This window comes from Gorilla gorilla, chromosome 17 (genome assembly GCF_029281585.2).
Source record: "Gorilla gorilla gorilla isolate KB3781 chromosome 17, NHGRI_mGorGor1-v2.1_pri, whole genome shotgun sequence".
Taxonomy (NCBI): Eukaryota; Metazoa; Chordata; class Mammalia; order Primates; family Hominidae; genus Gorilla; species Gorilla gorilla.
In genome coordinates, this window is record NC_073241.2 from 24,597,495 (window position 1) to 24,741,673 (window position 144,179).

The 144,179-nt window shown below is 36.8% G+C and overlaps 2 protein-coding genes and 1 pseudogene across 2 annotated transcripts; all 3 read right to left on the reverse strand.

Annotated features, from left to right (window-relative positions):
- Positions 1 to 33,961: 33,961 nt before the first annotated feature.
- Positions 33,962 to 75,988, reverse strand: LOC129528447 (putative tyrosine-protein phosphatase TPTE). Its single transcript, XM_055368842.1, has 16 exons — positions 75,846 to 75,988; positions 73,412 to 73,468; positions 72,129 to 72,182; positions 71,539 to 71,592; positions 62,026 to 62,085; positions 55,161 to 55,211; positions 53,498 to 53,659; positions 46,903 to 47,022; positions 45,155 to 45,254; positions 44,945 to 45,008; positions 44,150 to 44,214; positions 37,214 to 37,272; positions 36,805 to 36,908; positions 36,316 to 36,397; positions 36,129 to 36,217; positions 33,962 to 34,008 (listed from the first exon to the last, which is right to left on the reverse strand). The coding sequence occupies exons 1-16, from the start codon at positions 75,986 to 75,988 to the stop codon at positions 33,962 to 33,964; spliced, it is 1,311 nt and encodes a 436-aa protein (XP_055224817.1).
- On the reverse strand, positions 46,474 to 46,585 carry LOC129528477 (uncharacterized; annotated as a pseudogene).
- Positions 75,989 to 101,564: 25,576 nt separating the features above from the next.
- Positions 101,565 to 117,148, reverse strand: LOC129528448 (histone-lysine N-methyltransferase 2C-like). Its single transcript, XM_055368843.2, has 4 exons — positions 117,043 to 117,148; positions 116,473 to 116,538; positions 114,994 to 115,206; positions 101,565 to 101,783 (listed from the first exon to the last, which is right to left on the reverse strand). The coding sequence occupies exons 1-4, from the start codon at positions 117,146 to 117,148 to the stop codon at positions 101,608 to 101,610; spliced, it is 561 nt and encodes a 186-aa protein (XP_055224818.1). The 3' UTR covers positions 101,565 to 101,607.
- Positions 117,149 to 144,179: the final 27,031 nt, after the last annotated feature.

Genomic DNA, 144,179 nt, shown 5'->3' on the forward strand with positions numbered 1-144,179 from the left:
TATTTTGTGTATTTTGATATTTTATGTACCCTATATAATATACATTTGGTGTACTTTGATATTTTATATACAGTAAATAATATATATTTGGTGTACATTCATATTTTATTTACAGTGCATAACATATTTGGTGTAATTTGATGTTTTATGTACAGTATATAATATATATTTGGTGCTCATTGATATTTTATGTACAGTATATTATATATATTTGGTGTATGAACAGTATATAATATATATAAGTTGTACCTTGATATTTTATGTACAGTATATAATATATATTTGGTGTACTTTGATATTTTATGTACAGTATACAATATACATTTGGTGTACTTTGAAATTTTATATGGAGTGTATAATATATATTTGGTGTACTTTGATACTTTATGTACAGTATATATATTGGTATATTTTGATATTTTATGCAGAGTATATGGTATATATTTGCTGTACTTTGATATTTTATGTAGAGTATATAATATATTTGGTGGAATTTGATATTTTATGTATAGTATATTATATATATTTGGTGTGCTTTTATTTTTTATATAATTTATATAATATATAATTGCTGTACTTTTATATTTTATGTACAGTATATAATAAATATTTCACGTACATTGATATTTTATTTACAGTATAAAATACATATTTGGTGTACTTTGATATTTTATGTACGTTACGTAATATATATTTGGTGTACTGTGATATTTTATGAGCAGCATATAGTATTCATTTGGTGTACTTTGATATTTTATGTACAGTCTTTAATATATATTTGTAGTATTTTCATATTTTATGTAAGTACATAATATACATTTATTGTACTTTGATATTTTATCTACAGTATATAATATATATTTGGTGTACTTTGATATTTTATGTGCAGTATATAATATATATTTGCTGTAATTTGATATATTATGTGGAGTATATATTTGGTGTACTTTGATATTTTATGTACAGTATATAATATATATTAGGTGTACTTTGATACTTTATGTGCAGTATATAATATATATTTTGTGCACTGTGATATTTTATGTACACTATATAATATTTCCTTGGTGTAATTTGATATATTATTTGCAACATATAATACACATTTGGTCTAATTTGATATTTTATGTACAGTATATAATATATATTTGGTGTACGCTGATATTTTATGTAGAGTATATAATATATATTTGGTATTCTTTGATATTTTATGTACAGTATAAAATATATTTGGTACACTTGGATAATTCATGAACATTATATAATATGTATTTTGTGTACTTTGGTATTTTATGTACAGTATATAATATATATTTAGTGTGCTGTGATATTTTAAGTACAGCATACACTATATATTTGGTGTACTTTGGTATTTTATGTACCGTATATAATATATATTTATTGTACTTTGATGATTTATGTACAGTATATAATATATACTTGGTGAACTTTTACATTTTATGTACAGTATATTATATATATTTCGTGTACTGTGATATATTATGTACAGTATATAATATATATTTGTTGTACTTCGATATTTTATGTTCAGTCTATAATATATATTAGGTGTGCTTTCATATTTTATGAACAGTATATAGTATTCATTTGGTGTATTTTGATATTTTATCTACAGTCTTTAATATATATTTGGAGTATTTTGATATTTTATGTAAGTATATAATATATATTTGGTGTACTTTGATATTTTATCTACAGTATATATTTGTTGGACTCTGATATTTTATGTGCAGTATATAATATATATTTGGTGTACTGTGATATTTCATGCAGAGCATATGTCTTTGGTGTACTTTGATATTTTATGTACAGTATACTATATATATTTGGTGTAGTTTGATATTTTATGTACAGTTTATAATAAATTTGGTGTACTTTGATATTTCATGTGCAGTATATCATATATATTTGATTAACTTTTATATTTTATGTACAGTATATAATATATAATTTGTCTACTTTTATATTTTATCTACAGTATGCAATATATATTTGTTGTACTTTGACATTTTATGTGCAGTATATAATATATATTTGGTGTACTGTAGTATTTTATGTACAGTATATAATACACATTTGGTGTACTTTTATATTTTATGTACATAATATATATTTAGTGTACTTTGATATTTTATGTACAGTATATAATATATATTTATTGTGCTTGGATATTTCATGTACAGTATATAATATATATTTGGTGTACTTTGATATTTTATGTACAGTATATTATATATGTTTGGTGTACTGTGATATTTTATGTACTGTATATAATATATATTTGGTGTACTTTGATATTTTCTGTACAGTATATTATATATATTTGATGTATTTTGATTTATTAACAGTACATGATATATATTTTGTGTACTTTGGTATTTTAAGCACAGTATATAATATATATTTGCTGTACTTTGATATTTTATGTACAGTGTATAATATATATTTGGTGTAATTTGATATTTTATGTACAGTAGGAAATATATATTTGTAATACTTTGATATTTTATGTATGGGATATAATATACATTTGGAGTACTTTGAAATTTTAAGTAGAGTATATTATATATTGGGTGTACTGTTATATTTTATGTACAGTACATAATACATATTGTGTGTAATTTGATATTTCATGTACTGTACATATTATACATTTGGAGTACTTTTATATTTTAGGTAAATTATATAATATATATTTGGTGTACCTTGATATTTTATGTACAGTATATAATATATATTTGGTGTACTGTGATATTTTATGTACAGTATATAATATATATATGGTGTGTTTTGATATTTTATATAGAGTATATAATATATTTTTGGTGTACTTTGATATTTTATGTACAGTATAATATATATATTAGATGTACTTTGATATTTTATAAACAGTATATAGTATTCATTTGGTGTACTATGATATTTTATGTACAGTCTTTAATATGTATTTGTAGCACTTTGATATTTTTTGTAAGTATATTATATACATTTGGGTAATTTGTTATTTTATCTACACTATATAATATATATTTGGTGTACTTTGATATTTTCTATGCAGTATATATTTGTTGTACTGTGATATTTTATGTACAGTGTATAATACATATTTGTTGTACTTTGATATTTTATATACAGTATATAATATAAATTAGGTGTACTTTGATATTTTGTGAACTGTATATAATATTCATTTGGTGAACTTTGATATTTTATGTACAGTTTTTAATACATATTTGGGGTACTTTGATGTTTTATGTAGGTATATAATATAAAATTTGTGTACTTTTACATTTTAATTACAGTATGTAATATATAATAGCTGTACTTTGATATTTTCTGGGCAGTATATAATATATATTTGGTGTACTGTGATATTTTATGTACAGTATATAATATATGTTTGGTTAACTTTTATATTTTATGTACAGTATATAATATTCATTTGGTGTAATTTGATATTTCATGTACAGTATATAATATATATTTGGGGTACTTTGATATTTTATGTACAGTATATAATATATATTTGGTATACTTTGATATTTTATGTACAGTATAAAACTTTTATTTGGTGTACTTTGATATTTTATGTACACTATATAAGATATATTTGGTGTACTTTGATATTCTATGTGTAGTAGATAATATATATTTTGGGTACCTTGGTATTTTATGTGCAGTAAGTTAAATATATTTTGTGTACTGTGATATTTTATGTACAGTATATAATATACATTTGGTGTGCTTTGATATTTCATGTACAGTCTTAAATATATATTTGGAGTGCTTTGATATTTTATGTCAATATATAATATTCATTTGGTGTACTTTGATATTTTATCTACAGTATTTAATATATATTTGGTGTACTGTGATATTTTATGTGCAGTATATAATACATATTTGGTGTACTTTGTTATTTTAAGTACAGTGTATAATACATGTTTTTTCTACTTTCATATTTTATGAACAGTATATAATATATATTTTGTATACTTTGATATTTTATGTACAGTATATAATACATATTTGGTGTATTTTTTTATTATAAGTTCAGTATATAATATATATTTGTTGTACTTTCATATTTTATGTACAGTATTTAATATATATTTCGTGTATTTTGATATTTTATGTAGAGTATTTAATATTCATTTGGTGTACTATGACATTTTGTGTACAGTATACAATATATATTTGGTGAAGTTTGATATTTTATGTGGAATATTTAATATATATCGTGTATTTTTATATTTTATGCAAAGTATATAATATATATTTGTGTACTTTGATATTTTATGAACAATACATAAAATATAATTTGTGTATTTTTAAATTTTAAATACTATATGTAATATATATTTTGTGAAATTTCATATTTTATGTAAAATATATAATATATATCGTGTGTATTTTGATATTTTATGTACAATATATAATACATATTTTGTGAACTTTTTGATATTTTATGTAAAATACATAATATATATTTTGTGTACTTTGATAGTTTATGTACAATATATAATATATATTTCGGGTAATTTTTGATTCTTTATGTAAACTATATAATATATACTTTGTGTATTTTCATATTTTATGTTCAATATATAATATATATTTTGTGTACTTTCATATTTTATCTACAATATATAACATAATTTGTGTTATTTAATATTTTATGTACAATATATAATATATATTTTGTGTACTTTGATATTTTATGTACAATATATAATATATATTTTGTGTACTTTCATATTTTATGTACAATATATAATATATATTTTGTGTATTTGATATTTTATGTACAATATATAACATATATTTTTTGTTCTTTGATATTTTATGTAGAATACATAATATATATTTTGTGTACTTTGATATTTTATGTACAATATTTAACAAGTATTTCGTGTGCTTTGATATTTTATATACAATATACAATATCTCTTTTGTGTACTTTGATATTTTATGTAAAATATAAAATATATATTTTGTCTACTTTGATATTTTATGTACCATATATAATCTATATTTAGTGTACTTTGATATTTTGTGTACAGTATATAAACATATTTTGTGTACTTTGATATTTTGTGTACAATATATAATATATATTTTGTGTACTTTGATATTTTATGAACAATATATATTTTTTGTGTACATTCATATTTTATGTACAATATAAAATATACATATTGAGTAGTCTGATATTTTGTGTACAATATATAATATATATTTTGTTTACTTTGATATTTTATGTACAATATATATGTTTTCTGTACTTTTATATATGTACAATATATAAAAATATTGTGTATCTTGATATTTTATGTATGATATGCTATCATATATTACATAATAATATGTATCATATATTACATATATCATACATTTTATGTTATACATATTATATATTATGGGTTATATATCAGAAATATATATTATATGTTATATATCATATATATCATATATAGTGTACTTTGATATTTTATGTACAATATATAAGATACATTTTGTGTAGTTTGATATTTTATGTACAATATGTAAGATATAATTTGCGTACTTTGGTATTTTAGGTAGAATATATAAGATATATATTGTGTACTTTGATATTTTATGTACAATATATAAGATGTATTTTGTGTACTTTTTTATTTTATGGACAATATATAAGATATATTTTGTGTACTTTTATATTTTATGTACAGCATATAAAATATAGTTTGTGTACTTTGATGTTTTATGTACAATATAGTAGATATAGTTTGTGTACTTTGATATTTTATGTACAATATATAAATTATAGCTTGTGTACTTTGATATTTTATGTACAACTAATTAGATATAGTTTGTGTACTGTCATATTTTATGTGCAATATATAACATATAGTTTCTTTACTTTGATATTTTATGTACAATATAGACGATATAATTTGTGTACTTTGATATTTTATTTACAATATATGAGATATGGTTTGTGTACTTTCATATTTTACGTACAATATATAAGAAATATTGTGAGTACTTCCGTATTTTATGTACTATATATAAGATATAGTTTGAGTACTTTGATATTTTATGTAAAATATATAAGATATAGTTTGTGTACTTTGATATTTTATGTAAAATATGTAACCTATAGTTTGTGTACTTTCATATTTTATGCACAACATATATATTTTTTATTTGATATTTTATGTACAATACCTATTTTGTGTACTTTGATATTTTATGTACACTATATAACATATATTTTGTGTAATTTGATAAGTTATGTACAATATATAATATATGTTTTGTGTACATTGATATTTTATTTATGATATATAAATATCATGTTATATGTAATATGTATCATATATTACATATATCTTACATTTTTTGTAATATCTATGATATACTATATATTATATATCATATATTATCAATAATATATATGATATGTTCAAGGTAATATATATCATACATTATATAATATATAGCTTATGTTATAAAATATATATTATATAGCATATATTACATAATATATATTATATATCATATTATATACCACATATCATACAATAGACATCATATATTAAATTATATATATCTTATGTAATATAATATATGTCATATATTATATTATAGCCAGTATATATTACCTATAATATATTATTTACTTATCATATAATGTATAATTTAAATATTATATATTATATATTTTGTTTAACGTATAATATATAAATAGTATATTTTATTTTTTATATGATATATTGAATATATCATATATACAATATATGATATATATGTAAAATATATATAATATATATCTTATATACATAATATATATTATATCATATATAATATAATATATATAAAAATATACATGTCATAAAATATATTTTATAGATCATTATATTATACACATTATATATTAGTTAAAATATATAACATATATTCTATATATTATATATAATATAAATAATATATATTATATGTGATATATGTCATACAATATATATTATACATTATATGTTATATATAATATATAATATATAATATAGATAATATGACATGATATTTATGTATATTGTGACATATTATATATTATATATTACAGATATAATATATTATATAATATATAATGCATATATATTATATATATTATATATATAACTGTTTTTATACAGAGTCTTGTTCTGTTGCACAGACTGGGGTGCATTGGCACCATCTTGGCTGACTGCAACCTCTGCCTCATGGGTTCAAGCGATTGTCCTGCCTCAGCCTCCCAGGTAGCTGGGACTACACCATACTGGGACTCCTCCAGCTGCCACCATTCCTGGCTGATTTTTTGTAGTTTTAGTAGAGACAGGATTTCACTGTATTGGCCAGGATGGTCTTGATCTCCTCACTTTGTGATCCTCTTGCCTTGGCCCCCCAAAGTGCTGGGATTAGAGGCCTGAGCCAAGATACATATTTTTTAAATGAAGAAAAATTTCAACGGTACTCTGCTTGGTACAACAATCAAACATATAAATAGAGGAATAAAAAGTTAACCTTGAAACATATTGATAACTGCATATGGAAAATACAGAAGATAATGTTTTAAATAACATATTTGGAAACCTCTAATAATTTGTAGAGTTTGCATTTGACAGGCCAGCTTGAACATACCTTGAATTCAGCAACACAGGTTCCACATGAGAAAAATCAAAATCAGGGAAAATGAAACCAAAAAAGGTTCTATCTGCTCTGAGCTTTGAAAAACTCAGCACAGACAGAGGCACTTAGGACTAAGGGCAGGAGATCCCTAATCCCATTACCATGGTGATAGGGCACAAACATTCCAGGGTGAAGGCACAGTCCACATTATGAGGTCCAACTGCTGCCAGGCAGTCAGGAGTGCTTTTACATGTACAGGAAGGTCATTGAAGGCTCAGTGTTTTGTTTAAAAACTGAATCCCAAGCCCACACATTACTAGGCTGTACTTCTTCAAATAAGTTATGAGGTGGGAAATAGGGCACCCCCAAATGTATATATATATGTGTGTGTATATATATACATTATTTACATAATGTAATATATATAACTTATATAATATGTATAACATATATATAATTATATTTTACATCCTGCATCCTTATATATAATATGTGTAATATAATATATAATGACATGTTATTATTATATACTATATAATGCACGTAATAATACATAATTATTACATATAACATAATACATAATTATATATAATTTTACAATTATATACATAATTATATATACCATAATAATATATAATATATTATATAATGAAAAATATCATATGTATAACATATTATATAATATAAAATCTTTATAATATATATAATGTATTATATATTATGTATAATATGTAATATATTATACGTAATATATAATACATTATATATATTATATAATATATAATATACTATATATTAGATTTTATACATTATATAACGTATTATATATTATATATCACAGTATTATATATTATAATAATATATATGACATATATTAGATAAAATATTATATAATATAATACATTATGTTTAATAATATAATATATATAATACATTTTATGTTATATGTAATATATTATAATATATATGATTTATTAAGTTATTTTATATATAACATATAATATAATCTTATATAATAGAATATTATATATAATATATAACATATATATTTCATAAATCATATATAATATGTATCATGTATTATGTATCATATATTATATATAAAAAGTATCATATATTACATATATCTTACATTTCATGTAATATATATCATATATTATGTTATATATCATATATTATATTTTACATATCATTTATTATCAATAATATATATCATATGTTCAATGTAATATATATCATACATTATATAGTATATAGCATATGTTATAAAATATATATAGTATATCATATAATATATTGCATATACTTTATAATGTATATCATATATATTATATACCTTGTATCATACAATATACATCATGCATTATATTATATATAATATGTTATATAATATATGTCATATATTATATTTATTAAAGATGGTATATATTACCTCTAATACATTATTTACATATCATATATTTTATAATTTAAATATTATATGACATATCACATATTTTAACATATAATATATACTATGTATATACTATATATTTTATATATGATAAATTTAATATAATATAATCTATTATATATTATATATAATATACTATATATAATATATACATGTCATAAAATATAATATATATTATAGATCATTATATAATTCACCTATTATATATTAGATTATATATAATACATATAATATATATCTTATATATAAAACATATATTATATATTATAATGTAAATAATATATTTTATGTGTTATATACAAGTCATATATATTATATATTATATGTAATATATAATGTATATAATATGTATTATAAATAATATGACATTTTTTATGTATATTATGTGATATTATTTATTATATACTATATATTACACTTATAACATATTATATAATATATAATGCATATATATAATACATATTATATATGTAATAGTTTTTAGACAGAGTCTTCTTCTGTTGCACAGACTGGGGTGCAATGGCACCATGTTGGCTCACTGCAACCTCTGCCCCACGGGTTCAAGCGATTGTCCTGCCTCAGCCTCCAGGTAGCGGGGACTACACCATACTGGGACTTCTCCAGCTGTCACCATGCCTGGCTGAATTTTTTGAGTTTTAGTAGAGACAGGATTTCACTGTACTGGCCAGGAAGGTCTTGATCTCCTCACCTTGTGATCCTCTTGCCTTGGCCTCCCAAAGTGCTGGGATTAGAGGCCTGAGCCAAGATACATATTTTTTCAATGAAGAAAAATTTCAAAGCTACTCTGCTTGGTACGATAATCAAACATATAAATTGAGGGATAAAACATAACCATGAAAGATATCGATAACTGCATATGGAAAATACAGAGGATAATGTTTTAAATAACATATTTGGAAAGCACTAACTAATAATTTGAAGAGTTTGCATTTGACAGGCCAGTATGAACATACCTTGAATGCAGCAACACAGGTTCCACATGAGAAAAATCGAAATCAGGGAAAATGAAACCACAAAGGTTCAATCTGCTCTGAGCTTTGAAAAACTCAGCACAGACAGTGGCACTTAGGACCAAGGGCAGGAGATCCCTAATCCCATCACAACGGCGATAGGGCATAAACATTCCAGGGTGAAGGCACAATCCACATTGTGAGGTCCAACTGCTGCCAGGCAGTCAGGAGTGCTTTCACATGTACAGGACGGTCATTGAAGGCTCAGTGTTTTGTTTCAAAAACTGAATCCCAAGCCCACACATTACCATGCTGCACTTCTTAAAGTAAGTTATGAGATGGGAAATGGGGCACAACCAAATATATGTATATGTGTGTATATATATATAATTATATATTATGTAATATATATAAAATATACAATATGTATAACATATATATAATTTCCTTTTACATCCTGCACACTTATATTATTTATAATATATTATGTATAATATAATATATAATGATACATATTTATTATTCTCATTATAAAACATAAAAATATGTAATTTTTATATATAATATAATATATAATTATATATATTATATAATTATATGTATAAATATATTTAACATAATTATGTATATTATAAATATTATAATTATATGTAATATATATAATATATAATATCTATTATATAACATATTTTATAATGTAGAATATCATATGTATAACATATGATAAATTATATGATATTTAATATATAATATAATATAAGATGTATTATATATTACATATAATATGTAATATATTATACATAATATTTAATATATTAGATATTATAAATTATTCAATGTATTACATATTATATATTATGAATGGTATAACATATCATATTATATAATAATATAATATATATTATAATATATACATGACATATTGGATTAAATATTATATAATATATTACATTATGTACAGTAATAATATAATAAAATATATAATATATTATGATATATATATAATATATTATGATATATTACATATTATATATTAAGTTATATTACATATAATATACAATAAAATCATTTATGATAGAATATTATATAATTATAGATAATATATAACATATGTAATATATATCATATATAATACATATTTTATTTACAGTATAGAATATATATTTTCTGTACATTGACATTTTAAGTACAGTATAGAATATGTATTTCCTGTACTTTGATATTTTATGTATAGTATAGAACATATATTTTGGGTACTTTGATATTTTCTGTGCAGTATAGAATATATATTTGGTGTACTTTGATATTTTATGTACAGTGTAGAATATATATTTGACATACATTGATATTTTAAGTACAGTGTAGAATATATATTTGGGGTACTTTGATATTTAATGTACAGAATAAAATATATATTTGGGGTACTGTGACATTTTAGGTACAGGACAGAATACATATTTTGTGAACTTTTATATTTTATGTCCAGTACAAAATATATATTTGGTGTACTTTCATATTTTATGTACAGTATACAATATATATTTGGTGTATTTTGATATATTATGTAGAGTATGGAATATATATTTGGAATACTTTGATATTTTATGTACAGTATAGAATATATATGTGGTGTACTTTGATATTTTATGTACAGTATACAATATATATTTGGTGTAGTTTGATATTTTATGTACAGTATTGAATATATATTTGGTGTACTTTGATATTTTATGTACAGTATATTATATATATGGTGTTCTTTGATATTTTATGTACAGTATAGAATATATGTTTTGTGTAGTTTGATATTTTATGTACACTGTGGAATGTATATTTGTTATACTATGATATTTTATGTATAGTATATAATATATATTTGGTGTGCTTTGATATTGTATGCACAGTAAAGAATATATATTTTGGGTACTTTGATATTTTATGCACAGTATAGATAACATAATTTGGGTACTTTGAAATTTTATGTCCAGTATAGAATACATATTTTGGGTATTTTGATATTTTCTGTAGAGTATAGAATATAGATTGTGTACTTTGATATTTTATGTACAGTACATAATATATAGTTTGGGTACTTTGATATTTTATGTACAGTATGGAATATATATTTTGGGTAGTTTGTTATTTTATGTACAGTATTGAATATATATTTTGGGTACTTTGATATTTTATTATTATATATATAATTGTTTTTAGACAGGGTCTTGTTCTGTTGCACAGACTGTTGTGCAATGGCACCGTCTTGACTCACTGCAATCTCTGCCTCACGGGTTCAAGCGATTGTCCTGCCTCAGCATCCCAGGCTGGGACAATTAGGACTACTGGGACATACTGGGACTACTCCAGCTGCCACCATGCCTGGCTAATTTTTCTAGTGTTAGTAGAGACAGGATTTCACTGTATTGGCCAGGATGGTCTTGATCTCCTCACGTTGTGATCCTCTTGCCTTGGCCTTCCAAAGTGCTTGGATTAGAGGCCTGAGCCAAGATACATATTTTCTAAATGAAGAAAAATTTCAAAGGTACTCTGCTTGGTACAATAATCAAATATATAAATTGAGGAATAAAACATAACCATGAAACATATTGATAACTGCATATGGAAAATACAGAGGATAATGTTTTAAAAAACATATTTGGAAAGCACTAACTAATAATTTGAAGAGTTTGCATTTGACAGGCCAGTATGAACGTACCTTGAATGCAGCAACACAGATTCCACATGAGAAAAATCAAAATCAGGGAAAATGAAACCACAAAGGTTCAATCTGCTCTGAGCTTTGAAAAACTCAGCACAGACAGTGGCACTTAGGACCAAGGGCGGGAGATCCCTAATCCCATCACCACGGCGATAGGGCATAAACATTCCAGGGTGAAGGCACAATCCACATTGTGAGGTCCAACTGCTGCCAGGCAGTCAGGAGTGCTTTCACATGTACAGGAAGGTCATTGAAGGCTCAGTGTTTTGTTTCAAAAACTGAATCCCAAGCCCACATTTTACTATGCCGTCCTTCTTAAAATAAGTTATGAGATGGGAAATAGGGCACCCCAAAAACATATATATATATGTCTGTATATATATATATAATTTATATAATGTAATATATATAACTTATGTAATATGTATAACATATATATAATTTTCTTTTACATCCTGCATCCTTATATTATATACGATGTCTTATGTATAATATAAAATATAATGATGTGTTATTATTATATACAATATAATACATGTAATAATATCTAATTTTTACATATAACAAAATATATAATTAGATACATATACAGTTATATATAATTATATAGAATATAATAATATACAGTATATATAATATATATCTAATATATCATGTTATATAATATAGCATATCATATGTATAACACAGTATATATTTATGATATGATACAATATATAATGTATTATATATTACATATAATATGTAACTTATACATAATATGTAATATATAAGATATTATATAACATATAATGTATTATGTATTAGATGTTATATATTATATAACATATATTATATCGTGGAAATAGGAAACAAATATATATATATGTGTGTGAATATATATAAATATATATAATGTAATATATATAACTTATATAATATGTATAACATATATATAATTTCCTTTTACATCCTGCATCCTTATATTATATACAATATATTATGTATAATATAATCTATAATGATACATTTTTATTATACAGAATATAATTCATGTAAAATATATAATTATTATATAGAACATAATATGTAATTATATATTGCATATAATTATATATATAATTACATATCATATATTTATACATATTATATAATATACATTATATAATATATATTATATAACATATATAATATAGAATATCATATGTATAACATATGATATATTATGTAATATTTAATATATAATATAATATATAATGTATTATATATTACATATAATATATAATGTATTATGTATTACATATAATATATAATGTATTATATATTACATATAATATATAATATTCATAATAGATACTATATTAGACATAAATTATACAGTATATTGTACATTATATATTATGTGTTATATAACATATCATATATTCTATAGGAATATATCATATATTATATTATATACATGACATATATTACATAAAATATTATATAATATATTACATTATGTACAGTAATATAATAAAATATATAATATATTATGATATGTTATATATAATATATTGTGATATATATTATATTATATATTATACTATATATTATATATAATATATTATGATATAATATATATTATATATTAAGACATATTATACATAATGTACAGTATAATCATATATAATAGATTATATAATTATATATAATATATAACATATGTAATATGTCATATAACATATATATTTTATGTACAGTATAGAATATATATTTTCTCTATATTGATATTTTATGTACAGTGAATATATATTTCGTGTACTTGGATATTTTATGTACATTATAGAACATATATTTGGTGTACACTTGTATTTTACGAACAGTATAGAATATATATTTGGTGGACTTTGATATTTTCTGTACAGTATAGGATATATATTTGGTGTAATTTGATATTTTATGTACAGCATACAGAATATATTTGTTGTACTTTGATATTTTATGTACAGTATAGAATATATATTTGGGGTATTTTAATATTTATTGTACAGTATAGAATACATATTTGCGGTACCGTGATATTTTATGTACAGGATAGAATATATATTTTGTGTGCTTTTATATTTTATGGATAGTATAGAATATATATTTGGTGTAATTTGATATTTTATGTACAGTATAGAATATATATTTGGAGTACATTGATATTTTATGCACAGTATAGAATATATATGTGGTGTATATTGATATTTTATGTACAGTATAGAATATATATTTGTTGTACTTTGACATTTTACGTACAGTATAGAATACATATTTTGTGTACTTTGATATTTTATGTACAGTATAAAATATATATTTGATGTACTTTGATACTTTATGTACAGTATAGAATATATATTAGGTATAGTTGGATATTTTATGTACAGTATTGAATATATAGTTTGGGTAATTTGATGTTTTATGTACAGTTCATAACATATAGTTTGGGTACTTTGATATTTTATATACAGTACAAAATATATACTTTGTGTACTTTGAAATTTTATGTACAGTACATAATATATATTTTGGGTACTTTGATATTTATGTACAGTACATAATATATAGTTTGGGAACTTTGATTTTTTATGTACAGTAGATAATATATAGGATGGGTACTTTGATATTTTATGTGCAGTATAGTATATATATTTTGTGTACTTTGATATTTTATGTACAGTATAGTATGTATATTTGGGGTACTTTGACATTTTATGAACAGTATAGAATATATACTTTGCATAATTTGATATATGAACAGTATATAGTATACATGTGGTGTACTTTGATATTTTATGTACAGCATAGACTATATATTTGATGTAGTTTGATATATTATGTACAGTATAGTATATTTGGTGTACTTTGATATTTTATGTGCAGTATTTGATACACATTTGGTGTAGTTTTTTTATGTACAGTATATGATACATGTTTGCTGTACTTTGATATTTTATGTACAGTATATGATACATATGTGGTGTATTTTGATATTTCATCTACAGTATGTGATACATATTTGGTGTATTTTGATATTTTATGTACAGTATATGATACATATTTGTTGTACTTTGATATTTTATGTATAGTATATGATACATATTTGCTGTACTTTGATATTTTATGTAAAGTATATGATACATATTTGGTGTATTTTGATATTTTATCTACAGTATGTGATACATATTTGGTGTATTTTGATATTTTACGTACCGCATATAATATATATTTGGTGTAATTTGACATTTTAATTACAGTATATAATATATATTTGGTTTACTTTGATATTTTATATACAGTATATAATATATGTATTGTGTACTTTGATACTTTATGTTCTGTGTATAATATATATACAGTGTAGTTTGATATTTTATGTGCGGTATATGGTGCGTGTTTGGTGAAATTTGGTATTTTATGTATAGTATATATCTTTGGTGTACTTTGATATTTTATATACAGTATACGATACATATTTGGTGTAATTTGACATTTTAGGTACAATATATTGTACGTATTTTGTGTATTTTGTTATTTTCTGTACGGTATATGATACATATTTGGTGTACTTTGATATTTTATGTACAGTATATGATACATATTTGGCATACTTTGTTATTTTATGTACAGTATATGATACATATTTTGGGTACTTTGATAGTTTATGTACAGTATATGATACATATTTGGTGTACTTTGACATTTTATGCGCACTCTATGATAGTTGATGTACTTTGATATTTTATGTACAGAGTATAATATAAATATTGTGTAGTTTGATATTTTATTTACTGTACATATTAGGAGTACTTTGATATTTTCTGTACAGTATATGACATATATTTGGTATACATTGATATTTTATGTACAGAGAATACTATATATATGGTGTACTTTGATATTTTATGTACAGTATATAATACATATTTTGTGTACTTTGATATTTTATGTACAGTATATGATACATATTTGGTGTACTTTGATATTTTATATCCAGTATATGATTCATATTTGGTGTATCTTTGTATTTTATGTACACTACATGATTCCTTTTTGGTGTACTTTGATATTTTTTCTACAGTATATGATACATATTTGCTGTACTTTGATATTTTATGTACAGTACATGATACATATTTGGTGAAATTTGATATTTTATGTACGGTATATGATACATATTTGGTGCACTTTGATATTTTATGTACAGTATGACACATATGTGGTGTACTTTCAGAGTTTAGGTACAGTGTATAATACATATTTGGTGTGCTTTGATATTTTATGTAGAGAATATGATACATATTTGGTGTACTTTGATATTTTATGTACAATATATGATTCATGTTTGGTGTAGTTTGATATTTTATGTATAATATATGATACAAATTTCGTGTACTTTGATATTTTATGTACAGTATATAAAATATATTTGTTGCACTTTGATATTTTATGTTCAGTATAAAATATATGTTTGGTGTTATTTGAGATTTTATGCATAGCATATAATATATGTTTGGTGTACTTTGATATTTTATGTATAGTATACAATACATGTTTGGTGTACTTTGATATTTTATGTACAGTCTATGATACATATTTGGTGTACTGTGATATTTTATGTACAGTATATAAAATATATTTGGTGTATTTTGATATTTTATGTACAGTATATAATATATATTTCGTTTACTTTGATATTTTATGTACAGTATATAATATATATTTGGTGTTCTTTGATATTTCATGTAAAGTATATAATACATGTTTGTTGTGCTTTGATATTTTATGTATGGTATATTATATATATTTGGTGTGATTTGATATTTTATATACAGTATATAATCTATTTTTGGTGTGCTTTGATATTTTATATTCAGTATATAATATATATTTGGTGTGCTTTGAGTTTTTTTACAGTTTATATGTTTGGTGTGCTTTGATATTTTATGTACAGTATATTATATATATTTGGTGTTCCTTGATATTTTAGGAACAGTATATGATAAACATTTGGTGTGCTTTGGTATTTTACATACAGTAAATGATTCATATATGCTGTGCATTGATATTTTATGTACAGAGTATGATACACATTTGGTGTACTTTTATATTTTACATACAGTATATGTTACATATTTGGTGTAATTTGATATATCATATGCAGTTTATAATACATATTTTGTATACTTTGATATTTTATGTAAAGTACATGATACATATTTGGTGTAGGTTGATATTACCTGTAAAATATATGATGCATATTTGGTGTACTTTGATATTTTATGTACAGTGTATAATATATATTTTGTGTACTTTTTAATTTTATGTACAGTATATGATACATATTTTGTGTACTTTGATATTTTATGTATATTATATAATATATATTTTATGTACTGTGATATGTGTACAGTATACAATTTATATTTGGTGTACTTTGATATTTTATGTACAGTATATATGTTTGGTGTACTTTGACCTTTTATGTACAGTGTATAATATACATTTATTGTACTTTGATATTTTATGTACAGTATATCATATATATTTGGTGTACTTTGATATTTTATATACAGTATATGATACATATTTGGTGTAATTTGATATTTTATGTACAGTATAGGATACATGTTTGTTACACTTTGATATTTTATGTATAGTATATGATACATATTCGGTGTACTCTGATGTGTTTTGTACAGTTTATGATGCATATTTGGTGTACTTTGATATTTTATGTACAGTATGTGATACATATTTTGTGTAATTTGATATTTTATATACAGTGTATGATACATATTTAATGTACTTTGATAGTCTGTGTACAGTATATATCTTTGGTTACTTTGATATTTTATGTACAGTATATAATACATGTTTGGAGTACTTTGAGATTTTATGTACACTGTAGAATATATGTTCGGTTTACTTTGTTATTTTATGTACAGTATATAATACATATTTGGTATACTTCGATATTTTATGTACCATATATTATATATATGGGGTGAATTTTGATATTTTATATACATTATAGAATACATATCTGGTTTACTTTGATATTTTATGTACAGTATATGATTAATATCTGGTGTAATTTGATATTTTATGTACAGTGTGTGATACATATTTTGTGTACTTTGATATTTTATGTACAGTACATATTTTGTGTACTTAGATATTTTATGTACATCATATAATATATATTTGGTGTACTTTGATATTTTATGTACAGTATATCATATATATTTGGTGTGCTTTGATATTTTATGTATAGTATATAATATGTATTTGGTGTAATTTGATATTTTTTGTAAAGTATATGATACATATTTGGTGTACTTTGATAATTTATGTACAGTATATGGTACATGTTTGGTGTACTTTGATATGTTATATACACTGTATGACACATATTTGGTGTACTTTGATATTTTATGTACAGTATATGATACATATTTGGTGTATTTTGATATTTTATGTTCAGTGTATGATACATATTTGGTGTACTTTTATAATTTATGTACAGTATATGATACATATTTGGTGTACTTTGTTATTTTATATATAGTATATGATACATATTTGGTGTAATTTAATATTTTATGTACAGTATATATTTTTGGTGTATTTTAATATTTTATGTACAGCATATGATACAAATTTGGCATACTTTGATATTTTATGTACAATATACAATACATATCTGGTGTATTTTGATATTTTATGTATAGTATAAGATACATATTTGCTGTAGTTTGATATTTTATATACAGCCTATAAATTTGGTGTACTTTGATATTTCATGTACAGTATATAGTATATATTTGGTGTACTTTGATATTTTATGTACAATATATAATATACTTTTGGTGTACTTTGATATTTTATGTACAGTATATAATATATATTTGGTGTACTTTGACATTTTACATACAGTGTATAATATATATTTGTTGTACTTTGAAATTTTATGTACAGTATATATTTGCTATACTTTGATATTTTATGTACAATATATATTATATATGGTGTACTTTGATATTTTATGTACAGTATATATGTTTGCTGTACTTTGATATTTTATGTACAGTGCATAATATATATTTGGTGTACTTTGATACTTTATGTACACTATATATTATAGATTTGTTGTACTTTGATATTTTATGTACAGTAATATAATATATATTATGTATACTTTGATATTTTATGTACAGTATATAATATATATTTGGTCTACTTTGATATCTTCTATGCAGTATAAAATATATATTATTTTGTATTTTGCTATTTTCTGTACACTATATAAGATATATTTGGTGTACACACACACACACACTCACTCCTTCATTCTGCTGGTTAGGAACTTAGTAGGGGTCTCTGGGAGCTGCAGGTTTCCTAATCATGTCTGCACCTAAGAACATAAGGTCTTGTCTGGCTCTTCTTATGAACGGTCCCCCAGCCCGGACTCCGTAAGATCCATGCTAGCCTCACCCAGCTTCTCCCATCTTCCCTCTCAGAAACTCAGACTTAAGTGCAAGCTCCTCACCAGGGATCCGGAGCTACCATTCACCATCCCCTAGGGCTCCACCACACTCACCTCTGTCATCGCCCGTATCCCACAATCTCCCATTTCCCTGTCCTCTCCGTGATGGGCAATCAATGAAGCCATTGGGCTCTCCCGTGTCCTCCTCTGAGGATTCTTCAGAGTCACCACGTTCATCAGTAATATACCACATGTTCCTACTGCCATCACCCAGCAGCTCACCCCCAGCTCTCGGGAAGTCTCCTGGGTCTCCCAGCTACTCTCCAAACAACCCCAGATTTCAGCTGGAGTCAGCCCCCCACACCCAGGAGTCACCTACAAACTCACGAGCCTCACGGTGCTCCTCCCCTGTGTCTTTCATCTCTTCACCCCCAGGCCTCAGGGACTCTCCTGTGGCTCCCAGTTACTCTCAAGCCATCCCCAGTTTCCTGCGGGAATCAGCAACATGCACCCAGGAGTCCCCCAGAGACTCACAGGTTTCGGGAGCATATGAGCGGTCCCCCAGCCCTGACTCCTCAAGATCCATGCCTGCCTCACCCAGCATCTACCTCTCCCCTCCCAGGATCTCAGACCCAAGGGGAAGCTCCTCACAAGGGATGTGGAAGTACTCTACATCATCCCGCAGGGCTTCACCACTCTCACATCCGTCATCGACAGAATTCCGCAACTTTACATTTCCCTTTCCTAACCAAGAAGGACAATCACTCATGTCATTGTGTTCTCCCGTGTCCTCCTCGGGAGATTCCTCACAGTCACCCCATTCATCAATAATATACCATATGTTCTTACTGCCATCATCCAGCAGCTCACCCCAGCCACCAATGACTCTTCTGTCTGTCCCAGCTACTCTCCAACTACGCCAAGATTTCAGCGGGCATCGGTATCCCACACCCAAGAAACACCTACAAACTCACAGACCTCAGTGAGATCCTCGCCAGTCTCTCTCACGTCTTCACCCCCAGCCCTTACGGACCCTCCAGTCTCTACCAGCTACTCTCCAACCACCCCCACATTTCAGCTGGAGTCAGTTCCTGGCACCCCGGAGTCACCACCAAACTCACCAGTTTCACTGAGTTACTCCCCGGTCTGTCTCATGTCTTCACTTCCAACCCTCAGGGATTCTCCTGTCTGTCCCAGCTACTCTCCAACCACGCCCACATTTCAGCGGGAGTCCGTTGCAGGCACCCAGAAATCACCACCAAACTCACCAATTTCACTGCGTTACTCCCCAGTCTCTCTCATGTCTTCACCAGCCCTCAGGGACTCTCCTGTCTGTCCCAGCTACTCTCCAACAACGCCCAGATTTCAGCTGGAAGCAGTTCCTTGCACCCCGGAATCAACACCAAACTCACCAATTTCACTCAATTACTCTCCAGTCTCTCTCATGTCTTCAGCAGCCCTCAGGGACTCTCCTGTCTGTCCCAGCTACTCTCCAACCACCCCCACATTTCAGCTGGAGTCAGTTCCAGGCACCCCGGAGTCACCACCAAACTCACCAGTTTCACTGAGTTACTCCCCGGTCTGTCTCATGTCTTCACCTCCAGCCCTCAGGGACTCTAGTGTGTGTCCCAGCTACTCTCCAACCACGCCCACAGTTCAGCAGGAGTCCGTTCCAGGCACCCAGGAATTACATACAAACTCAGCAGTTTCACTGCGTTACTCCCCAGTCTCTCTCATGTCTTCATCCCCAGCCCCCTGGGACTCTCATGTCTGTCCCAGCTACTCTACCACCACGCCCAGATTTCAGAGGGAGTCAGCCTCCCACACTCTGGAATCACCTACAGACTCACAGACTTCACGGAGGTCCTCCCTGGTCTCTCTCAGGTCTTTGCCCTCAGCCCACAGGGACTCTTGTGTCTCTTTCAGCTACTCTCAAAACTTCTCTAGATTCCAGCTTTCCAGCTGGACTCAGTTCCAGGCACCCACGACACACCACCGAACTCACGAATTTCACTGACTTACTCCCCAGTCTCTCTCATGTTCTCACCCCCAGCCCTCAGGGACTCTTCTGTCTCTCTCAGCTACTTTTCAACCATCTCCACATTACACCTGGGGTCAGCTTCCCACACCCAGGTATCACCTACAAACTCACGGACCTTGCTGCAACCCTCCCCCATTTCTTTCACCTCTTCACCCCCTGCCTTCAGGGACTCTCCTGTGTCTCCCAGATTCTCTCCAGCCTTCCCCAGATTTCTGCCACAGTCAGCCCCAGGCACCCAGGGGAACCCTGGACACTCACAGGCCTCACCAGGCTACCTCCCAATGACCTGTATCTATACAGGGATGGCTCCCACGCTTCCCTCAGGGACCCCAAACCCATCTCCACTTACACTCAGACACTCCCAGGGCCTGACAGCTACTCCCCGTTATTGTCCTTCAGTTCGAAGCCCTGGCCAATCTGCTAGCCAACATGATGCAGCTACCTGGCCATGTCTCCACATTTCTGGGGAGGGACCCACACCCAGCCGCAGAAGAGCCCCTCCTGCATTCCGTCCTCACACACAGGCCTTTCCATCCACTTGCTACTGTCACACTGTTGCCAGAAGAAGAGGCCCCTGTAATGGCCGATATCACCGCACAGTCTATCCTCACCCCACAGCTGTGCAGCGGGACCCTCCTGCTGCCCCACGTGGCTGCCAGAGCCCATGCTGGCACGACACTCCAGCATGTCGGCGTCCCTGCGGGCCACGCTACCGGTGACATGGCTCGCATGACCCTCCTTCCTGGCAGTGACACTGCTGATGTGAACCCCAGTTTCACAGCTGTCATTTGTAAATAGGACCATTTTCCCTTTTCTCTCTCCCTTCCATTCACAGGGCTTCTCATTCTCTCTGTTTCTGCCTCCGTTTCAGAGATTTACTCACCTTTTTCTCTCTCACTATGTCTGCTGTGGTCTCCAGAAGAGTGTGCCACATAAAATTGCCCCATTAAAAGTCATGAATTGAGTGGATTTTAGTATATTTGTGCTTGTACACATTCAATTTTAATTCGCAATCCATTTTGGAAGGTTTTATCACCCCCGACCAGAGAAAAACCCTGTGGACATTAGTCACTCCTCATTCTGTCTCAAACCCTCTCCCTGACCCTCAGCCCTAGGTAACAACTGCATAGAGCGATCAACCCCATATGCATAGATTTCCACATTGTGGACATTTCCTATAAACGGAATTGCACAATACGTGAGCTTTTATGACTGACATAACACTTTTAGCACAATATTTTCAAGATTCATCCACATTGCAGTCTTACCCACAGGGGGAAACCACATTTTGTGATTTCAGTAACACCGGGTGTTTTCTCCTTCCTTCCGTCTTTCCTTCCGTCTTTCCTTCCTTCCTTCCTTCCTTCCTTCCTTCCTTCCTTCCTTCCTTTCCTTCCTCCTATTTCTCTCTTATTCCCTCTGCCCTCTCTCTTTCATATGCCTTAGGTGCATCCTACGTCCTGCGTCCTTTTGGGGAATCCTCAACAGGTGCTGGAAAATTGTGTTATTGTGATTATTTACCGCTATCCCTCTTACATGGTTCTCCATCAGTTGTAAGAATCTATTGGTTTATCCCAGGTCACTAAGTATATTTTAATTAGGTACACCTGTTTTTCTTTATACACCTGTTTCTGGAGTATAGGGTCGCATACTCATAAACCCAGTGTATCTCAGAAACGCATCTAATATTCCAATAAACCCATCATAACGTTGAAAAATCATAAATCAAACCAACATAAGTCACGGTTTGTCAGTGGATATGGGCTCCATCAATTCCATTGTCTTCAATAATGCTGTACACCATTAAGAATGGCAGACTGATTGGGCGTGGATGTGGATAACATTATAAAAATCAGTTATTAGAGGGATACTTTAACCTGACTAAAGAGCTGATCTAATGGTATTAGTACAGCGCATGCTTATGTGAGATATTTTGAGACAGAGTAGTACATTTGTGTATGAAATTCTGTGGCTTTTTTCACTTAGTAGGAACCTTTGTGTGTGGAAAACTGAGAAAATTGCTTTCTGCTGTAGAGTCTGGCATTCACGGTAGATTAAAGCTTATTTTTCTGGAAGTAAATCTTATTCAATAAAATACTACTCTTTATAATAAAAAACAGAGACACTGGTGATGTGAAGTCATTATCCTCAGCAAACCAATCCAGGAACAGAAAACCAAACGCCACATTCTCACTTATAATGGGAGCCGAAAAATGGGATCACATGGACACAGGAAGGGGAACAACACACACTGGGGCCTTTTGGGAGGCAGAGCGTTAAGAAAAACAGCTACTGCATGCTGGCCTTAATACCTAGGTGATGGGTTGCCAGGTGCAGCAAACCACCATGGCACACGTTTGTTTACCTTAGTAACAAATCTGCACACCCTGCCCATATATCTCAGAACTTAGAAACAAAACGAAAGCAAAGAAAACGAGAAAGCAATAGCAAAACGCTAACGGCAAAACAAAGTTTCAAACTCAGAAAGTGACAGACCAATTTTTGATTCAAATCATGGTTCTCGACCCAGGTGCCTTAAGGTCAGGATAAAGAATTTGATTACGTATTGTAAAGAAGACATGCAGCGGATGACCAGAAAAATTGTTCTCAACATACGTGTGGCTTCGAGTTCAACGGTGACGCTATCTACCGGGACATAGCATTAGATTCCAAAGGGCCGAGTCCCGCAAGACTGGCCTCCCACACTAATAACAATGGGAAGCCCTACGTTGTTTTACCTGTGCTTCTCAGCAACTGGCTGTAAATCAGGTTTCCACCACTCCCAGTTTTAGTTGCATTCATTTGCTGGAAGAGCTCACAGCACGCAGGGAAACACTGACATTTCCCATTTTCTGTATTTTAGCGGATATTGCAAAAACTTCAGAAAAAACTTTTGGGCCCGGCATGTGGGGAGGGGCGCACTGCCTTCCAGGAAGTGTTATCCAGAAGCTCTCTAAACCCAGTCCTTTTAGGTTTTTATGGAGACCTCATTCTATAGGCATGATGGGTTAAACCATAGGCTATTGGTCATCAACCCCACCTGAGGCTCTCAACCCTCCCTGGAAATTGGGGTTGAGGCTTTGCCATTCTCAGTCTGAGTAAAAGAATTTACACAAACGGAATTTTAAAACAGATTAGCATAACTGGAAACTTAACTAGATGATGGAATTATCTGGAGCCACACCTTGATATTCCTAACCCGAGCACCCTCATCCAACGAATGCTCCACCCAACTGGCTCCCAAGCCTCTACGGGGTTCCAGAGCAAAAGGATGTTTCTACAACGCCTATCTCCACCTCTTCTTCAAAGTCTTTTCGCTTACACGGGTAATTCTTCAACTGCCATGCATCAGGGTCAGGGGGAGGGCTTGTTACCACACAGATCTGTGGATCTCCGGGGTTTGAGGGTGACAAGGATGCTGCTGGTGTCAAAACCACAACGTGGGAACCACAGAACCCCTAGTTGGTTTTCAGTGTTTCCGTGCATTTAATTCATCATACCTTTGGTCAAGAAAACTTGTAAGCTCTCAGATTGTCCCAAAGGTGGCGCATGAAATCAAATCAGGAGAACAGTTTCCTACGAGGTGTAGCCTGGGAAAGTTGGGGGTGACTGATGGAAAGGAGGAGTGAAGCTCCGCCCTTTCCGCTGCGAGGTTGTGCCCGAGGCTATTTAAACCCACCCTGGCTGGCCTGTACTCAGATCTTCGCAGAGCGGAGCAGCGGCCGGAGCATTTGGCGGACTCTGCGTGGACTTGGAGCTCACAGCGTCTGGTGACTTGGAAGCGGATTCAGAGGACAGGACAGAACACTTGGGCAAGTGAATCTCTGTCTGTCTGTCTGTCTGTCTCATTGGTTGGTTTATTTCCATTTTCTTAAGGAGCACATACCTCACACCCCACACACACAAACACACACACACACGCAGGCACACACACACACACACACACACACACACACTCCTTCATTCTGCGGGTTTGGAAATTAGTAGGGGTCTCTGGGAGCTGCAGGTTTCCTAATCATGTCTGCACCTAAGAACACTAGGGTCTTGTCTGGCTCTTCTTATGAACGGTCCCCCAGCCCGGACTCCCCAAGATCCATGCTAGCCTCACCCAGCTTCTCCCTCTCCCCTCTCAGAAACTCAGACTTAAGAGGAAGCTCCTCACCAGGGATCCGGAGCTACCATTCACCATCCCCTAGGGCTTCACCACACTCACCTCTGTCATCACCAGTATCCCACAATCTCCCATGTCATGTCCCTGTGGCTCACATCTGTAATCCCAGCTCTTTGGGAGGCCAAGGCAGGCAGATCACTTGAGGTCAGCAGTTCAAGACCAGCCTGGCCAACACAGTGAAACTCCGTCTTTACTAAAAATACAAAAATTAGCCGGGCATGGTGGTGCACACCTGTAATCCCAGTGACTCAGAAGGCTGAGGCAGGAGAATCGCTTGAACCCAGGAGGCGGAGGTTGCAGTGACCGAGATTACACCACTGCATTCCAGCCTGGGTGACAGAGCAAGACTCCATCTCAAAAACAAACAAACAAAAAATAGGCTGGGCGCGGTGGCTCATGCCTATAATCCCAGCATTTTGGGAGGCTGAGGTGGGTGGATCACCTGAGGTCAGGAGTTCGAGAGCAGCCTGGCCAACTTGGTGAAACCCTATCTCTACTAAAAATACAAAAATTAGCTGGGTGTGGTGGCAGGCGCTTGTAATCCCAGCTACTTGGGAGGCTGAGCCAGGAGAATCGCTTGAACCTGGGAGGTGGATGTTGCAGTGAGCCAAGACTGCACCATTGCACTCCAGCATGGGCAACAAGAGTGAAACTCCCTCTCAAAAAAAAAAAAAAAAAAGAAAAGAAATCATTTCCTTTGCAGCATCATGGACGCAGCTGGAAGTCATTATCCTGAGCAAATTAATGCAGGAACAAAAAACCAAATACCATATGTTCTCACTCATAAGTGAAAGCTAAACAATGGGTGCTCATGGACATCAAGGTGGCAATAATGGACCCTGGGGAGTTCTAGAAGGGGCACAGCAGAAAAGGGCACAGGTTGAAAAACTAACTATTGGGTCCTGTGCTCAGTACCTGGGTGATGCAATCAATCATACCCCAAACCTCAGCATCACACAATATTACCAATAAACCTGTATATGCACTTCCAAATCTAAAAGTTAATTTATACCAAAAATCTAAGCTCAAAAAGAAAAACAAAGTCTTTTGCCCATTAAAAAACAAATAATAACAAATACAAGAATCATCCTACATCAGAAATCTATATTAATGCAATTTATCATATTCATTAATTAAAGAAGACACACCTTACAATTATCTCAATTAATGCAGGAAAAAAGCATTCACTAAAATTCAGCCTGCACCTGTGACTTTAAAAATTAACAACTAGGAAACTTCCTTAACTCAGCAAAGAGAATCTACCAAAATACCTACCAGGAACATCACATTAATGACATAATATTGACAGCATTTTCTTTAAAGCCTGGAATTAAACAAAAATGCCCTCTCTTCACTGCTTCCATTTAACAGTATACTACAGAGCCTAACCAGTGTAGAAAGTCAGTGTAGTAAGTAAATCTTTAGAATAACTCCGTAATCTAATGAGAGAATTCAGGAAGATTTCTAGATGCAGGCTCAACATAAAAATTAATAGGTAAATCAAGGATGCAGGTTGAAATCTTTACAGTAATTACTAAAAACATAGAAAAAGAGTATATGACTTCCAAGGTAATGACAGACGGTGAGAAGGAAAGAATTATATTATTAAAATTCAATCGAATGGAAACAGAATGTCAGTAGGAAAACAGAAGAGTTAAATAAAATAGATGTACATAGAACACTGTTCTCAACAATGCATAATACATGTTCTTTTCAAATGTACAGAAAACATTTGACAATATCGACCAAATTCTGGGCCATTAAGCAAGTCTAAACAAATTTCAAAGAACTAAAAAAAAAAAAAATACATAGTATGTTCTGTGTCCACCACACAATATAATCAGAAATCAAAAATTTAAAGATAAATACAAAATTCTCATATGTTTGGAAATAAGGAAGTATACTTCTACATAACTCATGGGTCAAAAAAAAAACAAGCACAAAGTTGGAACATAGTTTGAACTAAGTAAAATAAAAACACTGAAAATAAAAATTTATGGGACGAAACTAAAGCAATTCTTAGAGGAAAACTTGTAGCCTTAAATGGTAAATAGAAAAGATAGTGGTTGACACTCTAAGAATTATCCATGTCAAGAAGTCAGGAAAAGAACAAATTAATCCAAGGAGTACAGAAGAAAGTACTAAATATAATAGTAATTGATGAAATAAAAAATAAGTAAAAAATAGAGACCACAAATAGGCCAAAAACTTGGTTCGTTTAAAAGGCTAGTAAAATTGATAAATCCCTGGTGCGACTACTCAGAAGAAAAAAGGGGAGAAGGCACCAAGAAAGCAAAGTCAGGAATAAAAAAGGGAACATCTCTGCAGACGCTAAAATGGTAAAATGATATTGTGAACAATTTGATGTCAAGACAATTTGCAAAGTTAGATTAAATGGACAAATGCTGGGAAAACTATAATCTACCAAAATGGGCAAAAGAAATAAAATTATAAAAACATTCTATATAGGGAATTGAGCCATAATTTAAAGACCTCTCCAGAGAAAACTCTAGGCCAATGTGCGTTCACTGGTGAATTTCACTTTACACTTAAGAAGGAAAAAAATCAGCATACATAAATTTACCCAGAGAATAAAAACAGAGAAAATGAAATTTAACTCACTTTACGAAGCCAAGATTTGAAAAAACTATGAGAAAGGAAAATTATAACCAATCGCTCAGACGACATGAATTTGAAAATCCTAAACAAAATATTAACGGACAGAATCCAGCAATTTAATAATAAAATAATTTAATAAGTATTTAACAAAATAATACAGCACAACTAAATTACATTTATTCCAGAAACATGTCGGTTTACCATTTAATCAATGTAATTAACCACATTTATTTATAGGATAAAGTAGAAAAATTATCATCTCAAAGATTCAGAAAAATCTTTAAGAATTCAACATCCATTCATGATTTAAAAAAACTCTTAGCAAGCTAAACGAATTTCTTTTTTCCTTCTTTCTTTTTTTTTTTTTTTGTTTCATTTTTTGAGACAGAGTCTTACTCTGTCATCCAGGCTGGAGAGCAGTGGTGCGATCTTGGCTCACTGGAACCTCTGCCTCCTGGTTTCAAGTGATTCTCGTGCCTCAGCCGGAGTAGCTGGCATTACAGGCATGTGCCACCACACCTGGCAAATTTTTGTATTTTTTAGTAGAGACAGGGTTTCACCATGTTGCCTAGGCTGGTCTTAAACTCCTGGCCTCAAGTGATCTGCCCCCACTGGGCCTCCCAAAGTGCTGGGATTACAGGTGTAAGCCAAGGCGCCCAGCCAAGGAATTTCTTAATCGATAAATGGTCACTAATACACACACACACACACACACACACACACACACACACACACACTCGCAAAGCATTTGGAGAGATGTTGAAAGCTTTTCCTTTGATAATGGAACTGTATGTTGATGGCTGCTATTGCCACTTCTAATTCTACACTGTACTGAATGTTCTAGCCAGTGATAGGGGAGATGAATGACTGAAATGGAAAAAGTATAATTTATTATTTTCATATGATGTAATCATGTACCATAAAATCCAAAAGAATCTATAGATAAATTAGTAGAACTAATAAGTGAGTTTAGGCTGGGCATGGTGGCTCAGGCCTGCAGTCCTAGCACTTTGGGAGGCTGAGGCTGGCAGATCACTTGAGCACAGAAGTTTGAGACCAACCTGGGCAACATAGCGAAACCCCATCTCTACAAAAAAATGAAAAAATTAGCTGGGCATGGTGGCACCTGCCTGCAGTGCTAGCTACTCAAGAGGCTGATATAGGAGGATCACCTGAGCCCAGGGAGGTTGAGGCTGTAGTGAGCCATGATCATGCCACTGCATTCCAGCCTGGGTGACAGAATGAGACTGCTTCAAAAAAAAAAAAAAAGTGAGTTTAGGAAAGTTGCTAACTGCAAGATTAATAAATAAAATGAAGTGCATTTAAAACAACAAAAAACATTTAGAAAATAAACATTTTAAAGGGATATCATTTAAATAACCACAAAAAAAATCTAAGAATAAATCTCACCAAAAATATGCAAGCTTTCTATACAGAAAATGAGAAAGCATTGTAAAGAGAAATTGAAGAGGACCTAATTAAATGAGAGAATACCTCTGTTCATGGGTTGGATGAGTCAATATTGTAAAGATTCAATTCTCCCCAGTCTATAAATTCAATGCAATTCCAAACAAATTTCTACCCAGTGTGTGTAACTTGACTAGTTGATTCCCAAATTTATATGGAAATATAGATGACCTAAAATACCCAAACAATTGTGAAGAATAAGAAGAAGATGATGAGGATATATTAGAAAGCTACAGTAAGATAGTTGTGCTATTGGCACACAGATGAAAAATCAATGAACAGAAGAGAAAGGTCAGAAACAGATTCATGTTCCTCAGGGTAGTAAACAAATGAAAATCTTCTGAACCAGTGTGCTGGAATAACTGGATAGCCATACATGAAAAAAGATGAAACCTGACGCCTTCCTCACACCACACACATAGATCAATTTTAAAAGGAATGAACCTTCCCGAAGAAAATACAGTAGTAAAATGTCCTTTAAACTCAAGGAAAATTTTCTTAATCAGGACACAAAAACACAAACTTTATAAAGGGAAAGCATGATACCTATGATGGTAATACAACTAAGAACTTCTGTTAACCGAAAGCTACTCCTGAGAGACAGAAAAGGCAAATCACAGAGCAGAAAAGCTTTCTTGAAATACATTTATGACCAATAACAGAATTGAAATCAGAATACACAAAGAACTACAATCAGGAGAAAAAAGATGAATAATCCAGGAGAAAAGTGGTTAAGAAAATTAAAAAGTTACTTTACAAAAAAGGATATCCAGATACTTAATCTTAAAAAAAACTTCCTCAATCTTATTAATTACAGAAATGCAAATGATCACCACCACAAGATGCCATCACACAAACACCCAAAGGCTAAAGATAAAAATACTCAGAATTGCAAGTATTGGGGAAGATATGGAATGCTTGAAGTCTACAATACCAGTGGAGTAAAAATTGGTACAACTGTTTTAGAAAACAGGTGACATTATCAAATAAAGTTCAAGATTCATTACCCTAAGACAGAACAATTTTAGTCTGAGGTATACATTCAACAAAAATGTGGCCACATGTGCAACAAGAAACGTGTATTTTTAAAAGCAGTATTATTGGGCTAGGCATGGTGGCTCATGCCTGTAATCCCAGCAATTTGGGAGGCAGAGGCAGGCACATCACTTGAGGTCAGGAATTTGAGACCAGCCTGGACAACATGGCAAAACCCCATCTCTACTAAAAATACAAAATTAGCTGGGTGTGGTGGTGGACGCCTGTAATCCCAGCTACTCTGGAGGCTCAGGCATGAGAATTGCTTGAACCCAGGAGGCGGAGGTTGCAATGAACTGAGATCATGTCACTGCACTCCAGCCTGGGTGACAGAGTGAGACTTAATCTCAAAACAAAAAAACAAAAAACATAATTTATCACAATAAAAATTGGAAACAACCCAAATGTAATAGAAAGAAAGAGATTCCATTTTCAGTCACAATTTGTGCAAGAATGAATATTTGAAAAGATGTGCAAAGACATGATTAAAAAAGTATAAAATATTATTAAAGAATGAACAAGATGACTCACATGTACAACTCAATATCGCAAAGTTGTCACTTCTCTCAAGTTAATCTATAAATTCAATGTAGTTCCAATAAAAATCCTAAAAATGTTTTATTATGGCGCTTCACAAAATGATTTTAAAATTGAATGTAACAATAAAGTTCCAAGAAGAGCAAGACAATTATGCCTTTATCAAACCACATTATAAAGCTACAATAATTACAAAAGTGTGGTAGAGAGAACTTAGGAGCAGTTTTGAATATTTATAGAAACTTGGTATATTACTGAGAGGGATTACAAATTAATGGAGAACAAAACAGCACGCAATTGATGGTGTTAGGACAATTGGCTATCTATATGAAAAAAACACTTCCCCCAACTTCCAATTAGATTAAAGACCCAAATATTGAAAATGGAACTTGAATATTTTTGAAGAAATGTGGAATATCTTTACTACATCAGTATAGGGGGGTGAATTTCATAAACATGACAGAAAAGCGTGAAATATATACACACACATAGAAAAACAAATTTTACTATATTCAAAATTACAAACTTCTCTCCAGGCATGATGGCTCATGCCTGTAATCCCGGCACTTTGGGAAGCTGAGGTGGGTGGATCACTTGAGTCTAGGAGTTCGAGACCAGTTTGGACAACACAGTGAGACCCTGTCTCTATAAAAAATACAAAAATTAGCCAGGCATGGTGACGCTCACCTGTAGTCCCACTTACTCAGAGCGGCTGAGATGGGAGGATCGCTTGAACCCCGGGAGGTTCAGGCTGCAATGAGCCGAGATCGTGCCACTGCACTCCAGCCTGAGTGACACAGTGAGATCATGTCTCAAAACAAAACAAAAATTTACAAACTTTTGTACAACAAAATAAATCACAATCAAATTTAAAAGGCAACATGTGGGGAGAATATAATTATAATACTAAGAAAAATTGGCATTCAGATTCTTTAAAGAACTCCTATAAATCAATATAAAATATTTTTACTATCATGATGCTACTGGTAACCTGCAGGCAGCAACCAACCAGAAGATAGCAAGACTAATATGAATGAACACATAAAAAAGAGGCTGCTCTCGTACATACCAGCTGAATATTAGCCCTCTAAACAACCTCTAACAAAATCAACAAAATATTATGTGAACACAGAATAATGTAAACCCCCTCTCAGCAAAAAAGAAAAAAAGTCAAATTTGAAATGATTGTTTTCCTCAAGCAAGGAATTAGCATTAGTTAATAGAAAACTGATGCTGACTTCTTTAATAATAACATTTTAGGTTGGACAATGTGAAATGGCCATTTTTAAAGCAAAAGATGGTTAAAAACTGGCAATTTCAAATGATTCAACCTCTATATTCTTAACTATGGTACTGTAAATTGCCAGTTTATATACAATATTCCAACCTGTAGAGCTAAACCCAGAACCTGTATATTAACTAATATACAGCTAAACACAGAACCTGTATTTTAACTGATGGGCTTGAAACTAGTCAATAAGACTAAAACTTGATTTTACTGAATTATATAAGTCAGTTGATGGTGCTATGTTTTCCTGGAATTTGATATAAAAATTGATTTACAGCCCACTAAAAATGTAATTATTTATGTTTGTCAAAATTTGTGAAATATGCTTAGATGATTATTTAAAGCCTAAACCTGAATGAGAGAAAATCTAACTAAACTTAAATTGGTTGGATTTACAAATGGCTTTTTTTCCCCATTTTCACCCCACCAATGTCAACTTCTTCGTATCATTACACTATAAAAATTCCAGTATAATTTTTGATATAGCATCTCTGTTGGCTCCCTTAATCTAAAATGTTCTCACAAAGTTTAAGAACAACCTTAAATATTACTGGAACAAAAACAGACATATAGACCAATGGAACAGAATACAAAGCCGAGAAAAAATCCATGCATTTATACTCAGCTGATATTCAACAAAGGTGCCAAGAATCCAAGATGGGGAAAGGACAGTCTCTTCAATGAACAATACTGGGGAAACTGAATATCCACTTGCAGAAAAATGAAATTGCAACCTATCTCACCCAATATACAAAAATCATCTCAAAGTAAATGCTTAACTGTGAAACATGAAATTGGAAAACTACTAGAAGAAAAGATAGGTGAAAATCTTCTTGACATTGGTCTGGGCCAAGATGTTTTTGGATATGACTGAAAAGCATAGGCAACGAAAGAAAAAGTAGACAAATGATACTGTATCAAACTAAAACGCTTTTGCACAGCAAAGGAAATATTTATAGAGTAAAGAGACAACCTACAGAATGGGAGAAATATCTACAAAGCATACATTCGATAATAGGTTAACAGATTTTTTAAAAAAGGAATTCAGACAACACAATAGCAAGAGAATAAGTTACTTCTCTAGAAAATGGGCAAAGAACCTGAAAAGATATTTCTCAACAGAAGACACACAAATGGCCAAGAGGTATAATGAGAAAATGCTAAACATCATTAATCATCAGGGAAAAGCAAATTAAAACCACAAAGAGATATCCTCACACCTGTTAGGATGGTCATTAACAAAAAGACAAAAGAAGAGTTGGTGAGGATGAAGAGAAAAGGGAACCCCCTTGTACGCTGTTGGTGTGAATGTAAATTAGTAGTTATTGTGGAAAACAGCACTGAGATTCCTCAAAAAACCAAAAATAGAACTACCATATGATTTGGAGATTCCACTTCTGGGTATATATCCAAAGGAAATGAAATCTGCACTCCCATGTTCACTGCAGCATTATTCATAATACCCAAGCTATGGAGTCGATCTAAATGTCATCAGTGGATAAATGGATAAATAATATATGGTACATATAATTAAAGGCACACTATTCAGCCTTAGGGGAGATCCTGTCACTCGAGATAATACGGACGAACCTGGAGAACATTATGCTAAGTGAAATAAGCCAGGCGTAGAAAGACAAATACTGCATGTCTCACTTATTTGTGGAATCTAAAAAAGTCAAATTCATAGAAGCAGAGAGTAGAATGGTGGTTACCAGGGGCTGGGGAGACAAAACTTGGGGGATTGTGAAGATGTTGGTTTTTACTTTATGATTATTGTTATTTTTTTAGATGGAGTTTTGTTCTTGTTGCTCGGGCTGGAGTGCAATGGTCCGATCTCAGCTCACTGCAACCTCTGCCTCCCAGGTTCAAGCGATTCTTCTGCCTCAGCCTCCCGAGTAGCTGGGATTACAGGTGCATGCCACCACACCTGGCTAATGTTTTGTAATTTTTAGTAGAGATGGGGCTTCACCATGTGATCCACCTGCCTCAACCTCCCAAAGTGCTGGGATTACAGGTGTGAGCCACTGTGCCCAGCCTGAGATGTTGATTAAAGGATGCAAAATTTCAGTTAGACAGGAAGAATAAGTTCAGGAAATTTATTGTACAACATAGTGACCACAGTTAATAATCATGTATACTTGAAAATTGCTGAGACAGTAGATTTTAAATGTTCTCACACAAAAATATGTGGAGTAATGCATATGTTAATTAGCTTGATTTAGCCATTTCACAATGTTTACGTATATCAAAACATCATGTTGTACACCATAAATATATTGGTTCTTTATTTGTTAATTTAAAAATAAAAAAGATCAGCCTTAAATAAAAGTACTCTGATATTCTAAAATTAAAGACTGTTTGTATTTTGAGAGATATAAACTGGCAAACCAAAAATAAAGAAATCCAAATACTAGTAAAACAAGGGAAAATATGCTCAACCTTCCTTAGTTCTTTTTTCCTACTTTCTTCCCTTCCTTATCCTCTCCCTATCTCCTACCCTTCCTCCTCTCCTCTTTCCTTTCTACTTCCCTTCTTTCAGTCTTGGAGCTAATATTTAAAAATGCTAACAATTATTAATACATATTAATAGCAATACGTATCTTGTTCTTGTACTTTATGTATATTTACATATCTTTAGAAATGGAGAAATAAAAAGGAAAATGCTATTACCTGTGCCTCCTTTACAGTGAATCGCTACGATGTTTTCAAGATCTTGAGCCATCCATTCATTTACTTCCTTGGTGAAAACCACCATCTGACTGATTTCAAGTTTAAGATTTTTAGTTAAAATATTTTCAAAAAATCAAGCCCAATATATTTAGCCCTCTTCTGATAGTCAATTTAGCATAAAACTTACTGTAGAGTGGGGACATTATGATCATCAATCATGATTCTAACGACCCTATTATGGAAGTGCTTAGGATCATAAGCTCTTTCACCTAAAATAAATAACATGTATGTCATATCTCTATAGGGAATAACATGATAAATGAGGAAGTTATGAATAAGTTAACATATCTTATTAGAATTCCTTATCTATCTTCAAAAAGAGCTTTCCAAGTTGCTCCTGCCACTCTAAAATAAACGCAAGCGTTTCAAAAATGTAAGGATGGTAGTGGTTTATCCATCTCATATAACCTAAACTCAACTTATTTTTGTTTAATAGGTATAATTTTTAACTTTCTAGCAGACTATTCATTATATTATTTCAGGGTAGTTAGAAACCACACGAGGCAAATGTAGCTGACCAGAATGTTTGCCCCCTGAAAATGTCTATTGAGTATACAGGTAGAGGAAAAAATCAAGAGAGACAGGGTATTAAACTGGGTTACAACCTATTTTCTACAGTGTTTTGCTTTTTTCCCATCTAGACCCTTGCTCTCATCACATGCCACTGCTGATGGGTCAGAAGACTCATTTGTTAAATTGTCTATGTCCTCATAATGCAATCTGGCAAGAAAAACAGAAAGATTTTCCTAAACCTAATATCGCTAGAACAGATCTTCCCTAAAATGGTTTGCTTCCACTGCAGCCTCATTGGTCCTGCCAAAGCCACATCCTTCATATGGTACTTTGTGCTGCTGGGCTAACTCCTTCTACTAAATGGGGCCAGTCCAAGATGGGGATTTTTAAATTCATTCCTTGCCACTACCAAATACTTATGATTAAATGCAATCTAAAAAACAAAATCATCTTCTTACGTGCAGTAATCTGTTTTCTATCTACAGTAGCAAAATATAGAGTAATGTACATACTGCAGATTGTAGACTCGATAGTGGTTTCGGTGTTTCTTATCTAGAAACCGCACAACTTCCTAAAAAAGACAAACACATATCTTACATATTTACATGGCACCAACATAAGCTATTTCCTAGGGGGAACCTAAAATGGTTATTACATTTATTAGTTTGTCTCTCACTAGCATCTTCTAGGGGAGATTCAGGGAATAAGAGGGTATGCAAATTTCAAGTTCTAATCCACTGTGATTTTTCAAATAGTCCACAAGTATGTTTGCCTACTCAGATGAGTCTCTATTGTAAATACACACTGTTTAAAGCTATCAGATAAGTAAATTAGCTGGTTAACTAACTTTAAGTAATTTGTTCTAAATCATTAATTCACAGTTAATATGGTTCTTGTTTAAATCTAATTCATATTCGTTCTTATTTAAATTTAATTCTGAATAGATACATCTTTAGAGAGTGATCTGCATATTACAGTCTATCTAAGCACCATGTAAACAAATAAATGCAAAAAGTATATAGTATGATTGTGTGTATGTGTGATAGAAAAAGATAAACATATCAAATTTTAAACAACTGGTAACAATATGGAGACTTTTTTGGCTCATTTGTTCTCTTTATTTTTTTAAATGAAGATATATGTGTACCTATAAGTGTGTGTGTATATATATATATGTATATATGTATAACCTTTAAAATGAAAAACAAATAGTAGTTATAATTTAAAATACAATCAATACCACTATATGAATCCAACTTTCAGTAAATACATCTTTCTGAAACATACACACACATACGTATATATCTCTGTGCAACAACAAAAATGACACAAAATTTTAAAACTGATTAGTATGGTACCCTCAGAGCAATGTTTACTGGCTTAATATTGAGAAAAATAAAATGAAGGTATCAAAGTCATCCATTTATTAAACTGGCTATCTCTGTTAAGAGGAAATAATAAGTCAAAAAGATGAACACTCTGAATCTGCATAGTGGGGGAGGCAAGGATAAATAGTTTTATATACTTCAGGTGTATCCTCCCCCCAGGTGATGGCTTTGTTCTTATCAATCTCTATGTTAAGATAATCCAATGGCCTGACCTGTCTTCCACCTGAAGAGACCATGGAGATTAGGCTCAGTCTTGTGCTTGCTTCCCTTTTCCACGGTGTGGCACTGGGCACACTTCTGAACAAAAATTTTCTTGCCTTTCTCAGCATCACCCATATTTAATTCTCTCTTTCATCACTGGCACTACAAAGGTTCCCGCTCAGAAGCCAGATGTCCCGCTCTATGTACCATATTTTCTTTATCTAATCTATCATCGACTGGCATTTAGGTTGATTCCATGTCTTTGCTCTTGTGAATACTGCTGCAATGAACATATGTGTGCATGCATGTATTTTTATAAGACAATGATTTATATTCCTTTGGGTATATACCCCATAATGGGATTGCTGGGTCTGATGGTATTTCTGCCTCTAGGTCTTTGAGGAATTGCCACACTGTCTTCCACATGGCTTGAACTAATTTACACACCCACCAACAGCATTTCTTTTTCTCTGCAACCTTCCCAGCATCTGTTATTTTTTGGCTTTTTAATAGTAGCCATTCTGACTGGCATGAGATGGTATCTCATTGTGGTTTTGTTTGCATTTCTTTAATGATCAGTGATGTTGAGTTTTTTTTCATATTTTTGTTGACTGCATGCATGTCTCTTTTGGGAAGTGTCTGTTCAGATCCTCTGCCCACTTTTTAATGGGGTTGTGTTTTTCTTGTAAATTTAGGTTCCTCATAGACTCTGAAGGAGATATTACCAGTGAAGCCTGAGAAACAGCAAAGATGGCAGCCAGCTCCTTCCTTTGGAAGCTCCATCCCAGGGGGATACTGACCTGTAGCCAGCCCGCACATACCTGCAAGAGGTGGCTGGAGACCCCTGTTGGGCATTCTCACCCAGTCAGGAGGCATGGGATCAGGGACCCATCCAAAAAAACAGTCTGGCTGCTTTGGGGTAGAGCAGGTGTGCTGCACTGTGAGGGATCCTTCCTCCTCCGGACCACCTGTATTCTCCAAAGCCAGCAGGTTGGAGTGGCTGAGTTGACCAAACTGCAGAGGTGGCAGCTGCCCCTCCCACCAGGAGCTCCATTTCAGGGAGAGATCAAAGCTCTGTCCATAGAACCGTTGCTGGAGTGGTTAAAGCCCCTACAGGGATTCCTGCCCAGTGAAGAGGAATGGATTGTGGTCCTGCTTAAAGAGGTAGTCTGGTCATGATCTGGCAAGCCAGCTGTGCTGTGTCATGGGGAACTCTTCCTTGTCCAGACTGTCTGTATTCTCCATAGCTGGCAGGCTGGAGTGGCTGAGTCTATGAACCACAGTGATGCTGGCTGCCTCTCCCCACCTCCCCGGGAACTCAGACCCATCTGAGGTGGATTCCAACCTGCTGCTGTTGGCAGGCTAGGATTCCAAGCCAGTGGGACTTAACTTGTGAGGTGTCAAGGAAATGGGGCCTGCAGAATGATGCTGCCTGGCTCCCTGGATTCAGCCCCCTTCCCAGAGATACGTATGGACAGATTTCCCACTGTGCTGAAGATCCCCGGGGCTAGAGTGTGTAAAACTCCTGGGTTTCTGTGTGTGCCTGAGCAGCTGATGTGCCCAGACTCCATCCAGGTCTGTGTATCAGACCCACAGCCCTGGTGGCATGGGCTCACAAGGGGATCTCTTGATCCACGGCTTGCAAAGATCCATGAGAGAAACACGGTTTCCCGGGCAGGACTGCACACTCACTCACAGCTTCCCTTGGCTGGGAGTGGGGGTTCCTTTGGCTCCATGCCGCCCCCAGCTGGGCCATCGCACTCCCTGCCTGCTTGTCTTCATTCTCCATTGGTCAACCTGTTCATCCAGTCAGTCCCAATGTGAGAACCTGGTTATCTCAGTTGAAGGTGCTGAATTCCCTCGCCCCTTTTCATTCTTCGTGAGCACTGCAGACTGCAGCTGCTTCTAATTGGCCATCTTGCATCACTCTAAACATTTCTTTTTTAGCCCTAGTTCTTAATTCCTATAGCCCTTGGTTTATCACTAGTTTCTTGATAAAACAATCCGTCCACGTTCTCTAGTCATGGGATGATGACTCAGGCCAGGTATCCAGGACATTTTCTGGGAAGTAGCTGAACTTGCAGCCCTGTCCTGTTCAGAACTGAGCTAACACACTGCAGAGAGGTACTCCTTCCACCTCTCGGCAACTGATACCAGCCCTAGATAGTTATACTTTTATTGAGGTATAATAAGTATTGTAAATTACATAAAATTAAACAATGATCCTTTCAAGCTGGCATTTCACAGTAAACAGCATTATATGTTTGAAATTAATTTAGTCATCCACAGAGCCTAAAGCAATATGCCCCGACTATAATTTAGGATCTCAACCTAAGAAAACACATTTTGGGTTATGGCATCCCCATCTTTCTTCCCTATGGTAGACTATCAAAAACGGCCACAATTCTTTATAATTCCTTCCATCAAGAGTTGGAGTTTATTTTCTACTCCTTGAATCCAGACTGGTAGTGTAACTTGCATTGTCCAATAAAATGGGATAGAATTAATATATAATTTTGAGCCTGGGCCTGAAGAGGATTTGCATTGTTTTGTTGCCGCTCCTCAGACTCTTGCCTCTGCCATCATGTGAACAGGCCTGAAGTAGCCTACTGGAGAACGAGAGACCACATGGGACCATTCAGCCAAGTCAGGTAATATTCTTTCCTTTCATTTAAAAAATCTGTTTCCTTCATTCTTTAAAAATATTTTTAATTGACACATAATACTTGTTCATATTTATAAGGTAGAGACGGATATCTCAATACTTGTATACAATGTGTAATGATCAAATCAGGATAATCAGCATATCTATCACCTCAAATATTTATCATTCTTTGTGTGGGAACACAACATCCTCTCTATTTAAAAATATACAATAAATTATTGTTAACTGTAGTCACCCTAAAGCACTACAGAACACCAGAACTTATTCCTATCTGTAAGCTGAAATCTGATATTTCTTTGTTGATTTTCTGTCTAGATGATCTGTCCAGTGGTTAAGAGTGGGGTGCTAAAGGCCCCAACTGTTACTGCATTGGAGTCTATCTTTCCCTTTAGACCTAAAAATATTTGCCTTGTTTATCTGAGTGCTCTAGTGTAGGGTACATACATATTTACAATTATTCTATCTTATTGCTAAGTTGATCTCTTTATTATTATACAATGACCTTCTTTGTCTCTTCATACAGTTTGACTTAAAGTCTGTTTTTATCTGATAAGTATGGCTACCTCTGCTCGCTTTTGTTTTCTGTTTGCCTGGAATATCTTCTTCTATCCCTTCACTTCCAGTCTGTATGATCCTTTACAGGTGAAGTTAGTTTCTTGTAGGCAGCATACAGTTTGGTCTTTTTTTTTTTTTTTTTAAATCTTGGCAGGCAACTCTGTATCTTTTAATTGGGAATTTGATCTGTTTACATTACATTCAAGGTTACTATTAATAGATTAGGTTTTATCCTGTCATTTTCTTCATTTTTTTCTGGTTGTTTTGTATATCCTTTGTTCTTTTCTTCACCTTTTTTTTTTTTAATCTTTGTGGTTTGGTCACTTTCTGTAGTGACAAAGTTTGATTCTTTTCTCTTTCTCATGTGTATATCTGCACTACAGGTGAGTTTTACACGTTTGTGTGTTTTGACAATGGTAATCATCCTCTTGCTTCCAGACGTAGAACCACTTTAAGCAGTCCTTGTAAGTTCAGTCTAGTGGGAATGAATTCCTTCAGTTTTTGCTTGTATAGGAAATACTTTATTTCTCCCTCATTTCTAGGGGATAGCTCTACTAGGTATAGTATTCTTGGTTGACAGTTGTTTTTTTTTTTCCTTCAGTACTTTGAATATATCATCCCATCTTATTGTCTACTGACCTGTAAAGTTTCCACTGGGAAATCCACTGCTAATCAAATGGAGTTTCCCTTATATGTGACTTGATGTTTTTTTCTTGCTGTTTTTAACATTTCCTTTTTTTTTTTTTTTTGGATACAGTCTTGCTCTGTCACCCAGGCAGTAGTGCAGTGGTGTGATCTTGGCCCACTGCAACCTCCACCTCTTGGGTTTAAGCAATTCTCGTGATTCAGCCTCCCAAGTAACTGGAACTACAGGTTCACACCACCACACCCAGGTAATTTTTTTGTATTATTAGTAGAAATGTGGTTTCTTCATGTTGGCCATGCTCACCTTGAACTCCTGGCCTCAAGTGATCCACTGGCCTCAGCCTCCCAAAGTGCCGGGATTACAGGTGTGAGACACCACACCTGATGAATATTCCCTCTTTTTGACTTTTGACTACTATGCACCTCAGAGAAGACCTTTTTGGGTTGAATCTATTTGAGAACCTTTGAGCTTCCTAGATTTTGGCCATATCTCTCCCACGTCTGTTTTTAAAGCTCTTTTTTTTTTTTTTTTTTTTTGAGACAGGGTATCACTCTGCCACCCAGGCTGGAGTGCAGTGGCACAATCTTGGCTCACTGCAACCTCCACCTCCTGGATTCAAGCAATTCTTGTGCCTCAGCCTCCCAAGTAGCTTGGATGGCAGGCATGCACCACCAAACCCAACTAATTTTTGTATTTTTTAGAGACAGGATTTCACCATGTTAATCAGGCTTGTCTTGAACTCCTGGCCTCAAGTGATCCACTGCCTTGGCCTCCCAAAGTGCTGGGATAACAGGTGTGAACCACTTCACCTGGACTCTTGATTGTATTTTTATTTTATTCCTTAAATTCTTCAGCTCCACAATCTGTGTCTGGTTTTTAATGATATATATATATATCCTTGTTGAATTTCTCATAAGATCATAAATTGTTTTTCTAATTTCATTGATTTGTCTATCTGTATTCTCTGTATCTCATAGTTTCCTTAAGATCATTATTTTGAATTCCTTCTTAGCCATTTGATATACTCTTTAAATTTAGGGTCTGTTAATGGGGAATTATGGTGTTTCTTTGGAGGTGTAATGTTTCCTTGCTTTTCACGTTTCTTGTGGCCCTAAACTGATTTTTGCACATCTGGGGGAACAGTTGCCTCTTCCAATGTTAGGGAGTTTTCACAGAGAAATACTTTTTCCAATAGTTGTCTCCTATAGTGTTCATTGAGTAGGGTGCTTTGACTTTGGATCTGGGTGGGTGCAGTAATATAGTCTTCAGGTGACTTTTTTGGCTGTAATCAGCATTCAGTGGTGTCTGTGAGTGCCTCAGTGGCCTGATGGTGAGTGTTTGTGGAGACAGTGGTATGGCTTTTCTTGGTGTGAGAGCCATCATTCAGATTAGTTCTCAGGCCTTAGGCATATGCATGCTAGCTGCAGTGGCTTTGCTAGTTGTGGGGTACTGCCAACAGCAGGGCAGGCACCAGGCAGGCCAGTCCTCAGTGCCTTAGAAGTGCATGCGGCAAATGGGGGCTCTGCTGGTGAAGGGGGTGGGGCTGTTGGCAGCAGTGGGTGCCAGATGGGATGGGCCTTGGGCCTTGGGGGGTGCATTTAGCATGCAGTGGCTCTGTCAGTCGAGGGTAGCCAAGTCATTTTAGACTAGCCAGTCCTCAGATGACCCAGTAGCTGCCCACAGATACATGAATGAGCTTAGTTGAGACAGGAAATCCTTTCTGCAAGCACCTAAATTGGACAGTTAAGCCCATACCAAATTCACAAACCACAGTATCATGAGCCAAATAAATAGTTGCTGTTATAAGCCAGTAAGTTTTGGGGTGGTTTGTAACCACTGGCACAATTGTAACTGGTATCAATCCATTATGATTTTTTTCCTTGAAAGAGTACATTTTTCAAAGAATACTGCCATATCTGGGTCAGTATTAAACTTATGACTACACAGTCTACATTCACCAAGAAATGAGTATTTGTCAGATAAAGACCCTTACCTCGATTGGATTTCTATAGAAAGACTGCCTTCCAGAAGATGGAAATGACATAGCAATAATACGTTCTAAAAGTCAAAATCATCACTATTACAAACATTATTATAGATTTCATATAACATACAAAAAAATTAACTTATACAAGATCAGACTCCATTTTCACAGAAAAAAACCTTTTAAGATTGAGGTTGACAGAAAAGAGCTAATACTCAGGATAATCAAATAACAAATTATACAACACAATGACCATTAAACTGCCATGGAGTTCTTAAGTCTCCACTAGTTCTAACTGTATGCCATGTATTTATGATGGCCTCAGTCTGAAGTTCCCCCTGTTCTTCGAATTTATTTCTTATCTTAAATACCACAGAAAATCCAAGATTTCTGGGCACCAGTGATGGTGGGAACTCCCAAGGTGCTTTGCAGCCCTCTGACTCAGAAAACCTGAGATCTACAAAGCACTGACCTCATTCTCTGGGATTCTAGGATAAGAAGAGGTCTCTGTGGGATCCTTGGGACTCAGAAATAACTACTAGAGGTTAATAAATTGAAACTCAAATGGAGTCAGCTGAAAATCCATTCAAGTTCCTATGCTGCAACTGAGTAGTCCTGAATTGAGAAGACATGCAGATCTTCCATTGCCAGGGCTAAACCACAAATATGTCACACTATCACAGTAGCATATATCCTCATGAATAAAGAATATTTTGAATGAATGTGTCTTAGATGAGGCAAAAAAATACAATTACAAGAAAAAGTGAAGTAATACAAGTAAATCAACGGTTAAGTGTCACAAACCTGTAACGTAAGTGAGGTCTAGGTCAAATCCATCCCTTGTGTATCGCCTTTTGTTTTCTGAAACCTGACAGTTTAAAATCATCATTAGTTTGTGAAACACTCATCAACATAAAAATAAAAAACATTATATAGTATAGATATCAACCCTTGTCAATGGGTCCCAAAACACAAAATATTTTTGCGAATCATAAGCATGTTTTGCCCACTTACCCGCCTTCTTAACAGCTTTTCAAGTTGTCTTTTTTGATGAAACAGATGAAAAATTCTTAACAGAATAATAAGTCGTAGAAGTCGAAGTAAATGTGTCCATCTAAGAATAAATTTAAAAGATCCATTTTTGCTTCAGAAACAGAATTTTATCAATATAAACTATGTCTAGAGCAGCAGTTGTTAACCAGAGGCAATTTTCCCTCCTCTCCCCAATTACCTACCTGGGGGATATTTGGCAATGTCTGGAGGCATTTAGGTTTTCACCACTGGCGTGCGTGCGTGTGTGTGTCTGTGTGTTACTTACATCTAGTGAATAGAGGCCAGGAATTTTGCTAAACACCCTACAATTAATATAACTGCTCACCACCCTCTTATGACAATGATCTGGCCCAAAATGTCAGTAATGCTGAGGCTGAGAAATTCTGGTCTAGAGAAATAGTGATACAATAGACTCTTAGCATCTGTAAATTTAATTTTGGGATTTAAGACTAGCATTTTCAATTTTTCCACATCAAAACAAATCGATTATTCTTGTTCATCTTTGTTATTCCCATGAGTAACAGATGTTCACTACAGCTGCTACTACACATCAGGGAGGCAACAGATTGAGATACTTCTGAAGTGTGCTAGCTGGAATCTCCCCTACCATCAGAACCACCAAAGCAGAGAACTGATGGTCTGGACTGGTGCTTCTCTGATTTGGGCACACATCAATAAGAGCCACCTGGAAAAGCTTGTTAAGCTGCAGATTGCTGGGTCCCAGAGATACTGATTCAGTGGGTCCAGGGTGGGGCCTAAGGTATTTTTCTTCTTATATTTCTAGCAAACTGTCAAGTGATGCTGACGTTTCTAGTCAGAAGACCACGTTGGCTGAGGTTATTTTCAAATAACTCCAAAAGCCTATCACTTAACATGCTTTTAGTTAGGGCCTGAGCTGTAGTCCAGGGAAGCTAGGGTACAAAAAGAAACCAGCTATTTGACCCATGAACAAGCTTAGGAAGCCACAATCTACATCCCAGTATACATTTGCTCTTTCATTTTCCTCATTGTCACAGTAAAAAAAGAGTCACCAGGGCTTCATATACTCTTTAGTTTCCCAATCCCTAACACTTCTAACTTTGCCTAAGCTTTCTTTGTTTCTACCACAACTATACTGCAAAACTCTACTATTGTGTTGCCACGTGTCATCTCCTAGTTTCTGTTCTGTTTGCTATTTTTTAGAAACTCATGATTGAAGTCACTCTAATTTTGCGTATGCTCAAATAAATTCCCTCTTGGCTGTAGGAAAAATCCAGACAGAACATTATGTGTAAGGGATTTGTAGTTGAAGCACAGAGGGGAATTGTTTTCAATATAAATTTTTTTGATATAGCAGATATTAAACTGATAATAATATTATACTTGATCTTAGCCAAAAGGCCAAAAAATGATACAAATGGGAATTTGACGAGAACTTCAAAATGTAGAGAAGTTAAAGTTAGTACAAGAGTAAAAGTCCTTCTTTGGGGTACTGCATCTTCTTTATTCCATTAATGGTACTTAGCCTGTATACTCTTCACCGGTCCCTAAATATCACAATCTTTTAGTTTCAAAGTATGTGGGAATTTACCTAAACATTTCATTTTAAAGCAATGTATTTGGTATAGAATGAGAACATTTGAAGTTGAAAAGATTATATAGAATAAAAGGCACAGAAAATGCTAAAATTAATGAAAAACTTTAAGAGAGGTAAGTCTTATGTTTCATACCTGGGAATATTCCTAAGCAACTTAATGTCAAAAAAAATGTAAACGACATCAACCAGCAGAAGAATCACAATGATGGCAGTATCTAAAATGTTAAATAAGTCAGAAAAATACTGCTGTCTCCTGTAATATAAAACAAAAAAATAAGTTCATTCCCCCCTGCAAGAAGAGATAGGAATATTTAAAGACCACAAACTATTGACTCATCCCCATTAAGAATTCTACTATCAAGAATTATTTAAAATGTATTTTCTAGAGTAGACTAAGGGAAAAATATAACATTCATGGGAAGTTTTCAAACAATAAAATTATATTCATCATTTGACACTTATATGTGACTAAAACACCAACATGGCAATTCAAACATAATAAGAGATATAACTAAATGCGTAATAATCACACTCATTGTGGACAATGGGGTATCTATCCCCTCAAGCATTTTTCATTCATGTTACAAACAATCCAATTACACTCTTTCAGTCATTTAAAAATATACAATCAAGTTATTGTTGACTATGGTCAATCTGTTGTGCTATCAAATAGTAGGCGTTACTCATTCTATTTTTTTGTACCCATTAACCATCCCCACCTCCCCACCCCCAAGCCCCTACTACCATTCCCAGCCTCTGATGACCAGCCGTCTACTCTCTAGGTCTATGAGTTCAATTTTTTTTTTTTTTTTTTTTTTAGAGCCACATAATAAGTGAGAACATGTGATGTTTATCCTTCTGTGCCTGGCTTATTTCACTTAACGAACATAGTGATCTCCAGTTCCATCCATGTTGTTCCAAATGACAGGATCTCTCTTTTTTTTTTTTTTGAGATGGAGTTTCACTCTTGTTGCCCAGGCTGGAGTGCAGTGGCGTGATTTCGGCTCACTGCAACCTCCACCTCCTGGGTTCAAGCGATTCTCCTGCCTCAGCCTCACGAGTAGCTGGGATTACAGGCGCCCGGCACCACACCCAGCTAATTTTTGTATTTTTAGTAGAGATGGGGTTTCTCCATGTTGGTCAGGCTGGTCTCGATCTCCCGACTTCAGGTGATCTGCCCACCTCAGCCTCCCAAAGTGCTGGGATTAGAGGCATGAGCCAGTGCACTTGGCCAGGATCTTATTGTTTTTTATGGCTAAATAATACTCTCCTGTGTATATGTACTATATTTTCTTTACCCATTCATCTGTTGATGGGCACTTAGGTTGCTTCCAAATCTTAGCCATTATGAACAGTGCTGCAACAAACAGGGAATGCAGATATCTCTTCTATATACTGATTTCCTTTTTTGTGGGTATCTACCCAGCAGTGGGATTGCTGGATCATATGGTAGTTCTATTTTTAGTTTTTTGAGTAACCCCCAAACTGTTCTCCAACTGGTTCCACTAATTTACATTTCCATGAACAGTGTATGAGGGTTCTCTTATCTTCACATCTTTGTCAGGATTTGTTATTGCCTGACTTTTGGATATAAACCATTTTAGCTGGGGTGAGATGATATCTCATGGTAGTTTTCTACACTGAGAATTTCTCTAATGATCAATCATGTCAAGCATCTCTTGATATGCCTGTTTACCATCTGTATGTTTTGAGAAATGCCTATTCAAATCTTATCCTCATTTAAAAAATTAGATTATTACATTTTTTCCTAGAGAGTTGTTTGAGCTCCTTACATATTCTGGTTATTAATCCCTTTTCAGGTGGGTAGTTTGCAAGTATTTTCTCCCATTCTGTGGGCTGTCTCTTCACTTTGCTAATTGTTTCCTCTGCTATGAAGCAGTTTTTTAACTTGATGTGATCCCATTTGCCCATTTTTGCTTTGGTTGCCTGTGCTTGTCAGGTATAGCCCAAGTAATTTTTGCTCAGACCAATGTCCTGGAGATTCTTCCCAATGTTCTCTTGTAGTATAGTAGTTTCATTGAGGTCTTAGATTTAAGTCTTTAATTCATGTTGATTTGATTTTTGTATATGGTGAGAGGTAGGGGTCTAGGTGCATTCTTCTGTATGTGTATATCCAGTTTTCCCAGAACCATTTGTTGAAGAGATGTCTTTTGTTCAATGTATGTTCTTGGCACATTTATGAAAAATGAGTTCACTGTAAGTGTGTGTGGATTTGTTTCTGGGTTCTCTATTCTATTCCAGTGGTCTGTGTGTCTGTTTTTATGCCAGTGCCATGGTGTTTTCGTTATATAGTTCTGTAGTATAATTTGAAGTCAGGTAATGTGATTCCTCCAGCTTTGTTCTTTTTGCTTAGAATAGCTTTGGCTATTCTGGGTCTTTTGTGGCTCCATATAAATTTTAAGATTGTTTCTTCTATTTCTGTGAAGAATGTCATTCATATTTTGACAGGGAGTGCATTGAATCTGTAAATTGCTTTGGATAGTATGGACATTTTAACAATATTGATTCTTCCAATCCATGAACATGGAATCTCTTTCCATTTTTTGGTGTCCTCTTCAATTTCTTTCATCAGTGTTTTATCATTTTCATTATAAAGATCTTACACTTCTTTGGTTAGGTTAATTTCTAGGTATTTAATTTTATTTGTGGCTATTGTATATAGGACCACTTTTTAAATGTCCTTTCCAAATGGTTCACTGTTGACATATAGAAATGCTACTGATTTTTGTATATTGATTTTGTATCCTGCAACTTTACTGAATTTATCAATTCTAATAGTTTTTTTGGTGGAGTCTTTAGTATTTTCCAAATAAAATGTATCATCTGCAAACACAAGGATAATTTTACTTCTTCCATCCCAATTTGGATTTCTTTTTTTATTCCCTTTCTTTCTCTTCTATAATGGCTCTAGCTAGGACTTCCGGTACTATGTTGAACAACGGTGGTAAAAGTGGGCATCCTCACTGTGTTCTAGATCGCAGAGAAAAGCTTTTCATTTTTTCCCCATTCAGTACGGTAATGACTGTGGGTCTGTCTTATACGGTTTTTATTAAGTTGAGGTATGTTACTTCTATACCCAGTTTTTTTAGGGTGTTTACCATGAAGGGATGTTGAATTTTATCAAATGCTTTTTCAGCATCAACTGAAATGATCTTATGGTTTTTATCCTTTACTGTGTGGATATAATGTATCGCATTGATTGATTTACAAATGTTGAACCATCCTTGCATCCCAGAGACACATCCCACTTGTCATGATGAATGATCTTTCCCATATATTGTTGAATTCAGTTTTCTAGTATCTTGTTGAGGATTTTCGCATCAATATTTATCAGATATATTAGCATGCTTTTGGTTTTGGTTTTGGTTTTTGGGTTTTTTGTTCTTATTTTTATTCTTTTTGAGACTGAATCTCACTCTGTCACCCAGGCTAGAGTGCAGTGGTGTGATCTCAGCTCATTGCAACCTCTGCCTCCCAGGTTCAAGTGATTCTCTGGCCTCGGCCTCATGAGTAGCTGAAATTACAGGTGCCCGGCACCACACCCAGCTAATTTTTGTATTTTTAGTAGAGACGGGGTTTCACCATATTAGCCAGGCTGGTCTCGAACTCCTGACCTCCAGTAAACCACACGCCTCTGCCTCCCAAAGTGCTGGGATTATGGGAGTGAGCCACCACTTCCAGCCTACATGTGTCTTTATGGGAGAAGAGTGTTTCCTGTAGGCAACAGAGCAATGGGTTTTTTTATTTTATTTATTTTTGAGCTGGAGTCTTGCTCTGTCACCAGACTGGAGTGCAGTGGCACCATCTCGGCTCACTGCAACCTCTGCCTCCCGGGTTCAAGTGATTCTCCTGCCTCAGCCTCCTGAGTAGCTGGGACTACAGGTGCGCACCACCACACCCTGCTAATTTTTGTATTTTTAGTAGAGACAGGGTTTCACCATGTTTGCCAGGATGGTCTGTAGCTCTTGACCTCATGATCTCCCTGCCTTGGCCTCCCAAACTGCTGGGATTACAGGCGTGAGCCACCACACCTGGATGGGTCTTGTTCTTTCATCCATTCATCCACTCTATCTTTTGATTGAAAAGTTTAGTCCACTGACATTCAATGTTATTATTGATAAGTAAGGACTTACTCCTGCCATTTTGTTATTTGTTTTCTGGTTGTTTTGGGGTCTTCTCTTCCTTCTTTCCTTCCTGTCTTTCATTAGTGAAGGTAATTTTCTCTGGTGATATGATTTAGTTTCTTGTTTTTTATTTTTCGTGTATCCATTGTTATATTTTTTGGTTTGAGGTTACCATGAGGCTTGTAAATACTATCTTATAATCCATTATTTTAATCTTATAAGTTTTCATAAACAAGTAAAAAGAAAACTAATAAAAACTCTACAACTTAGTCTCCCTATTTTTTAACTTTTTGTTATTTCTATTTATATCTTATTATACCATCTATGTCTTGAAAAGTTGTAGTTAATATTTTTGATTGGCTCATAGTTTAGTCTCTCTACTTAGAGTAAGAGTAGTTTATACATCATAGTTACAGTGTTATAACATTCTGCATTTTTCTGTATACCTACTATTACCAGTGAGTTTTATACCTTCAGGTTGTTACTTATTGCTCACTAATGTCCTTATCTTTCTGATTGAAATACTCCCTTTAGCATTTCTTCTAGGACAGGTCTGGTGTTGACAAAATCCCTCAGCTTTTGTGTGGAAAAGTCTTTATTTCCCCTTCACTTTGAAGGATATTTTCACTGGATACACTGTTCTAGGGTAAATGTTTTTTTCCTTCAGCACTTTCAATATGTCATGCCACTCTCTCCTGGCCTGAAACGTTTCTACTAAAGAGTCTGCTGCCAGATATATTGTAGCGCCATTGTATATTATTGGTTTCTTTTCTCTTGCTGCTTTTAAGATCCTCTTTTTATCCTTGATCTTTGGGACTGTGATTATTAAATGCCTTGAGGTAGTCTTCTTTGAGTTACATCTGCTTGGTGTTTTATAACTTTCTTGTACTTGGATATTGATATCTTTCTGTAGGTTTGGGACGTTCTGTTACCATCCCTTTGAATAAACTTTCTACACTCCCCACCTCCTCTTTAAGGCCAATACCACTTATATTTGTCCTTTTGAGGCTATTTTCTAGATCCTGTAGGCAGGCGTCATTGTTTTTTATTCTTTCCTTTGTCTCCTCTATGTATTTTGAAATAGCCTGTCTTCAAGCTCATTAATTCTTTCTTCTGGTTTATCAATTCTGCTATTAAAAGACTAATGCATTCTTCGGCATGCCAATTACATTTTTTGGCTTCAGAATTTCTGCTTGATTCTTTTAAATTATTTCAATCTCTTTGTTAAACTTATCTAATAGAATTATGAATTCCTTCCCTGTGTTATCTTGAATTTCTTTGAGTTTCCTTCCTCAACACAGCTATTTTGATTTCTTTGTCTGAAAGGTCACATATCTCTGTTTCTACAGGATTGGCCCCTGGTGTCTTATTTAGTTCATTTGGTGAGGTCATGTTTTCCTGGATAGTGTTGATGCTAGCAGATATTCTTTGGTGTCTGGGCATTGAAGAGTTAGGTATTGATTGTAGTTTTCACTGTATTTATTGTAGTTTTCACTGTCAGGGCTTGTTTGTACCCATCTTTCTTGGGAAGGCTTTCCAGATATTTGAAAGAACTTGGATACTGTGATCTAATCTCTATCTGCTTTAGGGGGCACCCCAAGCCTCCTAAACTCTGGTTCTTGCAGACTCATAGTGGTACTGCCTTAATGGTCTTGGACAAGATCCAGGATAATTCTCTGCATTACCAAAAAGAGACTCTTGTTTTCTTCCCTTACTTTCTCCCAAACAAACAGAGTCTCTCTCTCTGTTCTGAGGCACCTAAAGCTTGGGGTTGAGTGACATAAGCATATCTGTGGCCACCACTACTGTGACAGCATTGGGTCAGACCTGAGGCCAGCACAGCACGGGGTCTTGCCCAAGACCTGCTGTAACCACTCCTTAGGTATTGCAGGAGTTTACTGAAGGCCCTGGGGCTCTACAGTCATCACATGGTAAAAACAGCCAGGCCTGTGTCCTTGCCTTCAGGATGGCAAGTTCTCCTAGCCTCCAGGTGGATCCACAGGTGCTGTCTGGGAATCAGGGCCTAGATCAAAAACTGTAAAAGTCTACCTAGTGTTTTATTGTGCTATGGCTGAGCTGTCACTCAAACCACAAGATGCAGCCCCTCCCACTCTTTCCACCCCTGTCCAAAGGCAGAGGAACATCAATCCATGGCCACCTCAAACACAGGACATGGGGGGGTACTGCCAGACTACCACCAATGTTCTCATAAGGCCCAAAGGCTCTTAAGTCAGTTTGTAGTGAATGCTCCTGTTAATTATTTTAAAATGTTTTTTTTTTTTTTTGAGATGGAGTCACCCTGTCACCCAGGCTAGAGTGCAATGGCATGATCTCAGCTCAGTGCAACTTCTGCCTCCCAGGTTCAAACGATTCTCCTGCCTCAGCCTCCCAAGCAGCTGGGATTACAGGCAACCACCACCACATCCAGCTAATTTTTGTACTTTTAGTAGAGATGGGGTTTCACCATGTTGGCCAGGATTGTCTCGAACTCCTGACCTTGGGATCCTCCCACCTCAGCCTCCGAAAGTGCTTCTTATAAAACTACAAAGTAGCTTAATGCATTATAAAAATAATCAAACTTACCCTTCTACAAGTACTCGAAGAAGAACATCCATGAGAAAAAATAAGGCAATAGCTAGAGAAATAGAACGATACTCCAAAGGAATATAAAGTTTGCTGTCAGTGAAAATTAGGTCAGCAAGGACGAGAGTGACATCCAGTAAGACCAGGAAAACTCCAAATAGTCTAAAATAAACAAATAAATAAATAAATAAATGCAAAGATAAAGGGGCATTTGTCCCTGTAGCTATACTATATTTAAGCCACTGATCAGGTACCAAAATGTTATTATTTAGTATTAAGCTGCCCAGTGGCAGGAAAAACTGTAATGCCTTAGAATCTCAGAAAAATCACTGTTTTCACCCAATAGAAGCAGTTCTTAATAAACAAAATTCTCACCAAACCACTTCACAAGATATTATTGTGGCCTTTTACAGTAAACACACCAGGCCAACACCTCAAGAGAGAAAAGTAAAACTGAATTAAAATCACCTGTGTGTTTACAAACTCTTCTTAAAATTTGCGAATTTCATAAGAAGTTTATACCAATTTCTCATAAAAAATAAACCCTCATTAATCTGGATAATTCTAAAGAATTTATTAATAAAAACCAAATGAAAGCATGAGTAACATAAGCTCTTAAAAGACCAAGATTTTTCATCAGTGACATTTTCAACAAGCACATGATTTCATATTTATGGGTGCTTCTAGCAGAGTGATGGGCACATGAGTCTTGAACTCTAAAGTACCTCCTGCCACTTGCTGTTACATATTCTAAATACATTCTCCATAAATTGATTAGACTATTTGCCTAGTCTATGAAGGTGAATTCATCTTTGAAGTACTTTTTTAAAAACTTGCAGCTCAAATTCAAATATTATTAATTCAAAAGGAAACAATTATATTGCATAAATCTATGTCATAGTATGAAATCTTACTCTTATGTAGAGAAGAGTCTAAGTAAATTGTTTCCAGAATTAAAGAGTAATTCCTGATGTATAAGGTACTAATAAAACACTTTACTAATAATTATAGAATTTTAACATTTGATTTTCATTAATGTTACTTTTGCAGATGGAAGAAATACAATATTAATATATTACTATTAATCTTATGCAAAAGCCATTTATTTGCAATTCTTAATGTCCAGCTTAAACCAAAATTCCATGATAAATTAGATTACGTTAAATGGGGCACATGGCTACTTAGCAACTGATGGACAGTGGAAATGCTTTTTTGTTATTTTATTTCAGTGTTTCTCATTGAAGTATTAAGTCTCATATATATATATATGTATGTATAGATATATATGAGACTCATATATTTTCTTTTCTTTTCTTTTTTTTTTTTTTTTTTTTTACATGGAGTCTTGCTGTGTCACCAAGGCTGTGGTGCAATGGTGCAATTTCAGCTCATTGCAACCTATGCCTCCTCGGTTCAAGCGATTCTTCTGCCTCAGCCTCCTGAGTAGCTGGGATTATAGGCACCCACCATTATGCTTGGCTAACTTTTGTATTTTTAGTAGAGATGGGGTTTCACCATGTTAGCCAGGCTGGTCTTGAACTCCTGACTTCATGTGATCCACCCGCCTCGGCCTCTCAGAGTGCTGGGATTACAGGCGTGAGCCACCGTGCCCAGCCAAGTCTCAGATATATTTAATACATGGTGTTTTCTATGTCTCACATACCCAAATGCAAAGGATGATACAATTGAATGCACAATTTTCTTAATCTTGCTGCTGCAAAAAGAAGTAAAAATAAAATTAATCAGGTTTCTTCTAACATATATTGTAAATTTAACCAAAAAACAAAGGGCCTTATAAATATAATTTCAAAAGAAAATTATTCAGAAGTTGTATAACAAAATGCTTTTTACTAATAGCTAAAATTTTATTCTTCCTGCTCCATGAGTATTTTACTTGTTTACTATGCTATCCAGAATATATGCAAATAAGACAGTAAACTTTGGATGTTTAGTAACATTTCCATTGCATGCAAAGCTCCAACCCCAACTTTATGGCAATACTAAACTTAAACTTGTGGTCATCATCTCAAGGAGTATAGCATGAAGACAGAAAAGGGTGGTAGAAGAGAACTGTATTTTAATGCCAGCCTGGGCAAATCATCAAACTTTGGCCAGATCTCAGTTTCCACTGCAATAAAATAAGGTGTTTCAGGAATGAGCATAAGGAGTAAATGGTGCTCTTGTCATCTCCTCAAACTAGACACCTAGTGAACAGATACACATTAGCAAGAGTCGCATATGAGGTTGCAAACGAACTTCAGAGGTAAGACGTTTTAGTAAGATATATTTCAAAGGAGAAACACCTGAAAGACTGGGCTCCTTCCATTAATCAAAGGAAGGAGAACCTGTTTGATGGAGCCTCCAATAATGCCTCATTTTACCTTATGGCTGGAGACAAGGTAGCTCATGAGGAACAATTTTTTTTTGTCCTACTGAAGCCTCCTGTGTTGGAGGCTCTTCAGGAGGAGAAGCCTCCAACACAGGAAGCTTCAGTAGGAGAAGACTTCAGGAAGTTTCTGTCATACTGAAGCCTCCAACACAGGACTCAAATTCCACCCCAAGAGCCATGAATCCTAAGACAATGCTCACAGCCTGTGCCTAAGATGGGAGAACAAAGAGGGCAGATACTGAGCAGAACTGGGGCACTGACAATTGGCCTTTGACATGAACAGACATTTCTCAAAAGAAGACATGCATGTGGCCAACAAACATATGAAGAAAAGCTCAATATCACAGATTAGAGAAATGCAAATCAAAACCACAATGAAATACCATTTCACACCAGTCAGAATGGCTATTACTAAAAAGTCAAAAAATAACAGATGCGGGCAAGGTTGCAGAGAAAAAGGAACACATATACATTGTTGGTGGGAGTGTAAATTAGTTCAATCACTGTAAAAAGCACTATGGCAATACCTTGAAGATCTAAAAGCAGAACTATTTGACTGAGCAATCCCAATACTGAGTAGATACCCAGAGGAATATAAATCATTCTACTATAAAGATACATGCATATGAATGTTCACTGCAGCACTATTTACAATAGCAAAGACATGGAATCAACCTAGGTACCCATCAATGACAGATTGGATAAAGAAAATGTGGTACATATATACCATGGAATACTATGCAGCCATAAAAAAGAATGAGATCATGTATTTTGTGGGAACATCGATGGAGCTGGAGGCTCTTATCCTTAGAAAACTAGTGCAGAAACAGAAAACAAAATACTGAATGTTCTCACCTATCAGTGGTAGCTAAATCATAAGGACTTATGAACACAAAGAAGGAAATAGACACTGGGGTCTACTTAAGTGGGGAGGGCAGGAGGAGAGAGAGGAGCAGAAAAGATAACTATTTGGGTACTGAGCTTAATACCTGGATGATGAAATAATATGTAAAAAATAAAAAAAAATCCTCCCTGACACAAGTTTACCTATGTAGCAAATCTCACGTGTACCTCCAAACCTAAAATAAAAGTTAAAAAAAAAAAAAACATTGGTCTTTGATGAATGATGTTAGGTTAACCTGAGATAAAGGAAATCCCCAAATCCTTCTAATCTTCCCCTCTCCACCTGGACCCACCACCTCCACCCAGGCTTGGAGAGTTAAGGCTGATGTAGATGGAGGATCAATTGGCCAAAAGAGGTGAATTCTCTCCTCAAGTTGCCATTCCCTTACTACAAGAACCTCTGATCCCACACAGTCTACTAGATCTCTGGGTATCAAGGAAATGTCATAAATCTGAACTCACTTGACAATGTCACCATACAGAACCAAGTCTGACAGATTACGAAGGCATGAAGAAGTGGCTTGGGTGGCTTTAGCCCCTTAATCTGTTTCAGTGTACCCTGAAACTATACCAAGTAAATACACAATTGAGACTTTTTTGCTTAAAAAAAGAGTACTATGTAAATGAAGCTTCAAGCAGTTATGTGCAGAGTTTGCAGGGAAATAACTATGACTCAGTAAATCCATATCCAGGAAAAGTACTGTTCACACTCGGGAGCAACAGACAGACACTCCAACATGAAGCAACACGAAGCATAGCCTCCATGTACCTTTCCTAAAAACAATTACTCAAAGTGCTTGAGTCAGCTGAGCAATGAATCAAAATGAAGAACAAAAATGTAGCAGGTGACCAAAAGCAATGGCGACAAAAGCCAAAATTGACAAACAGGATCTAATTAAACTAAAGAGCTTCTGCACAGCAAAAGAAACTACCATCAGAGTGAACAGGCAACCTACGGAATGGGAGAAAATTTTTGGAATCTACTCATCTGACAAAGGGCTAATATCCAGAATCTACAAAGAACTCAAACAAATTTACAAAAAAAAAAATCAAACAACCCCATCAAAAAGTGGGCAAAGGATATGAACAGACACTTCTCAAAAGAAGACATTTATGCGGCCAACAGACACATGAAAAAATGCTCATCATCACTGGCCATCAGAGAAATGCAAATCAAAACCACAATGACATACCATCTCACACCAGTTAGAATGGTGATTATTAAAAAGTCAAGAAACAACAGGTGCTGGAGAGGATGTGGAGAAACCGAACACTTTTACACTGTTGGTGGGACTGTAAACTAGTTCAACCATTGTGGAAGACAGTGTGGCGATTCCTCAAGAATCTATAACTAGAAATACCATTTGACCCAGCCATCCCATTACTGGGTATATACCCAAAGGATTATAAATCATGCTGCTATAAAGACACATGCACACGTATGTTTATTGCGACACTATTCACAATAGCAAAGACTTGGAACCAACCCAAATGTCCAACAATGATAGACTGGATTAAGAAAATGTGGCACATATACACCATGGAATATTAAGCAGCCATAAAAAAGGATGAGTTCATGTCCCTTGTAGGGACATGGATGAAGCTGGAAACCATCATTCTCAGCAAACTATCGCAAGGTCAGAAAACCAAACACTGCATGTTATCACTCATAGGTGGGAATTGAAGAATGAGAACCCTTGGACACAGGAAGGGGAACATCACACACCAGGGCCTGTCATGGGGTGGGGGGATGGGGGAGGGATAGCATTAGGAGATACACCTAATGTAAATGATGAATTAATGGGTACAGCACACCAACATGGCACATGCGTGAATATGTAACAAACCTGCACATTGTGCACATGTACCCTAGAACTTACAGTATAATAATAAAAAAAAATGTAGCAGGTGAAAATGTAAATAAATGATTCTAAAAGTAAAGATAAATGATATAAAATCATGAATAATAGTATTGATTTGAATTTTTAGGCATTCTTACACTAGGATTCAAGGTGTGGAAGAAGATAGAAGTAAAGGCAGGTTGCATTTCTTATCTTTCACAGGTACAAGTCCAGTTTTATTCTCGATATTGATGGAAAAATGGTATAATTATGTTTTCTAAACATTTAAATATAAACATTGATAGACTAGAAATGGGCTTCTGACTTGCATATCAACAAAAAATGCAAGGGATAAAAACAAATCAATTAATAGCAAAACATAGACAAATTTACAAAGAAAATATCAAAGTATTTTTAATAAAGAAAAAGATGATAAATAAAACCAAACGTACCAGAAATCATAAATACAAACATATTACTCTCATATTGCATATTGAGAAATACTCTCAGATAACTTTGAAATTAAAGGCATTACATGCTATACACGAAAGACAAAAACTAAATTTAAATGGCAATTCAAAAATAAAGAGATAGAGGTCAGGCGCGGTGGCTCATGCCTGTAATCCCAGCACTTTGGGTGGCCAAGGTGGGTGGATCATGAGGTCAAGAGATCGAGACCAACCTGGCCAACATGGTGAAACTCCATCTCTACTAAAAATACAAAAAATTAGCTGGGCGTGGTGGTGCATGCCTGTAGTCCCAGCTACTCAGGAGGCTGAAGCAGGAGAATCGCTTGAACCTGGGAAGCGGAGGTTGCAGTGAGCTGAGTGGAGCCACTGCACTCCAGCCTGGTGACAGAGCAAGACTCCGGCTCAAAAAAAAAAAAAAAGAGAGAAAAAAAGATATGAGATACTAAACCTTAATACACTGAAAGTTCCAATAATATCAAAGTTGAATTAAAAGCACAAATATTAACTATGAACATGACTCATTTTTTATCAATAGAAGGTGGAAGCTACATGACACTAACAAGACCGTGTTTAATGAAATGGGATTTGTATTGAAGGCAGGTGCTATCTCCCCCACTGGACACATTTTTCTCTTGTGCAGACTCTGGGGGTAGGGAGGTGGCCATGATGCAAAGCACGAGAAACACTGTAGTGACTCTGGTCTTCCTGCTCACTCTAGATCACTAAAACAGGGTAAGGACAATACAGAGGGATGACATGTTCATGCTGAAAAAATTATGAGTCACTTAGGAGAAAAGTAAATTTCTACACTTTATACCTTAAGACAAAGTAAATTCAGGGCAGATATTTTATTTAAATGAAGAAAATAAATTCAAAACAGAAATTTTGGTGGATATATTTAAAATCTTGGGGTGAGAAGGACTTTCTGAGAATAACATTAAAGGCAAAATCACAAAGAAAAGTACAGATACATTTGATTACATGAGGATTAAATGCTTTTATGTAGTGAAAAGCAAGACAACCTGGGAGAAATTGCTTATATTACATAAAATAGAAAAAGGATCAATAGATTTAACTTTTCAGTCCAAAGACAGAAAAGGATAAATGAAGGTGTGTCAAAGAACGTGCATTAGAACAAATATATTTACTAATATCAGAGAAATCAATGATGGCTAGTGTTAAGTGTGGGAGGGGAGAAATGTACACTTTGCATCTTGATGTTAAAGCATATATCAATATCAATAGCGTCACAATCATTCCCTTTGACACAGAATTTCCACTTCTGAGAATTTATGACAAGCAAATAACCAACAATATACGGAGATTTAGCCTCAAATATATTCATTTTTGTAAGTTAAAAACTTGTAAAAAACTGAATTGTTCAGCAATATCTGACTATTAAATGAATTATAGCACATCTACACCATGAAATATCACACAACTGTTACAAATAATGTTGTAAGTGCACATGAATATATATTAACAAAAAATATAGCCATGATGTCATTAATAAGGTTATTTGCAAAAGAATAAGTATGGTCTCATATCTGTAAACAAAAAAAGTGTATGCTTAAAGAACTTAGAAGTGCATGCATCAAAGTTTAAGAATGACTAAATGTGGGTAGATTTGTTGATTGTATTTTCAGATTTTCCTTAATGAACTCTTACGTTATTTTTAGCTTTTAGAATAAAACCTATTTACAGAACTACAGAGTTTTCAAAGTATTTTTGCATGTTATTTTCATTTTATTACTAATTTTTTAAATACAATATCCAATACATGGATTGCATAATAGCCAGTTTACATTTGAATAATCTGAAAGTTAAAGAGGGTTAGTGACTTGCTGAGTATCAGGTGAATGAATATATGATGGCAAAGCCAAGCACTGATTCCAGCTTTTACTATAAATCCAATATCATTCCCCTGTTATGAAACACCAGCATTTCTCACAGGGACTACTGCAAATTCCTCCTATATCTATGTAATGAGACTTTGTAATTTAAAAATAAAATAAAATGAAAACCTGCTTTATTTTGTTTGGAGTGGGGAAAGAAGGAAATGCTTGCCTTGCTTAATTGGTCTAATTTTGTTTCAGCCCTGGGCAGCTCCATTACAGAAAACGTATAGCTAATCTGCAGACACACAGTTTAATTCAGTGGCAAATTCAGGGTAATTTGAAGAACTATTTTTATTTGCCCTCTTTGTTTCCAATCTTTGTTTAGTCACCAACAGCTTACAACCATGGTGAGTTAACTTCCTCTATGGCAGTACTTCCTCTCCAGCATTGACACAAGCTGGTGAATGGTTATACAACTGGGCAAGAAAGAAGCAGAAGAAAAATCTCCTGAATATGTCTGCAGTTCAGACACAGGCCAGTTTAAGAATGTATTGTTTCATTACAGTGAGTACATGATAAAATGCCTTCAGGTCAGTGCAACAGGAAGTACTCTAGTGAGATTAGAAACAAATAAGAATAAAATCCCAATGAGCATAAAGAGGTCTTAGTCAGCAAAATATGTTTGCTTTTGCTATCAATACTATTTGCTCATAGGCAAAATGTACAAAATTGGGAATCACACCATATCCAGTAAAAATGAGAAACGTTCACTATTGATGAGTTAAGTAGCATTCTGCATTCCTGTTTTTTTTTAAAAAAACTTTTAATGGAATTAATTTCCTCTAAGAATACTTTTTACATTTTCAAGCTAGAAGAACATTTATTTCTGAATGGATGGAATTTTTTTTTCAAAATAATACTTGTCTAAGAATTCAACTGGAGTAAATACGGTGTACCCTCCCACCCATACATTTTGATATCTTTCCATAGTTTCCCTTTTTCCTTCTTGCCTCAGCGGAAGCCCTGTTTAACTAAAGGTAAGAGATCCATCAATGGCTCCCTCCTTTCAAACTTCAAACTGACTTACTCATATGAAGCAACATTTTCAGCATCTTCAACTTCAAACTTGGAAAGTCGTGCTAACACACTTTAGCCACCAAAAAAAAAAAAGCAAAAATATATCATTAGATATTTGCTACACAAAATAGTGATAAAAATATATTTGAATAACAAGAATCCCATGAATCTAAAGGATATAGTAAACATGACTTAGCTCACTGGAAGACCTAATATTTAAGAAAGAAAATTACAATCATTAACCAGAAACTCTTTCCTCATGGATACTCTCAACACTGAATTTTGCATATTTTTATCTTCTTTTCTCTCTCTGTCTCTTTCTATATATATGTATATAAAGATATATAAAAGAATATGTATATGGATATATAATATATAAATAATATGTGTATAGACATATCTCAAAGACATTGTGGGTTTCATTCCAGACCACTGCAATGAAGCAAAAACTGCATTAAGCAACTCACACAAATGTTTTGGGTTCCCTGTGCATATGAAAGTTATGTTTACCCTACACTGTAGCCTGTTAAGTTTACAATGGCATTATGTTCAAAAAACTTATGTGTATACCTTAATTAAAAACTACTTTATTGGTTAAAAAATGCTAATGATCACCTTTTGCTGGTGGAGGGCGTTGCCTCCATGTTCATGGCTGCTGACTGATCAGAGTGGTGGTTGCCAATGGTCGGAGTGGCTGAGACAATTTCTTAAAATAGGACAACAATGAAGTTAGCTGTAGCAAATGGCTCTTCCTTTCACAAGTGAGGATTAAGTGGTGAAGCCATCAGGTCCTGGACTTTGTTGAAAGCCTTTTTATTACTGATTTAATCTCATTACTTGTTTTTGGTCTGTTCAGGTTTTCTATTTCTTCTTGGTTTAGTCTTGGTAGGTCGTATGGGTCAAGGATTTTGTCCACCTCCTCTAGGTTTTCAAATTTATTGTAGAGTTGCTCATAATAGTCTCTAATAATTATTTTTATTTCTGTCATTATCTGTTATGCGGTCTCTTTTTTTGTTTCTGATTTTACTTATTTGGGTCTTCCCTTTTTCTTAATTAGTCTAGATAATGGTTTGTTGATATTTTTTAAACCTTTTCGTTGTTAACCTTTTGTAATTTTTGCCTCAAATTTGTTTATTTCTGTTTGGTCTTCATTATTTATTTCCTTTTAATAATTTGGGGTTTGGTTTGTTCTTACTATTCTAGTTTCTTGAGGTAGAATTTTTCAGTGGTTTATTTGAAAGTTTTCTAGTTTTTTTGATCCAGGCATTTATTGCTAAAAATATACTTTTTTTTTTATACTTTAAGTTCTAGGGTACATGTGCACAATGTGCAGGTTTGTTACACATGTATACATGTGCCATGTTGGTGTGCTGCGCCCATTAACTCGTCATTTACATTAGGTATATCTCCTAATGCTATCCCTCCCCCCTCCCCCTACCCAACAACAGGCCCCAGTGTGTGATGTCCCCCTTCCTGTGTCCGAGTGTTCTCATTGTTCAATTCCCACCTATGAGTGAGAACATGTGATGTTTGGTGTTTTGTCCTTGCGACAGTTTGCTGAAAAAATGATGAGTTCATGTCCTTTGTAGGGACACGGATGAAGCTAAAAACATATTTCTTAATAACTGCTTTTGCTGCGTCCCCTGTTTTGGTATACTGTGTTTCTAGTTACATTTGTTTCAAGGAATTCTTAAATTTCATTCTTAATTTCTTTCTTCACTCACTGTAACTCAAGGGCATGTTGTTTAATTTCCATATGTCTGTATAGTTTTGAATGTTCCTCTTGTTATGAATGTCTAGTTTTATTCCATTGTGGTAAGATAAGATACCTGATAGAATTTCAATTTTTAAAAATTTCTTGAGACTTGTTTTGTAGCCTAACATACAGTCTATCTTGGATAATGTTTCATGTGCTGATGAAAAGAATGTGTATTCTGGAGCTGTTAGGTGAGATGTTCTGTATATGTTTGTTATTTATGTCCATTTGGTCTATGGTGGAGTTTAAGTCTGATGTTTCTTTGTTGATTTTCTGTCTAGATGATTTGTCCAATGCTGAGAGTGGGATACGGAAGTGCCCAACTCTTATTGTAATGGGGTCTATCTCCCTCTTTAGATCTAGTAATATTCGCTTTATATATCTAGGTGCTCTGGTGTTTGAGTGCATACATATTTACAATTATACACATATTACAATTATATTTCTTGCTGAATTGAACCCTTTATTATTACATAATACTCTTGTTTGTCAATTTTTATGGTTTTTAACTTGAACTCTGTTTTGTCTGATACAAGTATAGCTATCCCTGCTCACTTTGGGCTCCCATTTGCATAGGATATCTTTTTCCATCCCTTTATTATCAGTCTATGTGTTTCTATACCGGTAAAGTGAGTTTCTTTTAGATAAAATATAGTTGGGTCTTATTTTTTAATCCACTCAGTAAGTCTATATCCTTCATGGGGTATTTAATCTATTAACATTCAAAGTTATTATTGGTAGGTGAGGAGTTACTTCCAACGTTTTATTGTTTTCTGGTTGTTTTGTATATGTTTTATTCCTTTCTTCCTGTTTACTTTTGAAGTTGGGTAGTTTTCTGTAGTGATAAGGTTTCATTCCTTTCTCTTTCTCCTTTATGTATTGACTCTAACAGTGACTTTTAAAGTTTTGCATGTTTTCATGATGGTGGTTATCATCTTTTTACTTCCAGATGTAAGACTCCCTTGGGCATTTCTTGTAATGTTGGTCTAGTGGTGATGAATTATCTTGGTTTTTGTTTATCTATGACAGATTTTATGTCTTCTTCATTTGTAAAGGATAGCTGTGCTGGCTATAATATTCTTGGCTGAAAGATTTTTTTCTTTCAGAACTTTGAATGTATCATCCCATTCTCTTCTAGCCTAAGGTTTCCACTGGGAAATCAGCTGTTAGTCTAATGGGGATTCCATTATAAGTGTGTTACTTTTCTTTTGCTATTTTAAAAAATCTTTGTCTTTTGATTTTTCACAATTTGACTATAATGTCTGGGTTGAATGTATTTGGGGTTCTTTGATCTTCCTGGAACTAGATGTCTAGCTCTCTCTCAAGAGTTAGGAAGTTTTATGCTATTTTATTAAATATGTTTTCCTCATATTTTCTCTACACTTTTCCTTCTGGAATGCCCATAATATGAATATTTGATCAAATTAATGGTGTCCCATAAATCCTGTAGGCTTTTTTCATTCTTTTTTATCCTTTTTTGCCTGTCTGTGTTATTTCAAAAGACTTGTCTTCAAGTTCAGAAATTATTTCTTCTGCTTGTTCTTGTCTGTAAAGCCATTGATTGTATTTTTTCATTTCATCCATTGAACTGTTTAGCTTTTAGGGCTTCTGTTTGGTTATTTTTATGATATCTGTATCTTTACTGAATTTCTCTTTCACCTGATTTCATTGACTTGTCCATCTGTATTACCTTACATCTCACTGAGTTTCCTTAAGATTATTCTTTTTTCTGTCACATCATATGTTTATGATCGGGTTCTATTACTGGATAATTATTATTTCCCTTTGTAGGTGACATGTTTTCTTGCATTTTCATGGTTGCTGTGTTTCTAAATTGATTTCTATGCATCTGGTGAAAAAGTCACCTTTTCCAATTTTATGGAGTAGGTTTACTTGTATGAATTAATTTGTATGAATGGGTCTTGGATGTCAGTTCACTGGGGTATACCAGCCTTGGTTCTACATGGATGCAGTAAGTGTAGTCTCCATGTAGTTTATTCAGCTGTGATCCACACTAGTAACATTTGCAAGTTACTCAGTGGCCTAGGTTAAGGAAGTTTGTAGTGATGGTGGTGCAGCCTTGCCAGGGGTGGGCTCACTGGGCTGTTTCTCAGGGTAAGGGTGTGTGCAGGCATACAGTGGGTCAGAAAACTTGGAGTATGGCTTTATGCCGCTGGCCATGATGCCATCACTCTAGCCAGGAGCATGGGGATGCAGTTGCTCAACCAGGGCATGACTTCCAGATGTGCTTTGCAGGACAGTGTCTCAGGCCCAGGATGCAGGCACACAGCTGTTTGCCTGGCCTGGAAGCATGCACTCCAGGAGTGGCCTGAAGGGCTGTTTCCCATAACTGGTATGTGGGTACACAGCTGCTCATCTGGCCTGGGGGCAGTCTGCTGGGGGAAACTCATGGGCCAAATATATAGGTGCATAGCTGCTAAGATGGACTGAAGGTATCTTTGCCAGGGCTGGCCAAGAGGGGTGTTTCTCAGGCCTGGGATACAGTCAAATGACTTCTCAGCTGTCCTAGATGTGTGTCTGCTGGGGGTAGTCCATAGAGCTATTCTAGCTCAGGATGTGGGCACACTGCTGCTCAGCTGGCCTGGGTGGCGCCTGCCAGGGGAAGCCCTGGGGACTGCTTCTATGAGCCAGGATGTGGACACGAGGCTGCTCAGCTGGCGTAAGGGCATGTCTTCTGGGAGTAGCCCATGGAGCTCTTTCTTAGGTCCAGGACATGGGCATTCATGGCTGATTGGCTGGTCTGGAGGTGCATCTGCCGGGAATGGATACAGGAGTATTTCTCAGGCTCATCCAAGGTTGCACAGCTGCTTAGTTGGCCTGGGAGTGTTTCTGTGGGGGGTGGCCTAAAGGGCTGTTCCTCAAGCTGGGACATAGGTATGTGGCTGCTTAGTTGGCCTGAGTAAGCTCCCAGGGTTGCTTCTCAGCCCTGAGACTTGGGCATACACAGTTGCTTGTCTCTCAGGTCTGAGACACAGGTGCAAGGCCCACTTGGTGGTGTGCCTGCTGGGGGCAGCCTGTGGGACTGTTTCTCAGGCCCTTATTAAAAGCAGAGGGCTACTGGGCACGCCAGCAGCATGTCTGTGGTTGATGGGGCCCGCAAGGCTGTTTCTCAGGTCCTGAGCATGGGCTCATAGTCACTTTGTTGACCTGCGGGTGTATCAGCTGCTCAGAGGCTTAGGGGCCTCTCCCACTTGGGAGAGGGCATGTAGTGGTTTGGCTGTCTTAAGAGTGAATTTACCCTGGATGGGACTGCAGATTATTCCTCTGTCTGGAAGTGTGGTGGTGGCGGTTGATTTCCCTACTCTGCATTACTTGAGTTACAGCCAGTCCTGGGACCAACCTCCACACAGCTGGGATTGTGGCTTTAACCCACCCATGTGGGCTTGGTGTACTGAAGATAAAGCTCCAGTGCTGGAGAGGCACAGTGACTACTGGCCCCCAGAGGAGGGCACACTCAAGAGATGACTCTGTTCTCAAGATGGTGCTGTGTTGCTGCAGCTTAAGTCTCTGGGGGTGGGAAGTCTTCACCTTGTACTCCTAGTCCAGGACATGCAGCTGTGTGAATCCTTGGCAATACTCCAAACTGGCCTGAGGGCTTGCAAAGACTGTGAGATTCTCTTGTTGTAAAGACTTTGTGTTTGTGATGGCAGTGGGGCTGGTGGGGATCTTCTGCCTACCTTCACCCTGCAATGAGAAGTCCCTCCTGTCTCTGGGCCAATTCAATCCAGATGGGACAGAAGGGGCTGCACAGGCTGAGTGCTTCCGTACTATGGCAACTTTCAGTCACCACAGATGTGTCTCCACTCCTTTGCTGCACTCCAGGACTATCCCTTTGATACTCTAATCAAATCTTAGATGTTTATTTCTTGCCTCGGTTCTTTCTTGTAGGGGAGATGAGCACCAGACATCTCTAGTCACCCATCTTGCTTGATTTAGCATAATTCGTAAGGGCCCCAGGATTTTCAGAATAGTCAATGATTGTTGGCTTCAACTTAAAGTCACCAGCTTCATTAGCCCCTAACAAGAGAATTGGCCTGTGCTTTGAAGATTTGAAACCATGCATTGACTTCTCCTCTCTAAATATAAAAGTCCTAGATGGCATCTTCTTCCAATAAAAGGCTATCTTGTCTACATTGAAAATGTGTTGTTTAGTTTGGCCACATTCATCAGTTATCTCACCTAGATCTTCTGGATAACTTGCTGCTGCTTCTGCATCGGCACTGGCTGTTTACTTTGCACTTCTATGTGATAGAGATGGCTTCTTTCCTTAAACCTCATGAACAAACCTTTTAGCGTCAAGCTTTTCTTCTGCAGCTTCCTTACCTCTCCCAGGCTTCACTGAATCAAAGAGAGTGAGGACCTTGTCCTGGATTACGCTTTGGCTTAAGGGAATGCTGTGGCTGGTTTGATCCTTTATCCAGACCACTACAACATTCTCCATATTAGCAATCAGACTGTTTTTCTTTCTCAACATTTGTATGTTCACTGGAGTAGCAGTCTTAATTTTCTTCAAGAAGTTTTTTGGCTTTTCTGTTTTGTTTTGTTTTTGTTTTTGTTTTACATTCACAACTTGGCTGAAATGGTGCAAGAAGTCTAGCCTTCCTCACAATCATTTCTAGCTTTTGGTTTAAAGTGAGAGACATGTGACTCTTCCCTTCACTAGGACACTCAGAGACCATCATAGGCTTATTAAATGGCCTACTTTCAATATTGTTGTGTCTCAGGGAATAGGGAGGCCCAAGGAGAAGGAGAAAGATGGGGGAATGGCTAGTCAGTGGAGCAGTCACAACAAACATGTCATTGATTAGGCTTGTCATCTTAATATGGACATGGTTCGTGTTGCCCCAAAACAATTACAATAGTAACATCAAAGATCACTGATCACAGATCACCATAACAGATATGATAATAAAAAGTTTGGAATATTGCAAGAATTATTAAAATGTGACAAGAGACACAAAGTGAGAACACGCTGTTGGAAAAATGAAACCAGGAGACTTGCTCAATGTAGGGTTGCTACAAACCTTCAGTTTACAAAAAAGTAATATCTGAGGGGCAATAAAATAAAGCACAATAAAACAAGATATACCTGCATATACACACACATATATGTATATATAAACTATATATGTGTATATATACATATATATGCTAAAGGATATATACATATATGTTTACATATATATACACACACATGCTCATATATATATTAAACGATATATATGACTACTGATGTTATTAATTTGGGTCAGTGCTAAAGAATATATCTACATATAGATATGTATATATAGATATATATACACACATTTAAATATGCACATATGTAGACATGTATATAGATATGTGTATCTATATACATATGTAGACATATGTATATAGATATATGTATATCTATATACACACAAATACATATTTATATATCTATATATATTACATATATAGCTAAAAGATATATCTGTATATATACACACACACACATACATGTGTGTTGTGTGTGTGTGTGTGTAGATAGATCCTTTAGCACTGACCCAAATTAATAATGTCAGTAGTTTTCAATGACACCACCATTGAAAGGTGAGTTATATCAAATATATATCAAATTAGTGAAAGACTACTGATGTCATTTTATCCGGGCCAGTGCTAACGATTAAAAATGTACACTGCAGGTCAAGTGACTTCAGAGACATACTTTTCTGGCTGAAATTATGTACAATTGCTCTACATTTATAAACTGGCTGAACTCTGAAAATGTATATGTCAATGCGTATATCATTTTTTCCTAGAAGAAAACCTTATATTATGTAAAGGTGCTCTTGGGCCTTAAAAAACAAACTAATGAATCACAATTTAAGTGCAGTTCTTTATTACTTCATTTGTGAGTGAATTTTACCAATCTTAATATATGCCTCTCTTCTTTCTCTCCGTATTTTGAAATCTCACCCATCATTGATGACTCTACCACACATTACTCTTTTTAATTCAATGAGGTAATAGCTAAAGGATTAAAAATGAACATAGCAAGACTCCACATGTTATCCTAGACTTAATTTTCTGATACAAATTAGTAATAATTATTCTCCAATTTATAATCTAGTTCCCCTGAAAAATGGACATTAATCAGTTATTTATTTGAAACATGGTATTTAATTTTTCTCTGGAAATGAGGTTTTAGATGTTTGTAATGAAATTTTTCAGCCTGTGAAAAAAACTTAATGAATCAAGTTTATATACATTTCTTTACTCCTAAACCTAATCCCCAAGTTACTGTTTCTGGCAAAATTTACATAAAATCAACTTTAGTTTGTAAACACCCACCTTGCTCGCCCTTGTAATTTTCTGCCTTCTCACGTTCAAATACCACCAGTAACTCTTCACCAATCATGGATGTCTTTCCTGCCCCTCAGATAGGGTTAAGTAACTACAGACCCAAGGCAGGGCCTCCATACAATCTGATGGCTCATGACTGTAAACCCAGCAGTTTGGGAGGCTGAGGCGGGTAGATCACGAGGGCAGGAGTTCAAGACCAGCCTGGCCAATATAGTGAAAACCTGCCCCTACCAAAAATACAAAAAATTTGTCTGGCATGGTAGCACATGACTGCAGTTCCAGCTACTCAGGAGGCTGAGGCAGGAAAATCGCTTGAACCCAGGAGAAGGAGGTTACAGTGAGCCGAGATCACGCCGCTGCATGCCAGCTTGGGAAACAGCGAGACTTCATCTCAAAAAATAATAATAATAATAGAAATACGTTTTAATTTGCCCATGCCTCCAACGTCCTATAAAATAAATTCTTTTAAAAATTTATTTATTGGCTTAAAAATCAATACTACATACAAAACTCACATGCTATTGCTTAATGAGCAGCTAAGAATTCTCACCTAGATGTTTCCTTAATCAGCCACTGATTAAACACAATCCTTTTATTCCTTCTGTAAAATCTCATTCATTTTGCAAGGTTTCTTGAGCATTACACTATAATTAACTTGAATCAGGTTTTCCATATTACTTACACCTTTATGATTTATTTCCAGGAGAGGTTTTCACATGATTGGGAAAACCCTCCACCACCTCCTTCCTTTCACTGATCATGCTAGTCTCTCCTGCCCATAAGACACAGTGAAGTACCCGCACACTTGAGGAAAGCGGCATCCAATGAGGTGGTGGGTTTGGGTTGGGTCTAGGCACCAACCTCACATGTGGACAGAGCTCTCGAGTGTGTGGGACAAGTCCACGTTCCATTAGCTCCGTTCTTTTTTTCCCAGGGCTTCACTACTCCTTATTGGCTGCTATCTCCTCCATGTTGCAAATAGGATTCTCTCCTTTCTTGGAACACTGTGGTAGGGTCTCAAACTCAGGAAACCTGAATCCCTTAAAAAATTGCCTACCAGAAATTGAGGGTGACAAAGACACTAACAGGAAGAAGCAGCTCTCCTACGAACTGACCTCCTTATACAACTCCATCAAAAAAAGGTGCAAAGTTATCTACAAATGCTACAATGAGAAGAATTGGAAACCCTGTTAAAAAACACTCTGTATGGCCATGCAGGCTCCTGAGAGTAAATTCCACAAATGTCCATCTGTCTCCGTGTTTTGTGTTTCCATTTTTTGCATGGGTTTGTTTGTGTAAATGTGTTGACAAAAGTGTGTATGGATGAAGATGGATGGATATATTTGTGTATGTGCTTCGTGTGTGTATAGCTCTATGCACTCTTATGCATACGTGTGTCTTCATGTATTTATAACTCACCTTTCACTGATAGGTGACACCAGGGCTGCTCCTTTAAATTCACTTGTGTGTGGGCTAGAGGATGATAAAAGAATACAGTCAGATAGGAGATGCAATTCTAAATTTGCTTTTTTGGAAAATTAGCTTTTATTACTCTAGACAGAAACCAATGAATTCCTGTCAGAAATCTGAGTCCCATAAAAGAACTGCTTAGTAGGAACTAAGGGTGGCAAATACACCACAGGAAGAAGCAAATCTCCTATGACCTGCTCCTTTTTATAGAACTCCACCAAAGAAGGATGCAAAGTTACTAACAAATGCTACAATGAGACGAATTGGAAACTCTGTTAAAAAAAAAAAAAATCTCTATGGCCATGCAGGCTCCTGAGAGTAAATTCCACAAATGTCCACCAGTCTCCTTTCTCTTTGGTCTATGTTTCCATCATGTGCATGGATTAGTTTGTGTAAGTGTGTTGAAGAGACGTGTGGATGGATGGATGAATGGATGGATGGATGGATGGATGGATGGGGTATACTTGCTCATGTGCCTGTGTGTGTATAGTTCTATGCACACTTATGCTGACAGGTGACTTTAACTATTTATTACTCACCTTTCTTTCGCAGGTGCCTCCTCGGTTGCTCCTTTAAATTCACTTGTCTGTGGACTAGTGGATGATAAGAGAAAACAGTCAGAGAGGAGACATAATTTTGAATTTATATTTTGGAAAAATTACCTTTCATTACTCTAGACAGAAACCAATTAATTTCTGACTATTCATGTGTATAGCACTACTGGAACCTGGAATGTCTTTTCCTCTTTATTAGAAATGAGGATTTATATGGCGACAACCAAAATCTTAGGCGGGGGAAAATAGTAATGCTTCCCGATTTAAGTAAACCTCTTTATTATGACCTCAGTCCCAATGTGTGACAGCTTTGTGGTGGCAGTTATTTCAAACTCAACTCCAATTTGTAGGTAGTCAGCCCTCTTATTCCATTCAATGTCCTGCTTAAAAGGCCCTCCATTAGCTCCTTATGTTCACCCAGCATGGTGGTTTCTCATGTCCCACAAAAAGGGTCAGGTAACTAGAGGTCTGACACAGGGGCACAATCCAATAGGATGGTGATTTGAGGTTTGGAGCACCAGCCTCTGTGGTGGCAGGGTTCTGGAGGGTGGAGAACACCTCTAAGGCTCATACCTCTGTTGCTTTCTGCTGAAGGCTTCACAGTTCCCCAAGTACTCCTACCTCCTCCTCACTCCAAACAGGATTCTCTCTTCCCTGGGCCTACTCTGGTATGTCTGGTACACAAAAAATCTGCTTTTCCAAAGCATTTGCCCGCTACTTACTGAGGGTGACAAGACAGTAACAGATGGAAGCCTCTATCTATAGTCAGTTTCTTTTTTTCTAAACAATGTAAAAATGTGGAAGTTATCTATACATGATACAGTGAGATGATAAAGAACCTGTGTGAAAGAAACACTGTATTATCATGAACACATCTGAGAGTTAATCCCACTAATCTCGGTCTCTTTCTCTGTCACTGTTTTGTGTGTGTGTGTACATCTTTTTTTTTTTCTTTTTTTCTTTTTTGCAACAGTTTCGCTCCTGCTGCCCAGGGTGGAATGCAGCGGCATGTTCTCAGCTCACTGCAAACTCCACTTCCCCAGGTTCAATCTATTCTCCTGCCTCAGCCTCCTGAGTAGCTGGGATTAGAGGCACCTGCCACCACACCTGGCTAGTTCTTGTAGTTTTAGTAGAGACAGGGTTTCACGATGTTTGCCAGCCTGGTCTCAAACACCCGACCTCAGGGTATCTGCCTGCTTCAGCTTCCCAAAGTGCTCAGATTACAGGTGTGAACCATTGCACCTGGTCATGTGTACATCTTTTATAACTCACCTGTCATTGGGGCTGAGCCAATGATGACTCCCACCAGGTCAGTCGGATCGGGACTAAAGGACAAATATGGTCAGAGTCAGACACAATGCGTAATTCTAATGTTTTGCAACAAATAGCTACAGTTAGTCTATGTGTCATTCCCCAGTTACACTTTTATTATTCGCATGTATGTATATCACTAAATTGACCTGGGATGGCATTTGTCTTTTTATTAGAAATGAGGTTTCATATGCCAACAGTGAGCATTTTAGGCTGTGACCATAGCGATGCATGCAGATTAAGTAAGGGTATCTACACCTCAAGGTGTAACAGCATTTTTGGAGAGCATTTAATTCTAGTTCAAATTTAGTTCCTGAGTCTCCCTTCTTATAATCCCATTTGAGTTCCTCATTCTCTATCACCTCCAATCACCTCCTCACTTTCCACCCATCCTAGTTTTCTTTGCTGCCCAAGAGTTGCGGCCAAGTAGCTGGAGGCCTCAAGCAAGGGCTCCATCCCATGTGAGAGTGGGTATGGGCAAAGGCAGTCAGCCTCACATAACGGTAGAGCTCTGGAGGGGGTGAAATAATTCCAGGGTTATTAGCTCTGTTCTTTGTTTTGGCTGGGATTTCTCTGATCTTTGTCCACTCCTATCTCCTTCTCCCTGCAAGCAGGATTCGCTTCTCCCTTGGTTCATGCTACTAGGAAAGTCTCATTCTCACAGAAAGGTAATGTGACAAACACTAACATAAAAAGTCTCCCTCTATGAGTTCCTCCCCATTTTCCTACCTCCATCCAAAAAGAAAACAATATTGCATACAAAGCTCATTCTGAGAGGACTCTAGAAATAGTTTCAAGGGAACTCCTTGTTCCCATGGATGCCTGTCACACTCAATAGCCCTACTCAGTCTCTCTTGTGTGTATGAATGCATGTATGTATGTGTTTGTATATGCATAGATACATGTATAACTGTATTCCTTGATATCACATGGTGCATTGGCCAGCCTACTAGAAGGTACTCTCAATTCACACACAGGGCCATGCCAAAGAAGTTAACATGTACATACTAAGACAACATGTAACTTCCTAGACTTAAGGTTTTCAGTTCAAAATAATTCCAACTGCTTTTGTTTTGGTTTTTTGTTTTTGTTTTTTGTTGTTGTTTTTGGTTTTTTTGAGACAGAGTCTCACTCAGTCACCCAAGCTGGAGTGCAGTGGCATGATCTCGGCTCACTGCAACATCTGCCTCCCGGGTTCAAGCAATTCTCCTGCCTCAGCCTCCCGAGTAGCAGGGACTACAGGTGCCCGCCACCACACCCGGCTAATTTTGTATTTTTAGTAGAGATGGGGTTTCACCATGTTGGCCAGGCTGGCCTTGAACTACTGATCTCGTTATCCACCCGCCCTGGCCTCCCAAAGTGCTAGGACTACAGGCCTGAGCCACCGCACCCGACCTTCCAACTACTTTTCAACCTGTAAATTGCCTTACCCTTACAGAAGTCATGTGTGTATTTGGTTCTTTGGAATCTACCATGCCATTTACCCTACACATCATACTTTATATGATTGCAGCACATCTATCTAAGACTCACTGACTCAAGAGTTCACCAAAACTCTGTACCACTGGAGCTGGCCAATGCACGACAGACAGCCTTTTGTGGGTGAATTTCTTTTAAATTCGACTCCACTGTGTAGGCATTCCTCCTCCTAATCCCATCTATGGCCCACTTCCTGGATCTCTCCATCACGTCTTTCCTTTCACCCATCATGCTAGTCTTTCCTGTCCATGGGACACAGGCAAGTAGCTGTGGGCCTAAGGAAGGGCTGCATCCAATGAGGTGGTGTGCTTGTGTTTGTGTTTTAGCACCAACCTCATATGTTGACAGAGCTCTGGAGTGTGAGGGACAAGTCCATGTTCCATTAGCTCTGTTCTTTTCTGCCCAGGGCTTCACTGCTCCTTGTCAGCTGCTATCTCCTCCATGTTGCAAACAGGATTTTCTCCTCCTTTCTGTCAATCTGGTGGGCTCTCAAACTCAGGAAATCTGAGTCCTTTAAGAAGCTGCTTACTAGGAACTAACAGTGACAAATACACTAACATACGAAGCAGCAGCTCTCCTATGACCTGCTCCTTTTTATAACACTCCGTTAGAAAAGGAAGCAATGTTACCTACAAAGGCTACGAGGAGAAGAATTGGAAATCCTGTTAAAAACCACTCTCTATGGCCACGCAGGCTTCCCAGAATAAACTCCACAAATGTCCGGCCGTCTGTCTCCTTGTTGTATGTTTCCACTGTATGCATGGATTTGTTAGTGGATGTGTTTGAGAGAAGTGTGTATGGATGGATGCATGGATGGATGGATGGATATATTTGTTTATGTGCCTGTGTGTGTGAATACTTCTATGCTCAGTTATAATTCGATAAATAAAGACACACATATGCATAACTCACCTTTCATTTATACGTGCCTCTGGGTTCACTCCTGATAATTCATTTGTGGGTGGACTAGAGGATGACAAAAGAATACAGTCAGACAGGAGACACAATTCAAAATTTACTTTTCTGGTAAAACTAACTTTCATTACTCTGCACATAAACCAGTTAAGTTCTGACTATTCATGTGTATAGCACTATTTGGTTCTAAAATGTCATTTTTTTTATTAAAAAGGAGGATTTATATGATGGCAACCAACATCTTAGGCTGGGGAAAATAGTAATGCTTTCAGATTTAAATAAACCTCTTTATTATGACCTCAGTCCCAATGCGTGACAGCCTTTGTGGTGGCAGTTATTTCAAACTAAACTTTTGCGTGGAGGTAGTCAGCCCTCTTATTCCACTAAATGTGCTGCCTCGAAAGCCCTCCATTACTTCTTCACTTGATTGTCTCTCTTGGTCCACAAGTACGGTAAAGTAACTGCAGGTCTGAGTCAAGGACACAATCCAATATGATGGTATTTGGGGTTTTGAGTACCACCCTGTATTGTGGAAGAGTTCTGCAGGGTCGAAAACATTTCTAGGGTTGTTAGCTTTTTTCTCTTCTCCTGAGGTCTTCACTACTCTCCGTCCCTGCTGTGCTTTCCTGTTTCCAAAGAGGATTCTCTGCTGTCCTCAGCCATTATAGTAAGGTCTCACATACAGGCAGTCTGAAAATTATTTTTTATTTTTACTCAAGAGTATCAAACAGACTAGTAAGAAAAATCATTCTTCTTTTTATGTGGCCATCTTTTATCTAAATTCATTCAAGACATAAAGTCACCTTCATATCCTATAGTGAGATCACGCAGACACATGTGTCAAAAGTTTTTTGTTTTTCCATTAATGCCCTTGAATGGGAACTTCCCTAATCTCAACCTTTATATTTCTCTGCAGTACCTGTGGGTGCATGCCTTGATTTAATATGAATGCATATAGGTATATATAAATGGTATATAATCGTTTCCTCCCTTGTTCATACATCCTTATATCTATATTGATTTATTTCTTTTTCTTTTTCTTTTTTTTCTTTTTTTGAGGGGGAGTCTCCCTCTGTTGCCCAGGCTGGAGTGCAGTGGCAGGATCTCGGCTCACTGCAAGCTCCGCCTCCCGGGTTCATGCCATTCTCCTGCCTCAGCCTCCTGAGTAGCTGGGACTACAGGCACCCGCCACCACACCCAGCTAATTTTTTGTATTTTTAGTAGAGATGGGGTTTCACTGTGTTAGCCAGGATGGTCTCGATCTCCTGACCTCGTGATCCACCCACCTCGGCCTCCCAAAGTGCTGGGATTACAGGCGTGAGCCACCGCGCCCAGCCTCTATATTATTTCTGTCTCACAGTTCACTGACAGCTCCACTCCAGGGTACTGATTTGAATTTAGACTTGGCAGTGCTACAGAATTTAAATATATATATGTATCGTCCAACACCAATATGACATCCTGGACTTCACTTTCTGGTTTGAATTACTCACAAGCGATGTTTAGTTCTTTACAATTGAATACAGCACAAACTAAGAATTTGGTGGTTTACTTTATTTCAAATTCAGCTGCAGTTTCTATATACAAATCCCCTTGACCCCATCTCATTTCCTGACACTAAAATCCCTTCATGAGTGCCTTGTTTTTGCCATTATAGGTGTCTTCTCTGCTCTCACACAGGGTCAAGAAACTGCCCCATACAATGTGATGATGGGTGTGGGCTTGCAGTGTTAGCCTCACATGGTGGTAGAGCTCTGGGTGTGAGGAACCCTGCCAGGGCCATTAGCTCTGTTTTTTTTTCCCTAAGGGCTCCACTGCTCCCTGTCCACTGTTACTCGCTTGTTGCTCTGCATAGGATTTTCTTCCCTTGGTCCACTCTAGTATGTCTCATACACAGAAAATCTGACTTTCCTAAGTATGTGCCTGCTACTAAGGGTGACAAGACAATAACAAGAAGTTTCCCTTTTTTGCCCTGTTCCTTTTTTATCCAATTTAATCAAAAAGTTGGATAAGGGGCCTGCAGGGCTTATAGTGAGGAGGTTTATAAACAGTGTAAAAGACATTCTGTATGGCCATAGATGATCCTGAGTGTAAGCATATAATCTTCATCTTTCTCTCTGTCGATTCTCTCTCTCTTTTCTCTTTCTCTCCCTTTCTCTCTCTCCCTGTGTGTCTAGATAGACAGAAGTATGTATATCTGCATATATATTTCTTTAAATATTTGTGTATATATATTTTATAATTCACATTTCATTGGTGGTTCTATCATAGGTCATTGATGTCAATTCTGCATGCAGGCTAAAGGAATATAAAAGTAGATAGTTGGACACACATGTAATTCTAAACTTACTTTTTGAATCAAACAGCTACAGTTACTCTACGATGTACTATCTGGTTGACATTTAAATATTCATGTGTATATCACTAATTCGAACTAGGTGTATCCTTTTTTTTAGGTGGAGTCTCACTCTCACTGAGGCTGGAGTGCAGTTGTACCATCTTGGCTCACTGCAACCTCCGCCTCCCAGGTTCAAGCAATTCTCCTTCCTCAGCCTCCTGAGTAGATGGGATTACAGGCATGCACCACCACACCTGGCTATTTTTTGTATTTTTAGTAGAGACAGGGTTTTGCCATGTTGGTCAGGCTTGTCTCAAATTCCTGGCCTCCAGTGATCTAGCTGTCTTGGCCTCCCAAAGTGCTGGGATTACAGATATGAGCCACCATGCCTGGCCAGTGGCATTTATTTCTAATGTAACTGCAGTCTGTAAGGAAACATGCCTCTTACCCCATCTAAATTCTTGATTCCTAAGTCCTTCTGTCACTTCTTTACTTTCACCCATCATGGCTGTCTTTCCTGCCCAGAAGATATGACCATGTAGCTGTAGGCCTGAGTCAGGAACTCCCTACAAAATGATTGTGGGTTTGGGTTTGGAGCACCAGCCTCACATGGTGGTAGAACTCTAGAAGGTGAGGAACCTATTACGGTTTCATGAACTCTGTTCTTTTTGCTGAGTGCTTCACTCCTCCCTGTCACCTGTTACCTCCCCATTGCTCCATATAGGATTCTCTCTCCCTTTGGCCCACTCTAGTAGTAGGAGAGTCTCATAAATGGAAAACCTCAGAGGTTCCTAAGGGATTGGATACTACTAACTTAGAGTGACAAATATACTAAGAGGAAGAAGCATCCCTTTCATGACTTCATCCTCTTTTATCCAATTTGGTCTGAAAAAAAAAAATAGAAGGTTATCTATAGATCCTACAGTGAGAAGATTTAGACATAGTGTCAAAGATACTCTGTATTTCCAAGGATATGCCTGACAGTGAATTTTACAAATATCAACTTCTCTTTCTCTTTCATTGTTTTATGTTTCTGTGTGTGTATGTGTATGCATGCGTGTATGTTATGTGTATATATGTATATATACACTTACTTGTATATAAATCTTTGTTTCTCATTCACATTTCATGGGTGGCTCTATCATAGGTTACTACCATCAACTCAATTGGCTGTGGGCTGGGGAATTATAAAAGCATATTACTCAGATACAAACACAATTTGGACTTACACTTTTGGTCAAATAGCTGCAGTTACTCTAGACAAGAGTCTACCTGCCAAGGAATGCCAAAGATTGCCAGCAACCAGAAAAAGCTAGCAAAGAGGTATCAAACAGATTCTTCCTTATAGCCTTCATAAAAAGCCAACCCTACTGACAACCTCAATTTCAGATTTCTAGTCCCTAGGACTATGAGATCATTAATTTTTGTTTAAGCCACTTGGTTTGTGATACTTTGTTAAAGCAGCCCTAGAAACTAATATACCCTAACCTGGTAGAATCTCATACACAGGCAATCCAACAGTTTTCTAAAAGTTTTAGCTACTAGTCAATTCAGCTAGGAAGAAGAAGTAGACTTCTTGTGATCTACTTATCTTGTATCCAACTAGACCCAAAAAAGAAAAGGATGTTACATACAGAAGCTGAAACTACCAGTACTTTAGAAACAGTGTCCAAGAAACTCTATAGTTAACATTTGTGTGTATCTTTATGAACGTACACACGCATAACACCTTTCACTGATGGCTCCATTATAGGCTAGTGATATCGTTTCACTTTCACTGAGGACTCCATCATGGGTTAGTGATATCACTTCATTTGGGTCAGGGCTAAAGAATTAAACTAAATTGTACATAATCAAATACCATGTGAATTTGTAGGCTTAATTTTTATTCAAATTAGCTACAATAACCCTACAACTAATAAACTAGCTGTTCTAAAAACACAAAACAAAACAAAACACATGCAATTTAGCCATTTGGAAACAATAGTGACCATCCCTGCCTGTCTCCATAGACAACAACAGCAACTACCCAGGAGTAGTTACAGTAAAATTAGGAGAGCATTAGGCTGGCTGATGAAAACAGGGAAGGGCTGAAGAGCCATCCTTGGGCCTTCACTCCTCCACCTGCCTCCATCTCCAAAGCCCAGGTTACACACCAGAGAGATTGTCTCCTCCAATGCTGCTTTGTTCAGGAGCTTCAAGGTGATATAGTTGTTTAATTAAACAAAATTTTCCCTGTGGTTGCCTCTGTACTTGAGTCCTTATGCAACAAACTGCAAGCTAACCTAGTGTGTAAACTAACAGCATAATTATGAATAGAATATACACTTGTAACAGATAGCTGTGTCTCAGTCAATTGCAGCAGCTGAGCTTCAGTCAATTGCGGGTGGCTGACTGATTCAAATAAGACAAAACATCCAGCTGTAACCAGTTGTAAACAACAAAGCTGTTTCTGGACATCACTTCCATTTTCTGTCCATAATGCTGTCTGGCCACGTTGCCAGCTTGCAGTTCTCAGAACTTGTTCTCGTTCTAAAAGCTTCCCAACTCAAGAATCATTCTTGCACTATTAAACTCTTAAATTTACCTTGTCTAAAGTTTTTCCTTTTCACAACCCAGAGGAGTTGCCTGGTCAGTGTTTCATGCTTCCTGAGACTCTCTACCCTGGGGCACATTACTTCTCTTCATTTTAAACTTACTGACAATGACACAGCTTACGTCCTAGATTTCAGTGAGACTGACTATATAATTCCTGCCCAAACCAGGACACTTTTGAAAGGAAAAAGTGGGTGCTATTAATAATTATGTTGCAAGAACAGCAGCAGACTGAGATTGTCCTTCAGTCCTTCCCCAATACAAATGACCAGAGTAGCCAACAGCCACAAAAAATCTGAGTTCACAAACCAACATGATTAGATATCTGAGGAATACAACTACTGAAAAAGAAATACAACAAGCTGAACAACAGCATACCGACTGTAGCAAAACTACTGGAACACACTGACCAAGATTTTAAAGTAAGCATGACAAATATTCTTAAGGATAAGAGGACACAAAGGAAGATGTTGAAACATGAAATGAGAATCGGAGTCGTAAGAAAAAATAAAAGAGAAAGCCTTAACTGTAAAAGTATGACTGTCAAAAAAATATAACTTGTTGAGGGATAAATAGTAGTTTGGATACATGTGAAAAGCTAATTAATTTAGAGTTAGAAGATTAGATTGAGAAACTTACCCAGAAAATAGTAGAAAAGAATAAAGAGAACATACTAAAGAAGAACGTTATGGAGGATAAAAACAGCTATCTAACATCTAGAATATGAAAATCTAAGAAGAAATGAAAACTAAAAATGCAAAATAAAATGTGAAAATTTATGATGATAAATTTCCCAAAATTCAAGAAAGAAGAAACATATCAGCTTTAAGTATCTAATGGAGACAAAGAGAAAATTCTATCACCTTCTAGAAACAGCAAAAGACCTATGAGGGCACAAGGACAGACCAACATCATAGCTCTCTGTACCATAAAGAAAGCTTCCACAGGATAAAGTCCACAGGATCAATATCATATTGCTGTTCTCTGAATATATTGTAATATGATTCGCTTTTTTAAAAAAACCCACATTTGAAACTAAATTACACATTACTGAATGCCTCTTATGTTAAAAGGGAAATCATGAAATATTTTAAATACTAAGAACTGATTGATAATAACATGACAAAGTTTGTAGGATACAATGAAGCAATATTTAGAAGAAAATTTACCAATATATAAGCATTAATAAGAAGTCAAGATGGTTAAAAGCAAAGAGTACACATTTAAGTAGAGAGGTTGGAAAAGGAGCACAAGGCAAAGTCTATGGAGTAATAAGGAAGCAAAACATAAGGAGGTAAGCATAAGTCACTGAACTGGAGAAGAAAAAACCGTGGAGAAGATTAACAAAACAAAAGTGTGTCTCTTTGAAAAGATTACTACAATAGACCTGTGGCAATAATAATCAAGAACAAACAGAGTGAATATCCAAATAAAATGTACAAGAAGGGAGCATAACTAGAACACAACTAAATTTTTTTAAAATAAGATTATTCAATTATATGCTAACAAATGTGAAAACTTAGATGGAATGGAAAAATTCCTAGACGAATATAAAACACTAACATTAGTGCAAGAAAATATATTTATATAGAAATAGAATACTCAAGTAACAAAGAAATCAACCTAGTATTTAAAGCCCTTCCCTCTCCCAAACACCACAGGGCCCACATAGGTATTTTTCAAAATTTTTTAGAATATTGACATACTTACTACAAAATCTATGTCAACATATAAAGGCTCCATTAATAACTTAACTAATCATGCTAATAAAAAAAGGTGTAGGGATGCCATAAGTATCAATGGAGCAAAATATTGAGCTCAGAGATAAACCTATGTAGATATATGTCACTGACGATGATTACATAAACAAGGAAAAAGGATGAATTGTTTCATAGATGGTATTTGGAAAATCAGCCTACCATTGGGAGAAAAATGAAACCAAATCCCTACCTAACACCATATTGAAGGGCAGACTCTAAGTAGATTAAAGCATTAAATGTGTAAATTAAAACTATGAGGATTAGAAATTACCTTTGTAGACTGAAAGTGGGAAAATTTCAAACTTCAAAAGTAAAATAATAAGGCAAAAAGTTCTGTCATGAAGAGAATGAAGAACAACAATGCCAAAGCTAACAGGCAGATGACGGATTAGAGAACATAACTTCAATGTCTCAAACTGACATGAAGGATGATTTGAATACATAAAGCGATAGTCCAAACTTTTGAATGGGATTCCATACATCTGAGTCTGTTTAATAAGGGATACCTGAGGCTGGGTAATTTATAAAGAAAAGAGGTTTATTTGGCTCACAGTTGTGTGCTGCACAAGAAGCCTGATGCCAACATCTGCTTCTGAGGCTGCTCCCATTTATGGTGGAAGATGAAGGGGAACTGACACGTGCAGAGATCAAATGGCAAGATGGGAATCAAGGTGCGGGAAGCCGCTGGTCTCTTTTTAAACCACCAGCTCTTGCAAGAACTAATAGAGTGAGTACTCACTCACCCTCACTCCAAGGGAGGGAATTAATCTATTCATCTTCCAAACACCTTCCATTAGGCCCCACCTCCGACATTGGGGATCAAATTTCAACATGCAGTTTGGGGGTACAAACCTCCAAACAATAGCACCATGTTTTTAATGTTACTAAAAAGAGTGAATCATTGCTATATTGTTTACAAATGTAACATAATCACTTTGAAAATTAAACATAATTTTAAAAGAAATTTGATTAACTTATTCTAAAATATAAAATATTCAAAAACAGCACACGTAAATTAACAAGACAAAGATAGGAACACTAGTGGAAAAACGGGCTAAGTTCATGAATGGACCATTACAGAAGAAATCCCAAATGCTATAAGAACATAAAATGATGCTCAAATTCATAAGTTATCACATAAATTCAAAGTAAAACATAATGCAATATGTTATGACCTATTAGATTGATTATATAAATTAGAAAGTTTGATAATGTCAAGTGTTGTTGTGAATGTGTATGTGTAGGAACCATCATGCACTGTTCATGAGATGCAGACTGGTATAACCATTGTGAGAGCAATAGGCAGTATTCAGTAAAATTCAAAATATGCAATCCCATGGCCCATCAAGTCCTGTTTCATATTCCTACAGAAATACTCAAACAGGTCTATAGGGGTCTGGCATAAGGATAATCATTTAGCGGCACTCTTTGTGAAGGCAAATGGTAGGAAGCAATATATGTGTTCCTCACTAGGGGATGCATGCATGCTGTGCAATTTTTCATACCAGTTAAAAGCAACAACAAAAGGTATGCACAAGAAGAATAATCTTATGTTACTAAGCAGAAAACTAACAAAATGAGATACAACTTAATACCATTTAAGTAAATTTAAAAACATATAGGCAAAACAATAATACGTAGTTTACAGAACACATATAAATGTATATACTGTGTATTAAACATTAAAATTGTTGCATATGTGCATATATCTGTATATGTCAATATGTATAACTGTACTCTCATCTATATATTAAAAAGGCCTACAAGTAGCAATGAGCCAATGGCAATCAGCATACCAAATGCAAAATATTGATTGGTTTCTAAAGGGCATGAGGTTCTTTGGGTAAATGGCTGATTCCAGGGCTGGGGAAATGCTCAAAAAGTGATGGGAACATGTCAAGTCAAAAGGACACAGGGGCTAGCTTTTAGGGAGTCCCACTGGCCAAATATGGGACCATTTAAAGATCAAAATAAATAATGACAGAAAGGATTGTAATTCATTGAAATAATGTAAGAATTTATAAGTTCATAGTAATAGTGAACAAATAGGGGTAGGAATAGCTCTCCTTATAATAGAATGATACTTATTAAACACAGAAAAACTACTTTTTTAAAAAAGAAATTACCATTTTGTAATGATCACAGTTACAACTGATTCACATAAAAATCAATGAATGCTAAAACTAGGGCATGAAAGTTTTATGTGGAACAGGATACTGAACATTGAAGATAGTTTTAACATAGACTAAAGTATCTCCCCCCAACGTGGATATTAATTATAAACTGAATAATATTTACTTGTCAGAGAATAAATCTGGCAATACCTCTCAACCACAATAGAGATATGAACCATAAAACAGTGTAATATTCAATAGAGGAGTTACTTAATCTGAAAGTGGTATTCAAATCCCTCATCTATCCTTTAAAAGGCCATGAAATTATTTCCTGTCATCTCATATAAAAGATGTTGTAATATTCTAAGAGCTTGCATTTAGGTTGTCTCTGAAAAGAGTCTGATGAATAACTTGACAATAAGAAAGTGAATGCTGAGATTTTAGAGTGAACAGACATTTTAATCTCACAGTCTACTTTGTGTTAACTCACCCCTCTCACATTTCAAAAATATCTAAAAGTAGCTGTTAGACATTCTATTAAGTCCTCCTGGTGAAAATGGAAATGTTTGGATATTCGATCTTTGCATCATCTTCCTATATCCCACTTTTAAACATTTTTGGCATTGAAACTTATTCTTCAAATGAACTTTCAGATATCACACATGCTTAGTAAACTTCAAATCTGCAAGTGGTGAATAGATAATCTGCACAGGAAACACTTTGTTTTTTTTGAGACAGAGTTTTGCTCTGTCATCGAGGCTGCAGTTCAGCGGTGCTGTCTCAGCTCACTGCAACCTCTGCTTCCCGGATTCAAGTGATCCTTCTGCCTCAGCCTCCTGAGTAGCTGGGACTACAGGCATGCACCACCATGCCCAGCTAATTTTTGTATTTTTAGTAGAGACGCGGTTCTACCATATTGGCCAGGCTGGTCTTGAACTCCTGACCTCGTGGTCCACCTGCCTCAGCCTCCCAAAGTGCTGGGATTACAGGCTTGAGCCACCATGCCCGGCCAGAAAACACTTTTGACAAACACACCAGCATTTCCTTTTGTAGAATCCTTGGGCCATATTAAGGGTAATGTTAAGCTGCCATCTCATAAAGTGTACAGAATAAAACACTAATTTGGGGAGACGTTAAAAGGGAATAGTAACAACAGCAGCAGTGCTTGTTTCATTTAAATGTGGAAAATTAATTCAAAATATAAAAGAATATTTTGGTGACAATATTGGTAATCTTACGATAAGAAATAACTTTCTGAGTATAACAAACAGCATCGGTTATAAAAGTACCAATTATATTTGAACACATGAAGCTTATTATAAAGCTCTATGTAAGGTTGCTGCATTTTACTTCAAACATCAAATGCAAAAATCTATTAGAGATTTGCCACATGGAGCGGTGATATGACCAATTTATTTGAACAACAAAATTCCTTGAATCTAAAAGATATGATAAATATGACTTAGCTTACTTAAGACCCAACTTTTTAGAAAGAATTTTAGAATCAGTGTCCAGAAAACTATTTTCCCATGAATAATTCTGAGACTGAATTTCACAAACCTGAATTCCTCCCATCTCCAATATATATTATGACATCACCTTTCATTGTTGACTCCAGCACAGATTTCTGATGTCAATTCATTGGAGTCAGTTCAAAGGATTGAAAGGTAAATAGTAAGAAACAACATAAATGCATACACGACTTTTTTTTTTTTGGTTCAAATTGGCTATGATTGCGCTACAAATTACAATGTGTTGTCCCTAAAAATTCTCATGTAAATCTGTTATTTGGCACCTGGTACTTGATTTTTCTCTAGAAACAAGTCTCTATGTGTTGGTAATAAAAATTGTTTAGGACTCTCAAAAAAGTTTAATGAATCAAGATTTAAATACAATTCTTTATTACTGAACCTGATCATCATGTGTGGCAGCAAATTTAACTTAAATTTCCTTCAAATTTATGTCCCATTTGTAGTCACACATTATTCTTGCCCATTTTGATTTCCTAATTATCAAGTTCCTCCACCACCTTCATGCTCTTCATGAGTCACAGATATCTTTGCTTCTCCTCAAATAGGATCAACTGACTAAACCTGAGGCAGGGGCTCCATCCAATGTGATGATGGCTTTGAGTTTGGGGCACCAGCTCTGAAGGGTGAGGGACAGATACAGGGTCTCTTAGCTCCTTTCTTTATGCTGAGGGCTCCTCTGCTGCCTGTCCAACACTACCACCTTCTTTCTCCAAGTAGGATTCTCTACTCTCTTGCATCACTCTTGAGAGAGTCTCATACACAGGCATTCTGATAGTTTCCTAAGGTTTTGTTTGCTAATTACTTAGAGTCACAAACAATCTTTGAGTACCAAGCATCCCTCTTCTGACCTGATCTTATTTTTTCCACTCTGGTTCAAAAACAATGTTACCAAAGATGCTTAAAGTCTCTGATAGAAAGCTGTTATTGCCATTGATGCTCCCAGTGTTTTTCACCACTTAGATCAGTCAACTCACCCATTGTGGTCATAGTTGTCAGAGCATACAGTAGAATCTGGTAGTGAATCCATAACTCTACCAAAGAGTAAAAAGCACATACAAAAAATAAAGTCAGATATTTTGGAAGGCAATGAGGATGTTAATGTCAACAGTATTTCAGGACACAAAAAATGAAATCGGAGGAATTTTGACAAGAACTAAAGAAACAATTTCAGGATACAGCACTAGTACTTCTGAGACTGTGTGTGTGTGTGTGAGAGAGAGAGAGAGGACACAGAAAAAAGAAAGAAAACGTAAGAATAATGAATGTTTCTATATCAATGGCTAGTTCCCGGTCATCCTTGGTAGGAAATAAACAAGTAGATAAGTCAAGCATAGCCTTAATTATGTTTAAAACATTTTGTGAACTTAAAGTGGACTATGTGTTTACAATGATTTTGTTTTCTTTTTGTCTGGATTCATTTTCTTAAAGTTATATGGCTATGTTTTACAATATCAAGACTTCCTAGCACCGAAACCCCTGGCTTGGCTAATTTAATCTCTCTGCTACTTCATTTCCTCATCTGTAAGTTAAGACACATGCAAAATACACTCCACATCTGTCAACTTCATAAAACCATGCTGAATATTCAGCATTTTGCCAATATTGGTTTTTAGACAACCTGCTCTCTACACCATATATTATGCCATAAAAATCAGTATGTGGCAATATAAACTGATACACATTTTTAGTTTCAAATACACAAACATTCTCATCAAGGTAATACACTCCCAAGACTCAAGAATTAATGCTCTTTGCCACAATTTTCTAACTTTTCAAACATTTAAATAAGTTTAAGAAACTGATCACATACATTTTTTTGCTGCTGATAACAACTGGGATTCTCTAAGAGTGTGCTGAGGTTTCTTAACCTATTTGACCACAGAACCTCTTTCTCACAGTGGAAATGTGTGAGAAACACATTTTGGAAACAATATATTAAATGGTATCTTTTTATGTCTTTAAGAAAAGTTCCCCTACACAAACTAATTTTGGACTCTGATCAATAGCTCCAGCCTTTAAGCACAGATAGACACTAATATTGTGCTAGTCTTTCAGCCTGTGAGGAAAGGAGTGCCAGAGTTCAAATTATCGCATCTCATTAGCCTGGTCTGAGGGCCATGAGGTGAACCTTTCAAGTTCTAAGTGGGTGTTCTCATGTCCTTGAATGGCTCCTGGAAATTCATCCAGGTCTCAGGAAAAACAATACCTTTTACAAAAAGAAAGGCATCTATAGGCATCCGCTACTTTTCAGCAGGAAGAATAATTGGATTGTCTATGCAGAATACACTAATAAATCATAACAGGGGAAAATGTTCAAAACACCAAAAAGGTAAGAATTTGAGTTTCTGACATAAGCAGCCTTATTAAATGATTACTGGATTTTTCAGACATCCTCTACTGAGCAAGAGAACTGGAAGACACTCAAATTACTCCAGATTCAGGTGACAAGCCAGGATTGCTAAGCAAGTTCCTTGGGAAACTAATCTCCAAAAAGGGCATGAGACATCCATAGATGTTACCTGAATTCCTTTCAGGGAGAGTACTGCATGAAGTCTGAAATAATACTTTGATAAGCTGCTTTGGGGCACAGAATGACTTCCCTCATGGGACATGAATAAGTAACTAGCTAAATTGCCCTCTAAGGAAGGTGAGAATTGCAAACTGTCCTAAACTGAAGTGGTCATGCAGAATTCTTAAATGCTTTTTGGTAGATAGGAGCAACCACAGAAGTTTGAGTTAGCTGAAGGTTAGCTACACCTTTATAATCATGCTACCAGGTTATAATGAAAAGTAGGTCTCCGACCAAATCTGCCACACATACAGATATTCATTTAACAAAACATTCAGTAGCAAGCAGACACAGTACACAAGCTTCTGTAAGCTTTCCGCACTTTAGGTGCTCCAAGCATGAAAGCTTCATTCTCAACAGATTCCTAATGTTTCAGAGGCCAAAATCTTCCTAAACCTTCCTGGAGATAGGACCATATGAGGATCAAGCCTTGGGTATCGTCTCTAAATATACACTACAGGCCACCCTCATACACCTTTATCCTGTTTATGCAAGGATGGGCTGTCTCCAAAACACGTTAGTTGATTAACAGATCTTAAAATGTCATATAATTGTAACATCCATCATGCTGCTTTGTAAGCCATGAATTTCACTAATAAAAACCCATTTGTGACCTTTACTGTAATTATTAACAGTGTTTCAGGTGTTAATTGAGATGGGACCACTGAAGCCCTTTTGGTGGCCATCTCTGTGGAGTGGCTTCCTGAGCTGAACACTAGCTCACCATCCTTGAACAGAGCATCCAACATTAGGGCAACCAGCTGCCCCTGTAGGAAAGATTAAAGTGACCAGTATATGCATATTATCACACTGCCTAAAATGTCATAGAATGAGGCTTGGTTTGTTTTTTAAATTTTTTCTATTTCTATTATTTTTCTATCGAATTATTTTTCTATTTTTATTTGCTGGGTCACAGACAACAGCAAATTCCATACCTTTGGAGTTATACCAGCTCATCTGCCGTAGCAGTAGAAATATCAAAGCTCTCAGTCTACCACCTTGTGCTCCAGAGATGTGGCCCAAGCACATCTTTGGACGTGAACCGGGGCAACCCAAGGCAGAGCTGGATTTCTGGGAGCTTCTCCCTGTAAGCCCTGGACATGCTTACCTATAGACCAGACTGCTTCCAGAGCCACTGCCGGTCAGAAGAGCCTGGGGTGTGTTCAGCTGCTAGAATAACACAAGTCTGAGGTCTTGTGTCGTCGGTCCAACATTCTCTAAGAGGGAGAAATTTAATCAAGATCCTGTTAGCAGTTTTCTCTCTTGTTGCCTTTCAAGATTATGGCTTTTCCTTTTTTCATTTTTTAGTTCCCAAAACCAAGCTTGTTAAATCAAATCTTGACCCAATTCCTGGCAAGTAACAAGGTTATTGCTATTTGGCCTTACACCCACGGGTTGTCCCCCAGTACCGTGAGGGTAAGGGGACTCTGTAAGGTCCCTGGGAGGGGAAAGGAATGTCAATTAGTGGTCCCCCCCGCTGGGTATAAGCAAACTTTCCTGTCTATGGGCCGCAGAGACCACCATCTAGTCCCCCCGCCAAAACTTTACATGATTTTAATTCTCCTGATGAAGATGAGAGGACAACAGCCAACAGAGAGGGCAGAGGATGGGATGGGACTCCCTTGCTCAGAGACCTCACCTCTAGGTCTTTACCTCCTATTGAGAATAAGTCAGTTCTGTAATAAGAACTCTGTGTCCACAGCAACCCCAAACAGAATCCTAGCGCTCTTGTGATTCTTGTAGAGTGGGGAATAGAACGAGCTTGGCCCAAGACTGCAGACACTTAAAAACATACTGTTCTTTGAGAATGGCAATCATTAAAAAGTCAGGAAACAACAGGTGCTGGAGAGGATGTGGAGAAATAGGAACACTTTTACACTGTTGGTGGGACTGTAAACTAGTTCAACCACGGTGGAAGTCAGTGTGGCGATTCCTCAGAGATCTAGAACTAGAAATACCATTTGACCCAGCCATCCCATTACTGGGTATATACCCAAAGGACTATAAATCATGCTGCTATACAGACACATGCACACGTATGTTTACTGCGGCACTATTCACAATAGCAAAGACTTGGAACCAACCCAAATGTCCAACAATGATAGACTGGATTAAGAAAATGTGGCACATATACACCATGGAATACTATGCAGCCATAAAAAATGATGAGTTCATGTCCTTTGTAGGGACATGGATGAAATTGGAAATCATTCTCAGTAAACTATCGCAAGAACGAAAAACCAAACACTGCATATTCTCACTCATAGGTGGGAACTGAACAATGAGAACACATGGACCCAGGAAGGGGAACATCACACTCTGGGGACTGTTGTGGGGTGGGGGGAGGGGGGAGGGATAGCATTGGGAGATATACCTAATGCTAGATGAGGAGTTAGTGGGTGCAGCACACCAGCATGTCACATGTATACATATGTAACTAATCTGCACATTGTGCACATGTACCCTAAAACTTAAAGTATAATAAAAAAAATACTGTTCTGCCATACATACAGATACTCATTAAAGATGAGGGAGAAGGGCATGGGGTGGGGGAGAATGTACCGAAACCAAAGACCACAGGATAATAACCTCAGAGCAGAGACTATCTCTCCAGTTATTTTTTCTTTTGTATGTAATGGAGAGGATTCTTATTATTTACTCTGATAAAGAAGTTTACATCAAGTGTTCAGCTTCCTTTGTGGGTTACAGAGAATAACCAGAGGGCTCAGTTATGCTCTCTGAATAACTATGTTTGCTTAGTGTTTTCTAGACAATATTAAATTTCACTAAAATAAACAAGGTTGATAGGACTTGGGGGGATAACTCATTGACTCAAGCTATCATTTTATAGGATTGTGAGAAAACAAATAGATGTACATTTAAAATACACTCATATTCTCGCTAGAAGAGAGGATTTTGAATATTCTTACATCAAAGACATGGTAAATGTTTAAGGCAATGGATATGCTAATTACCATGATTTGATCATTATGCAATGTAAAATGTACTGAAACATCACATTGTACCTCATAAATATGTACAATTTATTATGTGTGAATTAAAATTTTGAGTATAAGAAAAAATAAACTTCAATTATAAGAAAACAACCCAACTTTTAAAAAATGGGCAAAATATGTGAACAGATACTTCACTAATAGAGATTTGCAACTGGCAAATAAGCAAATGAAAAACGTCATCATCACTAGCTATTAGAGAAATGCAGATTAAAACTACAATAAGAAGCAATGCTGCCAGTCCAGACGCATTGTTTTGACCATTTCGAACTTGCCCCGGCCCTTCCCGGGGTATCGCTGGGGACCCTACGCCGACGGCCCCCCTCCGCCCGCGCCCCAAGGGCCGACTGGGCAAATTGGGAGACCCGCCCCGCGGGGCGACCCAACTTTTCGGAACAGACCCCCACCGCCCACCACCGCAGACCCCCGGACCCCCGCTCCCAGCGGAGATTCAGGGAACCCCGCACCCCAAGCCCTTCTAAATCGTGCAGTGTGAGTGTGACGGCCAAGAGCGGATGCAGCCCGGGATCGCCCGCACCTTCCCGTGGGCGGAAGCGAAGGAGCCGGCTGGGGAGGCCGCGCCCTAGAGGAGCGGCTAGAAAGCTGACACGGGGAACTGAGGTCAGCCTGGGGAGGGGACAAGACAACGAGAGCCGGGCGCCTCAGGGGCGGCGCGGGAGCCTCCGCAGGACCGGGCGGGCGCCCCGGCTGGCGCGGGCGGGGGGCGCGCCCCCTTTACCTGCGGCTCCGGCTCCTCGGCCATTTCCTCATGCGGCGGCGGCCAGGACTGAGCTGACACCACACAGGCGGGCCGGGTTTGAATGAGGAGGAGCGGGCGCGGAGAGGAGGTGGCGGGGAGGGCGGAGGGAGGGAGGTAGGCGTCGCGGAGTTTTTCTCGGCCTTTTGTGCGGACACCTCCCGGATTCCGCGCCCGCACCCGGCCCCCAAAAAGACACGGGGAGCAGCGGGCGAGGGGTGCAGTCATCCGCCGAGGCGCCTAGTGCCTTCGCGCCTCCAAGACCCCCGCCCTAACAATAAAGGAGCGTCCCTCACCCCTACCCCCGCCCGGAGGATTTAGGGCCTGGGCTCACCTCGGGCGCGGAGCTAAGTGTAGGCGCCAGGGGTCCCTAGAGCCGCCGGGGCGCAGCGAGTCCGGCGCTGGGTGACCGTTGGGTCAGAAAGTGTTGAGGTAGCAGCTGTTGCGCCCTCCCTTGGCCCCGCCGCTCGGAGACGCCCCGCCCCCTGCCTTGAACGGCCGCGCCGGCCCCGCCCCCTCCCTTGAACGGCCGCCCGGCCCCGCCCCGGCCCCGCCCCAGCGCCCACGTGACTAGCATAGGCGCGCCCCCGCTCCGCCCGCCGCCGCAGACTCCGCCTCCGGGACGCGAGCGAGCGGCGAGCGCGCGCACTACCAGTTCTTGCTCGGCAACTCCTGCGCACGCGCGCGCCGTGCCACCCTCCCCGCACCCCGTGTCCCGCACCCCTCCTCCCGCCATCCGGCTTAACCTGGCGGGCGCGCGCCGCGGCAGTAGCCGTGACAGGTACCCGGCGGGGGGGTTGGGGTTGGCCCGCAAGGGTGTGCGCAGGCACAGACCCGGGTCCTGTCCCCACCGCCCCCTCCTCTGCAAGGTGTGCCTGGGCGAGGGGAGGGGCCCGCGGCCCGAACCCCTAGGTCACCCCCGAATTACAAACAAAAACCTTAAAGCCATTGCTCGCGGGTTAGAAGGCAGCTGTGCGTGCTCAGGAAAAGAAGCCACGCACAAGAGACCGCACACGGCGTGGATACAGTGACACGAAACACCCAAAATCTCTTTTGAAAGGGAAACCAGGCACAGTGGCTCATGCTTATAATCCCAGCACTTTCGGGGGCCAAGGCGCTCACCTAAACCCGAGAGTTCAAGACCAGCCTGGGCAATACGGCGAAACCCTGTCTCTAAGAAAAATATAAAAATTAGCTAGGCATAGGGCTGGGCACGGTGGCTCACGCCTGTAATCCCAGCACTTTGGAGGCCGAGGCGGGCGGATCACGAGGTCAGGAGTTCCAGACCATCCTGGCTAACACAGTGAAACCTTGTCTCTACTAAAAATACAAAAAAAAATTAGCCGGGCGTGGTGGCAGATGCCTGTAGTCCTAGCTACTTGGGAGGTTGAGGCAGGAGAATGGCATGAATCAGGGAGCGGAGGCTGCAGTGAGCCGAGATTACGCCACTGCACTCCAGCCTGGGGGACAGAGTGAGACTCCGTCTCAAAAAAAAAAAAAAAATTAGCTGGGCATGGTGGCTGGCACCCATGGTCCCAGCTACTCAGGAGGCTGAGGTGGAAGGATCTCTTGATCCCGAGGAGGTCAAGGCTGCAGTGAGCCAAGATGGCATCACCGCACTCCAGCCTGGGCCACAGACCCTGTCTCAAAAAAACAAGAGAAAGTGGGGAAGAAAATGTAATACAAATTAATATACCAACAGCAATTAGTGAGTACTTTTTCCATGGAGCTGGGAGAGAGAATAAATGTTTGTAAAATTAAAATGTTCTACGCTAGAAATCAACTTTCCTTCTATGCTTTCTTTACTTCACCCCTTATAGCTACTTAGTAAATCTCACAAATCCTATCCTTCTAATCTCTCTGAAATGTATGTACCCTTTCCTTTCTATTCTCACCACCCATGTTTCTTTGTTTCCTTCTGGCCTGTGTAATAATCTCATAATCGCACCTCCTGTACCTGCCTTCTTTCTAGTCCAGAATACGTTTTCCTAAATTCCACCAATAACCATCCTGCTACTGCTTTGTGTGAAATTCTCCAAAAAAATATTTTACTTTTCCAAAATAAGTCAGGCTCCCTCTCTTAGGATACAAAACCACACCATGGCCCCAGCCAATCTTTCAGCCTGATTCACTCAGTATATATTTATTGACCTCTCCTTTCTCCCAAGCACTTGGCTAGATAGTAATTAAAGAGTGCGGCACAAAACAAATTGGATTCCTCCCCTCATGGAGCTTGTATTTTAACAGGAAGCACAGACATTAAATAAATTAAAACACAAAAAAAAGACAAGCATATAATTACAGTATGTATCCTAGAGAAATATCACTCATGCAGAAAGCATACACAAGGATGCAGCACTGTTTCCAATAGCGAAAAGCTAGAAACAACCTACATGTTCTCCAAAAGAAAATTGCCACATAAACTATACCATATCCAAATTATCCAAATTTTAGAGTATAGACAGCAGGTTGGGCGCGGTGGATCACGAGATCAGGAGTTCAAGACCAGCCTGGCCAACATGGTGAAACCCCGTCCCCTCTAAAAATACAACAAAATCAGCTGGGCGCTGTGGCAGGCGCCTGTAATCCCAGCTACTGAGGAGACTGAGGCAGGAGAATCGCTTGAACCCTGGAGGCAGAGGTTGCAGTGAGCCAAGATCGTGCCACTGCACTCTAGCCTGGGTGACAGAGCAAGATTCCATCTCAGAAAAAAAAAAAAAAAAATAGAATATAGACAACAGGCCAGGTGCAGTGGCTCATGCCTGTAATCTCAGTACTTTGGGAGGCAGAGGTGGTCTGATCACCTGAGGTCAGGCGTTTGAGACCAGCCTGGCCAACATGGCGAAACCCCGTCTCTACTAAAAATACAAAAATTAGCCGCGCGTAGTGGCGTGCACCTGTAATCCCAGCCACTTGGGAGGCTGAGGCAGGAGAATCACTTGAACCCAGCAGGCAGAGGTTGCAGTGAGCCGAGATCATGCCACTGGGCAACAGAGCGAGACTCCCTCTCAAAAAAAAATACACACTGTGAATAAAATGTTTACTAGTTCCATATCCTGCTTTTGGATAAACATTTGATACACCATTCTATACTTACTCCTCTCTTTGCTCTATTCTGAATGCCTGCACCCCTCCCCGCCACCCAATCCCCCAACGTATATGCCATATATATAAGCATCAACCTGTAACCACCCTAATCGGCCCCAAGGTCACTCAAAATGCCACCTCCTTCAGTTACTCTCTCCTTTGTTCAATGCCTCCTTTATAACACTGTCTGCATTATGCCTAGCCCTAGGTACGTTATTTCTCTTACCACCTGAATAGTGGGGAGGTTCTTCCAAGGGAAGACCAGTTTCCTCCATGCTGTGGAACGGTCAACACACAGTAGGTGCTCCAATATTTAGCTGTTCCAATATGTAGCTGTTCTGTGCTCCTTGGGTTTTTGTTTGTTTGTTTGTTTGTTTGTTTGAGACAATGTCTCACTCTGTCGCCCAGGCTGGAGTGCAGTGGCGTGATCTCAGCTCACTGCAACCTCTGGGGTTCAAGTGATTCTCCTGCCTGAGCCTCCTGAGTAGCTGGGATTACAGGCGTGCACCAGCACACCTGGCTGATATTTGAATTTTTAGTAGAGATGGGGTTTCACCATTTTGGTCTCCAACTCCTGACCTCAAGTGATCTGCCCGCCTCCCAAAGTGCTGAGATTGATTACAGGTGTGAGCCACTGCTCCTGGCCTCCCTGGATTCTTTTTTTTTTTTTTTTTGAGACAGTTTTTCACTCTTGTTGCCCAGGCTGGAGTGCAATGGCGCAATCTTGGCTCACTGCGACGTCTGCCTCCCCGGTTCAAGCGATTCTCCTGCCTCAGCCTCCCTAGTAGCTAGGATTACAGGCACCTGCCACCACACCCAGCTGAATTTTTGTATTTTTAGTAGAGATGGGGTTTCACTATGTTGGCCAGGCTGGGCTCGAACTCAGGTGATGCACCCGCCTCAGCCTCCCAAAGTGCTAGGATTACTGGCATGACACACCTCATCCGGCTCCTGGATTCTTTAATACACTCTTTTTTTTCCTCTTTCATGTGACATGTACCTAATAAGCACCCACTATGTACACCAGGCATTGTTCTATGTGCTGGAGATGCCGCAGGGAACCAAATAGATCAAAATGCCTATCCTCATGGAGTTAACATTTGATATTATAGTGTGTTAGATATTATAATAAGTACTATGGAGAGAAATACAAGGGGCAAAGGGGCTACAGAGTGGAGGGGTGGTGAGGGAAATGTTAAATAGATTGGCCCTGAAAGGCTTCATCATAGACACATCTAAATAAAGATCTGAAGGGGGTGACAGTGGCAGCCACAAGGAGTTCTAGGGGAAGAGCATTCCAGGTTCAGGGACAGGCAAGCGAAGTCCTTGAAGCAAAGTGCACCCAGTGTTTCAAAGAACAGCAAGGAGGCCAGCATGGCATTGTGGCTGGCGTGGAGACAAGCCAGGAAATTAGGATAGGGATGGTGCATCTCGATTGCACGGATCTTTCTGGCCATGGTAAAGATTTTGAATTTCATTCTGAATGGTCCTGAGAGCTCTGAATAATCTGAGCAAAATGGCCGGGCTCTGTTAGTAAGTGGTGTATTCAATGGGTTCACACAATCAAGAGCACTCCTAAAATAGTAACACAGGGTCTCTCTCCTTTGCTGAAATCACTCAGATATTTAAATGTATCTCTATTTCAGGTTACTGCTACAACCATAACAGTAATAATAATAATAGTAAGAAGAGGGCTGAGCGCAGTGGCTGGCTCATGCTTGTAATCCAAGCACCTTGGGAGGCCAAGGCCAGCAGATTGCTTGAGTCCAAGAGTTCGAGACCAGCCTGGACAACATGGCGAAACCCTGTCTCTACAAAATACAAAAATTATTACAAAATTAGCCAGGAGTGGTGGCAGGCACCTGTAATCCCAGCTACTCAAGAGTCTGAGGCAGGAGATCACTTGAACCCAGGAGGCGGAGGTTACAGTGAGCCAAGATCATGCCATTGCACTCCAGCCTGGGCAAAAAGAGTGAAACTGTCTTAAATAAAATAAAATGAAATGAAATGAAATGAAATGAAATGAAATAAAATAAAATAAAAATTTGGCGGGCTTGGTGGCACGCGCCTTTAATCCCAGCTACTCAGGAGGCTGAGATGGGAAGATAATTTGAGCCCAAGGGGTCGAGGCTGCAGTGAGCAGTGTTCGTGCCACTGCACTCCAGCCTGGCTGACAGTCTCAAAAAATAAAATAAATAAAATAAGAAGAACAGGGAGGAGAAGAGGAGGGATAAGAAGGGGAAAAACAGGCCAGGCTCGGTGGGAAGCCAGCACTTTGGGAGGCAGAGGCAGGAGGATCACATGAGGTCAGGAATTCCAGACTAGCCTGGCCAACATGGTGAAACCCTGTCTCTACTAAAAGTACAAAAATTAGCCGGGCATGGTGGTACGTGTCTGTAATCCCAGCTACTTGGGAGACTGAGGCAGGAGAATCGCTTGAACCCCGGAGGCAGAAGTTGCAGTAAGCAGAGATGGAGCCACTGCACTCCAGCCTGGGCAACAGAGACTCTGCCTCAAAATAATAATAATAATAAAAGGGGAAAAACAAAATGATTTACTGCACCCCCACTATGTACCACTCTCAGCGCCAAAGCTGATTTATATTATGGTGTTACTTAGTTCTCCTGATAACCTTCATGCTTAAATCCATTTGCAGATGAGGAAACTGGGGCCTGATGTTAACTTTCTGACTTAATTCTCTTACTTGAAGATCTAAAACTAGAAGAAAGTGGGATTCTAGCCCAGATCCAATGCCAAAAGCCATGCTGACTCATACCATTCTTTTCTGTCTTAAGTGGTTGACCTTGGCCTTAGGAAAACAGAATAATAACAATCACTGATTGGGAATTGACTCTGGGGCAAGCACGCCATCCTCCATTTTGAGATCCCCCGGCAGAGTTGGAATCCAAGTCTCCCAGAATACAAAGTGGCACCTAGGAGCGGTGACCCCCACAGCAGGTCAGGGCTGAGCTCTTGAAAATGGCTCTCTGGGTTCAAATCAAAACTCGATTCCCCAGCTGTGCCACCTTGGGGCTTCCTTTGAACTCTCTTTGACTCCATTTTCCCCATTTTACAGATGGGGATAACAGAACTCCCTAACGGCCGGGCGCAGTGGCTCCCGTTTGTAATCCCAGCACTTTGGGAGGCTGAGGCAGGAGGATCGCTTGAGCACAGGAGTTCTAGGCCAGCCTGGGCAACAAAGTGAGACCCTGTCTTTGCAAAAAGCCTAAAAATTAGCTAGGCATGGTGGTTGTGTGCCTGTGGTCTCCAGCTACGTCAGAGGCTGAGGACAGGAGAATTGCCTGAGCTCAGGAGTGCAAGGCTGCAGTGCAGGCCAACCTGGGTGACATAGTGAGACCCTAAGATAGACAGATAGATAGATAGATGCATACATACATACATACATAGATAAAAATTGAGATGCTCTGTCACTTGAGAATTTCAAATTATGTGATAAGTATCTAAGGCAGTCAAAGAAAGGCTTTGGAGATGACCAGAAAGTACCTTATGTAACTAAGTTATTAAGTCCCTAAACCATTTATATTTAAATATAGAAAATATATTTAATAACTTGATACAGGAAAAAAGAGCTTGTCAAAAAATCTCAAAAGAATAAAGTCTATTGGATTTAAACCATTTCCTTATAAAACCTGATTGCTGTATTACAGATATGAACTCTATATGCACTCAAATCCTTTCATCAATAAAAGGCAATAAGACTCTTATTGAGTAACAATAAGAGGCAATAAGGTTCTTATTGACTGTAACATTATTTAGGATAGTTCTTTCCAATAGAAATATCAGGATCAAGGGGTTACATAAAAAAAAAAAAAATTTTAAGTCAGTACTATACCATCATCTCTGCAAGGTAACTGCTCAGAAACAGAGCCTGAGGAATCTTTTCTGATCACAGATCTTTTGGTTTTCCCTTGCCCAGTTCGACTTCTTTGCCACACCATAAATCCACCAATACTTATCCAAAAAAGAAATTGGGTAAACTGATAAATAATTTCTCCCTACGTTTCCACAGTACACAGGATAAAAATGCTTTATCTTGAATAGTAAGTCATTTTCCAAAATTAAATCTGTGCTAGTCTAAATAAATAACCTGAGTTTTAGGTAAAATAGAAGTTAAAAACAACCAAAAAAAAAAAAAAAGGCAAAGCCACTGTTATCACTTATCAAACAGAATACAAAAAGACCTGTGTGCACTTCCTCTTCTAAACAGTGTCAGTGTAAATATCAAACACTAAATTACGCTGGCTTATCTATTTGACAAATATTAGTGTCTCATACATCACATAACAGTCATGCACTGCATAATGATGTTTGTAAACAAAGGGCTGCATGTTAAGGCAGTGGTCCCATAAGATTATAATGGAGCTGAAAAATTCCCACCACATACAGACATCACCATAGTTATAACACCGTAGCACAATTACTTTATTTTTTAAAATGAATTTAGCGTACCATACAGCCTAAGTGTGTAGTAAGCTATACCATCTAGGTTTGTGGAAGTGCACTCTATGATGTTCACACAAGGATGAGAATGCCTAATGATGTATTTCTCTGAACTTAAGTGATGGATGACTGTGTCTGTATATTAACTGGCTAACTGGTACATTAGCTGGAGGACAGAAGACACAAACTACCTAGATGACACAAATATTCTTTGACTGATATGATTTCAGGGGGACGGTGTCTGGTACTCCAACGTATGAGGGCATTTATACATGGGACACATAGAGCCCTGTGGTTAAGAGCATGGAATCTGGAGTCAGACTATGTAATTCTGCTTACTCACTAAATACTTCTCAATGCCTCAATTCTTTCACTGGTTAAAAATGGGGGTAAGGCAAAGCAGCTTCTCATACATATGTTAAAAGGACAAATAACATAAGTGAAGTGCTTAGAATAGAGGTCTGGTACACAGTCAACACTATAAGCTTTTGTGAAATGATATCGCTGTCTAGCAATATACTCTGTGACCTAATGGGTCCCTCAATTAGAGGGTTGACTTCCATGTGAGGCAGAGGAAAAGAAAACAGTAAATACAAGTTCCTGGAAGAAATCTGCAATGTCTAAAAAAGTACACTTATAAGCCTCATGATTAGGAAGAAATGAAATCATTTTCATAAAACGATTTAGAAGCAACTCATCTTAGGTCCTTATTATAGATATGACCTATTTAAAAGACAGGTTATCTTTTAAGGTCTCATGGAATACGAACGAAGTAAGAAAGTTCTTCCTTACATATCAAAAGGGATTTAGATCACTCTTACCAATAAAATATAAGCAATAAGAAGCATAAAGATTGTACGAATCCAATTTAAAACCTCATTGGTAAACAGACATTAATAAACTGGCTAAGGAAAGCCTACTCAACACGTGTGAAAAGCGGAAAAAATTTTTTAAATAAATACATAAAAGCCTACAACTTCTGTATTGTGACAATTTTAATAATTTTTTCCAATAAGGCAAATAAAACTGACAAGCAAGACCGCTTTTCTCTCCACTCCTGAGGCAGATAAGAAATGAGTGTTTAATCAGTCATGGTTTTTAACTAGACTATAAATTCTAGGAGCCATAATAACTCTGTCTTGTTCCCCTTCACACTGTATACTTACTGGCATTCCTGCATAAACACTGAAATAAGTTTTTTCAAAAAAAGATATTAGAAAGTGAATACTGAAAATTAAAGCGTTACAGAAGTACACATCCAGAGGAACTATATAAATGGCCTTCAAACTCCAAGTATGAACAAAAGCCAATCTAGTAAAGCATTTAATAAAATGGTTAACATTTGGGATAAGGCATTCAATAATGGTTCATTGTGAAGTATTCACATACTCAAAATAAAGAACTCTGGAGCTAAAAAGTCGTATTCAAATAGTTTAGTTCTTTAATTTATGTGCACATATTTTTGTTTAGACAGTTCTTAATCCTGAATATTTAATTTTAATTGAAGTCTTCAGTATTGTATTTTTCTTTAATTAACCAAGTGTTGATGATATTGAAATGTCTACCTCAGGCACTATACCTGGTCTGTATGGTTTCCTTTTTCTCTTTTTGACACCATCTGTTCCTTCCACTCCCTTAGTTTCATCATCCACAGCTTCCCGCTCAGGACTAGATTCTGATTTTCCATCACAATCCATAAGTTCTCCTTCTGGAAAAAAGTAAATATATACACAAAACTGGAAAACCCTATCAAATATATAATCCCTACATAATGGGGAATAAAAAGTAGGGTTGTTGCTGAACCATTTTAATTGTACATCCCTGTTGGTAGGGAAAGTATGAAAGGAGATAGAAGCAGCCCCAAATGGTTGTAGAAATTGTGCTGCTTAGTGCAGTGTTCCCATGAAATAAAACATAATCAGAGAAGGGGAACACAGAACTCAGAGTTCTGTTAAGTGCAATCCATTTGCACTTAACAAATTCACTTGCTTTTAATTATGTCTTCAGGTCCAGGTCTCTAGACTAGAACTCTCTTCTGAGCTTCAACCACAGCTATAATTGAATATTACCTAGTTACTGAAAACTGTATATCCAAAATGAACTATTAATTTAAAATAAACTTTCTCCTTTTTCCCATGTTACCTATCATCATTAAAAGGCATGGAAATGTAACCTGGAGAAGACAGAGGCCTGGAAGACCACCTTAATCATTCCTAATCTCTTTCCTCCTACAACCAAGACTCCTCAATACCTCTGAAATGCATTTTATCACTCTCTACTACCATCTTAGTCCAACCTCAGATGACTCACTATTAATACAATATGCTCCTATCTAGTTCCCCACCTCAAAGCTTACCTCTCTCCAATCAATTCTTTAAATTACTGCATAAATGATCTTTCTATAAATATGTATCAATTTTCTGCTTAAAATCCTTTCATGTCTTCCCAATGCCCTCAAAATAAACTTCAAATTGCAAGGTCCATTACAACAGTCTCTTGTAAACTTTCCAGCTTCATCTCACTCCCACCAGTGAACTACACTCAGTTCTTTGAATGTATCAAGCTCTTTCTTCCACTATCTTCCCCAGTTTCTGCCTTCTACCTAACTTATCTTTCAGGATTTATTCTAAACTTCACTGTATTAAAGAATTCCTGATATTTAGATAAGATTATGTCAAACAGCTTTATGCTCGTATGTATGAACGTCATGCTTCATTTTTATTGGTTCTTTAAAATCTGTGTCCCTGCTAGATTATATTCTCCATGAGAACAGGTACACAGATTTTCTTAGTAACAGATGTATTGTTAGTAGGATACCTAATACATGTTCAATAAATACTTCACTGAATGAGGTAAATGGAATGCTTAGAGAATGCTATTTTAGAGAATGCTATTTTAACACTGTGGTAATCAAACTTTTCCAAGTTATATATGCTTTACATTGTATTACAGGAAAAAGACATGTTTATCAAATACATTTTAAAATCAAGTTGTTAACTCCTTCAATATTCTCAGTATTAGAGATAACGTATTTCTGTAATGGCATGAACAGGGTATTTGTCTTTTCTTTTTTATTATATTTGGTCTATATTTGAGGCCAATTCCATAACAGTCTGATAATGGCTATGGACTTATGACTAAACCATGAAAAGAAAAGTTTATAGACCAGGCATGGTGGCTCATGCCCATAATCCCAGCACTTTGGGAGGTCAAAGCAGGTGGATCACTTGAGGTCAGAAGTTCCGTACCAGCTTGACCAACATAGTGAGTCTCTACTAAAAATACAAAATTATCTGGGCGTGGTGGTACACGCCTAAAATCCCAGCTATTCAGGAGGCTGAGGCAGGAGAATTGCTTGAACCCGGGAGGCGGAGGTTTCAGTGAACCGAGATCGTGCCATTGCACTCCAGCCTGAGCAACAAGAGTGAAATTTCATCTCTCAAAAAAAAAAAAAAAAAAAAAAAAAGCCGGGCGCGGTGGCTCATGCCTGTAATCCCAGCACTTTGGGAGGCCAAGGTGGGCGGATCATGAGGTCAGATGGAGACCATCCTGGCTAACGTGGTGAAACCCCGTCTCTACTAAAAATACAAAAAATTAGCCAGGTGAGGTGGCTGGTGCCTGTAGTCCCAGCCACGTGGGAGGCTGAGGCAGGAGCATGGCGTGAACCCGGGAGGCAGAGCTTACAGTGAGCCGAGTTGGCACCATTGCACTCCAGCCTGGGTGACAGCGAGACTCTGTCTCAAAAAAAAAAAAAAAAAAATAAGAAAGAAAGAAAAGAAAAGAAAAAAGAAAATTACTGAAAAAAACAAACACCAAAGATGACAATACCAATTGTTTACCTTCAAATAAACCCACCTAAAAGTTAATGACAGGGAATTTTGGTTTAAGGTGGCAGACTAAATTCATACATTAAAATCATTCTCCCGAAACCCTACTAAAAACACACTGAAATAATCTATTTTTAAAAGATAAAATCAAGCTGTGGCATGGTGGCATGCCTGTAATCCCAGCTATTTGGGAGGCTGAGGTTGGAGAAGAGAATTGCTTGAGCCCAGAAGGTTGAGGCTACAGTGAGTTATGATCACACTACTGCATTCCAGCCTGGACAACAGAGAAAGACCCAATCTCCTTAAAAAAAAAAAAAACAAAAAGACAATAGGAAAGGAGAAAAACAACTTAACAAAGGCAAATTCTCAGTTGAGAGCAGAAAGAACTGAAAAAAAGAATCCAGTTTATAACAATCCTCAGAAGGCTGAGAAACTAGGAAAACTGGCCACCTTTGGAAATAAGTGGGAGAAAACTGAAGCAACAAGAGATTTAATTATCTGCAGAAGTTATACTCCCTACACCTGCTTCCTAGGTTTACACACTGAGAAGCTGCTACTCTCATTTGTGGGATGCAGGATTCCTGGGTGACCTTAAATGGAACAATGGGATGAAGATCGAAAATAGGACCAAGAAAATATGGGCATACTAAGTGTGGACAACCCCATTCTGCTCCCGTTGCCGGACCCCACATTTCCCCACTGAATTCTCAGAAAGCTAGCAGCCAGATCTCTGGCCTCCAAGTATGAGGTTTGAAAAGACTGTTGTGGGGAACCTGATCAGTTCAAGAAGAACATCTAAAGATACTGAAACCAGAGGGTTCACCAAATGGTCAGCACAAATCACCCCACTAAACTTACAAATCGACAAGCACCACCACATACTCAAAGCTTTCTAATCAACTACTTAATTCCTTTTTTAAAAATAAAAATACTATCTATCCAGTCTCCATCTTTAGTTCTTCACTTTTAATCATGCATGTACCATAAAGATTATCTGACAATGGTCTATAACAAGCTTGTCCAACCTGCAGCCAAGATGCTTTAAATGCAGCCCAACACAAATTCATAAACTTTCATAAAACATTATGAGACTTTTTATGAGGTTTTTTTGTTTTTTTTTTTCTAAAAGCTCATCAGCTATCATTAGTGTATTTTACGTGTGGCCCAAGACAATGCTTCTTCCAATGTGGGCCATGGAAGCCAGAAGATCTGCAACACCCTTGATCTGTAACATAAAAGACAGAGACCTGAGAACATAAAAGACAATTTGGAATTAACAGACTAAGTAGGAAGTAAAGAAAATCTTCAAAAAGATTAAAATCCTCTGAGGGATAATATAAGATACCCTTGAGACAAGAATAGGATGCTACAAAAGAAACATTCAAAGGGAGGAAAGAAAGCTCTTGAAATAACTGAAATAAAAACAAAACTCAGTAGAGGAAGATAAAATAAGGACATGAATTGGAAAGAAGCAGAGAAAAACTGAGTATGTTTCACATCTGAAAAGCAGAATTCTGGAAAAAGAGAGGGAATTGTTATCAATAATATAGTTCAAGAACATTTCCTACCACTGAAGGATATAAGACAGCAGACTGAAAGAGACCACTCAGTGCCTAACAAAACAGATTTTAAATGTCAAAAATAGACAAAAACAGACGTTATCCTCATGAAATTTTAGAACACTGAGGACAAAGAATTTCCCAAAATCTTAAGAGCTTCCAAGAAAACGCAGGTCACATAGAAAAAACCGAGTTCTTCATATACTAGAAACTAAAAGACGGTGGATCAATTGACTAAAAATGATAAATGAAAATGTATTTCCAACCTGGAAAAGATGAGTCAGGTAGGAAGGTAAAATAAAGACATTTTCAGAAGTATATAATGCTCAAAACTTACCTTCCACACATTCTCTGTCAGGGAGCTACGGAAGATACGTTCCACCCAAATTGAGGGAAGAAATAAAGGGAAATTCATGAAATTGCAGAAAACACATGTAACACAGGAGAAAACAGAAGATGATCTCCAGAATGATAAAGAGGAAATCCCCAAATTAATCATATGTAATGGTTTGTGGCCAAGGATAGCACTGGATCTAGTACAAAGACCACCTTTCACCTGAAACAATGCACACAAGGACAGTAAAAACCAAGAGAGCACTTTTATTGATGAGGTTCATAGTGACACCAGTAAGCATACATGTTGAGACGAATGGCATAAAGTAGCACATACAGTGCCCTAACACAAATGGTATCACTGTAGCTAAAGTCTCTTCTAACCAACATCTTCACAAGGGCCTTCTGATTCCCACAGGCTGAAATAAAGAAAAAGACCGTTATTGGCCAGGCACGGAGGCTCATGCCTGTAATCCCAGCACTTTGGGAGGCTGAGGTGGGTGGATCACGAGGTCAGGAGATAGACACCATCCTGGCTAACACGGTGAAAACCCATCTCTACTAAAAATACAAAAAATTAGCCAGGCGTGGTGGCGGGTGCCTGTAGTCCCAGCTACTCCAGAGGCTGAGGCAAGAGAATGGCATGAACTTGGGAGGCAGAGCTTGCAGTGAGCCGAGATTGCGCCACTACACTCCAGCCTGGGCGACAAAGCAAGACTCCGTCAAAAGAAACGAAGAAAAGAGAAGAGAAGAGATGAGACGAGGACAGAAAGAAAGACAGAAAGAAAAGAAAAGAAAAGAGAAAAAGACCGTTATCACCCAAATATGAGAAATTCTCCCATATATACATACTTGTATCTAGATGACTAATCTCTGGAAAGTTATAAGAAAACACTGGTTCTTTCCAAGGAAGGGATGGCCAAAAGGTAGGCTAACTTAACATTGTTCACTCTTTTTAAGACCTTTGTATTTCTTGTATCATGCACAGGTATTGCCTATTCAAAAACAAACCTACAACAGGGAAAGACTGAAAGCTTTTCTTCAATATCTGCTACAAGACAAGGATGCCTACTCTTAACACTTATATTCAACATAGTCCTAGCCAGAGCAATCACATAAGAAAAGGAAATAAAAGGCATCAGCAGAAAAAAGGGGGTAAAATTATCCCTGTGTGCAGATGACATGATCTTGTATGTAGAAACCCCTAAAAATTCCACAGTTACTAGAATAAATGAATTCAGTCAAGTAGCAGGATACAAAATCAATATACAAAAATCAGATGTATTTCTTTATACAAATAATGATCTGAAAAAAATCAAGAAAACATTTCCACTTAAAATAACATCAAAAAAATAAAACACTGAGGAACAAACTTAATGAAGGAAGTGAAAGCTTTATATACTAAACACTATAAAATACAGACAAAGTAAACTGAAGACACACAGCCGGGCATGGTGGCTCACGCCTGTAATCCCAGCACTTTGGGAGGCCAAGGCGGGTAGATCACCTGAAGTCAGGAGTTCAAGACCAGCCTGGCCAACATGGCGAAACCCTGTCTCTACTAAAAATACAAAAACTGGCCAGGCGGGCGTGGTGGCAGGCACCTGTAATCCCAGCTACTTGGGGGGCTGAGGCAGCAGAATTGCTTGAACCCAGGAGGAGGCGGAGGTTGCAGTGAGCTGAGATCACACCACTGCACTTCTGCCTGGGCAACAGAGTGTGACTCTGTCTCAAAAAACAGAAAAAAACTAAAGACACAAATAAATATAACGATATCCCCAAGTTTGTGGATTGGAAGAATATTGTTAAAATGTCCATACTATCCAAAGTGATCTACAGATTCAATGCAATCCCTATCAAATTTCCAAAGGCATTTTTCACAAAAATAGAAAACACAATTCTAAAATTTGTATTAAATCATAAAAGACGCTGAATAGCCAAAAGAATCTTGAGAAAGAAAAACGAAGTAGGAGGTATCACACTACCTGATTTCAACTTATATTACAAAGTGATAGTTATCAAAACAGTATGGTACTGGCATAAAAACGGACACATGGATCAATAGAACTGAATACAGAGCCCAAAAATAAACCCAAACATATATTATGAGCTAATTTTTGACAAGTCCAACAAGATACAATAGGGAAAAGATGGTGTCTTCAATAAGTGGTGGTAAGAAAACTAGATATCTATATGCAAAAGAATGAAACTGGACCTGATGCCTATCTTACACATCATACATAAAAAGCAACTCAAAATAGATTAAATACCTAACACCTGAAACCATAAACCTCCTTGAAGGAAATTTAGGAGAAAAATTTCTTAATATCCTCCTTGACAATGATTTTTTGGATATCCCATCAAAAGCTCAGGTAGCAAAAGCAAAAATAAGCAAGTGGGACTACATCAAGCAAATAAGCTTCTGCATAGCAGTAAAAAAAAAAACAAAACAGGGGTAAAAAGGTAGGACAGGGATTAGGGGAGAATATTGGCAAACCACACATCTGATAAGGGGTTAAAATCCAAAACATATAAGGAACTCACACAACTCAGTAGCAAAAAAAAAAAAAAAAAAAAAAAAAAAAACCCAAATAACTGGATTTTAAAATAGGCAAGGACCTGAATAGCCATTTTTCCAAAGTCACACTAATGGTCAAATGGTATATGAAAAGATGCTCAACATCATAATCATGAGTAAAATGAAAATTAAAACCACAATAGATATCATCTCGTGTCTCTTATAATGACTATTATCAAAAAGGCAAAGACATAAGTGTTGGTGAGGATGTGTAGAAAACGAAACCTTTGTACATGGTTGATAGGAATGTAAATTAGTATAGCCATTATTGAAAACAGTATAGAGTTTCCTTAAAAAAAATACAACTACCATAAGATCCAACAATGCCTCTGTTGGGCATATATTCAAAGGTAATAAAATCAGCATCTGAGAGAGACATCTGCACTCCCACGTTCATGGCGGCATTACTTCCAATAGCCAAGATATGGAAACAAACTAAGAGTCCTGATGGACAATTTACTTACCCATTCAAGGACAGATGAATGGATAAAGAAATTGTGACGTTTGCATATACATATATTAAGTCCTCCCTTAATGTCATCAATAGGTTCTTGGGAACTGAGACGTTAAGCTAAATGAACATACAGCAGGTCCTCAAGTAACACTGTTTCCTTCAATCTAATTTTGGCATAATGCAAAATGAAAAAAAAAATCAGTTTTGTCATACTTTTTTTCCCCTCTTAACCACAGTTTCTAAGAACTTACTGATGACAATGAGGACTTTATACGATGGAATAGTTAGCTTTAAGAAAGGAGATACTGCCATTTGTGACAACATGGATGAACCGGGAGGAAAGTATACTAAATAAAGTAAGCCAGACACAGAAAAATACTGTATGATCTCACTTAATAAGCAGAATGGGAGGCAGCGGGGTGAGAAGCTGAACGTATAGAGAGTAGAATGGTGGTTTTCAAGGGTCTGGAGGTAGAGGATGGGTGGGATGGGCAGAAGTAGGTCGGAGGGTACAAATCTGCAGTTAGGTAAGATGAATAATTCTAGAGATCAAATTAATACACAGCATGAGAACCATAGTTAATAATATTGTGTACAGAAAATTTGCTGAAAGAGATTTTAGGTGTACACACACAGAAACTATGGAAGGTGAAGGATACAGACATTTGTTTGACCATAGTAATCATTTCACTATGTATACAAAGCATGTTGTATACCTCAGATATGTATAATAAAAAAAATGAAAAAAACCCAAAAAACTGTATCCTACCTTCCAAAAACAGTTTCAAATGCATTATGTCTTTGGATTTAGCAAGGAATTCACCTTTGCAGGCCCACTTACATACAACATTATAAATATACCAGGTGATTCATTGTACTATTCACAGTAAAAGATTGAAAGAAAGCCGGGCACGGTGGCTCACGCCTGTAATCCCAGCACTTTGGGAGGCCGAAGCAGGCAGATCACGAGGTCAGGAGATCGAGACCATCCTGACTAACATGGTGAAACCCCGTCTCTACTAAAAGTACAAAAAAATTAGGCGGGCATGGTGGCGGGCGCCTGTAGTCCCAGCTACTCAGGAGGCTGAGGCAGGAGAATGGCGTGAACCCAGGAGGCGGAGCTTGCAGTGAGCGAAGATCGTGCCACTGCACTCCAGCCTGGGTGACAGAGCAAGACTCTGTCTCAAAAAAAAAAAAAAAAAAAAAAAGATTGAAAGACACCCAAAGGTCTATCAACAGGGGAAAGAACAGGTAAATTAAACTGCTTATATATCCATACAAAGGAATATTTGCAGCCATAAAAAAATGAAGGACAGTAAAAAGTAGTAAGACAAAAAGAATAAAATATATATACACACACACACACAAAATATATATATATATACACACACATTTCCTTGTACATGCATAAAACACATCTGGAAGGTTACACGAGAAACCTCTGAGGTTTCTGGAGATGTAAACTGGGGGCATGAAGGCATGGGAAAGGGAGAGACTTCACTGTTTACCTTTTTATTATTTTCCAATTTTAAATCATTTGAATGTATAACTTGTCTAAAAATCAAATTTTAAAAGTTGAGGGAATTAACATTACAGAAAGTAACAAACCTCAAGGAAGCAGCCACCTTCACCAGATGGACAGTCTACCTCACTCTTCCCACGCTCCAGTAGTTACTGAATGCCACTCTCCTCCCTCCATTCAGTCTGCCCCACCTGCTGGCCTTCTAGAGCCTCAGTGCAGTCCTATTCCCACACCTCCAAACACATCCATACACTGTGATGGTCGATCTGGGACCACCAGTTGAGAGGAAATGTGTTGTGTTTCCACTCTTGAGACAAACAGAGTGTTATTTTATTGAGGTTTGGGATTTTTTTCTTGCATTAACAGGGTTTCTAGATCCCAGTAGGTGAATGAGAAAGAAGTATGCTTTTATTGCATAAGGAATTTGTTTCTGATACACCAAAGTGATGATGTATGACTTTTCTTAAAGAAGTGGTTATTAGAAGAGTTAAAAATCAATAGAAACAAAAAGTCATAGGTATTGTTCCAATACTCCAGGAACATCACAATTTGGATTCTGTAGATGTGTGTAATATAATGTGTAATATTACATTCTGACAACCTCAAGTTGAAAACTGCACAGCTGAAGATCACTTATAGTCAGTAACACTTTTCAAACTTTAATTTTAAATTCATCAAGTCTCTCCCTAATATATCATACTTTTTAATAAAGGAAACTGTCAGATACGCTATAATACAGAGGAAAACGTTTATATACTCTTTCATTATAATTTTTCCACAACTTCCAAAATGAAGAAAAAGACATGGAAACATTAAGCTCAGAGAATAATTGTGGCAGACAATTCCCTCCTCCTGAAAGTTCAATTACCCCAACACAGGCATAATTTCTTACTAACTCAAAAGGAACTGAATTCACATATAAAGACAAACGTGGGATTCTGTTGAATTCTGTTGGACAGAGAACACAATTGCTCAAGCACTGGTTGGGCACTTGTATTCTAATAGCTCACAGTTACTGAGCACTCCATGTCTGGGAAGAGCCAGTGCTGGGTGCCTGGCATGCATCCTTGCACCTCATCAGCACAACTATCCTATGGGCTCATCCTGGTTAACCTATTTTATAAATGAGAACACTAGCATCAGAGAAGTTAAAAAATTTGCCTAAAAACATCCAGAGTAGGTTTCATCGTTGCCCACTACTTTATAATGCTTTCCCAAGGGTACTGAGACGTTATCAAAACATGTTAGTGAAACAGTCTAAAACATCACAAATTTTAGGTTAATAAAAAATACCCAGAAAAGGGCAGCGTTATTAGAAATCTCAGCATAACGTAATAATAAGAACTTATGATGATTGTATTCTTTTCCTATTTTTTCTCCCATACAGGCATATGAAATACCATAAAACTTATTTTAGGGGTGTGTGTGTACATGTAGTTTCAGGATAATATAGTAATCTAAAACATTTTTAATATGGCAAAGTGTGGCAATACTAAATTTTTAAAAATGATTTTTATTTAGCAAACAGAAAGCAAAAATGTTGTCCAAGTAACATGCATTTATTTTATCCCTAGGAATGCACCTTTCCTTCTGCAAAGGATGTGAGATCCTGGCATGTAAATGAACATGAGGGACTAGTCATGAAAATACTGTATATTCAATTCCTTAAATTCTAAAATTGTCTTAGCATTTAACATCCAACACACTAAACAATCTTTTTTCATATTCAATAAAAATAAGGACAAATTCAGTAAACTCAGATGGGCTATTTTATCACGTAAATTTTAAAAAAGCAAGGGCAATTTTTCAACTGATTTTCTTTTACCGATACGAGTCAATGAGAAAATATGAAATTGAAACATATCACCATTTCTCAGTGTTTACAAGTGTTAAGTCACAAGGAAAACCTTCCAAGGTCTTCTGTGTTGTTTTAAAAAGGTATTATAATCACATAATTTGGGAAACAATGTGTACTATTATCAAGAAACCTTTCATATTTTGTGAAATGGAGCACTTCCCAAATTTAAGAGACTATGGAAACCTTTTTCAGACATTTTTTAACATCCTCAGAAATGGAAATTCTTGTTAATGCTGATCTGATCAATTCCTCCAAGTATATGGACTACTTCTTTGCAAACTCCAAGCCCCCAAATCAAATCACCTGTTCAACTGTATCTGAAAATCAGTTACATACAAGCATCAGAAAGTGTTTCTCCCAGCAACATAGACCCAAAACACACTAAAAAACAAAAATTATCAAGAACATACAAAAGACATATCTTTTCATGTATTTATTTATTTTTTGAGATGGAGCCTCACTCTGTCACCAGGCTGGAGTGCAGTGGCTTGATCTTGGCTCACTGCAACCTCTGCCTCCTGGGTTCAAGCAATCGTCTGCCTCTGCCTCCCAAATAGCTGGGATTACAGGTGCTTGACACCACGCCCAGCTAATTTTTGTATTTTTAGTAAAGACAAGGTTTCACCATGTTGGCCAGGATGGTCTTGATCTCCTGACCTCAGGTGATCCACCCGCCTTGGCCTCCCAAAGTGCTGGGATTACAGGCATGAGCCACCGAGCCTGGCCACAAAAGACATACCTTTTCAAAGCCACAATTACCTCTCACCTGGACCATTGTTTCTCACTGATCTACCTGTCATAACTCTTGCACCTAATCATCTACTTATATCATAGGAGAGTGTTCCTCTTAAAATATAAATAAGATCATGGTGTTCTTCTTTTCAGGAACATTCAATGGCCTCCTATTCCATTGCTATTAAGCACAAACTACTGACACATCACCTTATGGTTGTGTGAGATATACTGAGCCGTCCTTCTTGTCCTCACATCTCTAATCTTCTCACCTTCTGACTGTCCCCTCTGCTCACTCTGTTGGTCTCCACAACACTCTTCAAACATGCTCAGCACACTATCACCCAGAGCCTTTACACTGGCTTCCTCACTATCTGGGATGCTCTTCTCTCAGGTAATCAAGTGGCTCACTCACTCACCTCTTTAAAATCTGTGCTCAAATACTGCTTTCTCTTCATATGGACCCTAAACACCTGTCTGTACTTCCAATTCCTTTTTTTTCTTTTTTTTGGAGACAGAGTCTTGCTCTGTTACCCACGCTGGAGTGCAGTGGTGCAATCTCGGCTCACTGTAACCTCCACCTCCCAGGTTCAAGCAATTCTCCTGCCTTGGCCTCCCAAGTAGCTGTGATTACAGGTGCATGCCACTGAGCCTGGCTAATTTTTGTATTTTTAGCAGAGAACGGGTTTCACCATGTTGGCCAGTCTGGTCTCGAACTCCTGACCTCAAGTGATCTACCTACCTTGGCCTCCCAAAGTGCTGAGATTACAGGCATAAGCCACTGTGCCTGGCCAGGCAATTCCTCTTTATCAAACTTAATTTTTACCATGGGACTTGCCAAACACATTATAATTAACTGATTTTTTTTAAGAGTTGAGTTACCTAAAATTAAAATATAAACTCTATGCAGAGAATTCTACCTGTTTTGTACACTGATATGATTTCCAACATCTGACATTCAGTAGGTATTCAATAAATTCTATTGTCTCAAAGCCGGCTGCAGTGGCACATGTCTGTAGTACCTGCTACTTGAGAGGCTGAGGCAGGAGGATCACTTGAGCCCAGGAGTTGGAAACCAGCCTGGGCAATGTAACAAGACACTGCCCCTTAAAAAAAAAAAAAAAAAAACTATGAAATAAAATGTAATGGAACAGAAATAATTATCGCTTCAATTCTGAATCAGTTGAAAATAAATAACCACCCCAAAAATGAGGAAACCTACAGTAATCCTCTTTAATTCATATTGGATTTTAGGTTACTATTAAAACATTTTGCTATCTCAAGAATTCAGCAGGCTGAGCAGAGCAGATAGCTTGAGCCCAGGAGTTCAAGACCAGTCTTGGCAAAATGGCAAAACCCCATCTCTACAAAGAAATACAAAAATTAGCCAGGCGTGGTGGCCCGCATCCAAGGTCCCAGCTACTCAGGAGGCTGAGGTAGGAGGGTCGCATGAACCCAGTAGGCAGAGGTTGTAGTAAGCCAAGATCATGCCACTGCACTCTAACCTGGGCAACAGAGCAAGACCCTGTCTCCCAACCAAAAAAAAAAAAAAAAAAAAAAGAATTCAGCTAGAAAAACCTTATATTTACTTTCATTAAGAAAATGTTTATAAACCAATACTTTATGACGCACACTGGTGAATATGAAGTTATACCTGAAGTAATATTAAATGACAGCTTTTCCATTTCTAGAACGTATGCATCAACTACCTTCACTTAAACATGGTATAATCCAAGCTCACAGTATCTGAGAAGGTTTGTGTCGTTATCTAGCAAACTAAAGTCAAGCCCTCTGTATTTCCCCACCTGTGATCTTCAAAGATATGGTGCTCCTTGAGATTTCTGTAAGGTAGGTCTGTTCTAAAACGTGTGAAAGGAAGAGAACCTGAAAAGGCAAGGTCTAAGAAGATCACTCATTTGGAGATGGCAAGGGTCACATCGGGGTTATCTAAGTCAGTGTGATTTACCCTTTGGTAAATCATACACATATTTCAAAAGTTACTTTATATGCTGTAATTCTTGCACACATATTTCATGGAAAATAAATTAGTATTACCTCGACTATCATCCATATCACCATCCCTTGAATGTTCTGATTGGATGTCTGGAGGGGTCTGAAGGATGGCCACGCTATTCTGATTTATAATCTTCAATTTCAGTTTTGGTTTTGACAGTTTTCTTCTTGGAACTGCAACTGTGAGGCTCTGTAACTGAGTCATCCCTGATTCAGTCAAACACACACCATCCTGGGTATAAGTCTTGGGTGGGTCTAAAATTACAAAATCCCAAGAATACAAATCTAAACTTTCATTTTAAATTTGACTGATTACTGATTACTGATACCCATGTCAAGGGAATGTGACTGTAGTTCCAGAAAGCAATTACGTATCTATGAAATGCATGAATAATTAACTTCATGAAACCCAATAAAAACTAGGAAAAATAGGTCAAACTTCCTTGGATTATAGGCAGAAATGTTACATGTTTTTAAAAAATGGTCTTCCTGGGCCGGGTGCGGGGACTCATGCCTGTAATCCCAGCACTCTGGGAGGCCGAGGCGGCAGGCAGATCACGAGGTCAGGAGATCGAGACCATCCTGGCTAACACAGTGAAACCCTGTCTCTTCTAAAAATACAAAAAGTTAGCCGGGCGTGGTGGCGGGCACCTGTAATCCCAGCTATGCGGGAGGCTGAGGCAGGAGAATCGCTTGAACCCGGGAGGTGGAGGTTGCAGTGAGCCGAGATCGTGCCACTGCACTCCAGCCTGGGTGACAGGGCGAGACTCCGTCTCAAAAAAGTCTTCCTGGCATTTCTATTTTCATGTCCCAATAAAAAGAGTTAGAAGCACTGCAAAGAAATGCAATGCTCAGCTAATCCACTATGAGCTTTTTCCTGGAAAAGATCAAAAGGCAGGGATCTATTTACACAAGAAAAGAGAGAATACTCCAGAAGCTCATCTGGAAAAATCAGAGTATCAACATAATTACTAATAGGGAGAAGTAATAAATAAGTACAAATCCTGCAGATTTAATTTTAAATGTACAAAACTGTTGTTCCTTAGAACAATTCCTGTACTATCTAAATGTTTTTGTATCAGGTACTATTAAATACAAGTATTCAAAAGAATGACTGTTTAATAAGAATGTCATATTAATCACCATACTAGGCTTATTAATTATTTTAAAAAATTAACAGATTGAATTAATTCTAAAAGAAATCTGCTTGCTAACTAGGCCGTATTTTCTGCTAACTGATAATTAAGCACAGTAATGTATCAATGAAACCAAAGTAAGTATGGCATTAATGGTTATTCTAAGAGCTGTTATTTTTGTTGCCAACTTGCTGAAATTTATAGGAATACTGCCCCAGTAAAGCTGGATGACATTTTATATATCATTGTGGAAATGATTACCAACATTATGGAATTTGGATAGAACACCCATATGATTGAAGCAGATTTTACAAGTGGTAAGCCAATTATGTAAACATTAAGCAAAGTAAATTAATTAAATTAAGTAAAGCATTTCAAATTTTACCTAGCTCTTTTACTTTTGTGACAATTTGTGCTACAAGTGAAGATCCACAGCAGTCTGAGGAAGGCACTGAAATGAAAAAAAAATACAGGTAATTCTTTTCAGAAAAGGTAAAGTGTATTTACATACTTATATATGATTAAATTTTCTGTTTCTATACTCATTTTATTAAAATAAATGTTTGAACACTAAAGTTAAAAGCACTTTTTAAAGCAACAACAAAACAAGAAGTGATGAAGGAAATACTCAAGTCATGGAGGAAAACCTGGCTAAGAAAGAATCAACACATTGGATTTTGACATATTGTCAATAACTACAAGATCATGTTCCTTGGAGGCAAAATTATAGTTTACATCTAAAGTATGTGCTTTTTATTGTTTCATGTAAATTGTTTTATAACAAGTTGTGATAAGTCATGTATAACCAACAATAATATTTTTCATAAAATACTTGTCAAAGTAAGTTTCACAAAGATAAAATAGAGTAGAGCTAAGCTAATTCATTGGTTATGGACAGTAAGGTGCAAATGAGTGGTACAAGAGTGCAGACTCACAGTTTAAATTATTCTCTTACCATTAGACGCAGGCATATAGGGTCTGCACATGTTACAATCAAAACCAGTGTCTGCTACATTTTCCACTTCTTCCTCAGTATTTAAGTTCTGACGAACTGCATGCATCCATCTAAAAAGACCATATTTGTACATTTTTTTTAAAAAAATGGAATATACTGAGAACTGCTACCTTTTAAACCTGTAACACTGAGTCTTCAAACTTAAAAGCCCTAAGCCTCACATGCTCCTCCTACCTTGCCCTTTTCTCCTAACTATCCCTATTAACAGAAAAACTTTCATAGAGCTAAGGAGGAAATAAAAAGGAATGAGAACAACTACTAGAGAGGAAGCAAAGCACATTACATAAGGAAGCTAATTATTTTATAATCATATATTAAATATTTCAAAGACAGCAAGGAAGCTAGTTAGGGCAAACACAAAGGTATTCAGAAAACTGCAAATGGCAGTGCTAGCATATATGGGCTCCAGGCAATGCATCTAACTTGAAGTAGACATATCTCATGGAAAGCGATGTTGAATGGTAATTGGGAAATAAAGTAAAAAGTTGTCTTGCAATGGAACAGATAATTAGTAGCCAGAGTCCCAAGAATACTGTACTACTGATAAAATAATACTATCAATATATGTTCACTGCTTAACTTCTGAAGAGTACAACAATATACCAATGAAAGCAAAGAAACATTCTTGATTTTGAAATTCCACATAATTATGTAGGGAGGGCAGAAGGTGCTATCTAATACCTAGATATCTAGTATCTAGAGCTTTAAGAGAAAGTGGTTTAAGGAGAACAGAAAGTGTTAGATATTTTTTATAATCTATTAAAAGATTCAGAAACCCTTCATAAGAAACGGCATAGATGAAGGCAATAATTCTCCATCTAATTTCAAGGGATGCCTAAACCCTCAAAAAGGCCTAAATTAAAAATCTTTAGTCTTGGGTGGACACAGTGGCTCATGCCTATAATCATAAAACTTTGGGAGGCTGAGGTGGGCGGATCACAAGGTCAAAAGATGGAGACCATCCTGGTCAACATGGTGAAACCGTCTCTACTAAAAATACAAAAATTAGCTGGGCGTGGTGGCATGCACCTGTAGTCCCAGCTACTCCGGAGGCTGAGGCAGGAGAATCGCTTGAACCCAGGAGGCGGAGGTGGAGTTTGCAGTGAGCCAAGATAGCGCCCCTGCACTCCAGCCTGGCGACAGAGCAAGACTCTGTCTCTAAATTTAAAAACAAAACAAAACAAAACTTTAGTCTGGAGTTGAGAATTCAAAACAGGAAACCAATTCTGTAAGTTTCTAGGTGACTAAAAATCTACAAGGCAAAAAGTTCCATACCTAAAACTTGTGATTAAGGAAAAGCTATTTTCCATTTTTTTTTTTTGCTACATTTCAAAGAGAAAAGCTTTAAAAAGATGAAAAAATAGCACAATACCTATCACATTGTCTACATTGCAGAATAAGATCTTTCTCTATAGTTTCAATAGCAGACTGGACAGGAAGATAAGCTTGCACAAGGAGCGCACTGTGTGTAATTGTTCTGCCATTCACATCTTAGAGCTGCAGATGTTGCTCCACAGTGTCTGCACCAAACACACCTGAAATCCAAATCCCCCCGAAAAGTCTCAATTTTATTTTCTTAGTTATTCAGTTACTGTAATTCAGGAAGCTACATACGAACATAATGGGGCAAATGATTTAATGTGTATGTGAAAATTTTTCTGATTAGTGGTATCTATCATAGAATATGTGTATTATTCAATTAAATAGGTATGGCTAATTTTTAAAAACTAAAGTGGTATGAGAAAGCTCTGAACTTGAAAGACTGACAAGGCAAACAAACCCTAGAGAACCATTTGCACTTCCAGCCTCGTTTGGGAACTGTCTGCAATGGAGGGTCTAGGCACTAGGTATGATAACTTATGTCACAATCATCACACAGCAGGAGTCTTCCTGTGTCAGTTGCCTTCCCACAGGCCTCACACACAGTGCACTCAAGACACCTCCAACCTTTGCTAAGAACCACTTTAGTGATCTGTGAAAGAAACAACCAATCCATGTGATTTATGCATTAACCTAACATAATCAAATATACTATATAAATTAATATGGTGCTTATGTACCTAGAAGCAGAAACGGGCAATCAACTAACATTTATTGAGCACCTACGGAGGCCCAATACTGGGTTGGGCATGTTCATACACGCTTTTAGGAGCCTACTGAGCAGAATAATAGAAAATGGCACATATTTTAATGCCTTTTTAAAGTCCACATAATTACCTTATGCTGTACATTTAATGTCCACTATATTTATAGATATAGCGACCAGATTTTAAAGAAATCAAGTAAGCTTCACTATTATTGATACATAATTTGAAAATACATCAACAAAATCTCCATCTACATTTCCATGCTTAGAATCAATAGAAAAAATACCAAAAAAATTAATGTAAAGCATGAGTTCTTAGGGACATTTTATGATCTTAGAGGATTTCTATTTAGACTATGAAGCTAGGAATTCTGAAGTTCACATTCACTCCTCTGTTTATTCTCCCCTCTCTCAAGGGTATAAGTTAGCAGAATATTTGGGAATCTCCAAATCCCTAACAAACTCCTGAAGGAAACCACACCATGTAATATTAAGATTGCGGAACTTCTTTAACATCTCAAAAGACTAGGATCGTCAGACAGAACCAATCAAGTGCCCACATTATAATGAAACAGCAAGTAATGAGGGTACGGAATAAAAATTCAGATCATGAGGTACATGAAAGCCTAAAAGCTACCAGAGAAGAAAATAAAAGAGTTAAATTCAAAGGAACACCCATCAGAATGGCACAAAACTTCCCAACTCCAGATGCTAGAAGAGTATAAGTTTCCAATTCTACAGGAAAATACTTTTCAAAGTACAATTCTCAACCTAGCTACACAAGCAACTATGTGTGAAGAGAGAATACGTTGTAGACACAGGAAGACTCAAAATTCAGCTCCTTCATTCTCCTTCTAATAAAGTTACTTAGAGATATGCGGAACAGAATGAGGATGTATTACAAAGAAAAGGAAGACTTGGGATCTATAAATCAACAGATCCAACAAAGAACATCAGGCCAGGGAAGTTTAGGGATGAGAACAACACACCCAGAAGCCACTGGCACATATCAGAGCAGGAGAAGGGAATGTCTAGAAGGAGGGTAGGACTTCTCCCAGAAAAAAACAGTACTTTAAAAAATAATCTTATATGATAGTTCTATAGTAGGCAAAAACAAAGAACGAATGGAGAGTCACTATTACTTTCTTGTTATTAAAAACTCCATGAAAGACAGAAGAAACTCATAGTATACTGTTTAGATCTGCAGTGAACATTTACTGAGTCATAACCAACACCTTATTAATTGAACTAAACATAGTAATACAACTATATTGGGAGAAGGAAGGGGGTGTATTTTAAGAGCTAAATCAGAATTTATTTATTCATAGCAGAAAGTCAACAAAATCTAGCATTGATAAGGCAGTAAACCAGTTGATTATTTAGAGCTGTAACATTAACCACAAGAAAAAAACACCTGAAAAGATTAAAAGTGATTGCCTCAGATGTGGAGGTAGAGTAAGACAAGAGTTGGTTGTTCATTACAAGGCCTTTTTTTTTTTTTTTTGAGATGGAGTCTTGCTCTGTTGCCTGGGCTGGAGTGCAGTGGTGTGATCTCAGCTCACTGCAACCTCCAGCTCCCATGTTCAAATAATTCTCCTGGCTCAGCCTCCTGAGTAGCTAGGACTAGAGGAATGAGCCACCACACTCGGCTAATTTTTGTATTTTTACTAGAGATGGGGTTTTACTGTGTTGGCCAGGCTGGCTTGAACTCCTGCTCTCAAGTGATCCACCCACCTCGGCCTCCCAAAGTGCTGGGATGACAGGTGTGAGGCACCACACCCGGCCCGTTACAAGGCTTTTAATGTCATTTGATTTTTAAACATGTATATTTATTATTTTGATTAGCTTATTGATTTTTAAGAATTTGTCTTAGATTACCAAGTTAGTATGTTATTTGCCCAAATGAAGGAAATGGCCTGGGGTAAGATCAGGGTGGCTTAGAGCAGTAGCCAGCAAACATTTCCAATAAAGGGCCAGAGAGTAAACACAAAGTTTTGAGGGCCATATGATCTGTTGCAACTTTATAAAAACTCTGCCAGTGTAATGAAAAAACCGCTACAAATATATGTAAACAAAAGAACATGGCCATATTTCAATAAAAGTTTATTTGCAAACACAGGAAATGGGCCAGATTTAGTCTATGGGCCAGTCTGCCTGACCCTGGCTTAAACAATGACCTGAAGACAAAGTGGCAGACAGATCTGAGGTATTTAGTGGCAGAATTTTTAAAATATTTATCTTCATTCCTATTAAGTTTTCTTCACAGATACCTGTGGTCCCTTTTACAACCAAACTCTCAAGTTTCTCCGCTTATATTCACTCTTCAAAACACTACAGTCTGGTCTCTACACCCACATCCACTCATAACTGCTTAAGCCAGGCTTGTCAAGACCTTCTTATTCTCAAATCTAATGGAAACATTAGTGTTTGTGTTTCTTGACTTCTAGTACTTCAACACTTCAACAATTTCTCCCTCTTTGAAATTTCCTTTTAACTTAGGTACTGGGGTTGTACTATCATTTTTTTCTTCTGTTGAACCAGTTTAGCCTTAGTTTTAAAAGTTTTTTCAAATAAGATGTCATCCAGGATTCCATCCATGGTACCATGTCCAAAGTTGTTACAGATATGTTTTATAATCGAATACGGATACATGCTTCAACAATAATGGAGTAGATGGGACCAGCCTGTTCTCCCATAAGATAGTAGAAAATTGGACAAAGTGTATGAAACAACTGTTTTCAGATATTGGACAACACATAGTAAAGGAGACAGTGGTCTCTGAGAGGAAGGAAACACTCAGGGAGTCCTATGATATTCTGCCTAGAAACATTTTCCAGAACGCTGCCCAGGGAGGGAGAACCTCAGCAGAGTACAATCAATGGCCTCGCTGAGGTTAGGGAAGGTGAGGCAGTGGAATTTGCAGGACACAGTACTCAAAATGAAGAAGCAATAAGGACTAAGAGCTCCAGAAATCTACAAAGGATCCCCTGAAGTCTTTGGTGGAACACCAAGCCGTACTTCTAGAAGCCCAAAGACCCACAACCAGGGGAAAGTACATCTACTGGGAATTTGTAAGCTGCACAATTACCAGAGCTTGCAAAAGGCTCAAAGACAAGTGAAGCACAACCAGTCAGAGTACAAAGACACTGGTGAACAGGGGGTAGATTTCAGTAGTGATCCCAGAAACTTAAGTATAGGGTTAAACTAATGCTAGGACTGCAGCTACCAAAATGTGGACTAGGGAACCCCAGTGGGTCTGTAAAGTTAAAACAAGTTTAAATAATACTAAGATTTAATTTGCCTTTTTTCACTTTATTCACAATTATACAGTGGTGTTTATAGAAGCTACATGTTGTATCATAATATTACACTGACATTGTACAGGTTGTGCTTCTGTAGTCTTGTGTTACAAAATGTTCCTAGTTTTAATTTCTAAAATGCTGAATAGTCCATAGTTAAAATCCTCATGAACAAAAACTATGGCATCCCCAGTAATTTTAAAGAGTGTTAAGGTTCTAAAACCATAAAGTTTGAAAATATCCACCTTAGAGTGAAGGCTTTCTAGACTTGCCCCAGCAAGCTTAAAAAGAAGCTTCAAAGGTATCAAGCTTATCCACAAACAATTGCCTCCTGCAATAAAAATGCAAGCTGAGCCAATTCACATATCCCTAGTATATTTCTAGATACTGCTGTATTTCTCAATGAGACTGCAGTATTCTATACTGTCCAAAACAGTGTTGTGTAAAAGGAACCACACATAATTTTTAAAAACAGGAATAACTAGGTGTCTGATAGTGCACTAATTGTCCAAACTTAACTTATGTAAGTCGTACTCATCTGTAAAATGGGAATTCGGTAATTGTTGGATGGGTTAAAAGAAATATATTACTATCTTGAAAGGGATCTTAATCAATTTCCTTAGGTCCAAAACATTAAGTATTCTAAAAAACAAAATCTAATGATAGCAGCTACTTTTATACAGAATATAAAGCACAAAGAAGAAAAGAAACATGTTTTATGCATATATAACTTCATTTTTAATTGGCTTTATATACTCTGTGTTTTTCAGTCATATACCATGAGCAACTAATTTTAAAAAACTACATAAATTAACCGTACTAGTCTTCTATTTTGGATAGTATTAATTACAATCTTTCATTTTGATTCCTAAATTCACAGAAACCTGTATTACCCTATAAAATAAATACTACTGTAGTTATCAACAAAGAATTCTGAAGGAGATAATGTTGATTGGCTTACTATACTGACATTTTACTGACAATGATATAACACAGTGATGTCTGAAGGGCAGGGAGAATGGTATAAAAATCACTCATGATTCACAACCTATTATTGAAACTGAGGTTAGTATTTATATTACAAGGTATGGCAATACTAGAAAAGATTTCCTTGTGGAGTATACAGTTTAAGACCTCTGCTGTACAGCTATACCTCCATGCTTGCTTCCAGTGGCCATGACACTTTATTCAAATATGTAAGTTTTATTAAGACTGAGTTCTTAAAAAGAAAAAACCAAGAACCTTAGATACAACTAGTGAAGTATTGAGACCTGTCCATATTTGAAACCAAGCACACGATACCACTTAAAAGGTTCCCCAGAAAGCCTCTATCCTGAAATGCTTGAAAGTGAGCAGTGCTGACTCTCGATTATTACCAATTGCATTAAATATGACACTTGTTTCTTTTGGCTATAAGGAGAAAATGTCATTTTGTGTATGAGTGAGCACAGAGGAGAGAGAATGTGGGAAAGAACAGAATGGGCTAATAATTTTTTACTAAATACTCCAGTTCTCAGCTTTATAAATCAACAGACAAAATGAATCAGCTAAACCTAAAACCTTTGTGAATAGTATAAATTGTCTTTTAAATTAAATGCATATATTTTTATGTTTTACTTTTTCAAGACAAAAGCAGGATATTAGTACAATATAAGATTTATAGAGAAGCAAATTTCTTCAGATAGCAAACCCTTAAAAGCAGTATTTAAAGTACTTAAATACTGTCACATATGTTTAATAATCATAATACTTAATTGTGAGAACTGGGAGCTCATGTTACTACTAAAACCAAATAAAAATTCAATACATATTTGTTAACTCAATTTAAGGATGTTTACCTTAATACTGACACAGTATGGATGATAACACTGACCACACTGAGAACAGGCAAGTAATCTTCCTTCTGCTCCTTGGCCAAAACTGCCACAAACTACACACATATCCTGAAGTTAAGAAAACAGAACATATTTTAAATGGAGACTAAGCTAAAAACGTACAAATTTTACTTGAAAAATACCTTCTTAACTAATACAGCTCTATAGCTAAATATTGGATCACTTCTGTGTATATGAGATAAAGCAGAAATATACAAGGAGGAATTCAATGAGGAAGACAGTAAATTGTCAAGTTCAAACCTGATTCAAAGTGAATTTGTCACTGCTGGAAAACAACACAACCGTAGTGTGCATAGAGTTTTCTTCATCATCCTTATTTGATGAAATATCTGCAGTAGACACCTATAAAAAGCAAAATACACAAAATACAAAGTTATATTTTTCACTTGTTTTACACTTAACTGGAAAGCTTCAGAAAATTCATAATCAAAACATATATTTTTGCTAAGGTCTAGAATAACAATTCCAAATATTAATGCTAAGATACTACAGTAAAATGGAGTCATGACATTTTATTATTCAACTCATTCTCTCTTTAGAGGTAGAATTCCTTTAGACCAAGAAGTAATGAGAAAATATAATAAACCTGTCTTAGTAAGACTTGATTATGCAGAATTCTAATCAAGAAACTATAAATGATAATATTATAAGTATGTACACACACAAATCTATCACTATTTTAATGACACACACTTGGGATCTGCAATGTAGTTAGTCTGAACTGAGATGTCCTGCAAACATAAAATACAGCACATAATTACATATTACATGTTGAAATGGTAATATTTTAGATATATCGGTCAAAATGGAAGGCATTAAAATTAATTTCGCCTGTTCACTATAACCTTTATTTTGTTTCGAGATGAGTTTCACTCTTGTTGCCCAGGCTGGAGTGTAATGGTGGGATCTCGGCTCGTTGCAACCTCTGCCTCCTGGTTCAAGCTGTTCTCCCTGCCTCAGCCTCCCAAGTAGCTGGGATTACAGTTGTCCACCACCATGCCCAGCTAATTTCTGTATTTTTAGTAGAGACGGGGTTTCACCATATTGGTCAGGCTGGTCTCTTAACTCCTGACCTCAAATGATCCACTGCACCCAGCTCACTGTAACTTTTTAATGTGGCTACTAGGAAGTTTTAAATTGCATATGTGGTTCTCATTATATTTCTATTAGCACCGCTTTAGAATATTATTTTTAATAACATCCAAATTTCAGTATCAGCCAAATGATTATCAACCAATATTCTTCAGTCTGGACTTAGTTCTATTTGACTAAATCAACTAAGTACCCACTGGTTTGTTAATAATTTCTAGAGTGATTATGAAACAAAATAAAGCTCTGAACTAGAAGTTGTAGAAAGAAGACAAGGAGGGCACTGCCAAAATCATAAAATACAATCCTGTTTCTTTAAAAAGCTTATAACCTAAGCCTGGAAAGACAGAGTTGAAACACAACAGGTTATGTTCAAGGTCAAAACATAAAGCAACTGAATTACTTTTCTTGAGGAACAACTGAAAGAAGATTAACCAGCTGGGTGTGGTGGCTCATGCCTATAATCTTAGCACTGTGGGAGGCTAAAGTGGGTGGATTGCTTGAGCTCAGGAGTTGGAGACCAGCCTGGGCAACATGGTGAAATACTGTCTCTACCAAAAATACAAAAAACAGCCGAGCGTGGTGGCACATGCCTGTAGTCTCAGCTACTCAGGAGGCTGAGGCAGGAGAATCACTTGAACCCAGGAGGCAGAGGTTACAGTGAGCCAAGATTATGCCACTGCACTCCAGCCTGGGTGACAGAGTGAGACCGTGTCTCCAAAAAAAAAAAAAAAAAAAAAAGAGGAAGGAAGGAAGGTTGGTTGGTTAACTAAATAGAAGGACTACATCTCAGTATTTTTCAATACAAATACATTTAAAAGCAGTTTTTTTTTTTGTTTTTTTTGTTTGTTTGTTTTTGAGATGGAGTCTTGCTATGTCACCCAGGCTGGAGTGCAGTGGCACAATCTCAGCTCACTGCAAGCTCTGTCTCCCAGGTTCACGGCATTCTCCTGCCTCAGCCTCCCGAGTAGCTGGGACTACAGGTGCCTGCCACCATGCCCGGCTAATTTTTTGTATTTTTAGTAGAGATGGGGTTTCACCATGTTAGCCAGGATGGTCTTGATCTCAAGACCTCATGATCCACCCACCTCAGCCTCCCAAAGTGCTGGGATTACAGGCATGAGCCACCGTGTCCAGCCTAAAAGCAGTTTTAATGGATAGTACTAATGCTTTATAAGAGCAATTTATAGTCATATGAACCCTAATGACTACAAGTGTTAATAATGCCAATATTCATCATTAGGGAGTAAGTAAAGCCATGACAAATCCAAACATTAGAAAATTATGCAACATTTTAAAAGTAGGGAGGTAGAAACTTGTATAGACTGCCATGAAAGAAATTACAAAAGACGTTGTTGAGTGAAAAAATAAATTGCAGAACAGTATTTGAGGTATAGCACTATAATATAAAAACCTGCAAAGTCATTACATGTAGTCTATGGGCACATATAACAGGTTGAATCATAAGAAATTGCTGCTTTTCATCAGTTCAGAAATAATATTGGCAATTTCATATGGATCAACCTAATATATAAATATACCAAACTGGTAACAGGGAAATAAGGAGGACTGAGGAGTTAGTAATGGTAAATTCTGATCTACCTATAGCGCTTTAATTTTTTTAATAGAGAAAATGTATTGATGTGTTATATGCATAGTATTAACAAAATTAGCTTTCTAAGATTTTAGAGAATCATCCAAGATGATTCACAGAAGTAGAATCATCATCATCAGTAAGAAATTAAGTGACTACTAAAAGTAATCATTAATTCAGTCATAGGACTAATGATGCATTGACAAGACTATTGAGATATATAATTAGGGAAATGGCTAAAATAGAGATAAAGTATCTATTTCTACCTCCCAACTACTAACAGAAAATTCAACACATTGTACACACTGAGCAGCTCAAAGAAATTGTAAAGATCCATTATTATTTTTAAAAGGAAATTTAACCAGTGGATGCTTTCACTGAAAATGATAAACAATATATTCCCAGTATAAACCAGAAACAAAGTCTGCAGTAGAAAACTGCAATGTCCCTAGATTCAAGTGGGGGTGGGGAGTCATATTTAAATAATAAGTGCAGAAAAACCAAAATATTTTAAAATAATTGTCCACGCAAGAAAGAAAACAGTATCATCTAGCTTGAAGACCCACTGTTTTTATTTTATAATTTATTTCATGACCTTTAGACTGCTAGAAAAATAAAACCTAACTTGAGGGCAAAGGTAATCTTTGAGAAAATATGTGCTATTGTTGCCTGCATAGATAATAGTGTGATTTATCCAGAAGGTGATAGAAATTTCATTTTCCTAGACCACAGATATAAGTCAAGGAGAATAGAAAGCTCTGACCTAAACTTCACAAGTGTCCCTTCCAAGCAGGGACACGTAAGAGTAAACAAAAAAAGAAGATCAAATTAAACTCAAAGTGAGAAGATAGGAAAAAATAAAGATGAGAATATAAATCAATAAAACAGAAAGAGGAAAGAAAACAGAGAAAAGTCCATGAAAACAAAGGCTGACTCAAGAAGATCAATAAGATTGATAAATCTCTAGCCAGACTGATCAGGAAAAAAATAAGACAAGATACAAATTATTAGTATCAAGAATGAGGGAGGTGAAATCACTACAGATTCTACAGGTATTAAAATAATAAGAAACATTATGATCAACTCCATTCCTTTAATTTGTCAAGATAGACAAAATGAACAAATTTCTTGAAAGGTGCAAATTTATGCAAGGAGAGACAGATAACCTAAATAGGTACCTATTAAAGAAATACAATTTGTTGTTAAAAACTGTCCCACAGGCTGGGCACCGGTGGCTCATCCAGTAATCCCAGCACTTTGGGAGATGGATCACCTGAGGTCAGGAGTTCGAGACCAGCCTGGCCAACATGGCGAAACCCCATCTCTACCCAAAACACAAAAATTAGCTAGGCATGTTGGTGCATGCCAGTAATCCCAGCTACTCAGAAGGCTGAGGCAGGAGAATTGCTTGAACCTGAGAGGTGGAGTCTGTAGTGAGCAGAGATCACGCCACTGCACTCCAGCCTGGGCATGGTGGCTCACGCCTGTAATCCCAACACTTTGGGAGGTCAAGGCAGGTGGATCACCTGAGGTCAGGAGTTCGAGACCAGCCTGGCCAACATGGTGAACCAGGGGGCTGAGGCAGGGGAATCACTTGAACCTGGGAGGCAGTGGTTGCATGAGCTGAGATTGTGCCATTGCACTCCAGCCTAGGCAACAAGAGCGAAACTCCATCTCAAAAGAAAGAAAGAAGAAAAAAAGAAAACACAACAAAAACCCCCCACAAAGAAAATTTCAGGCCAAGATGCTTTCACTAATAAATTCATGTATAATATAAGAAGATACATTTCCACTACTACACAACTTTTCCAGAAAACTGAAGATGAGAATATACTTTCTGATTCATTCTATGAAGCTGGAGTTATGCTGATACCAAAACCAGATGAAGACATTACAAGAATGTAAGACTACAGGCGGGGGCATGGTGACTCACGCCTGTAATCCCAGCATTTTGGGAAGCCAAGGTGGGAAAATTGCTTGAGCTCAGAAGTTCGAGACCAGCCTGGACAACATAGTGAGATGCTGTCTCTATTAAAAATTTTTAAAAAGTAGTTGGGTGTGTTGGCACACAGCTATGGTCCCAGCTACTTGGGAGACAGAGGTGGGAGGTCAAAGCTGGAGTTAGCTATGATCGCACCACTGCACTCCAGCCAGGAATTAGAAAGAGAACCTGTCTCCGAAAAAAAAAAAAAAAGAAGAAGAAAAAAAGTGCACAGGTCTACAACTGTGGTGCATCCACAGTTTTATTAATACTCAGCAAGAAAAGGGAGTACACTGTTAACAAGTACAACAGCATAGATGAATCTCCAAATAATTGTGCTGAAATAAATCAGTCCAAAAAGCATACAGTTCTGTATGATTCCACCTATATACAACTCTAGAAAATGTAAACTAATCTTGGGGACAAGGACGGATGGCAGGGGGAATGCAGAAAATTACAGAGGGACATGAAGAAACGTTGGGAGATGAATATATTCACTATCATGATTGTGGTGTCGTTTTCAAGGGTGTATATGTATATATCAAAGCTTATGGAATTGTACATGTCAAATATAGCTTATATCAACTATACCTCAATAAGCCTGGTTTGAAAATTTTTCTTTTTGAAAAAAGGACGAGAATCTAAGCTTCCTTATTCCTGGTTTAGTAGTAAACTTGAACAATTTCACCTGTCTCCTATACTTAAAATGACATTTCAGAATTTTAAAAACAGGATTTTAATAAATAGCAAAGTTATTACATAAAATATTTGCTAGTAGTTAGCAAATATATTTGTAATACACATATAAATAAAGCCTCATAACATGATAGTAAGCAAATATCAATCTTAAAATTTTTAAATTAAAGAGCAACTATATTACATACTGACTTTTTAGAGAGGGTTGGCATAGAAAGATAAGGAGTCAAAGAGGAAGGTAAGAAAAGAGAAAGGATGAGAAAGTAAATATACAAGAAAACGTAACCAGAGGCTCAAAAAAAAAAGCAAAGTAGGACAGTAAAATAAACATTTTGACCTATTTATATGACTCTTAAGTTCAAAATAACTTGCTATGAGATTTTCATCATTAACTGACATTTAGATTAGAGAAAATATACATGAAGCAAGCCTCACCCCAGGCAATACAACAGCTCCGATTCCACTTTTCAGCTTTGACCTGCCTCGGCCACCTCGCCCCGACAGTCCTGCACCTCGAGGTCTCCGCTTTCCTGGAAATCCAGACCCACGGCCCTATGTAATAGATTAGGAAAAGTCAACATTCTGTGACAGCCCAAAATAATTTTTAAATCCAAATGCCACTGAGATAAAATATTTTATTAAATGTTATACAAACACTTCTTTAGATAAGTATTAAGAGACCTGGCTTATTATTTTTATCTTTAAAAGTATACTCCACAACTTAAAAATCTAAATATAAAATGCTTACAACCTTAGAATCATACTTTCGGGCTGTCACTGTGAACGCTATCAGCAAGGCTTTGCATGATTTTTCTCTTTCCCACTCCTACATTCTCGGTGACGACAACAACTATAGCCTTATCCAGATATTTCGAAGTGCAACAAGTTGTATTCAATATAGAGTAAGGATAAGGAAGAACTCTCTCATTAACTGGTCTCGCGGTGATTACAGTAATAGCTAACATCTGTTGAGTACTTACTATGTACTAATCTAAGTATTTTTTACTCTCAACAATCCCATATAGTAGGTTTTATTATCCTCATTTGAGATGAGTGTGCTGAGGAATAAAAGGGTTAAGTAACTTGTCCAAGGTCGCTTAGCTAGAAAGTCTGGCTCCAGCGTCCCTGGGTTGGAAGCATATTCTGTACTGCTACATCAGCATGAAAGTTCATTTTTGCTAGTGTGTAACAGTATTCTTCCTGTCATTAAAATTAAGTCAGTTTCCTTCACTATTCAACAGCTCTCTTATGAACTCAACATTTCTACCTCATTCACCATTGTATTTAGAGGAAAATTTATTATTATTGTTATTACTTTTATTTTTGAGACAAGAACTTTCTTCGTCACTCAGGTTGGAGTGCAGTGGTGTGATCACAGCTCACTGCAGCCTAGAACCCTTGGGCTTAAGTGATCCTCCTGCTTCTGCCTCCCAAAGTGCCAGGATTACAGGAGTAAGCCAAAGCGTCCAGCCAGGAAAAATTATTTGAGGATTACAGGAAAGCTGACAAAAGGCTTTGTGAAAGCTTTGCTTTAAATAATCTGAATAATAAATACTTGAAATGGAAATAATTTATCTGACTTCTTACACAAGAAATAAACCTATTGGAAAATGTGTTAAATTCCCTGATAATTTCAGACATTAAGTACCAGAGTATGGTGTTCCCTGCCCCCTCACCCTTGTTTGTACTAATTAATTACTCCTTGAAAAAACCTGGCACCTACCTAAGTAGATGAATTATGTATATTTAAAATTATCCAGATGCTCAGGAAAATACTTAGGTGTTTCCCTCACCATAAGTTAAATAATATGTCATATCTTCAACTGATGTCCCTATCATAGTTTGAAATGAACTTATTCCCTATTTAGCAGAATGGTTTCCAAGTCAAAAATTGATGGTGATACTGTAAGCATAAAATAGAAACACATGAACAAAAGGAATGGGAGGAATGGCTTTTTTCCCTTTGGATGTAATAAATACAGCCAGCTCCCAGCTTCAAACTGCCACTCCTGTCTTCTCTTACCCTGCTCTCCTTGAGATCCCTTTTGAGAAGTGCATCAGCTTCTTTGCACAACAGATGGATGGGGTCAGGTTAGTTTTTTGGGTTTTTTGTTTGTTTGTTTGTTTTTGAGATGGAGTCTCGCTTCTTTGCCCAGGCTGGAGTGCAATGGTGTGATCTTGGCTCACTGCAACCTCCGTGTCCTGGGTTCAAGCTATTCTCCTGCCTCAGCCTCCCCAGCAGCTGAGATTACAGGCACATGCCACCATGCACAGCTAAATCTCTTTGTATTTTTAGTAGAGACGGGGTTTCACCACGTTGGCCAGGTTGGCCTCGAACTCCTGACCTCCAGTGATCTGCCCCCTCAGCCTCTCAAAGTGCTGGGATTACAGGCGTGAGCTACTGCGCCCGGCCGAGTTTGTTTTGTTATTAAATTGGTATAAAAGATTTTTGAAAAATTAAGTCAGCGATTAAAAATCAAGACTACAGTAGTCTCTCAATTTATTTTCTCAAACATGAAATGCTGACCCAGAAAAAAAGTAAGTAAAAATTGGTGGTCTATATTATCAAACTGTCAAATGAGGTATATTTATACCTCAATATCTTGGATGATATCATGGGGAGGTAGGGAGGTTAAAAAAAAAATAGTTCTTCCAGTCATGAAAGAAAATAAAGTATAACCTAGAATTCCTTAAAATCCTTCATTAGTCTGAATTAAACAGCCATATTCCAGAATATTAAATATAGAATATGAAGAAAAACTGTCATCTCCAGTCAATGAAGTATTTTAACTTTTGAGTTAATACTTTTTCAAATTAATTTTTTTCTCTTCAAAATGCATCACACTACTTAACTCACTTCAAGGACTGGCAGAGCCATCAACCAATGTCATGGGGGAAAAAGCCTTGTCATTTTAAGGTATTAAACAGACAATGAAATCTGCCACAATTTTGGTATTTCTTCTCCATGAGAACATAATAAATTAATGGAGTTTTTTCTTCTGCTTTTTTCTAAGCAACAAAGCTTTATGATATCATGAATGAAAAGGTCCTTAATTACCTTTTGGTCTACATGTCAAGGACTTCTCCCTCATAAAACCAGTAGTAATCACAACAAAAGGAATTAACCATAAAAAGAGGTATTAAAAATGTATACTTGATTTTTAAATGCAAGCATATTATTTCTTTACATTACAATTTTTAGATTTAAATAGTGTTTCTGGAAGCTCAATCTAGAAAAGAAAGATTAAATTCTTAACACCCAGTAGGGCAAAACAAATCAGACAGAAATGATATATGAATGTAAATGCAATTTTATTTACCACTTTGATGCTCCAAATGGCACTGCCAGGAAGCTGCCTGGGTTTAAAAATTTCCCGACCTTCTGAAATGTCTGGGGACCAGGAAGGTGGGCTCACTGTATTTTGGGCACTCCAAGCCTCCTAGGATACGGCAGTTGAGAAAATAGATGTGTAAAACTCAGCAACATAAAAGGTCAAAGCCAGCAACTAAGGAATTTTAGAACAGCAAAAACAAATGCAAACGTATGGAAATTTAGTACAAATTGCTTCAAGGAAGGCAAAATAAGCTAATCACTAACAGTGATTTAAACATTTAAGTATAACTTAAATAACTTAAATGTTTGCTGCTACAGAGACATCACTACAATGAAACTTTAAAAATTAAGGTTTATATGATATCAACATTGACTCATGAACTGCAATTACTGCACCAAAAAGTAAATAAAAGTCAATCACACTTTAAGAATTAACACTAGAAGAAAGTATTGGGGGGTTATTTTTCTTCTAATAACTATCACTCTACTTAAAAGGAGAAATGGATAACCATAAGGAATTCTATATTCTATGGCTATAAACAACCAAAACCAGTAGGCCAAAGAATGCAATGAGAAACATAAGCAATCGATAAATGCATAAACTTTACACTGTAGAGAGCTGGTAACATTCAAATGCAAATACCATTATAACCTTAGCATTTAATCACTCTTTCTTCAGTGACCATTAGTTGTCGGTTTGGTTTCGGTTTTTACTTAGAGAAATGAATACTTTATGGAAATTACATCCAATGGACAAAAGTGAAGAAACGTTAAAGCAAATTGTCCTAAATTTGCAAATTAAAATGCCTAAAGTACCTGATAAATTATATAGAAAGTATTATCTTATTAAAATCTATATAACTAAAACTAAAGCATTTTACTTCCAAACAACCACATTCAGCAATACCCTGAACTAATCTGAAGATGCTAAACAGCATAAAGAAAAATGTTTACTCCACAAAGATAACATTTTAAAGAAAAACAAGACAAATGTCAAACAATAAAAGAATATATTTTGAATTAGGTAATTCAATGGTGCATGCATAATTTTACCAATCAAGTAACCAAAACTTAAGACAAGGTACATAGTACTTACCAGGTTTCTAGAATATCATCAAATTAACAAGTACTATCTCATTAATCACATACAAATACCAGGAATTAAAATAACCAGAAATAAGAATGTGACTACTCTTGGGGTAAGAGATAGGTAATGGAATAACAGTATTTTGGAAAAGCCACACAAGCAATAGACTGGTTTCATTTTTAAGTCACAAACTCAACCCACACACATTGAAGTCCAGCAATCCAACTCATTCTCTCCAGCAAACACTTTATTTTTTTCCCCTCCAGGATTACCCTCAGGTGTTCTTTCTTACCCATCAAATCTCTAACCTAGCTCAGGTAATCACTATGCTGATTTCACTGAGCAGCAACCACTGCAGGTCAATTATCTCACTTTCATAATTTGAAATCAACTTGAATCTGTACCTATGTCTTCTTCCCTACTATTAGTAGGGAAGTGTTGTCAAAAGCCATTTCTCTTTTCTCATTTTACTCATGCTCCTAACATCTGGCATACTGTTCTGCTGGATTTGGCAGCAGCCCACCTGTGGATATTTCACTGACTTCCTCGCTAATCTTTCTTCATCTCCTGTACGTGTTCTTCCTCTATTTGACTTCCGAAGCCCTGGAGTTTCCCAGGGCTTGAGCCTAGATCCTAAATGGTGTTATCTACAATGAGGGCATCTTGGAAGTTGATGCTTCCCACATTCTTATTTCTAGTTTTAATCAAAGATCTCCAAATTAGCAGGATTTTCAACTTCCTTCTTAGCATTTCCATTTTCTCACATAAAACCTCTCTTAATTTTGCCATGTTTAAAATTTCTCCCTTAACCGGTTTCATCCCAGTCTTCCCCATCCTTATAAATGGCATCCAGTCCCTTGTCACTCTCCTCTGCTCCTTCAGTCCTCTCCCCCAACACTTCGTCAATGCAAATCATCAGCAAATTCAAGACTTTTTATCTTCAAGTTTTGTCTCCGATCCTTCTACTTCTTGTCACTTCCACCACTAGCAGCCCAGTCGTGGCCACCACCATCTCTCACCTAACCTGCCACAAGAGTCTACTGCTGGTTATGCTTCTCCCACCCTGCATCTACTCAAGCCTTTCCCCACAGCAGCCAGAGGAACTTTTCAAAAGTACAAATGTGATCAAGCAAGTCACTATTCTATTTCAAATCTTCAATTGCTTCTCAGAGCACTTAAAAGACAAACCTTTCCCCAACTCATCTTGTGGCACTTGTCTCCCTGCTGCTATGCTCCAGCTATTCTGGCTTCCTTGCTGTCCTTCAAACATGCCAAGCTCTTTATCAATCAGAGCCCAACTGACTCAGAACACTTCACTATACCATCCCAGCCCTTCAACAAATGTCTGGCATTTTCTTTCTTTCTTTTTTTTTTTTTGAGATGGAGTCTCGCACTGTCACCCAGGCTGGAGTGCGGTGGTGCGATCTCGGCTCACTGCAACCTCTACCTCCCAGGTTCAAGCAATTCTCCTGCCTCAAGCCTCCTGAGTAGCTGGGATTACAGGCAAGCACCACCACGCCCGGCTACTTTTTGTATTTTTAGTAGAGAAAGGTTGTCTCCAAGTTGCTCAGGCTGGTCTCCAACTCCCGACCTCAAGTGATCTGCCCACCTTAGCCTCCCAAAGTGCTGGGATTACAGGTGTGAACCACTGCGCCGGGCCAATATTATTTTTTAAGAAAATACTAATAAAAAGAAACAACTGATATTAAATAAAATTTAACTATTGACTATAAATATATGTTTCAAGAGATTTGAGTGAAAATGCCATTCTATGTTAAAATAAAAAATATGACATTCGATAAATATAGTAATAACATGTTCTCAAAGGTTCAAGGGGCTAAAGCTAATGAGAAAAAGTTAAATATAAACACCTTACAATTTACCTAATTACTTGAAATAGAAACTTATGTTCATTCCTGTATTTCTCCATTTTTCCAATTTCTAATGTCTACTTCTTTCCATTTTGCATTTTCTTGTATTGAGGCAATTTAAAGAGGATATGCCAGGTCTTCAGAAAGCCAAGAAATGAACATAAGCACTCTGGAACCTATCTGAACTTAATTTTTCCAAGATTTTTTTAATGGTTAAAAATTGGCTCAACTGGGGATACTAAGAGGAAACATCAGGGGCAAAGGGGATTTGGGTTAAACAGATCGAACAGGATTCTTACTGAAGGCAGGCCAGACTGATCAGAAATCATCTGGAGGGTGGTGGGAGATAACAAATTTGATCAGATATCAAAGGTGATCAGTACTGAGAGTGGGGGATTCTTTGCAAGTTTCTTCCTAAACCTGAGAGATGTGGGCCAGACTAGGACGAACACTGAAGGCTGAGGCTGAGAGGAGGCTTAGAGGATCCTGACTAGAGTTTGGGCAAGGGGAGAGGCTTTGTCAATGCAAACATGCATTCAGCAATATTACCAAGTACAGTTGCATGCACATAAAAATACTGAAAGGAAATATAAGAAAATGTTTAAAAATTTTTAGTGGCTTATTTATTTTATGTAATTTAAATATATGTATATATAAAATTAAGGTGTACTTTGAACACATACTAACACATTCAAAGAATTAAGTATATGTTTGATAATACATAATAGTTACAAAATAAGCAAGGTCTTCATGCAAACGAGTTTAGAATTTCCAGGGTTTATTACTTAGCATTTGATTAGCAGGCCTGTAAATTCTTCTGCTGCCCATTCATTGCCCACTTTATTAAAAATTCCTCAAGTGGATGCATTGGAATGGAAGAAACACTGACTCTTTCCTTCAAAGAAGGAAACAACAAACCTTGTTTGACAACCCTGTCAAACAAGACAAGGACCAAGTGGCCAGTGGTAAAGAAAGTTGGTCAAATTAATGAATGACATTTTAGATTAAAAGTGAATTTTATTTAACCCAATTATTCTTATCCTATGCACACAAATTTGAATTTAAGTTAGCTTGATGCTGATGGTCACCCCATTCCAAAGCATGGGTCCAAATACCCTAAGGTTCCAGGAGGAGCCAGCTTTCTTCAGAAGGTGGCAAGTGCATTGCAAAGTACTGAGGAAAACTTTCTTTAAAGTATCTTTTTTCATCATTCCATATTTTGCTCCTTATAATTGCAACTGCTCTCCTTTCAAAAGTCTCTTTTGAAACTTCTCACTTGTCTAAGATGCTATTGTTCCTGCTCATCTTTTTTTTTTTTTTTTTAATAGCATAGTCTCTCTCCCTCGTTGCCATGCTGAAAAGGCTTCTGACTTGCTGTTCTTGCCAGGAAACATTTCTGCAGGGCGTATTGGAGTGGAACTACTTACAGAGTGTCAGGGCAAGTCCTTACATTTGTTTATGCTTAGGACACAACACAGAAGATAATTTTCTAAGTTAAAGATTGTATGATTTTATCTTGACTTCAGAAACTGGTCATACTTTTTTACTTTAGTTTCTAAGAACCTCAGAGCTGAACTTGAAACAACTTTAATAATTCCAATGAGACATTTGTTATTTATCCTTTTTAAAAAAGACTTTTCTAATTTAAATCATTTTATTATTGCTCTAAATTTGCCAGGTTCATTTTAGAATTTTATAAACTGTTTTAAAACTAATTTACATTAAGTTGGAATAAAGTTAACCAAATTAATACAAACATATTTTATTGCACTTCTCTTTATTGTGCTTCACAGATAGGAACATTTTTTCTTTTATTTACAAATGAGATGTTTGTGACAATCCTGGTGAAGCAAGTCTATTGGTGCCATTTAACAAACAGCCTGTGCTCACTTTGTGTCTTGGTTTCACACTTTGGTAATCTTCACAATTTTTAAAATATTTCCTTATTATTATATTCATTACAGTGATCTGTGATCAGTGATCATTAATGTTATGGGAGGCGGAGTTTGCAGTGAGCAGAGATCATGCCAGTGCACTCCAACCTGGGCAACAGAGTGAGACTCTATCCCAAAAAAAAAAAAAAAGGAGTTTTTATATGTAGGGTACAAAATACTATCTGACCTTAAGGTGTGTGCAAATTTTTCTGAATTAATTAAGACTTAAATATCAACAGGAGTGATTGTTTTTGTTACAATCACCAGGTGGGTGATCTGACACTTTCCCCTGAAAAATGCATATACAAAATTTTCACATAATTTAAAAACATCCACAGATACATAGCTATGGATTCAGTTTATGGATCAATAATTCAACTCCTCAGAAGTAAAAGATTACATGAGAAAGTATCTGATATTGAGGTGACAAGGAATAATGTTGAAATGTATCTCATTAAAAAGTGCAGACAGTTGTGGCTAAGACATTGGGTATTACAGAGGTGCATCCATGTGTCCAGTGAGAAGACTTTAAGAATCTGTTTGGGAATAATGAGAACATGAGCATTCCCCTCCCTACCTCTAGCACTCCCCTCCTGCTATTTGGATATTGTGAATTTACCAAACACAGTGATTTAGGTCACTTTTATTATTTCAGAAATTCCAGATACCTTACTACTTATATAAAATAGCCCTTGAAAGGATGCTTACCATTAAATAATGTCTAATACAAAGAAAAGACAAATGTATGTGATCTGTAGTGCATAGTTATAATACAATCTGAATACTACATTTAAATTTTTTACTCCACTTTCCAAGAAATAAAGCATTGATTCTAAATATATTCTCTATTTGTCAAAACAAATAGAAACTATCTAGTGTTTCATTTATAAAAGAAATTAATTAATGGTGTCTCTAAGTTAATTTTTTACTTCTTTTCCCCATATCATTTTTATATTATATAAGAGAGCATAGTCTTCTACTCTACCCTGGGATTAATAAACAAAAAATAAGGTATGATATTTAACCCAGGGCTACCAGATTTTTTTCAGTGTATTTAGTAGGTTCTCCTAAATCTGGAAAATAAAACTTCAAATATAAACATAACCAAATTAAAATAACACCTTTTTTCTTCTATTTACTTTATTTCTTGAACTCAGTGATGTAATATGTCTTCATCTGCCTCTGAGAATACACTTAAAACTACAGAAGCAAATTAACATTTTCCCAATTCACATGTAGTGCAATATTTAATATTTCATCTAATTGAACACGTGTTGGATCAAATTTATAATACTAAAAGCACTCTTCTACATACTGCAATGTCTAGATGGAAGACAAGCTAGTCAGGTGGCAGAGTGAACATCATTCTGGTAGGCTTTTTCAAGCTGTCACTTGCAAGATGTTTGGACTGCTGAGAATGTTAGCCATAATTAATTGCAGAGATAGGAGGCTGCAAATGGGTGAGGTAATGTTCAAATGCATGGAATGATGACTAGTCATAGTAAAAGATAATAGATGTGGCCACATTGCTTTGAGAAAATTTAGAGAATATTTTGGATCACAATGATACATTTCTGCGTTATTTGTGGAATGTTTTCAATGTAATTACATCACACAGGTAGACTTCCAGATCCTGTGTCTAACTTACTTTCCTTGGCTCTGTGGAAGAAAACATATTCTAATGAAGTTCATTTTAAGGCAAATATTTCTTGAAAATACAAAACTGATAGATATATGTATGTAGGTTTCCTTCTTATACGTCTTTTATAAACAATGAAGTTGTATTTCTCCTTTAGTGTTTAATGTGTTTCATCAGATAATGTCCTAGAAGTTTTATCAAATTTTTCTGTCCACCATTTGAAGGTGTATGAGAGGGAAAAAATGCAGTCTGCCTGCTTCACTAACAAAAGTAGGACAAAGGCCATCACAACTGAAATATGTGAAACACTTGGTTTTATGAATTTCAAGCATTTTATATCTCTACATTTGGACTCGAGTAAAGACATTTCATAGAAAAACAGAAATATTTTTATTTGTTTATTTTTTAATCTTGATAACCTGCAATAGTTTACAGCCAGAATGGCAGCTTTTATATATGTACACTCATTTAAATACAGTTTCATACCGTAAATAGCCATGGGGCAAAATATCTGCCTCTAGGCACAAAAAAAAATCTTTGCCGCTAAATAAACACCTTTAAGTGATACTGCAAAGAATAGATGTGAGGTAATTTTTTACCTAAATGACTCTGGCCTGTATTAAGACATATTCACTGTAACAATTCAAGTTTTAAAATCCTTGTTTTGTAACTCAAAAATATATCTTTTTTACAAAACACATCTTTACATTTATTGCTATTGTACATTTATTTGGCGGGAAACAGGGATGTTTGATGTCTTGCAATGATAAAGCAATCGTATTCAATAGAAAATTGTCTCACATTCTGCATGACTTTTGAACATTCTATAAGACAATTACATAAGTGAAAAACAAATTTGTAGATATTTGAGTACAACCATTTAATATATGAATAAAAGCAGTTCAGAACATTTTAATGTACACTGCATTTTCTGATAGTAAGATTTTAGGTTAAAATAAGATTACACTTCAAAAAGCGTACCATTTTGAAAAAAAATCATATCACTGCTGCCAATGCCGTTTTCATACTAGTCCAACATATTGCTTATCCATCTGTGTTTGTTTGATTTTACTGTTATTACATTCATGGTAATGCTAAAGTACATACATACACATACACACACACACACACACACACACACCCCTAAGGTGTGCAGGCTTTCATCCAAGCTTACTGGTATTAATTAAAAATCAACCAGAGGTAGGGAAAAATAAAACTTATTCAAAAATACTATTGCAATAGGGAGAATATTCCAAACTCAATCTACAGGTGTCTCAGGATCAAACAGGAAAAGGCTTTCCTTTTCTAGGGAAGGACAAGCAGGGCTGGCAGAAGCCTCCTTGGAGAGAAGGACAGGCAGTGGGGTGAGCAGGTGGCAAAACCAGGATGCTCCAATAAAAATAGTTTCTCTGGGAGTCCCGCTCATTTTTGGAGTGAGCTGTTAGCGGGCTGGTCTGTCCTTTAGTGCTTGTTCAGTCTTAGGTGGTGAGCGAAGGTCCAGGGGCCTGAGGAGAGGAGACAAGACTGTCTGAAGTTTGATAAAATCAAGTCAATGGGTAGTTATGAGTAATTGTGAGCAATCGGTCAGCTTTGGGCTCAGCACACACCCCACCTTATGTTGTTTACCACAAACAAAACTTGTCCCTAAAAATTTTTAGGAATGGCATCAGACATAGCGAAGGTTTGCAAACTGATTTTCAGGGTTGGGCTGGTCTTCATGTGTTTGTTAACCTTGAGGACTACGTATATCATTTGTTAAGTGTGTTATTGGACTGACAGCTGCTCTCTATGAAAAGTAGATAATCATTGAATATAATAAAAAGAATAATTATTGAAGGTTGGATAAAGAGGTCCGCGATGGGCGAGTACGCGGGTGCCACACGCTCCTCGCCTTCTGCTGCCTGCAACTGGTGGCAGCGCTGGAGCAGCAGATCTTTGACTTCCAGGGCCACCTACCAGTGAGCTCCCACCCTAGCCAATTTCCTGCGCCTCGTGGCGCTCACCCTGGGCATCGTGGGCACCGCAGTGTGGCTGACGCTCCGGGCTGGCCTGACTGCGTTTATCACCTGCTTCTACCCGAAGGCTGGACCCAATATCCCCAGACCGCGACTTCCCCACAGCGTCCAAATGCCCCTGTACCGATCCAGGGATGGAGAATCGCCGGGCGGCGGGCGACTCTGGTTCTGAACTTCCCCTGGCCATGGGGGGCTGCCGTGCAGTCTTGTCCCTGGCTGCCTGCTGCACTGTCCCTGCAAAGAAGCCCTCAGCAGCGCCCGCAGATCCTCCTGGCGCTGCTCCGCTTCCTGTTCGCCAGCTGTGGGAGCAAAGTCTTCCCGAAGGAGGAGGCAGCTTTGACTTCATCAGCGGCTTCCACTCCTAGGGATGCCAGGCGCCCCAGAAGACGTCACGTTGACACCAGCAGCCTCTATGAGCTTCGGGTAGCCCTGCCCTGCCTGCCCTGGCCCTGTGCCCTTGGCGCTGGACTGACCTCGGCAGCCGCGATCTTGGTCAGGACCAGTGGGCACAGCCCTGGGGACTCGGGACCCACTGCAGCCTGTGAAGGCCCCATAGCTCTGCACACAGAGAGGCGGAGCAGCAGACTTTGGGACTTGGCCCTTCACAAGCAGGACTTCAGAGAGGAATGGGGCGGGTAAGGGAGGGGCCACGGAGTCCGCATTTTAAAAAATTTCAGACTTAGTGTGAGCTGGAGCTTTTCTCCCTTCTCCAGCCTCTTCCTTTCACCCTTCACCCAGCATCCCGCCCCTGTCCAGAGAGAAACAGCAGGAGGGCTTGCCCTTTCTATTCACCGCACTCGCTCCCCAGCCTGAGGAAAGCCGGGGGAACTAGGGGCAGGAGTTCTGGTTTCTCATCGCAGGTCCATCAGACTCTGGGTGACAGCTAGAAGAGCCCTAGCCCTCTCGGTGCCTCAGTTTCCCCACCTTGCCATTAAAAGAGTCCCTTGATAGGTGAGCTCTTCTAGCCTTCTCATATAACTCTGAATTCTGTGGGCTGGGGTAGGATTATAAATCCCATTTTGCAGATGTAGAAACTGAGGCCAAGAGAAGTGAAATGGTTTGCTTGAGGCCACACTGCTAGATTTTGGTGGAAGCAGGCCTTGAACGCAGCGGACTTTCTGTAGTTTCAGCCTCTAAAACCCAGTGTCCTCTCTGAGTTCCGTTTTCAGGCCCCTCACTACATTCACACATCACCGCTTGCCAAGACCTCTCCTCAACCACCATCTTATCAAAGGTGACAAGAGTCACCTTTGCTCCAGTTCCCAGCAAGTTCCTCATCTCCATCAGAGACTGCCTCAGCATGGATTTCATTGTCCATATCATTATCAGCATTTTGGTCAAAGCCATTCAACAAGTCTCTTGGATTTTCAAACTTTCCCACATTTTCCTGTCTTCTGAGACCTGCAAATTGTTCAACCTCTGCCAGTTACCCAGCTCCAAAGTAGCTGGGATTACAGGCACACACCACCACACCCGGCTAATTTTTGTATTTTTAGTTTCATCATATTGGCCAGGCTGGTCTTGAACTCTCGACCTCAGGTGATCCTCCCCCCTTGGCCTCTCAAAGTGCTGGGATTACAGGTGTGAGCCACTGGGCCTGGCTGCTGCTCCTTTTTTTGTAATGGACCTGGGAGATCTTTAGGAATGAGGGAAATGATCATTTCTTTGAATAAGGCAGAATACTGAAGACTAGCCAGCCCTCAGGCTCATGGTGGTTGCTGCTATTCTGTTGAACGTGAACAATAGCCCTTAGAAAGGAGCAAGTCTTTGTGGAATACCCAGGATCTGAAGTGCAACAAAGGGGTGGAAACGCAGCTGACCATGATACCTTCAAGTGAGTTTTTCCACTGAATTTGATTATTTTCTCATTTGGCACTTCTTTCTGGGTTTTTTAAGCAGCCCAAAAACTCTAGGTGATTTTACTTTTGTAATTGTATTCTCTTGGGAATGCTCATTCCTGATTCCTCGTTTCACCAAATAGGTGTGTAACCTTCTTGTTTCTGCCTATAATAATTCTGGAGTCTTTAAACAAAACGACTGTGACTTTTCATGATGAGTAGAAGATAGGTTTTACTCATGCTACAATCAATATTAATTCCTTGCAGTTCAAAAACACTGAGGCCCTGTCTAATAATATAGAAGTGGAACTTGGACTTGGGAGATGACTCCTGCCTGTCATCCTCTCTGTGGCTCTGCTTTCTATTATTTTACTCATGAGCTTGTTTTGTCTCCTTGCTGAGAATTGTCAGACATGAAATGTAATTTCAGGCTATAGTGAAGAAAGATGACGTAGGCAGAAGAAATTGGCAATCATTTGGCCTGTACATGTTGCTTTTTGTTTTTTTTTCTGGACTTAGGATATAGACCACACCTTGACATTTCTGGCCTTTGAGTCTTTCACAACTGTGATTATAATACGTTAGCTCTTCTAGAAGTTAGAAGTGACTTTGGATTAAGTCTTTCATAAGGTGGCTAAATGAATTTATATGGCTCATCACAATTCACTAGATTGGTTAAGCAGGAAGTTTACAGAGATTTTTTTCTTTGCTGTAAATGT

Excerpts from the sequence above, each read along its gene's own strand:
- LOC129528447 (XM_055368842.1), bottom strand. The coding sequence starts at position 75,988 with ATGTGCAGAGTAATGAAAGTTAGTTTTACCAGAAAAGTAAATTTTGAA. Across the intron at positions 62,086-71,538 it reads GTGTCACCTATCAGTGAAAG|TGTGTTAGCACGACTTTCCA; the intron begins GTGAGTTATAAA and ends TGGTGGCTAAAG. Across the intron at positions 44,215-44,944 it reads AGACCTCACTTACGTTACAG|AACGTATTATTGCTATGTCA; the intron begins GTTTGTGACACT and ends TTTGACTTTTAG.
- LOC129528448 (XM_055368843.2), bottom strand. The coding sequence starts at position 117,148 with ATGCATGCAGTTCGTCAGAACTTAAATACTGAGGAAGAAGTGGAAAAT. Across the intron at positions 116,539-117,042 it reads CTATATGCCTGCGTCTAATG|TGCCTTCCTCAGACTGCTGT; the intron begins GTAAGAGAATAA and ends TTTTCATTTCAG. Across the intron at positions 101,784-114,993 it reads TGATATGGATGATAGTCGAG|AAGGAGAACTTATGGATTGT; the intron begins GTAATACTAATT and ends ACTTTTTTCCAG.